The sequence below is a fragment of the Polyodon spathula genome, chromosome 14 (genome assembly GCF_017654505.1).
Source record: "Polyodon spathula isolate WHYD16114869_AA chromosome 14, ASM1765450v1, whole genome shotgun sequence".
NCBI lineage: Eukaryota > Metazoa > Chordata > Actinopteri > Acipenseriformes > Polyodontidae > Polyodon > Polyodon spathula.
The window spans coordinates 22,280,769-22,424,947 of record NC_054547.1 but is presented as its reverse complement, the minus strand read 5'-3'; positions in this window follow the sequence as shown (position 1 = coordinate 22,424,947).

Below are 144,179 nucleotides of genomic sequence, written 5' to 3'. Positions count from 1 at the left end.
TAAAACAGGTGGAGGCCACTTAACTTGGTGTGTGATTTTAAAGGTGATTGGTTACACCTGAGCTAATTTAGGATTGCTATTACAAGGGGGGTGGACACTTATCCAACCAAGCTATTACAGTTTTTATTTTTAATTCATTTTCTACAAATTTCTAGAATATTTGTTTTCACTTGGAAGTTTTGGGGTAGGATGAGTAGATAAATGAAAATAAAAACTATTTTAATGCATTTTAATTCCAGGCTATAAGGCAACAAAAGGTGAACATTTTGAAAGGGGGTGTAGACTTTTTATAGGCTCTGTATATCATTCATCAGAAATTTCATCATAAGGAGAACTTCTACAGTTATCCTGGCTGCTCTACTATACTGTTCTTGACATTCATTGAGTTTCTCGACTGCAGGAGGACATTGAGATAGTGCTTGCCACACAAATGCAAAAGAAATATGTGATTTTGCCAGACAAAGAAAAGACCTATATCGCAATACCTCTATTTCATCAGAGTTATAGCCATTTAAATTCATTTTAGTCATGCAATTAAAACCTATTTTTGTTAAATAGAAGAGAACAATTGTTCTTTTTCTTTTGCCTTTTTTAATTATATTATCTAATAATATAATTTGAAATATTCATATTCACGATAACAATGGTGCAATTATGGTCCGTGGTTGAATTCCCTGATCGAAGCACAGAGGTTACCATCAAGTTGTTGGCTAGCTGATGGGAGGTGCTATTGGCCAGAATATAGTTCTTCCCAACTAAAAAAGGCTATGAAGAGGTGTGACCCTATTGAACAGTACTAGAAAATGTTACGAACCCAGATCTGACCTGTCCTACTAGTACAAGCAGGAGGGCTCTGTTGCTTTGCTCATTATGAGTAAAAAGGCACTACTATGAACAATTGTAAAGCCCATTGTCACTACCCAGGATCCCTGGAAACATCAAAGGCAAAGTCTGGATTATGGTAGCTAACATGCCAGGCTGAAGTGTTTCAACAACCTTGTATTCATCTAAAAGAATCAAACAAAGTACTGTATTCAAAAAACTGATTGCCTTCATTTTCAACCACCAGTGTGGAGTAGGTAAAATACCATACCATCTTGTTGGCACTGGCATTTCATTACAGGACTTAACACCTGGGTACCCCATACACATCACCTAGAAGCAGGATGGGGAAATGGAACAAGCATTGCCAAAGCAGGGAGCTGAGCCCTATCCAGTAATGGACCTTGAAGTGTTAAGAGAATGGACCCGCAATAGATCAAGTTGCCCTAACTCCAAGGAGTGCGGCTGTGACATTTGCGATGTGTATTACAAGAACCCGTAGTACTGCCCCATAAGAAGGACTACATGTAAAGTTTCCATGCTTGGCCTGGAACATACAACCTTGTACAAGTTGAGGATCAGAGAAAAGAGGAAGAATATAAGCACAAGGAAAAGGAGTTCAGCATAAAGCATGAATAAGAGAGTATGCAGATACACTCAAAAAGAAGAAAAGTGGAGCAAGAGGAGGAAGTGAAGACTAACAAGGAGAGGTTGTGCACCCGAAATTTATGTTGATCTGTCTTCATTTAGACTGCTGGAATAAGAAGACAATGCCATGTGAATTGGTATTACACCAAAACCACCTCTGAGGCTCAAAGAAAAAGGACATTAAAGAATGGAATTGAACATTGATTGCAGGCCAAAGGACCATGCTCACAAGTTCAGACCATCATTTTAGATAGGGACACACACAGACCTAGATAGTTAACGTACACAGATCCTGATGAATCGGAGGCGTACTTGAGCATCAGACTAAGAACTTTTCTGGGAGAGTCGGCTCACCTTCAAACATCTTCTCGAATTCTTCTGATTGACAAATATAGCTGAGCACTCCCATGTAGCTTGTCTTTATACTTTCATTGTAATGCTTTATGTTATTTTTTCTTACTGTTCATTTACAGATGGCCTCGTAATTAATTCATTGGTATTTCTGAGAGAACTGTTTGAGTGCAAATGTATTAAAAATTGTGTATCTATTTAACAGGTAAAATTTTGAACAGAACACATTTTGTTATAGCAAATATTCTTATGTTTGTTAGTTAATAATTGGGACCAATCTATTAACATACTAGTAATTGAGATTTATTGTTCTCATAAAAAGTATATTTGCATTTAAAGGGTATCTTGGAATACGGTGTGATTATAGGAGAGGTTTGTCTAAAAGTGATGTATTTTTGTACGTTATAAGCATTTTAATTGCTTTATTATTACTACGTTGTAAACGTAACACAATTTAAAAACAAAGAATTTGATTTTAAACCAATACTGAGACTCAAGTCGTTCTTGTAGTAAATACTTTTTTGCAAGAAGCACTCTAGTCCCATCTATCTAAATCAATGGAAGCAGATGAGATAAAACTTACAATTTTGCACATTACATTTCACCCCTTCTACATATTTAAGCAGATTTTCTTTATATTTCTGATTATGGTTACGTTTAGTTGTTCTGCTTTGAATTGACATAGGCATAGATAGGATCCTTCCTTTCACTATGACACTCTGACCCTGGGGATTCATTGTTGCAGCACATTTGTGTCAGTAGGAATTTCATAATCCTTGTATTTTGCAAACAGACATGCTTGGTGTGACATCACGGCTAGCGCACCAGTTGTGTTTAAGATGAGCGCATATGTATTGGTTAGCATTCGGTTGCATAATAACACAGTAAAGTCACCAACACTGAAAAGACAAGTCAGCAGCACGAGAGAAATCCGAGACAGAGTGCTTTGTTGAAGTGATTATTTATATGCCTTACCTCTGACTGTTTTTGCAAAGTTAAATAAATGCATTATTATTGTTGAAGTGTGTGCATTTTTTCTCTATTTCTCCCACAGGAAGTTATTGTTCAATTATATGCATTGTGTCCCTATTTCTTCCACAGGAATTGTTAGATTTTTATAAGTAAATGCTATGCTATGATATGTTTTTCTTTCCTGCTTATCTTGCTTCCCATAGAAATGTTAGTATAAGTTTTATGTATTATATTGTCGTAGTATAAACTGTTCGTAATTAGTTAAGACCTCACTTTTTATTAATATTGTTTCACTAATTCGTATTGGTTAAGAGTAATGAGATTACAAGTTATTTCTGTTCACTTTTAATGTTCTAGTAAATGACAAGTTGCCATATATAGCTTTACTTTTATAGCTATACTTGTATTCATTATCTTACTTTTGAGCCCTGGTAATATTATTGTGCTATATCAGTAGTATTTTGATTTGTTCTTATTGATTGTTTTATGATATACATTTATTGGTTATTAAATAGTTAATATTTAGTTTGATTGATCAGATTGTTTTGAATTACACTTAGCTTTTAAAAGTGATGTTTTAGATTTTGCATAGTAGTAGGTTGAGTTGATAATTTTATAAATTTTGTATTTGATTGTACTGAGATTGTTTTGATTTTAAGTTGTTGGATTTTATGTTTGGATTTTGAGTAGAGCTGAGGATAACACGAAGGTTTATGAATAATCAGGATTGACTATTTTATTAAACTTAATATCTTTTTTCACTTTTTATTCTTATTTAATCAATATAAAATTACATTTACATTACATTATCATTTTGAGTATTTCTTTTTGCTATAAGATTGTAGATGAATTGGTAATTTTTTTCATTTGGCATTTCAATATTTTGAAATGGTATTTCAACTTAGTATTATTCTTTAATTTAGTCATTTGATTAATTTGATGTTTGATTTAACCCTTTGAGTAGTGAGTTTTAGAATGTTTTGAAGGGCCCACTGGAGTGAGGTTTTTTTTTTTTTAATTGTTCATAATTTTTCATATTTATACTCCTCAACTCTGCACATTTGTTAGTGGGCCTATTAGCAATTAATTACACAATGAAAATATGTAAACAACTATATCTAAAAGTAAATAAGCAAAACAAGTAAATATGAATCATTATTTTGTTATAGTGAAAGGTTTTGACAAAAAATAACATTAAGTTATTATCATAACCCCGGTTCCCTGAAAAGAGAATGACAACCATTACCAAATGGGAAGAGCCTATCTGACCGTCAATCTCGGAGCAAATATACAAAAGCTGCCCTATCAGGGCCCTGATGTGAGGGTGAAGTCCCACCCACCTCCCCTCTGAAGAGGGTCATCCTCACAGTAGCACATCACCATTTTCTTTCGAAAACAGAGGTCAACTCTGTCGTGGCTGTTGTGGCTCCAGATTATCGACAGTACAGCCCCAGGACGATAGCAACAGAGCCCACATGACTCCTAAAGACATGCTGCCTGCAAAACTCTAGAGCCCAGAGAGGGTCTTGTTTGGTTTGTCACATCAAGGCGGTAAAAACACACAAATGTCTGACTACCTGTCCATGTAGCAACATTGCATAACTCATCTAAGGAGGCGCCATGAAGGAAAGCTCACGAAGTTGCCTGGCCCCTCGTAGAATGGGTCATAATGTCCCCCGTAACAGGGAGTCCATCTGTTCATATGCCAAGTGTATCGCATCTGTCACCCAGTGTGCTAGACGTTGCTTCGATAGGGCTTGACCTCTAGAGCGGGACCCATAGAAGACAAACAGCTGATTGGACTGTTTCCAGGACACCGTCCTATCCAAATAACAGCGCAGAGCCCGAACTGGGCATAGCATGTGTTGTCTATGGTCCTCCTCTGACTCGTGCATGGGAGGTCTGAAAGTTTCTAAAACCAGTGATTGGTTAATATGGAATGAGGTTACCACCTTTGGCAAAAAGGATGGATTTGTTCTTAATGTTACCCACAAGTCATTTCAAATGAAACCATACATGTGTCATCGATGGACAGCACATGAAGCTCACTTACTCGTCTGGCAGACATAATGGCTATTAAAAATACGACTTTTAATGAAACAGGTTGCAGTTCTGCTGACTCCATGGGCTCAAATGGGGGACCCATAAGGGCCTGCAATTCCAGTTCTAGATCTCACTTGGGAATTATACTTTTCATGGGAGGAAGAAACCTCAGAGCCTCTTTAAGAAATTTCACTGCCAGGAAATGTGCCCCAGGGGACACCAAGTCAGTTTTGTCATGGCACACTGATATTGCTGCCAGGTATAACTTCAAAGTGGATGCTGATTTTTCTGCGTCAAACAGATGTTGTAAGAAAGTTAATATCGTCTCAATTGGGCAAGTCACCAGATTGTGACCTTTGACAAGGCACCAGTCTTGGAAAACTTTCCATTTATATATTTAGTACTGGGCTCTAGTGCTTGGTGCCCTAGCAGACTGTAGTGTTTCTACACTGCATCTGGCAAACCTCGTCTGAATAGATGGCTTCATTCAATGGCCAGACCCAGAGTTGGAGCTGGGCTGGGTTCAGGTGCCATAATTGCCCATCCACTTGGCTCAGGAGATCCTTGCGCAGCGGGAGAGGAGAGCAAACCAGGGGCATCTCGGCCATCTGGATGCAACCAGCAAAACCTGCGCTCCCTCTACCCTGATCCTCTCTAGTGCCAGGGATAATAATGGTAGAAGAGAAAATGCATACAATAGCCCCTGTGGCCAGGGGTGAGCTAGCACGTCTGCTCCCAGGGGGCCCCCGTTCCTCTCCATGGAGAACCATAGGGGCCAATAAGTGGACTCGGCTGTGGTAAAGAGGTCGACTCGTGCCGGTCGAAACCTCTTCCAAATCTGCTTCACCACTTGAGGATGCAACCTCCACTCTGAGCTGTCTGGAGCTCTTCTGGCCAGGAAGTCTACTGCCTTGTTGTCCACACTGGGGAGGTGAACAGCCCTGATGGAACACAAGTTTCTGTACATCCAGGACAGGAGTCTGTGCACTGCCTTGACGGTTTATGTAGGCTACCAATGTGGTATTGTCCGTCCGGACCAGCACATGTTTGTGCACTAACTGCTGGCAAAAATGAGATAACGCCAGGTTTACTGCTTGCACCTCTTGCACACTTATGTGCGCTTTCTGCCAATGTCCCTGCCATTGACCTCTTATTCCTGTTCCAGACTGCTCCCCAGCCCAGGCTGGAAGCGTCTGTAGTGATCACTTCCCTTCTGTGGGGGGATCCGAGGGGAGTCCCGAGGCCTAGTTTGCCAGGACGGAGCCACCACTCCAGTGCTTTCCGGCGTTGTCTTGACACTCGCACCAACCGATACCGATCTCGGACAGGGTGCACCTTGAAAGTATTTACCCAGGCTTGAAGTGGATGCATTCTCAAGCCCTAGAGGAAGGATTCTCGACGCGGCTGCCATCAGCTCCAACAACATTTGATATATTCTGACATGTAGGAGAGCGTCCGCTCTGAATAGGGAGAGTGTGGACTCCAACGACCAAATCCTGAGGCAAGCATGCTCACAGAGTTCAGTTTGATCTCCAGGATCACTGGACTGAGATGGTACGAAGTTGCTCTTCTGTTGATGTATTGAGAGCCTTAACTTCATCACATGATCTATGACCTGTTTTTTTGTGCACCTCTGCGTGTGCTTTTGAGTGCACACAAACTAACCAATCATCCAGATAGTTCAGGATCCGAATATCCCACAGCATGAGTGGAGCCAGTGCTGCATCCATGCACTTTGAAAAAGTGCGTGGCGCCAGTGAGAGGCCAAAAAAAAGGCAACATGCAGAATTCGTACTTGTTGCCATGAAAAGCGAAGCGCAGATATTTTCTGTGCACAGGACAGATCGGGACGTGAAAGTAGGCATCTTGAAGGTAGATCGATGTGAACCAGTCACCGGGTTGGACAAACTGGATGATGTGCTGTGCTCGCAACATGTTGAAGGAAAGACAGGCAGGACAGAAGAGGAGGAGGGGTAGCGCTATACATAAGAAACAGTCTTGAAGCCCAGGTGTTAAACCTGGACAAAGAAAATAAAGCCGAATCAATATGGGTCAGAATAACGGACAAAAATTCAAAGGGCATAATAACAGGAGCATGCTATAGACTGGCAGATTCAGACGGTGAGCAAAATAATCTGTTATACAATAACATTAGAAATGCGTGTAGCAAAGGAGAAGCCATACTAATGGGGGATTTCAACTTCCCCCATATAAAATGGGAAAACCCGGTGGGTAGCACAAAGGATGAAATTGAAATGGTGGAAATGGCAAATGACTGCTTCCTAACACAATTTGTCAAGGCACCGACTAGAGGGGAGGCATGCCTTGATTTAGTCTTTTCAAATAACGAAGACAGAATAACTAAAACAGAGGTCAGAGAACCACTGGCAAACTCAGACCCCAACATGGTCTAATTTGAAGTGTTTTTTAAAACCCCAAAAGTAAAGACTAAAGCTAAGGTTTACAATTTTAGAAAAGCAAACTATGAAGGTATGAAACAGAGACTAACAGAAGTAGATTGGAGAAAATAGAGAAAACACCCACAGAAGAAGGATGGTTGTTCTCCAAAAATGTAGTACTAGAGGCGGAAAACAATTTCATCCCTAAAGTAGACAAATCTAAATGTAAAACTAAATTGCCAAAATGGTTTAATAGATCAATACAAAAAAAAATATTCAGCGAAAAAAGGCACTTTACAGAGCATTAAAAAAGGACCAAAAAGAAAGTATGCAGAAAGAGTATACGGAACTGCAAACGCAAGTCAAAAAGGAAGTTAGAAAGGCCAAAGAGAAATAGAAATGAACATTGCTAAGGGAGCTAAAACCAATTCCAAAATGTTTTTCCAATATTACAACAGCAAGAGAACATTCAAAGAGGAGATTAAATGTTTAAGAGATACAAATGGCAAAATCGTAGATGAAGAAAAAAAAAAATAGCAAATATATTAAATGATTACTTTTCACAAGTTTTTACAAAGGAAGATACTGACAACATGCTCCACATGTCATCCAGTTCCTATCCAGTTTTAAATAACTTTAGCATAATTGAGGCAGAAGTGTTAAAGGGACTAGGAGCTCTTAAAATAAACAAATCCCCTGGGCCGGATGAGATCCTCCCAGTAGTACTCAAAGAAATGAAAGAAGTAATTTACAAACCGCTAACCAAGATCACGCAGCAGTCTCTTGACACAGGGGTGGTACCGACAGACTGGAAAATTGCAAACGTAATACCGATCCACAAAAAGGGAAACAAAACTGAACCACGTAACTACAGACCAGTAAGCCTGACTTCTATTATATGCAAACTTATGGAAACTATAATAAGATCCAAAATGGAAAATTACCTTTATGGCAACAGGGTCCAGGGAGACAGTCAACATGGTTTTAGGAAAGGGAGATCTTGTCTAACTAACTTGCTTGATTTTTTGAGGATGCAACATCGATAATGGATAATTGCAAAGCATATGACATGGTTTATTTAGATTTCCAGAAAGCTTTTGACAAAGTCCCGCACAAAAGATTAATTCTCAAACTGAACGCAGTTGGGATTCAAGGAAACACATGTACATGGATTAGGGAGTGGTTAACATGTAGAAAACAGAAAGTACTGATTAGAGGAAAAACCTCAGAATGGAGTGTGGTAACCAGTGGTGTACCACAGGGATCAGTATTAGGTCCTCTGCTATTCCTAATCTACATTAATGATTTAGATTCTGGTATAGTAAGCAAACTTGTTAAATCTGCAGACGACACAAAAGTAGGAGGAGTGGCAAACAACGTTGTAGCAGCAAAGGTCATTCAAAATGATCTAGACAAGATTCAGAACTGGGCAGACACATGGCAAATAACATTTAATAGAGAAAAGTGTAAGGTACTGCACGCAGGAAATAAAAATGTACATTATAAATATCATATGGGAGATACTGAAATTGGAGAAGGAATCTATGAAAAAGACCTAGGAGTTTTTGTTGACTTAGAAATGTCTTCATCTAGACAATGTGGGGAAGCTATGAAAAAGGCTAACAAGATGCTCGGATACATTGTGAAAAGTGTTGAATTTAAATCAAGGGAAGTAATGTTAAAACTGTACAATGCACTAGTAAGACCTCATCTTGAGTATTGTGTGCAGTTCTGGTCACCTCGCTATAAACAAGATATTGCTGCTCTAGAAAGAGTGCAAAGAAGAGTGACCAGAATTATTCCGGGCTTAAAAGGCATGTCATATGCAGACAGGCTAAAAGAATTGAATCTGTTCAGTTTTGAACAAAGAAGACTAAGTGGCGACCTAATTCAAGCATTCAAAATTCTAAAAGGTATTGACAGTGTCGACCCAAGGGACTTTTTCAGCCTGAAAAAAGAAACAAGGACCAGAGGTCACAAATGGAGATTAGACAAAGGGGCATTCAGAACAGAAAATAGGAGACGCTTTTTTACACAGAGAATCGTGAGGGTCTGGAATCAACTCCCCAGTAATGTTGTTGAAGCTGACACCCTGGGCTCCTTCAAGAAGCTGCTTGATGAGATTCTGGGATCAATAAGCTACTAACAACCAAACGAGGAAGATGGGCCTAATGGCCTCCTCTCGTTTGTAAACTTTCTTATGTTCTTATGTTCTTATGAACTTCCTCTGTTTGAGGAACAAATTGAGGACCCTGAGGTCCAGAATAGGTCTAAAACCACGGTCCCTTTTGGGCTCCAGGAAGTACCTGGAGTATAAGCTACTGAGGGCATCGCTTGGGCTTACCAAGCATACAGCGTTCTTCCATTGAAAATTGTCAATCTCCTATTGAAGGAGTATCACCCTCGCTGGTTCGACGGTGGTGGGGAGCACACCTTTAAAGGTGGCGCACCTATGAGAAATTGTAAAGCGTATCCTTGTCTCATTGTCATTGCACCCAGGAGTCCTGGGTTCAGCCTTGCCATGGGTTGTTGCTGTTGGTCAGTCCGGTTGTGGGGGGGTTTGGTGGCAGCCGGGGCCCCTCAGGGGTGGTCTCCCTTGGGCTTGGGAGGGGGTGGGTCTTTCTTATGCCCTGGCCTTGGTCTCCAGCCAGAGAACCGGTTATCCTTGTCCTGCAGTGGTCCCCTGCCACTTGCCCTGTCTCTGCCTTTGCCTGCTTGTCTATTCTTGGTTGGAGGCCGATGTTCAGACCGTTTCACCCCGGTAGGCTGCCCATGCCATCTTCGGCACCTAGGGTAAGCCGGAAGGCGCGAAAACTTGAAGGCAACCTCTATGGCCTTGTGGGACCTCTCAAGGCTCACATCATTGGTCGCCCCAAAAGTCTGCCCCGGTGTAATGGGGGCAACCAGCATCGCCACCTTCTCGGTCTCCACGACCTTGGCTTGTGTCAGCCACAAATGGCAGCGGCGGCCACCAGTGACCTCCCTGATGCCTGACCTAACTCCCTTATTAGGTTGGTCATCACCTTAGCCACTACTTGGAGCTCCCCCGTGTCTGTTTGTGTAGCCCTCACCTGCAGACTCTCTGCCAAATGATTCTGGTAGAGCACCAGTATGGCAATGGCATTTGCTTCTCGGGCTGACAATGCGTAAACTTTTTTGAGCATCGCATCTGTCGTTCTGCAAGGTTTAGACGGACAGGTTGGGTCCTTATCCCCCTCGGTGAAGGTGGAACCTTGCACCAAAAACCGTGACCGTGTCCCCGATAGTGGAGAATATGCCTAGGGCTGCTTTTTGGGCTCCTGCAGTAAGAAGCAGAGACTCTGTTGTTCTGGAGGCTGAGGGTGCAGACGCTGGGTTATTTCAGTAGGAGTGCGCCAGTTCCAGGAAGTCCTGGCATAGGGGGAGGGCATGCTTTGGGTCCCCTTTCCCTCTTCTTCTGCCGGCCAGGGAATGTCCGTGGCTGCAGCTGCATGCTGCATTATGGTATGGAACTCTTCCCTCTGCGACACGTGTGGCAAGGGAGTTAAGGAGCCTCCCACCGTGGCATGCTCGATGGAGGTGGCTGGGTCCGAGATGTCTGATCTGGACGTGGAAAAGGACAGATCCTCTGGGTTAGGGGGTCTAGGCAGAGGGGATTTCAATAGGGTCTCCAGCATGGTCTGCTGAGCCGTTACAGTTACAGCCTGCTCCACGAAGCGCCGCTCGGCCGAGCTTGGACGCCCTTGAGGTGACTGTGATAGTGAACATCTGCGCTTGCGTGGAGAAGGGGAGTGGTGCCTCAGAGACAACGATCTGTCCCTCGGGGAATGGGAGCGGTGCATGCGTGGTGACTGCCTGTCCCCTGGTGAGCATCCCCTCGAGTGATACTGTCTCTGCACCTCTGTACCGGTGGTGGGGTAGGGGACAGTGACCCAGATGAGTGTGAGAGCTCCTTGTTCACTGTAGCAGGGGGTGTCCTGGATGACCTCTGTGGAGAGTCTTGGACCACTGATCTCATTCTCCCCTGGTTGGATGAGACAGACTCTGCTGGTGATAGGGCTGCTCTCTGTCGCTTAGTTCTCCACAAGAACTTCCGACATGAAGAGCAGTCCAGCTTACCTGCCAGTGCCTTGGTGGTGTGTTCTGGCCCTAGGCACCTGGTGCAGGTACGATGTTCATCCTGCCTGGGCAGCTTAGCTTAGCACTGGTCACAATGGTGGAAGCCAGCTGAAGACCCAGTCGACTGCACTGACATGTTTTTTTTTTTTTTTTTTTTAAACGATTCATCGGGGCCGAATCAGTCAGTGCCAGGATCGGCATCGAGGCAAGTGCTGTCGGCGCCGAGGTCAATGTTGAGATGCGTGGTTGGTTCTGGCGGCAATGTCGATGTGTAGCGTGGTCAGTGCCTGGGCTATAGACGACCTCGAAGCTATTCCCAGGTGCCGAATCAATCGGTAACGGGATCGCCGTTGACAAGAGCATGGCTGGGAGGTCGGTGCCATGTCAATCGGCGCCGAGGTCAATGCCGACGTGTAGCACGGTTGGAGCTGCGCTGTAGAAGGCCTCAAAGAGGTTCGCCGGTGCCGAATCAATCAAAGTTGGAAACGGCGCCGAGAAAAGCGTTGTCGATGCCGAGACAGTTGGCGCCAAGTGGACCTTTTCCAAGGTTGGTGCCGATGGTAGGCACAGTTGGGGCCGAGCTGTAGGCGGGGCCCAAGATGTTTACACTGCTGCCGAGTTAACTTGGACCAAGTAAGCATTGTTTTCTGAACCTCCCGATCGACGGAAAAAACCACGGCCGATGCTGGGGTATGTAGCCGATTGAATCGGTGTGGTCGCTGAGGGCAAGTGCGGCCGCACTAGGAAAGCCCGAGGATTGAGAGGGGGGCTAGGCCGGAGAGTTTTTTTTTTTTTTTTTTTTTTTTTTTTTTTTTTTGTCGCTGTGGCCGATTAAATCAGCTTAGAGGACGACGTCACAAGCCTGTGGGGTCTCCTTACAAGCACCACAACAGCTCTCACACGGTATAACAACTACACGAGGCCTCGTGTAGTGAAAAGAGCAATGGCCGCTCACTGATCTCTTCAGAGGGGTCGAAACCAGCTCTAGTCAGAAAACTGATGTGCAAATAAAGCAAGGGTACTCTTTTAGACATGCTGTGATTTCACCGTGAATTCATCTTTAATTTGGATAAATCCAACAAATTAGCCAAATTCGGTAGGTAAAAGCAAAAGCAATGTATGATCTGTCTCAGAGCGAAGAAAGAGAAAATGACAATGTGCTACTGTGAGGACATCCCTCTTCAGCAAGAGATGGGCGGGACTTCCCCCTCACAGCAGGGCCCTGAGGGCAGCTTTTGTATATTTGCTCAGAGATTGACAGTCAGAGAGGCCATTTTCCAGATATTATTGACACTTTGTGACTGGTTTTGTTGTGTGTAATTCCGTAAAATTCTGGCAGATGGCGAAAGAGACCACTACAAGTATTACAGACACCTAGTGTTGCAATATCAGATTACTAGTAGTTTCATAGACTCAGTAATTCAAGTTCAAAGTTCAAAGCTCAAAATTTGCAAAACGTACCGTACGTAAGTTCGTACTACTTAAAGGGTTAAATTGATAGTCTTTTTATTTGTTTAGTCAGTTGCACTTGTTCCTATTGCTCCAAGTGCAAGTACTGTTGTCAGTTGTGTGTATTTCATATATGTTCTTCACCAATGTTAGATCCATCCTTGCTCATAGTATTTTTTCTTAATATTGTATTTTTGACCTTCCAAAATTAGTGAATATCATTCTGAGGGTAGACCGAACTCTTTTTAAATGACTGAGCCGGCATATTTTATTTTCAGTTGTTTCTCTTTCAAGTTATAAATCATGCTTTAAAAGTTAGGGGTCTATACCTAAACACATGTCAAAAGCTTACGAGCCAGTAAAGATGTTGAAAGGGTATAGTAAGTGAGCCCTTGCATTCATAACTCTCTAAATAAATGGTATTTTTTTCTTTTATACTCAGTGACTTGTCATGCTGCTGCCCAAGTATAAATAGCTTTAAATTTTAGAACTCCAGGAAATTGGAGTTATTTAGACACTAATCATGGTTATCATGATAATTTACAGCTGATAATCGAAAACTGAAAATGTCATTATCGCCCACCCCTAGTTCATGATGTTATAGTAATGTTATATCATTTTGAATTCTACACTAATGATATAAAAACAGAAAATATGTATAATTAAAATAAAAATGCATACTAACAAATGTATTTTTTCTCAGACTTCCTAGAAAAGGCTCTTTATTATCTGAGAATATCAGTTGACCCTAATGTGAGCTCTTCAGAGCTATTAACAGAAGATGAAAACTTTAAAAAAGGGGAAAAAAGGTAATTTGAACTGAATTAACTGTGATGGACTGGCATCCTGTCTGGGGTTTAGTCCTGCTATTGTGCTGTACATCAATACGGCATTAACAATGCAGGCCACGTCTCCTATGCAACTTTAGGTGGGGTTTACTCTAATCCCACAATACAATAATTTGTCGTTTAAAACTTTAGCTGTACAAAAGTTAATGAATTTCACTGTGTAGGTATTTAAATAAGCCAGCATTGCTACTACTGACAATTCAAATTTTAAAAATAAATACATAAAAAATAGCTTGCCCTCGAAGCAATGTCCAATGTTACTCCCTTAGTGTAACTACATAAACAGTGACCTGGATTATATAAAAACTGGTAATTTGTTTAAACAAAATTAAAAATAGAAACCATGATACAAATAATGTAAGTTAGACTTACCTGTAGACCTGCCACCTATTCGGGCCCATGATCTAACGTCTTACCTGTCATCAAATCTCATTATATGCACTTTCCAGGCATACTGTGTTTGCTTAAATCCAATCTGTACCCAACACTCACTTTGTCAACGGCTACAATTTTTTTTGGTACTTTTTTTATTCTGTGTATAAGTAATAAACATACAAGGTCTGGCAGATAACTTCCAGCAACTAATCACAAACAAGACTGACGTGCATTACGTGCTAACCGTTAGGTAACCATGGTAACACTAGAGCAGAAAACCAATGAACGCTCGATATTAAATGTGCAGGAAAATGTATAAACTTAGTGGGGAGAAATTGGAAGTCCACTAGAACTATACTACATGCAACTTCTGCAGTAAACTCTCACATGACATGATTTCCCCTGACATTCCTTAAGCACAACCTGAATGTATAAAAAACTTTCCAGGTCTGGAAAACATATTTAAACTTTCCCTGACTTTCCAGAAATTCCATGACCCGTACGAACCCTATTCACAAAGTAATAAAGTCATATACACAGTGTTGGATGGTGTAGTGTGAAAATAGCTTACTTATATTTGGACAAAAGCTTTAAATGTACTTTATGCAGCAGATTAAGAGGACAAGTGCTGCAAAAAGACACATCTATCAGCTGCACCAAATGTTAAATTACTGGGTAACTCACAAACTTTCACAAATGTTGATTGATAAGCCAAATGTACCTTTAAGTGTTAACTGTTAATCATTTCAGAATCACTGATATATTTTTAACTTTGAATAATTAAACTGGTATAATTTTCCATCCCTCTACCTCTCCAAATAAAGTTGTTGTTTTTTAAACTCTGTATATGTCTTTTACAGACAAGGTAAATATTAAAGGGGAACAAAAAAGTCTAGCATTTGGCCAGTATTTCAATTTTTGTGTCAGCTTTCTGGCTCAGCTAAATATCATTTATAGCCACCCACACCAGTGAACGCCAGCAGGGTGAGTTATATCAGAATGCAAAGCATTTGGGTGCAAAAATAACAAAAGGAAAAACATTCTGAATTCTACTTATTTCTGCAAATGTTTTAAAAATATGTAAATATATGAGAATATAAAAGTAGATTATGAATACCCCTATCAAAACAATTTTGTAAACGAATATTATGCGAGGGGGGAGAGGATATTTTTATAAATTAATTTTATAAATTTTCTACAATTATTCCATGCAAGTAATATGTTATGCATCACAAATGATTTTGTAACAAGACCCAAAGATTTATAGTTATTAATAAAAAGAAGAGATCTCAGAGGGATAGGGTGACTTGACAAGGACTCCATTTGAATCCAAAGAGTGTCTTGGCGATTTAAAAGCCACCCCATCATCTGCCTAACCTGAGCTGACCTATAATATAGTTCAAGACTGGGCAGGGCAAGGCCACCCTTCTATGAGGGCTTAGTCAAAGTTGCCAACTTTTTTAAGCTGGTGAGAGAGTAATTTGCTAGGTTTATTACCAAATTCGTAGAACTTCTGTTAGTGAGAAATAGTAGTTTTTTGTATGGTTAGTGTGGTCCAAATTGAGTTTAGCTCTGGCTGCTGCCAAAAGGTTCCAGTTTGTGTCATTTGGATTTTGCTTATTCAGCTGTTCTAGGCGACTCACATATGCTTGTAGTTCTTTTCTTTGTTGTAGTTGTGCTTTTTTTTAGATGAGGCATAAGATATTAAATGACCACAAATAGTTGCTTTAGCAGCATCCCACAGAGTAGCTGGGGAAACAGGGGAGTTTTCATTGTCCTGCTTGTAATTCACCTCACGAATTTTCTCACAGAATTTCTGACCCAACAGAAATGATGAATTGAACCTGCAGTTTCGTGTCTTGGGGTAAAAGTATCTAAACTTATTTCTATATAAACAGGTGCGTGATCAGAGAGCATGATGATACTGAGTGAATGTGTTTATGATCCAATCGGGAATAGGATTTATGTGGATTAGAGTAAAATGTATAGTACCTTAATTTAAGGTTTAGTTCTCTCCAGATAGCTGTAAGACCGACCTCTTTGCAGAGAGAACTCAGGGTTCTAGAAGCTCTAGGATTAGAATGAGGAGATTCCGAAGATTTATCAAGGTTAAGGTTCAGTACACAATTGAAGTCGCCTGCCATCAAACCCATACCCCTACAGTGCTGACTGAATAGAGTGACCATATCAGACATAAATTTAGGGGAGTCCTCATTTGGAGGGTAAATATTAAGAATTGTTATATGTTGGCCAAGGAGGGATCCCGTAATTAGAATAAACCTGCCCTCTGAGTCTACAACTTCTAAAATAAAGAGAACATGTTTATTTATTAGGATAGCAGCACCAATACTGTGAGATTTAAAGGAAGAGAAGAATACCTGCCCCACCCAGTCTCGTTTCAGTTTAATATGTTCATTGTCATTCAGATGTGATTCTTGTAATAGTGTTATAGACACCTTCTGTTTCTTAAGGAAAGTAAGAATTTTTTTACGTTTATCGGGTGTCCCAGACCTTTGACATTCCATGTGACAACACTCAGATTACTCATGGCACTGTAGTATAAGATATATAGAAAAGCTCCATTGCATTAAATAAAGCTTAAAATGTAACAATTTCAGTTGTGCAGCATGCACAGTTAAGTAAATAACATATTCAGCAGTGGTAAGGAAAGAAAAAATGCAAACAAAAAGCGAAACAAACCTACATACCCTCCCCAATCCCCAGCCAAGTCCCCAAACAACCTGGCAACTACTACCTTCTACATCCGTGAACCCTAGCATGGTAAGCGCAGTCAAGATTACATTTAACAGCATAATTTTTCAGGTCAAGTTAACAACCATGTTCCGTTTAAACATACCTAACCAGCGTTATAGTGAGGAGCACAAATAGTATAATAAGTCACCTCATTAGACAAAAAGAGGAAGAAGAAAACCCCACAGGGGGGGGGGGGGGGGGGGGGGGGGGTCTGTGGCAGAGCAAAGCTCTGCCGTTTAGAAATTGGCAGGGATGGGGTTCATTTCCCCTACCTGCTTTGGTTTATTATGTTCAGGTGGCTGGGGTTGATTAGTTGATTAGATGGTTAGTTTAATTAACGATCAATCGGCAACCAGCCACCTGACATAAAAGGAGGCCTCTGCTTCCCATTAAGGAGGAGGGATTTGAGGAAGCAGGTTTGTGGTTTGTGGTTTGTGGTTTTGAAAGTTTGAATCCAGTGAAGGCATTGCCCAGCCTGGAAACCTTATTTTTTTTTGTAAATTTTGTTTTGTTGTCTTTATATTTGTGTTTAAAGATCTTTATTTTTTTTATTTTTGTAGGGGGTGTATCTCATTAAATCTTCATGATTGTTAGATATTTGGCCTGGTTTCATACCTGACCTATATCTTCCACTCCACAAATATAAATGTAACAGGTTGCTACTTTGTGTTTATTTATCATTTTCATTACTTTCATTTTTAGAACGCCCTCTTATCTTTCGTCCCTATCCCCGCGTCAATCATAGGATGATTCCCATTACGTGGATCATTTCAAAGGCTGGTTTTATAGACAAGGCCAGAACGGAATGGAAGCAGAATGTAAGGGAACGGGAGGCTGTTGACGACGACGGTATGGCTGGTCTGTGCAATGGCGGTGTGTTTAAAAGGATTTTGTGTGTGGTCTGCGAGTAGTGGCAGTAACATTGAAGTATGAGTTGTGAGTAAGCCAGTTTGATTAGGATCTTCTAGTCAGCTACAGCCTTCATTGGTTGTCGTGAAATCCTTCACTGGACTGACTAGTTTTGAACTTATAGTTTCAAGCAGCAAGTTTATTTACATTATGTGGCTAGCTACTCTTGGACCACCACACGTTTGATAATGTCCTGACAGCCTGTCGTTCCCCTGATTAGTTTGTTTTAAGCTTCCGTTCTTTTAGATACCCCCCTGGTTGTTTTATTCTGTTTTTATGTACTATGTTGTTTGATTATTATGACTGTTTTTGTTAATTTCCTGTAATAGGACTAGACTCCAGCTTGCAATATGATTACTTGATAAATGATCTGCACTGCAATGATAACCCACTTGCTTTGTGTGTATAAAAAAAGGAATAGTTAATTATAATAGCAATGTGTACTTTGCACGTTTGTTTTTGTTGGTTTGTATATGCATGTTTTAAAGATGTGTTTGGTGTATTTGATTTGTTTATTTTGGAATTATGATTAGTATTTATTAGGGTTTTTGCACAGTTGATCTGTTGCTGTGTAAGTGTTTTTAACTCTTCTGTCACGTCTGCATGGTTATATACTGTTGATGGTAGTGGTAATTGTTTGTTATTGTGCATATTTATAATCCGAGTCTGTGTTTTCTCCAAATAAAACCTGGAATTATTTTCAATCACTGTAGTTTGTGTGCTCCTTCTGATTCGTATCCCAGCTCCACGCCCTATAAAAGAACCTAATTAAGAGACGTGTTTTAAACAACTGTTTGTTTTAATTCTGAGGGCGAAATTCCCTATGTGGTGTAGTCAGGCTATACTGTTTTGTCTATTTGGTGGCTCTTGCCCCGCTCTTGCTACATAAGCAAGATCAAAATCTTGAAGGAAATCTCGTGGGAAGCTCTGGTTGATTCAACAAGGAATGACCCTGTAGTGTAACAGAGTGAAATCCCTCCCTTATTAATTACAGTAACAGATTTTTAACTTACTGAATTTTAAGCAAATGTAATCTGCAATGTAAATAAACATAATACTGAAACGTAGTACAAATAGATTTATCATTGTAGGCTAGTTGAGGTCCAGGATGACGAGTAGTTTGGGAGGCAGGTACCTGAAAAACAAAAGAGGAACAAATTCTGTGTCAAGTGAACCAACATTAAGGGAAAATATCACCCATATATATCAGATTTCAATGAATGCCCCAAAATGAAAGTTAATAATTCAATGCATGCACTATTTCCATTTCATGCAGAGGAGAACACATTGTTTGAGTGGGTACACATGTTCAGTAAATGTGTAATGTCTCTGGTTAAAACAAATAAAGCAAGGCGTAAGCTTGTGTTAAGCTTGGGGGCACTAGTTTCTTATAGCTAGTGGACATACACTATTATATTGCAAGTATATGCAAAAGTGAGGTTTTGTTTTGTGGTTGTTGTTTTGAAGCCAAGCTCACTTTTAATAGTACAGTTTAAGTTCATGTCTGTTCTTTAAGTTCCTATCAAATAAAAACTATTGCCAGCTAGGCAGAAAAGAAACTCCTGGCCAGGTTGCTCACATAATAATGGACTTTTTTTTTTTCAGCCTCACCTTCCAGCAATCTTTCCCGCAGACATTCCCCAGTTCAAAGAATACCTAGCCAGTCGATGAATGGTACGTTTTTTTCCTATTTGTTTATTTATTTATTAGTAATTTTTGATAGAAATAAAGTACATTTTGATAAAACATTGCACGTGACATTCAATTAAATTTTTGTCAAGTCTTTTCATTATTAATGAATATATTTTTATTTATTTTTCAGTGCCAGCTAGAATGAGTCTGCTACCATTATCATTTTCACGAAGTGGAATCAATACCAACAGTATACAAAATATTTATTTCTAAAAGAACGTAATTCTAAAAATCATTACACTTCTGGAAATGTCTTCATAAGAACCTTTGAGATTTAAAGTAATCAATAATAGCCTTATTTTCAAAAGGGATTTTAATAACTAGGTTGCAAAATTTAAAAAAAAAATGATTTGGGTCACTTAGGTATGTATCCAGTTATTCAAAAATATAAATGAAGTGATTTGGTTACAGAAATCTGTTTTTAAGAATGACTATGACATTTCTTATTTTGACTGTTTTGAAAATAAGCCTGTATGTATCATATCTATTTTCAGAACTCTCTTCCTATGACCGCAAGGTTCTCACTTTACTAGTGGAATTAAAGAAGAAATGAAGCAGCATAGGGCAATTTTAAATGATCTGTAGGCCAAAGCTGGTGTGACAGACATACCAGAATCATTGCCACTAGATGTTGCGCTGCCCATTGAATCACATGGACACCTTCAAAAAATTGAGAAGAGTTTGGAGAATGAACAATTTAAAAAGAGTTTGGTAAGATCGTTTACATGTTGTTGAATTCCACATGTTCACTTCAAGTACTGACATCAAACCTATTTAAATTACATTTGTTGATGTCATTATACTGCAGTGTTTCTTTCACTGGCTTAAATATGTGCAAGTGCACTTTTTTTTCAAAATGTTGGTTACTTCAATAAATTACTTTTGGCATACATTTATTTTGAATTCATCTATGGGAATAAAGATATTATACTAGTCATAAACCTTACATTTTTACAATATGAGATAAACAGGTTTACAATGGGCCATCTACGATTTTTGCTTTCTGTATTCATGAATTGCTCAGGTCGAAACATGTTAATATGAACTTAATATCTCTGATGTTTGTAGATTAATAGTTTCCTTCTCATTCAATTGTAGCTAACTTATCTGTCCCTGATGGGTGGTCACTGTTTTGATAATAGAATTTGCTACATGCTGCAGGAAGTGCTGACAAACCAACTGGCATGCAAACTAAACTGGGCAGGTTGTGGCAGGAAACAGAGTTTTCAACAGACTAAATTGCAAGATGTCATGTTTCGTACGTTATAATTTTTAGACTTTTAAACTACAGTATTTATTTTCTATGCCTGTTGTTGGTGTTCTAGTTTATCAGGAAAAAGATGCTTAAAAAATTTTACATTAGGGGACTCCCAAGTGGCGCAGCCAGTAAAAGTGTTGCATGCAGATGTGCCCCATAGCCTGAAAATCACAAGTTCAAATCCAGGCTATGTCACTGCCACCCATGACTGGGAGTTCCCAGGGGGTGGGAAGCAGCAATGAGTTGAGCCTAAAAATAATTGGACATGACTAAATTGGGGAGAAAATAATAATTGGCATCAACTAAATTTAAATAAAGAAAAAAAATACATTAATCAACTAACAAGACTTTTCAATTTTCCAGCAGAAACTTGATTTTGACAAGTTCTATTTTAGATCATTTTTTTATCTTGTTTTCAGCATAAACTAAGACTCATACCAGTTGGTTTTACAGATCCAGAGTAGCACTAATATTGGACTACCTAATGTTCAATTACATAGGCTAGTCTAGAAGTAATGCTAATCAGTGTTATGAGGCGCCGTTCAGGAAAGTAAAAATCATTAATTGTATGCACAACTATATTGAAAAGCTGGCACATATGTTGAATTCTGTATGCAAATGTATTAGTTTGCTAGGGCATGTATTGGTTTGCTGGGGCATCTATTGGTTTGCTGGCATATGTATTGGTTTGCTTTCATATCTATTGGTTTGCTTTCATATGTATTGGTTTGCTGGCAGCATCATGTTATGGGATGTTTCTCTTCAGCAGAGACTGGGGCTCTTGTCAGGATAGAAGGGAAAATTAATGGAGCAAAGTACAGAGAAGTCCTTGAGGAAAACCTGCTGCCCTCTGCAAGAAAGCTGAAACTGGGATGGAAGTTCACCTTTCAGCATGACAACAACCCAAAGCACACAGCCAAAGCTACACTGGAGTGGCTAAGGAACAAAAAGGTAAATGTCCTTGAGTGGCCCAGTCAAAGCCCAACCTAAATCCAATAAAAAATTTGTGGCATGACTTGAAGATTGCTGTCCATCAGCACTCCCCAAGGAACTTGACAGAGCTTGAACAGTTTTGTAAAGAAGAATGGTCAAATATTCCAAAATCTAGGTGTGCAAAGTTGCTATAGTAGAGTAGCAGAAGCTTATAAGATCTTTAATGAAAAAATTGAGCCTGAACTTGCAGGTCATATAAAGAAACTCCCTGACCAACTTCATGGGATAAATCCCCTGGAATGCAGAGAACTTGCATTTCAATTAGCAAAGAGGAATGGCATCACTGTCCCAGAAAACTGGTGCAGGGAAGAAAGAGTAGGTCAGTACTTTTGAAAATAAATAAATAGGTAAATATCTATGAATATAGGTCTTTTTATAACAACAACAAAAAAAAAATACTAACCCGGTCTATCCTTACTAGGACGTGATTGGTTCAACTCATTCAAGATGCGCCACCATGCCGGTCACCAGAAGCCACATTTTTGGGAAGGGCTACTGCCTTCAATGAACACAATATGGAAAAATTCTTCAACAATCTGTCATCAGTGACGGACAGGTATAATTAATATAAACTAAACATGTGTGAATCTTAATCTGTAGAATTTATTTTAATGATAGTGCCTCAATTGTGTTCAACATATTGTATCTTTTAAATGTGTCTTACATTTAATTTCAGATACAAGTTCCCTCTAAACATGATTTTTAATATGGATGAGACAGGAGTTGTGCAGCTGTGCAGTCACTGAAGCGAACTATGACTGAGATGGGGAATAAGCAAGTTGACTAAGTAACATCTGGTGAAAGAGGGGAGCTAGGCACAGTTGTTTGTGCAGTCAATGCTACAGAGAATGCAATTCCACCTTTGTTCATTTTGTCAGAGGAGCACCTATAGGGTCTGTTGGTTGTGCAACAAAATCTGGCTAGACAAATAAAGAGAAATGTGTCCTATACCTGGAGCATGCCATCAGTCACTCACACTGCTCTAAAGATCACCCACTTTTGCTCATTCTGGACAACCACGAGGCTCACATTTCACTGAAAGCTGTTGGAACTGCAAAGGAGAATGGCATTGTGATGCTCACTTTTCCTCCTCATACATCACATCGCCTGCAGCCCTTGGACAAATTGGTCAAACTACAACCGAGCCCTAGATGGTTGGACGTGATCAAACCCTGGAAAGACGGCTTCAATTTATGGCATCCCAGGACTTGTAAATGGATCATTCATGTCAGCAATGACACCAAGCAATATCTTGTCAGGATTCAGGTCCACGGACATCTTTCCTTTCAACAGGGATATTTTCTCTTGAGTCATCAATGGTCACGGACAGACCAAACCCTGAACAGCCATCCACCTCTGCTGACCCACCTGCACCATCACCCACAGTCATGTTGCCTGAACCCCCCCTCAGTGATTGTCACTGCGTGTTCCTCTGATGTCTGCAGCGCGGGGTACGTGTCTTCACAAGATATACTTCCAATGTCTAAAACAAAACAAAAACGACAAGACAAGAATCTTAACAGATACACCTGAGAAGCTCGAGGAGAAAACTCACAGATAAAGAGAAAAGAAGAAAGCTACAAAATCCACCAAGAAACAATGTGCGAAAAGAAGTAAAAAACAGAGCAGCAAGCAAACCACTGTTGAAGAAGGCAGCTCCGATGAGAGTGACATGAGCGTTGTGCTAAATGACACCACAGATGACAAGAGTCTATAAGAATCAAGTGATGAAGATGACTTGACCCTTGCAGTGGGTGATTTTGTAGTGGTAAACTTTGTTGGGAAATCCAGAAACTACCACTACATTAGTTTATTGGAGAAAGTTGATGTAAATGACCCTGAAACGGAATTCTTGAGAAGAGGCCGGATGACCCATGGCCTTGATTAGCTAACTTTAAAATTCAAACCAGTGGATGAGTGATCCTTCCCAAGAAGGGATGTGATAAAAAAAAAAAAAAAAAAACTGCCAAGACCTCTTACAGTTGGCGAAAGAGCCAGAAAGGAGAAACAGTTAATCTTCCCCTGAAACCTGGACAAGTGGCATGTTGAGTAGGGCCTACTCAACTGGAATAAAATCGATGAAAAGTTGGCTAACCATAATAGAAGGTGGGTAATTACTGTTACCCTGTTGAAACAAATAAGAGTTAGCCTACTGTTACCACATTATAATGTTGAAGTAAACAGAATTTATGTTGTTTCACACTAAGGATGAGGACACCTTACCAAAAAAGGGTGTGATAAAAAACTGCTCATATCTCAGTTGGTAGAACAACCAGAAAAGAGAGACAGTTTGCCTTCCCCTGCATCCTGGACAAGTGGTATGTTGGATAGGGCCTAGTCAAAGTATTGAAAGGATAAAAAAATTTAAAAGTTGTGTAACCACAACAATACTAATTGTGTAACCATTGTTACCTTGTTGATATAAATAAAATTACATTGTTTCACAAAATGGTGTGATTACATTTTATTCGGTACGGAAGTCTTACAAATTTTACATAGAAGTTATTGATAAATTAAGCAAATAACTTGTTCAATTAAGGGAACTCTGCTCATTGAGGGCCTTAGAACAGGGCTTCCCAACCCTGGTCTTGGGGACCCCATCTGTGGTTTTCATTCCATCTGATCTCTCAATTACTTAACTAGACCTAGACTAGACTAGAACTAATCATTTGCTTAATTAAACCTTTTAATTGTTTTCAGCTCCTGCAAAGTTGCAGAGTTCAGGTTACTTATAAAGTGTTAAAGCTAACTTGAAATCTGCAACTGTTGAAGAGTTGAAAACAAGTAAAAAGGTCTAATTAAACAAATTATGAGTTCAATTAAAGGTCTAGTTAAGTAACTGAGAGCTCAGCTGGTGTGAAAACCAGAAGACACATGGGGTCCTAGGACCAAGGTTGGGAAGCCCTGCTGTAGAGGGTCATTTTTATTTGTTCCAAACAATCTCTAAATTACTTAATTTAACAAATCACCTTCTTAATTGATCACAATGAAATAGTTCCAGGTGTTTATAAATTAAGTGCTTTATGGTTACCTATAGAACCAGCTGGGTAGAGGCTCTTCAGGATCAGGGTTGAGAACCACTCATCTAGATTGCATAGACAGAATACAATGGTAGGGTTTCTATGTCTTGCATTTAGTGAGTGAGTTTTACTACATTACTATCTAGAGCATTGTTCTGAAAGTGTGCTGGGTAAAACTGTTGTAGCTAACAATACACATAATACAACTGTTTTTAAGGAAATACTGAGTAATACAAAAAGGGTGACTAGGAGAATGGCTTATACTCTACTGCTGTTCCTTTAGTGAGCTGTGTTAAAGAATGTAATCTACAACATCAAGAAGTATCCAGTTCAGTTTTACTTTCCTAAAGATTGCAGAAAGTTTCGCACATTGTATTTAACATCAAATAAACAGATAAGATCTAAAATCTTTATTTTTTTTCTTATTCCTTACTAAAACATAATGTATGTTACACTCGATTGATGATAAAGAAAAATACAATTTTTGAATTGAACATGACCAAATTTGAAGTAAAAAAAACATCTGTATCTGGTCTTTGAGTAAAGCGATCTAAACCAGAGCTTTTTGATTATTTTCAACACTTAAAACTCTCAAAGAGTTGGGAGATTAAGTCGCCTGTGATATTGTATAAGTAACTCAAAACTTTCAAATTTTTACATGTTTAGAACAATGAGAATTAAGCACATTATTAGTGCAATTAAGAATTTAATTAAGTAACTGAGAGCAACAACAAAAACTAATAGACACAGGGGTCCTCCAGGACCAGAGTTGAGAAACACTGATCTAAACAAATGCAAAGACAGATGCATTTCTCTTCAAAATAAGAGTTAAAGAATCGTCTCACCAGTGGTAACCAATTGTACCCGTAAGCATACGTTATCAATACTTAAATTATATGGGGGGGGGGGGGGACCCCCTCACCATACCTCCCTCCTTCCCTATGACCCTGCGGAAGCACCAGCAGCTGTGGGTTTAAATAAATTGTCTTACAAGTCTATGGGAATTTTTTATTCCAAAGTCCATGTCTTGTTTGAAATATTTATATTTGCTCTTCAATGGCAGTCAAATTACGTTCTCGCAGGTATTAGCAATTGGGAGCCTGTGATCTAAGGAACTCGACAGAAGGAGCAGGACTGAATCCTAGTGCTGGAATTTTGTCACTTCCAGTAACAAAAACAAGAACTTCCTCCAACAAAACCGTTGTGAAGAAAAATATTGGCAGTACTTTTAGACAGTGCATTCTACAAGAATACAAAAATAATTACATTAGACAGACAAAACAACAATGATACAATTTAAGAGCATCTTGTATTGTAAATATCTCACTTCATTTAATTTTAAGCAAACTAAGCAATTTAAACAGTCAATCTTACACTCAGCATCCTGCAAATAATCTCTCCAAAAACCAACCGTAATGCATTCGTCATGATATTTGTTGCTGCCAGAGTCCAAAAGATGAACTTTGAAAAGGCTTTCTAAATGTTCAGCAGTCAGTCTCTCTATGCTCTCCACAAAAAGACATCTCAGCTGCATAGGATAGGTCCTCAAGGGATTGAGCATGCCAAGTGCCATAAGACCCTCTGTAAAACTATAAGAACAGAATGTCAATGAGGTTATGTAGTTACACCAAAGGTAAAGAATTGCACATCTGTTTTGAGATTACTTTTTACTCACAGATGCAGCTAGGTGTGCAAGGCTTGTAACTATAAAGTGTACTATACAGACAACTTATATTAACAGGAATACTACCAAAGATATAAAACTACATCCTACCAAAAACTGCTGGGCTAAGTGTTACAGAAAAGAACTTACACTGTTTTAATACTGTTTTTACCTCTCGTATGCAGCCCTGGTTCTCTGCAGCACATACCAACTGACTATACCTATAGCTATCTCTCCTTGGTTTTGCAATCAATTGGTTTTATCAATTTGCCTGAAGCACCCTGACAATGCCAAAATGCTGGAAGCTTCACTGACAGCATTTCTAAAAAAAGAATGACAATTCATACTTTTTATATCTTAAAACAGTAAGTAGCAAGGCAAGTGATTTGAGATAAAAAGGTTAATATGATTTTTTTTTTATTATTTTATTGTAAGTACCAATGTAGAGAACTGTACTCCTGAGATTAAGTACTTTCTAGATCTAATAACTGAAAAAAAAAACAGTGTTGCCCCTGTCTTAATCTATTACTGTATACGGTTAATCTAAGTATTCCTGTTAGAACTTCTGGTAGTAAATCAGATCAGTCACTAGCATAACCTTTCAGAAGAAACAAACACTTTCAATTAAAAAGCAAGACTGGCCCATTTGTTAAAGGTAAGGTAAAATCTCAAAAAAACATTTTTCTTTTTTTAGACTATTTTGCAATAGCAAGCTGCTACTTACATTTACAAGACGTTCTTTGATAAAAACAGCTTAATCACTTTTTACTAAAAAACATTAGCAAGAACAGAAGTGAACAAAATGGTTAAGGTGTCAACCTCCACAGTAGTGTGGGAACACCTACCTGAGAATGATATTGAAATATGGGACATATTAACATATTGATTGATATTAATGCATTTAAATCATAACAAAACATTAATGTTGTTACTGTAAACACTTTACTTCATGTTTAAATGTCATATTCTGGGATATGCTTTTCTCCTTTAATGCATATGTGAGAAATAAGAAATGAAAAAACAAGTTAACAACTCACCAATATTATCTGTGAATGCATTTCTTCGTCTGTCACCTCCTCTGCAGATGCAATTACTTTGTCAGATCAACATATCAGTGCCTCAGTAAGAACTGGAGACAAAAACTGAGGAGGTGGACCTCCATGAATGATTGACATAGCCATCAGCTGTCCATCATAAAAGTCACTGCTGCTTTTAAGTGCTAAAGATAATACACATAGACATTTTTTAAATGTTATCTAAAATAAAAAAGATTAAACATTAAACCCATTTAAAATGGATCTTAAAAGTTTAAATTACATTTTCACAACATCCAGAAATTAAGTTGCAATTTGCTTTAAACCTTTATAAGAGCGATACTGTAGCAGGGATTAAATAGAATTTTGGACATAGCCGTGAATTACATTTTTTTTTTTGGTAGATTCTTGAATCTACATTAATTGAATAGTGGGTTTGGAGTTTGCAAGTAGGTGAAAGTTATGATTACTCTTGATAATGATAATCTTCACCTATGTATTTCTACATATATCACAAAGTAACAAAGGGATCATTAGGGGAGAAAAAAAATAAAAACTAAAAAACTAAAGCAGTGGTAAATTACCTTTCAGTATTAAACAGAATTTTCATATAGGAACACTTCTAATTTGGATCCCCCTTCCCCCAACACACACACACACACACACACACATACAGTATTACATCTGCAATACTGCAAGCAAGAACTTTTTTCCTAGTGGTCCTTCAAACATTCCACTGTGATCCCAAATGTATTCCAGAACTAGGTGCAAAAATTCACGTTTTGGACCATCAAGATCTACTGCACCTTCAGAAATTCCTTCATTATCAATACATTTTATGTCCATCTGCTTGGCTAGTGAGAAGTTAGGTCAGCTCATGGCTCGGACCGTACCGTCCCATACATTTCTCCTTGTAATATTTTAACAAACAGCTTCACTGCTGAGTGAATTTTCAAGGGGCTTAAGTATTTCTTTCAATGAAAGAGAAAAAGAAAATGGTTAACTTCAAGAATTTGTATTTTCAAACTCATACGTGTCTGTGTTATGTACTGTGTAGGATACTTACGCCATAGTTTGCATGGCCACAAGAGATGGGAAATGGCTTCATTTAAATTTGAATCATCTGAAAGACTTCCAGTATACAAAAGATCTATATAATTTCTTTAAAATGAAAACACAGGACAAAACATTAGCTAATCAACTAATAATGTGGATATTGCTGTTTTATTTTAATTAGGAATGTCAAAGGATTACAAAAATAACCATATGGTTAAAAAAGTTTACTGTATGTAGATAATTACAGTTTTAGTCACAGTACAAAAAAAAATAAAAAACAGAATACCATTATAATTAAGATTATGTTCAGGTAAAGATCAAGACTCCCTTTTGGCAAAAAATAAATAAATAAATAAAATGTATTTGTTATGGTAGCCTATGAGTAACGCTGTTTTTGGAAGAGACTGTGCTTGGTTCATACTTGCTGCCATCCTGTTTTTTTAAACATGAAGTGAACAGAAAAGTTATGGCTGATACTATATTTCAAACAAATGAGTCTCTCCCTAAACTCAGCCATCAGCTTCTTACAGCAGACCTGCCGAACTACTCGGTTGACATCATGACTGCTGCTTCTCACAAAATACAGCACTCTCCTTAACCTTAAATACAGCACTGTCCTTCACCTTAAATACAGCAATCTCCTTTAAATACAGCACTCTCCTTTAAATACAGCACTCCCCTTAACCTTAAATACTGCACTTTCCTTAACCTTAAGCTATTTACTCAAGCTATTTACTCAGTACAATAATTAAATATTTTGTATCACTTACAGTAGGTTCAGATATGTTACCTACATGTATCCTCACATACCCTGGTCTTAGGTGCCCCTTAGCTTTGGCTTTCTGAAGGTAGTGTGTGATCATCAGCAAATGTGTTTTTGCTGCACATATTCACCTTCCGAGATGTATTCTCAACACAAACTGAAGGCTGTGAATGAAAATAAACAATTAATCAAAATGAAATGACCATTTTTAAATATAAATCATACAACCTTAAAGACATACTTCAAATACTAGACAGACAAACCAAAAGTAATTTAGTGTAGACATCTACATTTTTCAGCCAGCGTTATTCAAACTTATAAATAATTGACTTACCTAAACAAATGAGAAAGTCGGAGCATGTGCTTCAGTTACATCAATTAAGTCTTCATCTGAACTTTCTGCCTGTAAAAAATACACATTATGCTGTAAGATTATTCACAAATGTGTGAACTTTGTTACATGCATCCAAAATTAGCAGTGGGCAAACTAAGCTTCAAAATTATGTCCTGTCCCAATTTTCTCATCACAGAAAATGGCAATGCACGTGCAAGTCTGGGAGAATTACTCATGTAAATCAGGTTTGTGGCCTGAGAAAGAGAGATAGGGTAAATCTCATTTACTCATGTAAATGACAAAACACACAGGAAAATCCATGCCCAGTTTTACATGGAAACCTAATTTCAAATGTTAATGTTAACAAGCGTGTTATCCTTAACTATAAATATTGCAAGGGAGCAGGTCAGTTGTTACTATAGATTTCAAGACGGCAGAAAGTAATGGCTGAAGGGCAATTTTATGGTTAACAGTGGTGTAGTTCACCTTAATGATAATGTGGGCAGGTTTTTTTTATTATTGTTTTTTGCTGTGTCTGACCTATCATGTTCTATATGCCTTGTGGGTTTACCCTTGCTGTAAAAACCGTGCTAAAATTAAACAAATAGAGCAAGTGAGCTGCTTAAATGTCTTACTGAATTAATTCCTGTCCTTTTTTTTATCCCAGCTATGTCCAAAGACAACGCATGTTAGTAAATATAGAACTGGTGAACTGGATGTCATGAACCAGCTTGATCGCCTAAAATAGTGCAATATCCAATAAGTTGTTGATGCCCTCTCAGAACTGACCTAATAAAATTACAAATGAACAAATTAATTGATTTTTATTTGTTTGCTTCATTAATATTTAACACAACAGTAAATCCAACACAATTTAAAAGAAAGGAGAGAATCTCTGACAGCACAAGCCTGCTCAGATCGCGGCTGTCCAATTGAAACTGGCAGCTGAGGTAACTTTCACAGTTGTCAGGTCCGCTTATAATAAGTGGAATTGGGCTTGTTTTTGAGAGTCACAGGTTGTAATTTGCATAAACACTCATAGTCTAACATGGGTTCGCTTGTTTTGGGATTGTTGTGAAAAGCAGTGCCACATTTTTATCTCATGAGACTGTAACCTTCCCTTCTGTCTCACAGACAGCCACTGATTCCTGAACACTTCATTTTGTTGTTGACAAGAGTTTGTGCAGGATACAGCAGGCAGTGGCAAATTTGGGAACGAATTAATTCACTTCTGTCAGTTTCGTCAGTATCCGCGTGTTGTTGAGTGAGTTGTTTGCATTGCATCTATGCGGATATCCAATCATGTTAACCTGCAGTCTTATGATGCGGTATGCGTCACTGCAAGTACCAAATGCAGTGGGGAAAACAATGGAATCAATCATAGGCCCATGGTCAAGTCATACAATTGGGATTAGGATTATAATTAGGATTCCACAGACATTTCGCAGACCTTTTTAAACATTAAATACACTTAATATTTCAGAGCACTATAAAAGCCTAAATAGTGGTACTAAATGTCACTTGTTAAAACACAAGCATGCAACAAACAATTGCTTCTGACATTCTCTGTCTGGTGTGGATTTGTCCATACATTGAGACTGCACGTCTGCATCCACTGAATTGGTTGGAAGTGTAAAGCAAAGCTTTGCCAAGTTATACAGATGTGGACATCAATTTGAAACAGTCCCAAAATTCAATTACTCAAAGGTATCTATCATTCTTTAATGAAGTCCATATATGCAGCACGTTCATTGTCATGTTATTTGTCCCATCCAGGAATTTATTTTTTCAGTATCGAACAAAGAAAACCTGTTCGGGTCTAAAATTCTAACTTTAAAAAGAAAACAGCAGGTTGTTTGAACTGAGGTAGCTGTGCTTGATTGTACTTGTAGTGTTGATTTAACTTGGGTACAACAGACACAGGGATACTTTTTTTTGTCTGCTCTGACTTTCCAGTTTGGTTTCTGAAAGCTGTTGTTTGTTTTACGTTCTGTTCAGCAGCCTCTGTAGTGGCCTTTTGCTTAATGCATGAGTCTGAAGTTATAGCAATCGATCGTATTTTCTTTTTACGTCACATTACAAGATGTGCAAAACAATTACCCCAATCTGCATTAACAGTTTCTTTGGGTAATGTCTTGACACAATCCTCATCCGAAATATACTTTACTTGTTTTGCTTTGTCGTCCATTTTTTGGTATTTTACGTCTCATGCTGAAAACTAGATTTTAGAAAGACATTTCAAAACAATGCAGCACTGTCCCACCTGCTATATACAGTACAGCAAGTCACAGAAAAGCCAGTACAGATGCACTGGTAGGCTGATTAAAACGTCATTGTCATCTGAACAGTAAACAAGAAAATTAACTGCTTAGGAGTATTTTTTTTTAAAAGTATATTTCTCTAAGTTTTTGTTTTTGCTTAAGTGCAATGCACACAGGAAGTTGCCATTTGCCATTGTTAAGTGTTTCTGAATTAGGCAAATTTTTTTTTTTTTTTTTTTTAAAAAAAAAAAAAGCAAACACTGGAAAAAATATATAATTTAACAAAAAAAAAAACAACAACAAAAAAAACAAGAGCAATACTGTATGTTGTACCAAATGTGCATTAATAATAATTTTCCATAAATGTAATTTCTGGTAACATTTAATCATAAAATGTATGGAAACTCAAGTACACTATCATAAAAAAAAAAGAATACTGATGTGGGAAAATGTAAACATTGCACAGAAATATGTTTCAAGTGTTGAAATGATTTATTAACAAAACCACTTTAAACTGTTTAACATAAAACAGTTTTTAGATCAATAATGATCTATTTCGCACTTTAACTAACATTACCTCATTTTATTATCTCTTAACCCTTTTTTTAATTAAGCACAGTAAAACATGCCTGATTAAAATCCCATTCTATCAGCAACTAAAATACGTTACTTAATTGCGCAGTTAACTTTTTTATAAGGGCATTGTGAAATGATAAGCAAAGCAAGGTTCCCTTCATTAGTGGTCTAGAAGTTCTACAAGGGGTAAGCATACACAAACATAGTAATATGGAGGATTATCCAAGTGCCAGTTTTTGTGTTCTCAAAATGGGTCGCTGTCGCATCAATGTAACAATCAAATGTTTTCCTGGCCCAGGCTGTTGGAAAGTTTTCCTTTCTATCTGTTGCTGGGTGTGTTATCTGTCTCTTGTGCACAGTAGATATGCATGTTCACTGCTTTATTTATATATTAATTGTGTTATTAATTGTATTTTGTTTCTTTCTAATGTATTTTTATGATAGGGGTTGTGAAGTCAGTTTTGGTGTGATTTGAGAACAGCTTTAGGCCTCTTCATCCCTTTCTCCCTGATATACCTGACATAGGGCTGCCATCATTGCCTGGAAAGAAAACACAGACCAGATCAAAAATAAAATATGAATGCAATAAAAAAAAAATGTTATGGTCGAGTACTATAGTACAATATCTGTGCCAAATTTCAGTGCTATAAAATGATTTAATAAATATGACGAAACTTCCATATGGTTTTATCTAACGTTCTGCAAAAAGTGTTACTATGGAAGTACCAATACTTGTTGGAGGTACATTTAAAGGATGTTAATTCCAAAACCAGTTTAGTTATTTCATGCAATATATGTGTGTGAAGTTTTTTGACAGTGTATACCATACATTATAAATAAACAATGTAGTTTTGAATTCCATATGCTTTTCCCAAAGTTTTTAAACCCTTAACTGTTGGCCTAAGTTACCCCAAAAGATTAATGCATCGACTGTATTTTTTATTCTAGTTTTGACCTCATTTAAGATAATGTGAAGACAGACTCAGAGCGGAAACTTAGATAAAACTGAAGTCATGCTAGTGGGATCAGAGAATCAACTAAAAAGAAATGTGGGATTACATGAGCTCGATTCTTGCAGTCTCTCTTCAAAACTTAAACTAGAAATTAAGAATTCGAGGGTCATCTTTGATTCTGATCTATCATTTGAGACTCATATTAGGGAAGTTACTAAAGTATTTTTTTAACATTTGAGAAACATAGCCAGACTTAGACCAATTATTTCCGTACCTGATGCCGAAAAGGTGGCAAACCTAACATCAGCACTTATCTGGAAGAAAAATAATGGCCCGTCCTGTAACTAGAAGAATTTTTTATTTTTATTTTTTCTGTGGGTACAGAAGTACTGTATAGTCAATGCCAGCAAAGACATAATTAAACCAATTAACATATTGAGTGGAAACAGTCTTCAGTAGCTGCAAGGAGTGATCTTATTTTAGTGTTAATAGGATATGAAGTCTTTTGATTTCTAGGCCCATTGAACACAACTTGAACATAATCCTGTTTTAATAACCAGGAGGCTCTCTTTTACAGTCATAACATGATTATGTTGTAAATGCTATTTACAGTCCATTCTTGTTCAGTTGCCACCATTAAGCTGCCAGAATCCGGTACTGCCTGTCTATATCAAAGTACAGCTTAGCTTTTTACATTCACATAGTCACATGAATTGAATGCGGTGCATAGAGCTCTTCGGATTAAGGCTGTGCCGATACTAGTCTTTTTCAGTAATTGCCACATTGCTGCCGCCTCGATTTAGAAGTTCAAATCACATCTCATACTCTATTTGTCCTGAAAAGCACTTTGATTTTTGATAATGTGTTTGTTTGCTGGTATCTTCTTCTGGGGTGCATTACAGGGATGGAAATAAGACTCCTAATCCATGAAGTTTCACCCATTCCAGATTTTACTGCAAGCTTAATTAACTGCAATGTATAAGTAGTAACAAGCTAGTAATAAGCTCAGGTTTGTCTTATTAAACTCATAGTAAAACAAGGCATATATCAAATTGCAATGGGAGACTTATTTCCATCCCTGCACTGGAAAAGTGAGAAGAAATAAAGTATTGAACTACGAGGTCCCCAAATTTCTCACCCCTAAAAGCATGTGTGTGTGGTGTACAGAGAGAGTCATGCAGTCAGTGAACCTCAGGCTCAGTTCCTGGCTGTGTGAAGTCACGTCCTGTCCCCAAGAGGTTGATGGCTCGCCGACACGAACTCTTGAGTATCTGGGTGTCCAGAGTAACAGTATGAGTATTTCAAAATATATTTTTCTGTTTTGATGAATCATAGTGTTTGATGATGATGAAACTGCTCTAAATTGCTGTTAGTTTTTTAAATAACATTTTACAAAGTTTAATAAAATAAAAAAAAAATAAAAAGTTTGTTTATCAAAACAGTCTTACAAAGAAGTTACTAAATAACTTAGGATTTAAAGCTTTGTCTATAGCTTTGTGTATATGAGCTAGAGTGATGTAAACAAACACCAAATCAAGTGTAAAAAGTTCAGCTTTCATGAGCATCATCTGACCTACAAGCCTTTTCTCAGTTCTTCAGCTCAGGAGCCGTTTAAAGACCATTTCTAAAGAAGATTTCATGAGTTTTATGAGATGAATTTGGAAGGTATATATGATAAGGTATAGGGGCCTAGTGGTGAGGTTTGAGCCTCCAAAGCTGTGGAGAAAGTAAAAGCAACACAGACAAAAATTCAAGGAAAACTGAAGGGTTCTGTTTTGCATTCCGGCTGTAATTTAAAGTTGTAGGACATATTCCCGGAATATGATAATACATGAACGTGTATTATAAATGTAACTGGATTCATTAATGAAACTGCTGTGTCTTGAGAAGGGGGCCTCTGGTTTGCAGACATACTTAAACTATGTGACCTACTGATTAGAGAAATGGCACCTGAACTGGATTAAGCTGAGCGGACAGTTGAATTATGAACAGATTATTCACATGTGCAACAACAATCGTTCTGACGCAAGAAAGACATAAACTAGAGATGTCCCAGTGGAAAATGACATTAACCCATTGCTGCCAACACACTAATTTCGTATCTTTTGCTACGATGACAAAGCTCGTGATATCTCAGCTGTCCAACCAGCAAATTTATTTATTTGTTATTATTATTTAGCTATTATTATTTTTTTATTCGATCTGTAAAAGTATTAGGAATAATTATTTTGTTGTTGTTTTTTTTATTTTTTTATTATTGGTTTAGTTTTTATTTTTACTTTGTGTATGTAGCCTATGTAAAGAATAGGCATTATTTAGATGTAGTTATTATTACTCTTATTATTTTGCCTGTATTTTATTATTAGTTTACTGTGTGTGTGTCTGTGTGTAAAGAACAGAGACATTATTTAGCTATAGTCGTTAATAATATTTAGCCATCTACTGTATTTTATTAGTTTACTTTTACTTTGTGTGTGAAGAACAGTCATTATTATTATTATTATTATTATTATTATTATTATTATTATTATTATTATTATTGGTATTATTTTAATATTTTATGTGGGTGTGTGTAAGCCAGAAAAATGGATGGAGACAATCAGTTCGAGCATCTGGTTCAGTCATTGAAGAGGAGGAGGGCACAGACTGAGGTGGAGATCGAGGGCATGGACGCCATGGAGGAGGACCTCCCTGATGAACAGCTGCTCCAGGAGGAGAGTGATCTGGAGGAGCCCCAGCCCAGCACTTCAACTGCAGGGTAGTTTTGAAAATAAATAAATAAATAAATACAGAACAGTAGGAAAGGTTTTTTTTTTGTTGTTTGTCTCCCAAATAAAATTCTTAATATCAAAGTTTTATTTGTAATATGCTTTTTTATTTTTTTTTTCAAATAAAATAAATAAATAAAACATTTTATTTCATAGCTTGTGTGCTGTTACTTAATTTTTATACTGAAATATAATTGTATCTCAAACAGGGCAATAATGTTTCCAGTCTCAATTTTTGGCAAGTCTTAGCCCTGGTCTGCCTTTGTCATTTCGGTTGATTTTTGTAAAATACTATGCATAAATTATTTATTCATATTTAAATTTGTCATTTTGGAGGTTGATTTTTGTAAAATACAATGCATTATAAAACCTTATCTAGTTCTGCAGCTGTGCAAGATATTTCAATTCTGATTTCAGATTTGAAATCCTTGACAAATTGTGCGTGTGAAATAACTTTTAGTGAAACTAGTAACTATCAGTACTCTACCTCATATTGTTATATGAAGAATTACTTTAAAAGTAAACTTGCCATATACTTAATCTATATACCATTAATAAGCTTAATGTGATATATTCTAGGATTGTCTACATCATCTCAGTTGAGGCTGTGTGCTTGGATGTGGGTGTGTGTGTGTATGTGAGAGCAAGCTACTAGTCACAGCCTACTTGCTTACTTGCTGGTGTGTGAGGAGACAGGTGGTGTCATATTTCAGTTGCCTAGTCAAGTTAAGGCAGTGAGAGTTTTGAATTGTGTTTCTGCTAAGAGATTCTGTTTATTATTTGTGTACTTAATAAAATATTACTATTGATTAAACATTCCTTGTGTCTGCGCATGAATGTGTGTTCATAGTAAATCCTCGATCTTTGTAACACGTCAATTAAATATTGTTAGTAAGAGAACTAATCAACTCAGATAAACATGAAATTATCAATTATTGATTTGTTCCTACAAACTTGTTAGGTGTACATTTTGATGAGAGGCCTTAGTCAATATCTTAGTGATTGTACTGAGTTTCTTTTCAATACTGACTTCCTGCTGTACATGGTTATACATGGTTATACGATTATACTCATACCTAAAACCATCGTGGTTATACGCATATCTATAACAGCCGGTGGTGATCATTATGATGGTTAGATTTTAAACAAATTCAATATTAAAATGAAAGACAAGCTATCGGATACAAATCAAAAGTTTCAAACATTTGCACAGCTAAAGCACTATTTAAATAAACATCTAAAAATAAAAGGGTTTATTTTCTTACCATATAAAAAGCACCACTTCAAAAAATGAAAAACTATAATAAAATAAACATTTCAAAAGAAACTAGTGTGTAAACAAGTCAATGTAGAAACAAAACTGTAAAAACAAAATTCGTTTTTTTAAAAGTAACAAAAAAAAAAGGAAAACAAATCAGCTCCCATTATGTAACGTGAATGCGCTTTCAGGGAAGCAGACCTCAAACAATCCACAGATGTAACACTTCTCAACTTTTCCTGCACATTTACCACATACTTCTCTTTGACACTGGCCACAGATATCAGAAGTTTTGTTTTTATTGCATTTATTACCTACCTGGCATTGTTTTCTCTTGCATGTGTCACTGGATGCAACATTGAATCCAGGTTGAGCTGCAATTGCCTTCTGCTTTGCAGTTTCCTGATCGAAATGTTTGTGCCGAAGCTCTGTGACTAGTTTCAAGATGAAATGAAGGAATTGATGGCTGCCAGTCCAGTACATTGTAAAATACTACTGGCCACCGACGAGAACCTGCTTTCACCGAGTACTGGAGTCGCTGTCCTTGGAACTGCTGTGGGTGAAGTCGTTCTCATGGCTGGCAAGCCTGCAGCTGCTGCAGGAGGCGATACAGGCAAAGTGGCTGGCACTACAGAGGTAAGCTCAGTGGGGGTAAAGATGACAACAGGCTTGTATATGTAAAAAAAGAATATTGTAGGTTATATTCAAAATAACAACATGTATTGTTGGAAAAGTCATAAATGGACAACTGCATAACTTTCATTACAGAGTAATTTAAATTTAAAATCCTCAAACCGTCAAAATAACTGCCTTGGCGGTTTTAGTGTTAATACAGTAATTGCAAGAGATGCAAGCAACAAAAAAAAAATCAAAATTACAAAACCGTATGCTATGCTTTTCACCTCTGGAGACAGTTAAATTAGTTTGGAGGTCTCAAATTCAGTGGACAAGGACACAAAACTACCACACAATTCACTCTGCTCGAGCAGGACCCAAGACTGAATGGAAGGTAGGCTGTGTGCTCTTCGTTTGCAGAGTTTTGAGGGGAAGCTCTTACCATTGTGCCTGACTCTTACCTGTGCTCCTCACCATTCATGAGCACCAGCTCCAACATTGAAAAAATACATTACATGTATTAAAGCAGCTGGTATTGTACTATCATGTTTCTATGAAAAATTATAACCTCTCAAAATCTGATAACTAATAGGGGGGTGGGGGGTGGCAACAATTCTCACATCACATTTCACAGGCAGGAGAATCAATTCAAATATCATTTCTCAGGGATCTCTTTAAACAGTGTAACATTCTATTAGGATTAGTTAAGCTCAATTGAATTCACAGGCCAGGTGTAAATTACCTCATTAGCTCCAGACTTGTGATCATTTGCTCAGATGTTCTGTTTTACCTCAGAAGCCAGCATGGAATCTTTAATGTGTCCAAAGCCATTCTTCACTTCAGTGAGTCTGTGAATGTCCCACTGTTTAAACAGTTTAACATCGTCTAATGTTATCTGAATCTCTTCATTCCAACAGCAGGTTATGTAGTTTACTCCAAAGAACCACCTTTTTTTCAGCACTACAGCAGAAGCAGTTTCCGTCAGGCATCGTTGGAGCCCTTTGGTTCATTGATAACATTTAAAGTAAAACTTGAAGTTAAGTAGACAAGTGTTTTGGCAATAGTCAAAGGTGTTGAAATAGACAGCAGACAAAATTATGTGGTTCGGTATATACCTGTCTGGGTATATACTGTTTGCTTTTTAACATGTACAATCATGCCATTCTTAGAATTATGGGTTTTAACACTCCTTTCACATTTCTTATAGTTATTCAACATGGAATTCAAAGGCTGCAAGGAGTCAATAGGAAAGTTAAAGCCAAATGAATAATGTATGACTTACAAATATATAACAGTTATGTTATATTCAATGGGCCAACTCATCTCATTCATAATTAAGCTTCGCCTGAAGGGGGTGCTTTTATGTGTTCCACAGCTAGAACCAGCGCCACACTTTCAACTTCTTATATTTCTGAAACCAGTTCATAATAAATGTGGTACACTCCTGTGCCTGTGGAACATTGTTGATTATGCTTACATGGGCTGACCTACTGAAACCACCATTTAAAAAATAAATAAAAAGAAAGATTGAGGAATAATCTAGAGACTCATATATTATTTTGTGCAGTAACTCCATGCATCCTGATTAAACTAACCATCATGAAAACCCACTGGTCTTTCTGAGGCACAGTGATAGCTGATGGTTATGATTATGTGTATTCTAAACTACTGCAACCTTTTGTTCTGTTTGAAGTATCATTTTGTTTACTGTGAGGCCTAATTAGCATCATCATGACAGTTAATCCCACAACTCATGAGAGGTGTCCTCTTGAAGAGCAGCCAAGGGGGCTTGTTGCTTGTGACCAGCTGCTTCCAGTGCACAGCTGGGAATGCAGCTCCATATGACAAGGGTTAGGTCAGGTTCCAAAGATTAGAAGTAAATGACTGGAAATGATCTCAGCAATATATTACTAGAATAGAGACGTGTTACTGTGGGGGAGTGATGCGAATCAGGTACCGCAGTGTTTAAATGTAGAACAGTTTAAAATAACAGCTGCGAATCAAGCAGTTTTTTTTTGTTTTCTTTAACCTATTTTTGTTATTTATTTATTTATTGACTTAATGTATGGAATATTTAAAATAAGCATACAGTATTTTCCCCTGCTGCTAGCTGAAATACCAAGAGATAGCACGTCACAATTATAAAGATAACTTTAAAACAGGGATGATCTAAGCAATTTACAGGTGTAAACATGTATAAGCTAGTACTACTGCTACTGACCAACACAGACTAAACATTTACATGCAATCACCAAAACATTATGAAGAGTAAATGAGAACTGAATCAAACTGATTATTTATTATAACTTCTTGAGGCCCGTGGTGGGTTCTGTAATCATGCTGCAAATGTTTAAAAGGTACTTGTGTTAGTCTTTGCACTTGGCTGCTGATGTAAATCACAGTCGTCTCTGGCCTCAGCTTCTTTCTGTTCTTTAGATTAGGAAAAAAAAAGAAAATACTACCATTGGGAAGCAAGGACGGGGATGTGGCCCTAAAGTTTTTACCCAGGTTTTTTTTTTTTTTTTTTGCACACTGTTTATTAAGGCACCGGAACATGAGTTAAATTAACACTGCCTCTGCCATTTCAAGTTGTAACCCTGTCTCACACTCGGAACAGATGGTAGGCTGTATATAAATATTAATGTGTTCATACATACCTACCTAATCCCAAAAGGACATATACAGGTGCCAATAAGAATATTAATTAATTAATCTAGTATTTTGGAAATGCCCTTTAATATATAAATCATTTAACAGTAGGTTCTGTACATTCTTTCACTGCAGTTGATGTAACTCAAGGGGACATTTTAGGAACAGAGACACCAACAATTGCAGGACAGTCCCATCCAAAGCAGTATCTATGCAAACATACATCAAATATTATTTTATACAGTGATGTGCAACAGCTGATGTGCAGCACAAATCAAAGTGTGTATTACAAATCGGCAGTTGAAAATAATTTCATTCAGTAACTTAAATCGTAGGCTTTAAAAAAAAAAAAAAAAAAAAAAGAAGCCAGACTAATTAGTTCAGAAAATAGAGCTACTCCATTCAGGCAGGACACTGTAGCATCAAGGGGGTCATCATATCATTCTGTACATGAAAGTAACAGAATGGGAATATACAGAGGGGAATCTTAAACCATTCTCTGTGTCGTCTTGGTTTCTCGTCTCCAACTCCCCCACTGACAAAGAATGCTTTTAAAAAGAGTGGTAAATAAATACCGGACACATGGCTTATCTTCACGATCGCTGAATGACCCATTCGGCGCTACAAGCCAAGCAATTCTAGGTGTCTTCACTTAAGACGAGAACCAGTCTATGTCATAAATCCAGACAATATGGGGCGGAATAGCAGACCAATGAAGAACAAGGGGCCGCGTCGAACACTTCATGTGACTTCAGGCACAGCCAAAATTAACCCAACTATCCAATCACAGGGGTAGAGAGAGACCAACAAAAATATGACAGTGACATAGAAACAACGCCCCTGACACGAAATCCAAGGCTCCAATACACAAACCAGTCTTTCAACTGTGATAACATTGAGATCCAGTCTGCGACCAGCTGGGACAGAGATATCGTTTTCGGACACTCTAATACGAGTTAACTATTCTAGTGTTTGCCTTGGTGTGGGAGTCCTCTGATTTAAAATCCTAAAGTACTTGTAATCAAATCTGTAACTTAGCCCCGATTGATCACACCGTGTAACAGATTTAAATTTTTTTCTGGTTCCTGGGTAGTAAGTGTTATTTTCTAATTTCTTATGTCTCAAAAGTATAGAAAATGGCTATTATTCCCCACAAACTTTGCTTTTGTGACCAGGACAGTGATATTTTGAAATGTACCTATTTTCCAGAACATTCCAGACAGATTCAGTGCTGAGTAAACTTGAAGTAAGTTCTAGAACTTTCTAGAACTTTCCAGTAATATAAATAGTAGTATAAATACAGGGGCCTTAAGTCCACCAGTTCAGTTTAGTTCCAGCTGCCTAAGTGGATACATATCTGCGTTTTTCTGAGATTGCATCAAGAGGCTGCAAGCATCCGGCAGACGCATTTTGCTATGTCTGCGGCCAATTTATCAAGACAAGAGCGAAAAAGTACTCTGTGGAAGCATCTGCTAAGATGTGTGAGGCCTGCAAGGCATATTTCGGCATGCCTGTCGGGGATCAAGACAAACCCTGGGCACCTCATTTCACCTGCGAGCACTGCAAAAAAACTCTGGAAAGTAAGATGGACAATTGTTGCTTTATGTTATAAAATTTGTTAAATTTTTTAAAATTGTAAAAGTTTTTAATTTTTAAATGTTTTACAATTTTCAATGTTACTGAAAAAAAAATATCATATATGAAAAATGTTGCGAAAATCTCTTACACATTAGTCATAGGTGAAATAAATGTATTTTTGTAGGATGGTACAGAGGGGAGAAGAGAGCCATGAAGTTTGCTATCTCAAGAATTTGGCAGGAACCCACTGACCACTCAAGCAACTGCTACTTCTGCATGGTGGACCCTTCCAAACATCAGATTGGCAAGAATGCACCTGCTATCACGTATCCGGACCTTCCTTCATCCATCGCCCCGGTGCCACACTGCCATGAGCTCCCTGTACCCACTCCTCCGGAGAGAGAGCAGCCGTCTTTAGAAGAGAGCAGCAAGTCAGAGAGCAAGGAAGACGTTGTAGATCCAGATGACAATTTCAGAGGTGGAGCCGAGGAGAGAAACCCATACTACTCCAACCAAAAAGACCTCAACGACTTGATTAGAGATCTTGGTCTCACCAAGTCCAATGCCGAGCTTTTGACGTCTAGACTCAAGCAATGGAACTTGTTGGATGAAAGTGTGCAAGTCGCAGATCAGAGGAAGCTTCATCAACCTTTTTCCAGCTTCTTCACCTGTCAAGATGGGCTCTGCTTCTGCCACAATGTGACCAGTCTGTTCGAGGCAATCGGAATCGCCTGTAACCAGAATTAGTGGCGCCTCTTCATTGACAGCTCATCCAGGAGCTTCAAAGCCGTGCTGCTCCATAATGGTAACAAGTACACGTCTCTTCCCCTGGCTCAATCGGTGCACCTCAAAGAGGATTACAACAGCATCAAGACCTTGCTGGACGCCTTGAAGTATGATGAGTACGGCTGGGAGGTCATAGAAGACTTCAAAATGGTGGCATTCCTGATGGGTCTCTGTGACGGAAACATGAGTGCTGGTGATGAATCTTCCTCTCGACCTGTGAGGGCGCTAAAGAAAGAGAGGAGAAGTATCTGGAAGGGCTGGCCTGACCGTTTGTTTCCGGGTCAGGGAAGTGGGTCAGCCTGGAAAGAAGCGAGACTCTGTTGTAAGACTGTATTGATTTGAAAGGTAAACAAAGGCAGCTGCAAGTAATAAGGCAGCTGCAACCATTTACCTAGATATGATGTGGGACTACATACAGGGGCCAGGGTAATGCTGATCTTTTCCTTCGTTTGGGTAACGTGAGGAGAGAAGGACAGCGAGAGGAGCTCTCAGAGCGTATTACGTGTTGTCTTTGTTTGTTTATAATTGTCTGTCTTTTTTGCACCACTAGACAGTTAACACACACCTCCTGAACTGTCGCCACGTAAAGCACTATCCGGAGCACCACTGCACAGAGCACCTGCACGTTTGAATATCACCCAGGACTGATGACCGTGCCTTTGTTTGTGTTTGAGACTGTACTGTGTTTTTCACCATCCCCGCGCTTTACACATTGTCGTGTACTGCTGGGGATTTATTATTTGATGGTCTCCAGACCTGGAAACAGCACAAATATACACTTGTTCACTAAATCACTGTTGTCTGTTCATCACTCCTGCACCGCATCACCGCTACACCTGTTCCCCTTACCAACCACTTTGCCACACGTGGTGTCAGATCTGGGATTTTGGATCGCAATGCACTGGCGGAGCTGCTGCAGGCGCTGGAGAGCAGATGGGATGCAAAGGAGAGAAGGAGGGAGGAGCGCTACACGGTGCTCATTGAACGGGTAGGGCTGGCCATGGCGGCAGCAACAACCCCTATCGTAACATCACCGATGTCGCCCCCGAAGGCACGGGCGATGCAAATGACGGCGGAGGATGACCCAGAGGAATTCTTGGTGGCGTTTGAGCGACTGGCCACCGCGGCAGGATGGCTGCGGGAGTTCTGGGCAAGCCAGGTGGGACCCTGACTGATTGGGAAGGATCAGGCAGCTTACCAAGCCCTGAGCTACCAGTACGCCACCGATTATGACCTGGTCAAGCAGGCTATTCTCCGCCACCTCAACATTACAGCGGAGACTCATCGGATGTGGTTCCGGGAATATCAGAGAGCGGTTGTGTGACCACATGGTCCATTGGCTGACCACCAACAAAAAGACCGCGCAGCAGATGGGGAAAGCCATTGTGGTAGAACAATTCTGCCATGTGGATCCGGATCCACAACCCCGACACCCTGGAGGAGGTGGTCGAACTGGCCGAAAACTTTCAGGACTTCCTAACGTCGGCCCGGTTTGGGATATTGTCAGACCCTGCCCTTCACAGTCAACCAACTTCTCCCTCCTTCTCCTCCAGAACCACCACCACCACCCTCATTCCCGGCACCTAGACCTCCCAGACCGCCGACCCTGTTGGTCCCCCTTGCCTCCCCCCCATGGAGACTGAGGTTTGCCCCTAGCTGGGGTAGAGGTGTTGCTCCTGCCCCGTTGCCCTGCCAGCAGCGGGACAGATATGTAACTTATGTGCACTGTCCCCCCTCTCTGTTTCAGATACAACCAGCCGAGACACCGTGCCAGGTCATGCCCCGCTGCCATGGAGTGTGACATGGCAGCGTGCAATTGGGCATCTGAAACGGGTAAGCACGGGGAAAAAGTTCGGGAGGGGCCCTGTCTGATTGACGTTGTTTTGGGAAATGTGAAAACCCACGCGTTAGTGGACACAGGGTGTGATCAAACCTTGACTAAGACAGCTCTCTTGGGCAGCGTGTCGTGGCGGCTACAAGGTCAGGTGGCCGTCTCCTGTATCCATGGAGATACGGTGACATACCCCACAGTAAAAGTATATTTATCGGTAGGACCGATAAAACGTCACCTCATAGTCGGGGTGGCGGAAAGGTTTCCACACCCAGTTATTCTGGGCCGAGACTGGTCAAACTTGAAACAATTAATGCAAATAATGGCAGTCTCAGCCACACACGTAAACGTGGCAGAAAAAAAGAGAACGAATTGGTGATGTGTGTTCTTTTCATCCTGAAATGTTTTCCCCTTTTCTGTCCTAGAAAAACAAATCAGGAGAGACGGATTGCGAAATGGGAGGGAGTGTCTTTGAGACACGGCTGGGGTCTGGTGGGAGAGTGCTGTAATGGTAACAAACTCCAGTCAAAAGGAGTGGGAACGCAGTGTGACCAAGAGAGCGAGGTTACTGGACCGACTAGGGCAGAGGCTAGTCCAGCCCCTCTCGATGTACCGGACCTGTGGTACTCAAGCGCGGACATAGTGTGGGGCCAACATAACGACCCGTCACTAGTGCACGCTTGGGGGCAGGTCCGGTCCATTGATGGTAAGGATGTTGATGGCGCTGGGGCGCTAGTATATCCACATTTCAGTATTAAGGAGCGATTACTGTATAGGGTAAACCTAGCCGCGGGCACAGAACAGCCTGTAACACAATTATTGGTTCCCCAGTCTTGTCGGACCGAGGTCATGAGGCTGGCGCATGATATCCCTTTTGCGGGGCACCTCGGAGCCGAGAAGACGAGGGAAAGGATATTGGCTCAATTCTATTGGCTTGGTCTTCATACTGATGTGTTGAGATATGTAGCCACATACCCAGACTGCCAGCGAGTAGCGCCGGGTCGAGTGCGCCCCACCCCTTTGGTCCCACTGCCCATTATTTCCACTCCTTTTGAGCACATTGCAATGGACATAATGGGCTCTTTGCTACCTTCTGACTCCCGGTACACGCATATATTAGTAGTGGTGGATTATGCAACGAGATAACCGGAGGCAGTTCCATTGAGGTCCACTAGTGCAGCTGCAATAGCCACCGAGTTAGCGCAGATTATGGCTGGAGTAGGGCTCCCCAAGGAGATTTTGACTGATCAAGGAACCAATTTTTTGTCCAATAAGTTACAGCAGGTGTACAAAATATTGAAAACACGTCCCATCAGGACGTCCGTTTATCATCCACAATCGGACGGTTTGGTTGAACGCTTTAATCAGACTTTAAAGTCGATGCTGTCGCGATTCGTAACACAGGAGCAGAAACATTGGGCATTGCTTCTTCCCTACCTACTTTTTGCAGTAAGAGAAGTGCCACAGAGTTCAATGGGGTTCTCCCCCTTTGATCTCCTGTACAGCCGGCAGCCTTGCGGCATTCTCGACCTGCTGAGAGAGGGGTGGGAGGAGCACAAAGGCTCGTCTAAAAATGTTGTGAAGTATGTGCTCCTACTACGAGATCGCCTGGATTTGGTCAGTCGTTTGGCCCAAGACAACCTCAGATCGGCTCAGCACTGACAACAGCAGCATTATAACAAAAATGCACGGATTCGAACCTTTCGACCAGGGGACAAGGTAATGCTGCTACTTCCCTCATCAGAATCAAAACTGTGTGCTAAATGGCAGGGGCCGTATGAGGTGATTCGGGCTATAGGGAAAGTAAATTATGAAATTAGACAGCTCGATCGCCAGAATGAACGTGAAATTTACCATGTTAATTTGTTAAAGCCCTGGCAGGCAAGGGAGGTCTTACTTATAGCCCCAGGCAATATGGAGGATGATTTAGGCCCCTGTCCAGAGACCCTGATACTATTAAGCGTACACTTTGCCAGGCCCCCACTCTTATTACTCCAGATTTCACCAAGAGATTCATCCTCCACACCGACGCATCGGATGTAGGTTTGTGTGCAGTCTTGTCCCAAAAAGTAGCTGGAGTAGAGCACCCAATATTGTACCTAAGTAAAAAAATGTTACCTCGGGAACGTAACTACTATTCACTCTTTACGATACTACCTGCTGGGACACTCATTTGATCTGGTCACAGACCACACCCCACTCACGTGGTTAAGCACAATGAAGGACAGCAATGCCCGAATAACTCTGTGGTATCTGGCATTGCAACCCTTCGTGTACCACATGGTACACCGTGCAGGGAAAAACCACCAAAATGCGGATTATTTTTCCCGGGAGGGGGGAGTAATGGGGAAGGTAGATTTAGCCGAGTGTTCCTTCGGCTCCACTCTGAGAGGTGGGATATGTGACGGAAAGATGAGTTCTGGTGATGAATCTTCCTCCCGACCTGTGAGGGCGCTAATGAACGAGAGGAGAAGTATCTGGAAGGGCTGGCCCGACAGTTCGTTTCTGGGTCAGGGAAGTGGGTCAGCCTGGAAAGAAGTGAGACTCTGTTGTAAGACTGTATTGATTTGAAAGGTAAACGAGAAGCAGCTGCAAGTAATAAGGCAGCTGCAGCCGTTTACCTAGATATCATGCAGGATTACATATAGGGGCCAGGGTAACGCTGATCTTTTCCTTCGTTTGGGTAACGTGAGGAGAGAAGGACTGAGAAAGGAGCTCTCGGAGCGTATTACGTGTTGTGTGTTGTGTTTGTTTGTTTATAATTGTCTGTCTTTTTCGCCCCACTAGACAGTTAACGCACACCTCCGGAGCTGTCGCCACGTAAAGCACTATCCGGAGCATCACTGCACAGAGCACCTGCATTGTTTGAATATCACCCAGGACTGGTGACCGTGCCTTTGTTTGTGTGTGAGACTGTACTATGTTCTTCACCATCCCCGCGCTTTACACATTGTTGTGTACTGCCGGGGATTTATTATTTGACGGTCACCAGACCTGGAAACAGCACAAATAAACACTTGTTCACTGCATCACTGTTGTCTGTTCATCACTCCTGCACCGCATCACCGCTACACCTGTTCCCCTTACCAACCACTTTGCCACAGTCTCCAAGGCGGTTTTACCAAGTTTCCCTGCTATCTTTGCCTTTGGAACAGCAGGGATACCAAGGCGCACTACCACAGGCGGGACTGGCCACAGCAGACCTAGTTCTCTTTGGGGAGGAACAACGTCAAGTGGGAGCCACTGGTGGACCCCCAGAAGGTGCTGATGCCACCACTGCACATCAGAATGGACCTTATGAAAAATTTTTATCAGAGCTCTAGATAAGGAATCGGCTGCCTTCAAGTACCTTCAAGACTTCTTCCCTAAGCTGTCTGAGGCAAAGGTCAAAGCCGGTGTCTTCGTCAGACCACAGATAAATAAGATCCTGGAGTCCAATGAATTCCCCAAGAAGCTCACTAGTAAGGAGAAAGCGGCTTGGAACAGGTTTGTCGCAGTGGTTCGGGGCTTCCTGGGCAATCACAAGGCCGAAAACTATGTGGAGCTAGTTGAGACTCTGGTGAAGAACTACGGCACAATGGGCTGTAGGATGTCCCTCAAAGTCCATATCCTTGATGCTCATCTTGATAAATTCAAGGAGAACATGGGAGCGTACTCGGAGGAGCAAGGCGAGCGCTTCCACCAGGATATACTGGACTTTGATGCCGCTACCAAGGACAGTATAACGAGAACATGATGGGAGCCTACATTTGGGGGCTGATTCGTGAAAGTGATTTACAGTGTAATTGTAAATCTCAAAAAACTACTCACTTCTAAATCTTTTGTAGTCATTGTTGTATAACTTTAGTATAAATACATGTTAATTTGGATTCATATGTTGTTTTTTTCTGACTATGTGAACGAAAAGACACAAATTGGCCCATTTTCTCATTGGAAATAGGCAAGTTTCAAAATATCACTGTCCTGGTCACAAAAGGTTGTGGGGAATAATAGCCATTTTCTATACTTTTGAGGCATATGCAATTAGGAAATAACACTCACTACCCAGGAACAAAAATTGTGTTACATAGTGTCATCAGAGGAAGAGTTGGATAAATATTGGAAGTCGACATAAATTGAAATATATTCAATCTATTGAGCTAGCAGTGCCGGAGTTTCGGTGGAATATCCCAGACATAACCGGATGAAGAGAGTACATATTGGGGGAGGAATTGCTGTTTCAGTGGAATATCTAAATAGTTTGTGACTCTTAGTTCTTTGCAAATACATTTATTTTGTACCCTGAGGTGGAGAAGAAACACAAGGAAGGCAGACCGGCGGGCAAGCTTCAAGTTCTTGTATTGTTGAAGAAACGGAACAGCTGGAGGAAGCAGCGCAAATCCGTTAAGTATTCAGCGAGTAGTGTTGTAATCCTCTTCTGAACTTCAGAATAAGCAAACCTTAAAGTAAAATTAATGTTTTGTTTTAAGTGGAATGTAAGAAAAGTATTATTGTTTTCAATTCATGCTTTTAGTTAATGAACACTGTAGTATTTGTTTGTATGTGATTTATACAAATTGATGCAAGTTCCATAAAGCAATTATCATTCTGCGTTTAGAAGCTAGAATCCAAATTTAGCTGTCTTGATAATAGATAATTCTAGATAGTTTGTCTGGATGCAAAGATCATCTTTACCTCGCAAGAGTGAGAATTGTCTTCTGAACCGAAACATACATACATACATACATACATGAGACTGATTTAATGATGCTTTGATTATCAAATATTCACGAAAGTGAATATTCGTGTTACTAATGATACCCCTGTTAAGACTAACCTTCGTCTTAAATAGCTATCTGGAATGCAATTGTAACCTTAAGGGACTCTCCCATAGATTGCATTGAATCTCTAATCGCTAATCAACCAACAGGAGTGAGGGGTATTGTTGTTGGAATCTTATTTTCTGTACTGTTTAGTTTAGTTAATTATTCTTTTCTAAATTATCTTAGTTGTTGCACCTTAATTTTTCCTTTATTTAGTTTTATTTCTAATAAAACTATGACTTTGTATTCACTAGAAACATGGTCTAATCTGATTATTTCAATAAGGGTCGAGTTCTGCATGATTTGAACTCAAAACAAGGTATTCAGTTATTACAATTTAAGCTAGTCAAAATGCAAATATACCTTGCACACTACAATACACATAGCTTTAATGTTACACGAGTTGAGTTTGGGCATTTCAGTTGTTTGGTACAGTATGTGTTGTACAACACTTTGTAGATCTGTTCAGTATATGAACAAGGCAATACAGTCTAGTGTGGTGGAACAGTGCCAGTTTTAGCTTTAGGAAATCCCACTGAGTGTCCCCAGATTTCAGTATCTCCTCCTGGGACACTAAAAGATCCGGTTTTATAATCTTATCCCAACTGAGAAACTGCGTTTTGTTTGTGTCTGGTCAGTGAAGGCGAATGCCCAGCGTGACAGCAGTGTTTGTGTATGTTTGTGTATTTTGATTAAACCTTTTGGTTTGGTCATTGCGCCTTATTCTTTGTTCCTGTGTTTGTGGTTGTTAACACTAGAAGCCCCGTGGCAGTCATGTTGGCGGTTTATAGTTAAAAGAAATAAAGGAGATATATTACATTGTACCTAAAAGCCCCGGGAGCAGTCACATTGCCGGCCACCCGGGAAACAATTGTATTTTGATTGTACAGAACAGTATTCTACTTTCTTATTCTTGTTTACCAGTGCACAATGTTAGATAGACATCTGAATAAAGCATGTTTTTTTTTTTTTTTATTTTTTATTTATTTATATATATATATATACACACACACACACACACACACACACACACACACACACACACACACACTGCCTTGAAAAACCAATTCTCTCATATTACTGAATTACAAATGGTACGATGAAATTTCTTTCTGTTTGATATTTTATTTTTAAACACTGAAACTCAGAATCAATTATTGGTAAGGCTGTGAATCTGAAGGAAAATTAAGAAAAAGAGCATTCTACAGAAGTTAGAGATAAAGTAATACAAATGTATATATTAGGGAAAGGGTACAAAATAATATCCAAGTGTTTGGATATCTCAGTGAGCACAGTTGGAGCAATAATTAGGAAGTGGAAGCTGCATCACACCACCCAGACACTGTCAAGAAAAGGCTGTCCCTCAAAACTCAGCGCTCAAACTAGAAGGAGACTTGTGAGAGAAGCCACAGAGAGGCCAACAATCACTTTGAAGGAGCTACAGAGTTCAGTGGCTGGGAGTGGAGTAATGGTGCACCAGTCAACCATATCAAGAGCTCTGCATAACACTGGCCTGTAAGGGAGGGTGGCAAGAAAGAAGCCGTTACTCAAAAAGTACCATCCGAAAGCACGTCTGGAGTTTGCCAGAAAGCATAAGAGTGACCCAGCTGCGATGTGGGAAAAGGTTTTGTGGTCAGATGAGACCAAGATAGAGCTTTTTGGCCAAAACTCAAAGCGCTTTGTGTGGTGCAAACCTAACACTGCCCATGCCTCAAGACACACCATCCCTACAGTGAAGTATGGTGGTGGCAGCATCATGCTATGGGGATGCTTCTCATCAGCAAAGACTGGGCATCTTGTTACAATTGAAGGAAGAATGGATGGAGCAAAATGCAGGAAAATACTGCAAGAGAATCTGCTTCAGTCCACTAAAAATCTGAAGCTTGGGAGGAAATTCACCTTTCAGCAGGACAATGATCCCAAGCACAAGGCCAAAGCAACATTGGAGTGGCTCAAGAACAAAAAGGTGAATGTCCTACAGTGGCCCAGTCAAAGTCTTGATCTCAGTGCCACAGATTCTCAATGGGATTATTTCAAAATTGCGTTCCACAAGCATCGTCCAACCAACCTGAACAACCTGGAGAAAATGTGCCAAGAAGAATGGACCAAAATCACTCCAACACTGTGTGCAAAGCTGATACATACTTACCCCAAAAGACTTAAAGCTGTTATTGCAGCCCGAAAGGTGGCTCTACCAAATATTAATTTGTGGGGGTTGAATACTTATGCAAGCAAGATATTTCAGTGTTTTATTTTTCTTAAATATTTCCCAACATAAAACCAGTGTCACCATAAAATAATTGATTTTTAGTTTCAGTGTTTTAAAATAAAATACCAAACAGAATGAAATTTCAATGTACCATTTGTAATTCAGTAATATGAGAGAATTGGTCAGGGGTCTGAATACTTTTGCAAGGCACTATATAATGTTTAACATGCTTCGGTTGTTCAGATGTTTATGTAATGTACTCAAAAAAAAAAAAAAAAAAAAAAAAAATTTCATTCAGCTGTTTCTCCTTTAATTATACTGTTTATAGGGCCCAATCTTCGATCTTTGTGCCTCGCAAAAAAACTAGCGATGCGTGGTTATTGGAACTAGCGCATTCCAATTATTGCGCAGATATTGGTATATTCAGACGAATTAGGGCTTTCACGCAATTCAAATTTGTTACACTGTAACGATCACTCTGCACAACTGAGAAGCAGTTGTACTGTCCTCCCTAAGGAGATACTACTGGCCCAATATCTATAACTGACTAGGTCAGCAAGAGTGACAGACAGCAAAAGCAGGGACGTCAGAGGTGTCAATTTCATGAACAAACGGTTTATTGTTGTAAACTATAATGTAATAAATGAAATATAATGCCAACATCTTATTGCAAATAACAGTTTAAATGGAACGTACAGGTGAGTAAGAAAGCAAAGTGAATCCAAACAAACTAAAACGATATGAATGCGGTGTCCAGTGGGCCTCCAACAAACCCACACACACAAACACCACACCAATACAAAACCAACACACCAACAGGCAATAGAGACAAAGGTGAATGAATAATTATACAGGGAAAACAATTACAAAGACAGTCTTGATGGCAATGGATGATAAATGAAATTTAGGCCTATCAAGTCCAGTGAAGTAATGCAGATGAAATCCAAAGTAACAAAAGAACAAAACAAAAATTACAGGAAACAAAGTATCAAAGGAAAGTAGAAAAAAAGCAGCAAACAGAAAAGGAATAATCTCACCAACAAATAATGAAGTCCCAAACAGAGTCCTGTACTGAGGATGGTGGATGAAGGTTCATGAAAAAAATAGTGATTGTTGAAAATGGTGAGTCTGTTGAGTAGTTCAGGGTTGAGTGGTGAACAGCCATTTGGAAAATATCAGGAGGATCAGGAACAAAATGGAGACTGAACACTACCAATAAACAAACCCTGAACAGACCTTGAACAGCAACTAAACTTAAACAAGTAACAGAGTAAACAAAAGAAAGGTTTAGACAAAGTACACAATTTTGAAAAGAGTAAATGGAAGCACCAGGATTTATCTAAAATAGTTAAAGTTACTCTGTTAATTAAGTAATATGATGTTTGTTTGCAAATGGATTCCTAAAGAGAAAATGGAGTCCTCCCTGGCCTAGCCAGCCAGCTAGCTTTAATACCAGTGCTGGCTTCCAAGGAGCTCTAAGATTGTAGGAGTGGATATCTCAATGAGCCAATGGGGGGAGAGGATGAACAGAGGGTGAAAGCAAGGAACTATGGGAAAATGAGTTTAACATGGCCAGGCTACTGTCCCTAATTAAAGGGACAGGTGGGTGAAACTTATACCCACTTCATGGAGCAAGTGAATTGCTACAACACTATGTGCATTGTGAATGTCCACCTAGAATACATTTGCATCACATGTTTCTATTTACTGATGCATTACCATATGCTAATAGGACCTTATTAAAGGAAAAGAAGGAAGAAGAAGGAAGGCTTCCTTCCTTGCTGGACAGAGGTGAGTGCATGTTTCCACACTCGTCTGTTGGGCATGGGAATATGCTATAAACGTCACTATGATATGCACATGTTATGTATGTTATGGAAACAAAAAAGAGGCTTATTGCTTACATGTTTTTGCTGCAAATTGACTATGGTGATGCAATATATAGGTTTGCATCACCATCAACTTTAGGTAAACTGGACTCGCTATATCGTGAAGCATTGAGGTACAATACAAAAATACCAGATTTTATACTCATCATTGTATATTATACGATTTGGTAGGCTGGACTACTTTGGTTTTACTCAGGTTGAAGCACTGGTATATTCTGGTATATAAGGCTATTCAATGTAAATTATATGAATATACTTATTTAAATGAATACCGTATAGCTTCCCATAGTAACTATAGCCTCAGATCTCAATCTTTTTGCATTTTAAAATCCCAAAGGACATTTTGAATATGGCAGCTTGGCACAATTTCGGCACAACTGCCATTTACGACGTGCAAACCCCTCTGCACGGTACGCAAACCTTTCAAATATCGTGCCCACAGTGTTTTTAATACAGCTGTCAGAAAGACTGTGACAGGGTTTCTAGGTATGACTATATCCCTGGGTCTTATAGTGTTAATAAATGTGCAGTTTAGTGCTCTGAGTTTCTTTCCTGCCGGTAATATCTGGTGCTGAGATGCTATCATGTCACACATTTGCTATTAACCCTTTGCAGTACATTTATTCAGCACTTGTCAGGTCCAATTTATTTTCACACGCGCTGTTTAAATTTTTTTTTTTTTCAGAGTAAAAAAGGTTTAAAAGTCATTGAATCGCAACAGAACACTCAGTACTGCATCTCCAGTCAAGCCCCACCCCTTGTTCGCTGTATTTTTCACATACCTCTTTACAGACATGCAAACTGATAAATCCTCTCCTGATCACTCGTTTTATCACCAAACTCCACAATAATGTGATCTAAGTCATTATTTTGTTACTATCTCCAAAAAGCTCTGTAAATGTCCATGATATTCTTTTAGCGCTGGATGCAGAAGCAGCTACCTCCTTTATTATGTCAGCGTTATTTTTGTAATGCATGGGGCTATGAGATGTACCCTTTTTTCGGGTTCATTCAGCGTTTATCGGTCTTACTCAGGCATTGAAAGGTTTTATTGGCTTTTTCTGGAGAAAAACTGACTAGAGGCCTGTGCTTTACGTCTTATTGATGACGTCAGACAGGGCTCGACATAGGACTGCAAGGTAGGTCTTTCACAAATGTTCCCATAGGAGGCTGTGTGGTCCAGTGGTTAAAGAAAAGGGCATGTAACCAGACGGTCCCCATTTCAAATCCTAGTTTCATCTTTTGGGTGAGACATTGTTATAAGTGACTCTGCAGCTGATGCATAGTTCACACACCCTTGTCTCTGTAAGTCACCTTGGATAAATGCATTTACTAAATAAACAAATAATAATATTGTATTTATTAGCATATTTCCCCCATTTTAACTGCTGGATTCCTCCATATATCACAATGCCAATATCATTGTTTTTGTTCTTTATCCAGTGGCGGACATGTGGAGGGGAGCCATGCATTAATATGTTAACCCATTTAGTGTGGCCCATGGGGAGGGAGCTAGGCTCCTCTCTATCCTTTTATCTCATCAATCCAATCTACTGCCTGTTTAAACTATTATCACACCCTATACATTCGTCTTGTGTGTTTTTTTTCATTTTGGTTCTAAACCTAATTGAATTCCTTCAGTGTAAAGATTAAAATTAAGCATGGAGTATTTACAGCACATTTCTTCTTCAGATTAAGAGGTTTTGGAAGATAACTTCTTGTCTGTATCAAAACATTCTCCGACACCTAAAACCCAGGGTCTGGTCAGCCTGACATTCTTCACTCTATCAGGTGTCTCGATAAGATCTGAATAGATGCCTCCCAAGCAGGATAGCATACCACTACTCTCCATCCAAGGAGTCAGTTCCCATCGATTGAAGCAGTTCCAGCCCCAGGATACCTCTCTGAGCGACTGTACTTTACGGACTGGACTCTCAACAAGATGATAAAGACCTCCTTAAAAATGACAGTGAGATCCCAGCAGGGAGCAATCCGGAATCCCTTATAATTTTGAATAGCAATTCCATCTCTGCAGAACCAATTTTTCCACCCAAGACAACTCCCCAGCCATGCTCGGCTGCTCAGTAGCCCAGGTAAGACAGAAAGCAGACTGTCTCAGAACAAGCTACTCCCACAGCCAGCACATTAGGCCAGCAGGCAGCTGCTCCAGTCAGTGAAACTCAGCAGAAAAATTCTCAGATTTTTTATGAAATAAAAGCATTTGCGCAACCGTTCACAGATACCTTATCCTCAGTCATTACCAAACTCAACAATTTGGACAAACGGCTGTCCAAAAATCAAGCGAGAGAAGCAAGGTTACGTGGTTACGTATTTTACTCCATTCCTGCAGTAAACTCAGCTGCTACTGCAGCTACCGTCAATTCCGGTTTTATACCAACCCTGGTCCCTACTGTTGAGCCTCCGATCTAAAAACTTTCAGCTGCCACAGCATATGGTTCCTTCACCTCAACCACTGCCTGTCATCGCTCAGTATCCCCACAGATTTGGTGAAGTATAATCAAAGGTAAGGATGTTAACCTGGTTTCACTGCTGATGGACTATAGAGTTGTGGATTGCGGAGATCTATCAATCTCACTGAAATCCCGAGACCCTAGATTAAAGAAGAATCTTACCCTGGGGGAATTCGTTCTAGTCTTTGCGATATACAGACATATGTTCTGTATACCTGAACCAGTAAAATCATAGAGTGCCTAAATACAGTTTTGAGTAAACACGTCTGTTATGTCTTGCATCCCAGATTTATTAAATTTAGTTACATTGTTTACCATCAGTAGTTTAACCCTTAGCGGTCCATTTATTCAGAGCTTGTCAGGCACGTCAGGTCCAATTTATTTTCACACGTGCTGTTTATTTTACATGCGCTGTTTAATTTTAATTTTTTTTTTCAGAGTTAAATAGGTTTAAAAGGCCCCTGCATAGCAAAAGGTATGCATCTCCAGCCAAGTCCCATACCTCTTTATAATCATGCATACTGATAATTCCTCTCCTGATCACTCATTTTATCACTAAACTCCTCAATAATGTAATCCAAGTCATTATTATATTACTATCAACTATGGCTTTTACAGTGCACGCAAAGGACTCTTTACATCTTGCACCAGCTACAATCAAATCCTATCTGTCAGAAATGCAATACCAATTTCACTTGATGTTCATTACCTCCCCAACTCTCCTATCAATACCAGCTGTCTGTCTCCTTCTGCGTGGAATCTCTAAGAGCTCTCCGGTTCTCCTTCTAGTCTGCCTATCTCTATAGATATTCTGGGCAATTTGATTGCAATCATCCGTCAAGACTGCTTCTCTACATTTGATGACCTAACAATAGAAACTGCATGTCTAACTGCATTTTTTGTTTTTTATGATGTTCAGAATATGTAGATCTTATTGCCAGATTTTTGGATCAGCTCCAGCAAGGTCAATTTATCCAACTATCAAAAATTGGCTCTCCTCTATGCCCATATGCTTCCATGCAGAAATATATTGCAGAATGCAAACCTAGTTATATGTTATTACTGTTATATCCAGACCCTGGTTCTCATCTCCTCTGTCCATGTTGGTTCCAGAGCAGGACTTCCCCAGCAATTCTATACTCCTCATTCATTTAGAATTGGGGCAGCCACATCAGCAGCAAGAGCAAAGATTATCCAGCATCTGATTAAAAATATGGGGCGCTGGACCTCATCAACAGTTGAATCATACGTATATTCTTCCCCATCTGAGATATCTTCTATATGTCAGTCTATTGCTAGTATGTCTGGAGTGGAGACGACCCTTTTGCCTGGGCCATCAAAGGTTTCCCCATCTAAAAATAACTTTTTTTTTTTTTCTTTCAACTGAGTGGAGGGTCTTCACATAGTTAGATGGGAGCCAGTTGCTAACCTTCTTTGCTGTGTTTAATGTTTTTCTTTCTTTCTTTCTTTCTTTCTTTCTTTCTTTCTTTCTTTCCTTTCTTTCTTTCTTTCTTTGTATATACATTAGCAGTTCTTTTGTTTGTCTGCACTCATAGGAATCTTAAGCCGGGGAGCCAGGGGTCCAGCCTTTGGGGGGTTAGTTAGCCGCACTTCCCCGACCATTGTGCAAGCTATGCTTCCTTTACCTACTGAGGTTCTCCGTGAGTCAGAGGTCACCCCCACCCTTTTAGCATCTGATGTGCTATTGCTCCCCTTGCAATCCGAGGATCTAAGCTTATTCTAGCTAACCTTGCAGAAGGAGCTCTTCCTTCGTAACACAAGGCAATCTTCTCGTTTCAGGTTCTCTGGGGATGCGTCTCCGCCCCAGCTTTGGATGTCTATAATTCACCACATCGTGGGCAGCTCTCATGTCTCTATTTTATGTGAAGGGCCCCCCAAACAAGGGGGACCCCCCATTTTATATGTCGACCCCTCACAAACGGCGCGTCCCTCTCTTTATGTCCCTGAGGATGCCGGGTGCCCAGCCTTGGAGTTAACCGCATCACGATGCAACCCTCTCATAATCCGCAATGGTGAAATTATCATATGCTATGTAATATCAGTAAGGGTTTGGGAGTGCTAGTCCTCCCCTTCTTAACAAGAAGAAATAGAAGGGCCAAATAGTCTAATTCACCGTGTAACAATTTTTTTTTTTTTTCCTGGGTAGTAAGTTTTATTTCCTAATTGCTTATGCCTCAAAAGTATAGAAAATGGCTATTATTCCCCACAAACTTTGCTTTTGTAACCAGGACAGTGAACAAAAATTGTGTTACATAGTGTTATCCCATACTGTATTTTATACAACACGTAGTCATGCTGTGCCTTAAACTTTGAATATATATATACAGTATATTCTGACAGTAACAGTGCCATGTTGTATTATCTGTTGAAAAGATTTTTAGTCTTGGAGTGAAAGGGTGTGTATAATTATAATCTGATAACCTGCTGTTGCTAGGTAAGAAATACATGAACACTTTTACAATTGACAGGAGCAGCTGTTGAATTAAAGCTACATTTCTTTTTGATTGAAACCCTGTTATAAGGGTGGGTTTCATTTACATATCCTGCTAAAACATGCGATGCTGGGTTATTTTTTACAGAATACATTGGCTGATAGCTGCAGATTCAATGCCTTGTGGCAAGCATATCATTGTCTTTGTTCTTTTAGACCGGAGTTAATAAAACACAGCTAAGAATATATAGTTCAGTTTTCCTATGCAATCAAACTGCCATATATATGGGATACATTGTGGGTTTTTTATGTCAGTCAACCTCTTGAAGGGACTGAGCCAAAATAAAGACAATAACTAGTGTTGACTTTATCAGGAGTCCATCCATAACCTTATTGAAAAAACAAATGTACTTTATTTGAGTTCCACAGCAAAACTAGTACGACTGCATTGATTACAGTTGTGTCAATGTATACATTTCATTATAAAATCTACAATACTGTATGTTGTATTGAGCTACCATACTTTATATTCAGAGCAATTCACTTATGTGCAGCAATTTACTTACATGTAAACCTGTTAATGTATGCTTTCATTTCCCAAAGTTCCTACACTCTGTGATCATATGAAATAAGCAACTAGTTCCTTTTGATGGGAGAAGGGCATTCACTGTTTCAGCACCTGCAATAAGCTGTAATTCTGTTTTAAAAACAACTACTATCCTGGCATCTTTTCAGTAGAGTTAAAGTCCTACCTATTTTAAAATGAGCCTTGAACTTTGCTGTTGTAACTAACAGATGCATTGATATTTTGATGATGTTTTTGTCTTCATGATGTATTGATGTCACGTATGTGTGTGTAACTACTGCTATCACCGTAGAAACCCCCTTGGGAACTGCACGATTCTGGTCAGAAAATAAATTATATACCCACCAAATGCATGCTTTATTAGTAGGGTAAGCACTGTGGTTCTATGTTTAATATGTACATTCAGTTCAGTAAGCGTTAACTAACAGCTATCTTCATATTTAATTAGTTTAATCTACAGATTCTATGTTGGGGAGATCATTAAGGCAATTAATTAGGAATAGTTGAGATTACAGACTTCAGGGTAGCAATTAAACATCACCACTTAAATAAAACACAGTGGGTACTAACGATTCATGAGTTATTCAAGTAGAATTGAGTTTATATTTTATTCTCCAGACAACAGCTTGTGTGTGTGCGTGTGTGCATATGTGTGTATGGTAAAAATGTATGCATCTGATTGACCATGTATCTACATTTGTTACCCCAAATCCTCTGGCCCTCATATCAAAACCATCAATAACAAGCTTTTTGAAGCTTATCATGTCCTAATGACTGCATTACTTCCAATGGGAACGGAAAGGGTTCAAACAAGTTAACTAGTTTGTAGGAATCCGCAGTTATGATTTAGATCGGGTATAAATTAATGTATGTTATTTGTTTGCTGTACTGGTATTTGTGCTGCATCAACATTATTTTGTAATTTGTAACATTTGAATATATTCTGTTGTATTTTGTGTGCATAATAATGCATTTCTAACTGCAGCTACAAGTATGCTTTTTTAAATTTTATTTTATAACATTTCCCTATTCACAAAACTTTAAGGACTGTTGCTAGAAATGTTTTTTTAAGCTTGATTTGCAAACTTGATTTAAATAATAAAAATGCTCCCCAGTATATTTAGTGTTTGTGCTGAAGATAGGTACATATTCAATTGGATAGCTCAGGTGAGGGTTATATTTTGAAGGCCCTTCTGGGATCTTAAAAAGGATTATTTACTCCTGTTTACCACATAAAATACCTGTCTGCTGAAGACTCATCTGTGTAGTAAAAGAACATTCACTGTCTAAATTGTTCCCAGTATTTTTGTGTTAAAGTGCCAGTATACTACATTGGAAATGAAGTATGCCAGTTTTCTCTTTGTGCAGAGGTGAAAGAATAGCCCCTGACCATGCACTGTTGCTCAATGGAGTCGATGAAAATACTGATGATGCCCCTATTGGCAGAGCGTGGACCTTGGACTGTGCTGATACCAAGGAAGGTTGCTATTGATAAGCCACATGTTGAATCATAAATTGCATAAACTGCAATTTTCAGCATAAATTGTTTGCATTTCTAGCTCAAGAAGGGAAGTCTGTTGCGGACTTGAAGTCCTTGACTGCTTCTAGCGCTTAGCTTATCAGACCATGGATCCTCAAGTATTGACTTCTTTAGGACAACTTGTAAAAGACTGTGTGAAGCCACAATATGAGGGAGGGCATTATCGAAAACTGAGAACCTTCTCTGGACAAAAGCCCACTCCTGCAGGGGAAGATGATTTTGATGCCTGGATGAACCAGACCACCCAGATGACTGAAGAATGGTGATGAGCTGAGCATATTAAGAAGCAAAGAGTAGTGGAAAGCTTGAGGGGACATGCTGCTGATACAATCAGGTTCAAATGGGATACCCACCCTACTACAACCTTACTGGAATACTTAGCTGCACTGGACCATGCCTATGGCACCACGAAAATGGCAAAAATTTGCTGCTACGATTCAGAGGCACCCTCCAATTCAGAGGCACCATCCAGGAAGAAGGGGGAGAAAGCGTCAGCCTATGTGTTTAGACTGGACAAATTTCTGTATAGAATTTTGTTAAAAAAAATGTCATCAGTGGGGAGAACCTAGACCAGAGCCATCTTGCTCGTTTGGTTGTTAGAAGCTTATTGATCCCAAAATCTCATCAAGCAGCTTCTTGAAGGATCCCAGGGTGTCAGCTTCAATAACATTACTGGGGAGTTAGTGCCAGACCCTCATGATTCTTTGTGTAAAAAAGTGCCTCCTATTTTCTGTTCTGAATGCCCCTTTGGCTAATCTCCATTTGTGAACCCTGGTCCTTGTTTCTTTTTTCAGGTTGAAAAAGTCCCTTGGATCAAAATTGTCAATACGTTTTAGAATTTTGAATACGAATCAGGTCTCTGTGTAGTCTTCTTTGTTCAAGACTGAATAGATTCAATTATTTTAGACTTTCTGCTGGAATAATTCTGGTCACTCTTTGCACTCTTTCTAGAGCAGCAATATCTTTTTTGTAGCGAGGTGACCAGAACTGAACACAATATTCAAAATGTGGTTTTACTAATGCATTGTATAGTTTTAACATTACTTCCCTTGATTTAAATTCAACACTTTCCACAATATATCCGAGCATCTTGTTGGCCTTTTTTATAGCTTCCCCACATTGTCTAGATGAAGGTATTTCTGAGTCAACAAAAACTCCTAGGTCTTTTTCATAGATTCCTTCTCCAATTTCAGTATCTCCCATATGATATTTATAATGTACATTTTTATTTCCTGCGTGCAGTACCTTACACTTTTCTCTATTAAATGTCATTTGCCATGTGTCTGCCCAGTTCTGAATCTTGTCTAGATCATTTTGAATGACCTTTCCTGCTGCAATAGTGTTTTCCACTCCTCCTATTTTTGTGTCGTCTGTAAATTTAACAAGTTTGCTTACTATACCAGAATCTAAATCATTACTGTAGATTAGGAATAGCAGAGGACCTAATATTGATCCCCGTGGTACACCACTGGTTACCTTACTCCATTCTGAGGTTTCTCCTCTAATCAATATTTTCTGTTTACTACATGTCAACCACTCCCTTATCCATGTACATGTGTTTCCTTGAATCCCAACTGCGTTCAGTTTGAGAATTAATCTTTTATGTGGGACTTTGTCAAAAGCTTTCTAGAAATCTAAATAAAACATGCCATATGCTTTGCAATTATTCATTATCAATGGTGCATCCTCAAAAAAATCGAGCAGGATAGTTAGACACGATCTCCCTTTCCTAAAACCATGTTGGCTGTTTTCCAGGATACTGTTATCATATCGGTAATTTTCCATTTTGGATCTTATTACAGTTTCCATAAGTTTGCATATAATAGAATTCAGGCTTATTGGTCTGTAGTTATCTGGTTCAGTTTTGTTTCCCTTTTTGTGGATCGGTATTACGTTTGCAATTTTCCAGTTTGTCGGTACAACCCCTGTGTCAAGAGACTGTTGCATGATCTTGGTTAGCGATTTGTAAATAACTTATAAGTACTATTGGGAGGATCTCATACGGCCCAGGGGATTTGTTTGTTTTAAGAGCTTCTAGTCCCTTTAACAATTCGGCCTTGGTTATGCTAAAGTTATTTAAAATTGGATAGGAACAGGTTGACATGTGGGGCATGTTGTCCGTATCCTCCTTTGTAAAAACTTGTGAAAAGTAATCCTTTAATATATTTGCTATTTTTTTTCTTCGTCTATGATTTTGCCAATTGTATCTCTTAGACATTTAACCTCCTCTTTGAATGTTCTCTTGCCGTTGTAATATTGGAAAAACATTTTGGAATTGGTTTTACGCCCCCTTAGCAATGTTCATTTCTATTTCTCTCTTGGCCTTTCTAACTTCCTTTTTGACTTCCATTTGCAGTTCCGTGTACTCTTTCTGTGTACTTTGTTTTTGATCCCTTTTAAACGCTCTGTAAAGTGCCTTTTTTCGCTGATTTATTTATTTATTTATTTTTTTAAAATTGATCTATTAAACCATTTTAGCAATTTAGTTTTACATTTAGATTTGTCTGCTTTAGGGATGTAATTGTTTTGTGCCTGTAATACTACATTTTTGAAGAACAGCCATCCTTTTTCTGTGGATGTTTTCTCTATTTTACTCCAATTTACTTTTGTTAGTCTCTGTTTCATACCTTCATAGTTTGCTTTTCTAAAATTGTAAACCTTAGCTTTAGTCATTACTTTTGGGGTTTTTAAAAAACACTTCAAATGAGACCATGTTGTGGTCTGAGTTTGCCAGTGGTTCTCTGACCTCTGTTTTAGTTATTCTGTCTTTGTTATTTGAAAAGACTAAATCAAGGCATGCCTCCCCTCTAGTCGGTGCCTTGACATATTGTGTTAGGAAGCAGTCATTTGTCATTACCAACATTACAATTTTGTCCATCGTGCTCCCCACCGGGTTTTCTCATTTTATGTTGGGGAAGTTGAAATCCCCCACTAGTATGGATTCTCCTTTGCTAAATGCATTTCTATTGTCATTGTATAACAGATTATTTTGCTCGCCGCTCTGGCGGTCTGTAGCATGCTCCTATTATTATTCCCTTTGAATTTTTGTCCGTTATTCTGACCCATATTGATTCGTCTTTATTTTCTTTGTCCAGGTTTAACACCTGCGCTACCTCTCCACCTCTTCTTTCCTACCTGTCCTTCCTATACAGTGTATACCCACAAATATTATATTCGTCCCCATCACTCTCAGACAATCAAGTTTCTGTAACACCTATCACATCATAGTTACTTGTTAGTGCAGTAGATTCAAGTTCTAAAATTTTGTTTCTGATACTTCTAGCATTTAGATAAATACATATAATGGTTGTCTTACCTTAGTTGTTGTCCTTGCTTTGATAAGGTCTCTCTTTTGTTTTTTTGTTATTTTCTGCCCCCTTCCTTCCTTGTTTAAATGTGAGAATGCATAGTTCAGGGGGCATGCAGCAGGGGCTTCCAATTTGCTGTCAATTAGTACCTATTCTCTATTTAAGCCCTGATCACTTGCACCTTCGCTGTCTAGTGTTTCGTTTTGAATCCTGACTGGTAGCGGAACATGTTACTTTGTTTAAAAAAAAAAATTCTACGAAGATCATTCTTCAAATATATTCTTATATTTGCAAGCTTACCTGTTTGCAAATATAAGATGGAAAAGCCTTCTGCCCACGCTGTTTCTCCTGACTTGGACGAATTCCTGCCTCTGACTCCTCCACCGGTCCGTCTCTATTCGACCTCCCGTCCCTCCTCTTCCCGTCTTCTGACTGCACCAACCTTGCCAGCCCACCTTGCTTCCACCCAGCCTTCAGTCAGGCAAGCGCGTTGCTCCAAGCATGGTTCTACCAACTAGCCCCAGCCGTAGCTTCATTATAAAGATTGGACAACACCTATGCTGCTGAAAGTTCTCTTTGCGAAGGCTATCCCCATCTCCGTCGGCGGAGACTGCATGTCCCTGTTTCTTACTTATTGTGAAGCCTTATCAGCTAAGCCAAATCTTCCCTCCCATCTGCAATCTTCTGCCATCAGGCCCTCCCCTTCCACTACTCTCGCAGCTCTCGTCCCAGCTGCGCATATGGAAATCTCATGCAGTCCAGCTCCCCCTGCCTGGGCAGCCAGCATAGCCACAGCTTCTGCAGCAGCAGTAACACACTTTGCCCATCCCCTCCGCCAGTGATTCCCCTCGTCATGCTTAATCAGCTGCAAACTTGGCTCCAGCCTCTCATAGACTCTCAGCTATCCCTCAGCTCTCATCTCGACAAACTGGAGAACACTTCTGCTCCCCCTGCCTTCAGTTCTAGTACTTCTGTGCCTTTTTCTGGTACGTCCTCCTTAGTACCCCCCATTGTTCTCCCAGAGTTCAACCTTGCCTCAGCCACTGCATCAAGCTCCTCTTCTCCTCGTGCTATTGCCAACCATTCTATTAACCGGAAGCGAATAATTGAAGGCAAGGATGTCATTCTTGTCTCTATTCATCACAGAGTGGTCGACTGCAGAGAAGTTTCAGTCACCCTGAAGTCCCGTGACCCACGACTTAAAAAAAGCCTTTCCAAGGGAGAATTGGGCCTTGCCTTCTCCATTTATCGTGACATTCTCTGTTCTGTTTATCCACACAGATTGCAGGAGCTAAATCGGTATTTCTTTCTCATAATTGAATTATCTGTGTGCTATGGGGCCACTCTATTCTGTCAATACTACCACGCATTCTCAGCCAAAGCTGCTGCCACCCTTTCAGCTGACAACCGCATCACAAACTGGTCCCATTCCACCCGTATCTTCAGCGGCATTCGCGCCAATGCCTGCAGCGCTTGCAACTCCATAGCGCACTCCACCTATTTATGCCCTAAGACAGCAGCTAGCTCTCTTCAACCCAGTCCTCATCCCTTGCCCTCTCTTCTCAATTCAAGACAATTTACCCCCCTGTTCATTGATTCCTCTCACTCCTATCATCACTTGCCACCACCCTCGACTCTGACCAGACCTCCCTCCATTTCTCCACCCTTGCCTCAGAGTAGGCCTCCCTGCTTGACTCCACCCTCTCCTCCAAGCAAGCCTCCTGCCTTGACTCCACCCTCTCCTCCAGAGCAGGCCTTCCTCTTCTCCACCCTCACCTCCAAAGCAGGCCTTCCTCCTCTCCACCCTCACCTCTAGAACAGGCCTCCCTCCTCTCCTCCACCCTCACCTCGAAGCAGACATCACTCCCTTCTCTCCACCCTCTCCTCCGAGCAGGCCTCCCTCATCTCCACTCTCACCTCCAGTGCAGGCCTCACTCCTCTCCTCCTAGCAGGCCTCTCTCCTTGCCTCCATCCTTGCCTGCAAGGAGGTCTCCCTCCCTCCTCTCCACCCTCACCTCCAGAGCAGGCCTACCTCCTCTCCTCCACCCTCACCTCCGAGTAGACCTCCCTCCCTCCTCTCCACCCTTGCCCCCAGAGCAGGCCTCCCTCCTCTCCACCCTCACCTCCAGAGCAGGCCTCCCTTCTCGACCGTGCCCCCCCCCGCCCTGCCGGATCATGAATGATGGGGAGCTGGTCCTCCTCTGCAGTGGATTCCTACATTCATTCATCCTTCCCTGATATAGTTGCTGCTCCTTCTAAAAATGCTAGCATGCCCGGAGTGGGGGGCTACCTGTCTGCCGGGGCCACTAGAGGTTTTCCCCTAATCAGCTTCAAGGGGTTTTTCCTCTCCAACGAGCAGCAGGTATACACATAGTCACATCCTACTAAATTACTAACCATCCTCCTGTTTGTCCCGTTTGTCCTTCTGTTTTTTTTTTTTGTTATGCGCTGACATGTGCTGCCTTTTGTTCATCTCACGGTGTGGGAGATTTTGTGAGGAGCCGGGGGTCAATCCTTTGGAGGGCAAGTGAATCTCACTTCCCAGACCTCAGGGCTAGGCATCAGCTTCCCTTTACCTTCAGAGGGGTTCTCACCATGTGAGTCAGAGCGGACCCCCGGGCAAACTCTGTTCTTTCGCAGCTCCTGCACTTATCGCTTCACTCAAGGCTCTGTTCTATACTCTGCCTCAATTCAGGGCATGGCTACTCCGTGCTCAAGTCCCTATGCCTTATTCTTATTTCAGGTCCCAGGCAGCGTGAAGTCTCAGCCAATCGGGGGTCTAATGAGTGCCCCTTTACAGAAGCCTCAGATGCTGGGTACCTCTCCCTCTCTATCTCCTTTCATGTCCCAGTCTTCCGGGACCATCTTCCTCCCGAGGGGTGGCTCCCCAAGTCATAACCCTTGTATGTGTTTTCAGTTGCTGCGACCTTCGCCCCTGGGTTGTGTCGGCATCGCTGCCCTCAGTCAGTTATCACCTTCTGTCCTAGCTTCCATGTCCAGCTTCGCTGGTCTGCTACTAGACTGGGCCTCGCCTGCTCTTCTGTCCTAGGTCCGGTCCTTTCTAGTTGGTACTCTGTCCTACTTATCACTCCCTTCTGCTTCTTCTGCCCTATCCTTACACCCCCAGCTCACGCCCAGTGAAATGCTTTTGAACCTGATTGAGGATCTTTTCTCCAAGTAGATTTGTTCACTTTTTATTTAAGTGCAGTCTGTCCCGTCTATACAGATAGTCCTTGTTGTAGAATGTGGTCCAACGATCAAGACAGGTGAAGCCTTGCCGTGTACACCACGTTTTCAGCCATGCATTTAGATTAAGTATTTCCAGTTGTCCATATGGTCCTTTGCAAGGTGCCGGCAGTATCCCAGAAAATACCACAGTTGGTCTTGTCTTTTAATTTCCTTCCTAGCTCTCTGAATTTGTTTTGCAGGGATTTTGGTCTGTCTCTTCCAATGTTGTTTGTATCGATGTGGACGACTACTACCGGGTCATCTCCTGTTCGTTCTAGGAGCCTGTCCACATTCTCAGTGATGTGCTTGACCAAGGCTCCCGGAAGGCAGCACACTGTTGTAGTAAGGGGGTCCAAACTGCGAACTGAGCTTGCTGTGTTTCTCAATATGGAGTCCCCAGCAATCATGACCTCCCTTCTTTTTGCTGTCTGGACACCACTGTTAATAGGTTCCTGGATGTTGTTCCTTTTGTTTTCTTGATGTTGGTTTTGCTCATCAAAATTTTGAAGTGGCTTAAATTTGTTGGATGTTTTGATTTCTGGTGGTTGTATTTGAAGAAGTTTCTTTTTTTCCCTGCTTCTGCTGTTCAGACCTTCTTCTATCTCCCTGGTAGCTTTCAGTCTGTTAGGGGTGGTGCAGACTTCCATGAATTGTGGTTGTCCATATCCTCAAGATCCTGTTGTTGTCTAATTTTTTCCAGCTCCATTTCTAGCACATTTACTAGTTTATGCAAGTCCTGGATCGTGCGGCACTTTACACACACTTGGTTTAGCTCTGCTGGGTTTTTTCTCGGATTTCTCACATCATGCAGGTGTCACAGATTATTGGCTTGAAGACCATGTTTTTTTTTTTTTTTTTTTTTTTTTGACATTTAGTTTATCTTCTGCAGCAGTTAACCTGCTTTCAAACTGCTTCTAAACTGCTCTGCACTTTTCCACGCCTATACTTCTCCCATGCTGTCGCTTCCACTCGCTGTCGCTGGGAAAATTGCATCGTTTTATAGTTCGCATTGTTCTGCTGTGCTGTTGGCTCCTCCCCTCCCCCGTGTCTCAGAACGGCACTGAATTTGAATAAGCTGCTCTGATTTTCAGCTTGTTTGTTATCAGAAAAACACATGTAGCTATTTGACTTTAAGTTGCAGTGTTTTCTGGTTAAAGCAATTGAAGATGTAATTTCTCCTTACTACTTCTAAACTGCTCTGCACTTTTCCACGCCTGTACTTCTCCCACTCTATTGCTTCCACTTGCTGTCGCTGGGAAGACTGCCTTGTTTTATAGCGATGTTATTCTGTTGTACTGTTGGATCCTCCCCTCCCCCGTGTCTCAGAACAGCGCTGAATTTGAATCAGCTGCTCCGAGTTTAAGCTTGTTTGTTATCAGTGAATCGACGACTGATCCAGAGTAGGATGATGTCAGGAAATGCCTCAGGAGCCCAAGAAGCGAACTGGTGTTTCTAAAATGAGATGATCCACTAAGGTAAATTGTAAGACTGCCTTGCCAAGTGGACGCTGCTCAAAGGACTAGTAGGCCCATCCTCCAGGGTATCAGTAATAATAGAAGGCTTTTATACCCGAGCTCTCCTAGATAGTGGGTCACAAGTCATTATTGAGTATCAGACCTTCTACCAGAAGAATCTGAAGCATTTGCCTATGCAGACTGTAGAGAATTTTGAAATATGGGGATTAAGTGATTAAAAATGTCCTTATGAAGGGTACATCCATGTTCAACTTCAGTTTCCAGAATCTGTGGTCGGGGTGTCCCTGAAGATATACCTTGGATCTTGTGTATACAAACCCACCCATGATGGACAATGCAGATATGTTGGTTGGCAGTAACACCAACGTGATTGGAAGGTTATTATAGAAATGTAAAGAGAAGCTGGAGATGATTTCTTGCCTACGCTGACAATACACCCTGTTCTCAAGGAAGCTTACAATAAACTACAAAGCACTGAAGACCCTACTGTGGATGACCATAGAGGTACCTTGTGGTATACTCGAGGAAAGGTAGTGCATGTACCTGCAGGTGGAGTACCTACAGTGAGATATCCTAACAGAATAACAAAATAATTTTGGTTGACACCCCTAGCGAAGACATCATGCCTGATGGAGTGATAGTTTGTCCGGAGATGCAGCTTGCATCAGCTGCATCACGAGGAAAGAAGCTAACTGTAACTGTGAGAACTACATCTGCCAGAACAGTTTCCCTTCAACCAGGAACTGCCATTGCTTATTTATACCCAGTAGATATCATACTATACTCTAAACCGACTTATGATTCCAGACCAGTACACAATGCCAAAGGTAGACGATGCGCTGCATTCACTCACTGGGAGTAAATGGTTCTCTGTCCTGGATTTGTACAGCAGAAATGATCAAATCTCAATGAGCCCTATTGACAAAGAGAAGACAGCCTTCATCTGTCCACTAGGTTTTTACCAGTTCGAAAGAATGCCCCAGGACATATTTAATGCCCTAGCCACATTCCAGAGGGTAATGATGAGGACTGTCGGGGACATGAACATGATTAAAGTGTTTGTATATTTAGATGATATAATAGTATTTGGACGCACCTTGGAGGAACATGAAGAACATCTGTTGAACGTGTTAGATCGTCTGAAGTAAGACGGACTTAAACTCTCCTTAGATAAATGTTAGCTTTGTCACACCTCAGTGACCTACGTGGGACACACGGTCTCAGAACACGGTACAGCTACAGACTCATCCAAGATTGAAGCAGTCACTACTTGGCTAAGACCACAGAACTTGACTACTCTCCATTCCTTTTTAGGATTCTGTGGATATTCTAGGAGATTCATTAAAGGATATTCAAGCATTGTACATCCATTAAACCAGTTGCAACAAGGATACCCACCACCGTCCTGTAGAGCTGTGTCTTCACCTGATAAAAATTACTACAAACCGAAGAACCATTTGGAGACAGATGGGATGCTAAATGTGAGGAGACATTCCAACAAATCAAGACATGTTTGATCAAGGCTCCAGTGTTAGCATTTGCAGACCATCAAAAGAGTTACATTCTTCATGCTGATGCAAGCCTAGATGGGCTGGGAGGAGTCCTCTACCAAGAACACTCGAAAGGTTTGAGACCTGTTGCATTCATAAGTAGAAGTTTGACATCTTCAGAGAGGAACTGTCCAGTTCACAAGCTAGAATTCTTGGCATTAAAATGGACTATGGTGGACAATCTGCATGAGTATCTATATGGAGCTCAATTTGAGGTTAGAACAGAAAATAACCCATTGACCTATGCACTTACATCGGCTAAACTGGATGCCACAGGACACCGATGGCTAGCTGCTCTTTCCACTTATGCTTTCACACTGAAATATCAACCTGGGTGCACCAACATAGATGCTGATGCATTGTCCAGAAAGTGTCACTTAACACAAGATGCTGAAAATGACTGGAAAGAGATCCCCGAAACTGGTGTAAAAGCTTTGTGCTAGTCTAGTCAGGGATCCAGGGTGTCTAAATAGGGTTGGAGTTGACACTCTCTGCTAAAATTAGCAGGCCTTTGTTTTTTTAAAAATGTTTAGACCATCAGGGGTTGGAATCAAGAGGCCTGCTCAACTGGAAAACCTGGCTTATATGAAAAAACAGGTTCTATAGTTGACATCTTCAAAGAATATTACATTAAAAAAAAAAAAAACCTTATTTTTTAACCATTTTGCTTATCTTTTGTTTTAACTTAATTTTATATAAGAAATGCTATTGGTTAAGAAGATATATGTCAATAAAAATGTGCATAGAACACTAATAAATGGAACATGTTTTTGAAGCTTTTCCCCCTTTTTTATTATTTTTTTTAATTAATTTCAAACTTGCTGTTTAGTGTTTTCTAACATGGTTTTTACCACTAAATGTATGCTAGAATTGTAAAAACCCCCCAGAAACAATAATCTTAAACAAAATAAGTTGTTAAAATTGTGTGGCATTTGGTTGACATCACAAATCTCAAAATCACCACGTAATACTTGTTTTGCAAAATGCACACAAAGTTGTATACTTTTTTTATTTACTTGTCACATCAATACACTTTATTTGATATAATTACACAAAACGAAATACTATTTTGTGAACACTGGGAATGGTTAAACTTCCCTACCTTGCTAGAACAATACACATATTGCAATGTACAATGTATACTTTACAGCTATATATATATATATATATATATATATATATATATATATATATATATATATATATATATATATATATATATATATGAATGAACGAATGAATGCCAAATAGTGTATATTCTAAATAATATAGGGGTTCCCAGTTGAATCACTTCCCGTTGAACCTCTTATTTGACATATTGCACTTTCTAACTGTTTGTCCTTAAGGTACATACATTGAATAAGGAACAACAAGAAGAGATAAGGAATAAACAACAAGAATAAATACAGTTTAGAATTATTTACATTTTTGTTTGAATTTTTGTTTAAACTGCAAGTGGGCCCTGGCTTCTACAGTAGTTGTGATGTAGTGGAGCCTTCAGTCAAAGAACTGTCTTATGGACACAGTCCTTGCTTAACTGTTTTCCAAATGCTCAATGTCAGTTCGACCACATCTATTAGGATTGGCTGCACAATGGTGCAATTGAAGCATGCAATGGTACATTTAAAGTTTGCTTTTGCACAGACTCAGCCCATTTTGCATTTGCAGTATTTTTTCATGGCTTCCTTTGGCTTTGGGACCTTAAGCATCATAAGGGGTACCAACTTGTCATGCACACTAGTCCTTCCTAATGAAATGGCTTCTGGATAAATTGGCTCTGGAATGTGAGCATTTCTGCTCACTGCCATCTGGTGAAAACTGCAAAGAAGATGGAGATGGAAAGCATCCTCTGTACCAGTGGTAGGCTCCTCAGGTCTCCTCTTGAGAAAAGAGGTGAGCACACAGAGCATTCAGTGTACCATCAAATTCCCTTTTGTCATACAGTGAGATGAAGAAATGTCGGGCAGCTTTTATAATGTCTTCATTATGCATTACGTAAATGCATGTCCTCTCCTGATTCCCCATACCTAGCAAATGGGATGAGGTTTACAGCATCTTTAAGTGCAATTCTCAGTGCTCACTTCTTTCCCCTTTTATAGGGGTAGCTCACAGTGTCACAACCACTTAAAACATAGGCACTGAGTAGAATGGAAGTAACAAGTGAAGCATCCATAGTGCATCTTCTGGCAAAAGTTGCTATGATGGCATGGTAGGGTATAAATTAATTCAGTTTCTGTATCCATAACTGCTTCAGGCAAGGAATGTGTGGGCTATAGTAGATACACATAAGGATGACATCAGTGTCAGTAGCTTGAACTATAACTCTTTTGTATCCGAGGTTCTGGACACAGTATCCAATGTGAGAGAACATGCGTGTGTTGGCTTCTTCATGCTTCTCACAAGAAAGGTCTGGCATATTTTTTACTTCCTTTGAAGAAAGCTGAACTGCATATCCAGGATCCTTGAAAACACCTCCAAGCATCAATTTACAATCTTCAGGCAGGTCCTTATGTTAGCTTGTCCATGCTTCACCTAGATAGTTGAGAAGATTTGCTTTGTTTTGAGGATTCTGGAGGAATATTTTCTATTCCGGAATAGGAAGAGTATCACACGGCTCATATTCTCTACACTTTAATTGTGTCTGTGTTCTTCTCTCCCTCTCTACATATTTGAGGCTTGTTAATGGGCTGACATCATATCTGTCACCAACAAAGTTGATGCAATCACACAGCTTAGGTTTAAGGCAGAGTAGTTTCTTCCAGTAGTAATTCTGCAAGTCATAAAATGTAATGCAGTCAGTGTGCTGGTACTGCTGCAGAAAAGCCACAGTATCTACAAATAAAAGTATCTTGTCATCTGATTCTGGTAATGTATTCTACTGTGTCCATGATTCTCCCAACTGTTTCTGAAGAGTTGCCAAGTAAGGCTTTGTTCCCTTTTCACATAGCGTAGCCTTGCTGAAGGTGAGGGTCAGGTTTAAATAGGGACAGGGGATAATTGGTCCTCTCATGACTAAAGAAAGACATTCTTCTCCTCATTGAGGTCTTGGGCAAAGTACAAATTTCTGAAAACTGTGCTCTCTTCACTATAAATTGATTTTTTTTTTTTTTCTGTGCTGCAGAACAAGGCTTTTGAGCACTTGTAGCAAAGGTTTGAAGTTTCACAGCTTCAGCTTTTTCACATGCCCTTCTTTTGTGCAGAAACTAAAGCTCCTTTTGTAGTTTGTTTTGTTTTTCATTTCAATCATTCTTGCAGTCAGAACACTTGGAAGCTTTGGAGAGGACTCTGGCACGTTTAGCTGATTCTTCTCCGAGTGTTTTTATTAATAGTTATATTATATTATAACTCGTATTCTCTTAATGCTTTTGTTTTACTTATCGTAGTTTTTACTTATTTTTTCTTATCCTTTTTATTTGCCTTTTGAGTTTTGTGGCAATCTTTTAATTATATATGTACATTCCGTTGCACTGCTTCAGATATTCTGTTTACCGCTTACCTCGGATGTGAGAACAAGCTGAGTGACGGCTGCTCTTTCGACCTGAAAGCTATTTTATATTCCGCCGGACTGCTGGTCTTGCTTCGTTTTGTCTGTCATTCGCAGCAGCTGTCCTTGACAAGATCTGCCACTGCTGGGCCTTGAAAGAGGACTGCCTGGTTTTCTGACCAGTTTTCTTGAGGACTGAGCCACTGACTCCCCCTCCTCTGTACCGGCCTGCCGCTGCAGCTGTGAACCGCTGCTACTCCTGCCCGAGAGAGGGTTGCCTGTCTACTTCAGATCGGGTGTTTACTCGGCTTGACTTTATTGATAAACCCTGCACCATGGGACGTGACGGTGGTTTGGCAGTCGTGTATAACTCTGTGTTTATTTCCTGTTCCTGACGTTCAATCATTTCAGTACTTAGTTTTTAAATGTCTGTGTCTCAACCTCTGGTTATGGTTTTAATTTACCGACCCCCAAACATAATAACTTATTTTTTTTAATTGTTGGAGACTTTAATATCCACATTGATTCTCTAAAGTCTCCTCTGGTCAGTGAATTCCTAGCACTCGTGGACTGTTTCGGCCTCTCTCAATTAGTAAGCCCCAGTGTTAGACCTGTTGATCCAAGATTTAGGTATCTCGGATCATATGGCCTTTAAATTTGATCTAGAAATGCCACATTCTGCAGTAAATCCAAAACGACTAGTGACTTTTCGCAACTTGAGATCTATTGACCATGACAGGCTATCGGAGGCTATCCACCTATTGGCTCCTGTCAGGACTACAGAGTTAGGGGTAGCCTTGGATGACAAGGTTCAAATATATTATAGCAATTTATCTATCATTCTCAATAATTTTGCCCCTGTAATAGCTAGTACTGTCTCCTATACTCTCTGTTCACCCTGGTACACTGATCAGCTGCACTCTGTGAAGGCTGTTTGCCAGAAACTTGAGCGAAAGTGGATTGACTCTGGGCTAATTTATTCTCAGGCCTGGAAACAACAACTGTTGGAGTATAGGGATGCTATCACTTCTGTTAGATCTACTTATTTCTCCAATCTTATTGAGAGTGGCCATGACAATCCTAGGCTTTTATTTCCTACAATAAGCAGAATGCTAGAGCCAAGTAGCTCCTCTGCATTATTTGCCTCTCAAGGTCTTTGAAATAATTTCTTGGAATTTTTTACTACCAAGATTGACAATATTAGACACCAATTTCAAGACCTTGCGCCACCTACCTCGCTTTATCATTAACAAATCTTTTCCGGCACTCCACTGGCTAGTTTCACTCCTGTTATTGTCATCGGGCTTACCAAATTGGTTTTTACGATGAAGCCGACTACCTGCCGGCTAGACCCAATTCCTACCTTCCCCATTTGATCCTGTTTCCAGACTGTCCATTTGTGACTAGAATCAATAACAAGTCATTGAGTTCTGGAATTGTACCCTCTGCATTTAAAACTGTTGCTATCATACCAGTATTGAAAAAAAATCTAATCTTCCCACTGATAATATGGGCAGCTATAGACCTATTTCAAACCTCTCTTTCCTATCTAAAGTTCTGGAATGTGTCGTAGCACAACAATTAAATAATCATCTTCTGGTAAATAAACTTCATGAATCATTACAGTCAGGCTTTCGACGGTTGTACAGCATTGAAACAGCTCTAGTCAAGGTTGTTAACGATTTGTTGTCTTCTGACTCGGGGGCCCTCTCCATCTTGGTATTATTGTATCTTAGTGCTGCTTTTGACACTGTGAACCATAATAGCTTTCTTGCCCAGCGGGAGAACATGCTTGGCATATCTGGTACTGCCCTTGGTTGGTTTAACTCGTATCTCCTGGAGAGAAAGCATTTTGTCTCTTTAAGTGGTTTTACATCTATTACTGGGTTGGTATCTTCTGCTGTTCCTCAGGGCTCCATACTGGGACCAATTTTATTTAGCATATATATGCTTCCAATCAGACAAATTTTTAGAAATCACAGTGTAAATTTCCATATTTATGCTGATGATACTCAGATTTATCTACAAACCACACCTGATATTGACTTGGCTGTTTCTGTGCTCACCAACTGTTTTGTGACATTAAGCTCTGGATGAAACTGAATTTTCTGCAGCTCAACAGTGACAATGGAGTTTTGTTCTAAAATGAGAAACTTGGGGGTCATTTTTGACCATAGCTTAACCTTTGAGCCACATGTTAGGAATATTACCAAGTTGTCCTTTTTCCATCTAAAGAACATTGCTCGGCTGCACCCTGATAAGTGGTTGCTGTCTGCTGCAGAAAAGCTTGTTCATGCGCATGTATCCTCCAGGCTTGACTATTGTACTGCCTTACTTACTGCGGTGTCAAAGAATACCCTTCAAAAGCTCTAGTATGTTCAGAATTCTGCTGCTAGGCTGCTGATGAGGTCTCACTCTGGTGGTCACATAATCCCCATACTGAAATCATTACACTGGTTACCGATCAAATACTGCATTGACCACAAAGTACTGCTGCTGACTTTTAAAGCCAATAGAGGTAACTCTCCCTCTTACATTTCTGAGTTAGTTAGCAGCTTCACTCCTAGTCATCCTTTGCGGTCCTCCGATGCCGGCCTTATGGTTGTTCCCATGACTAAAGTGCTTATAGTGGGTGACAGGGCTTTTGTCCTCATATGCTCCTAAGCTGTGGAACACACTTCCTTCTGAGATCCGTGATTCTGAGTCTCTGTCTATTTTTAAATCCCGCCTCAAAACTCATTTTTTAAATTTACATGCTTATGACTTATACTGTCATTGCATTTTTAATTCCAACTGTTTTAATATATTTTGTATGTTTTATTTATTTATTTATTTATTTATTTCTGTTTTCACTTTTGTTAAGCGCTTTGCGATATTTATTTATGAAAGGCGCTATATAAAATAAAGATGATTATTATTATTATTATTATTATTATTATATTATTATTATTATTATTATTATTAAAGCATACCTTGGCAAAAAATTGAGGCCTCATTGGTATCACCACTACGGTTTCAAGATATTCCCTTTTCCGAGCATAAGTCTAGGGCCTTTAATCAGGTTCTGTTATAGTTAATTCTTTAACCCTTTGGGTCCTATGTTGGACCAGGTCCGACATTACAATTTTCCCTTTCATCAAAAAGACGTAAAGCACAGGTCTCTAGTAGTTTTATCTCACTACAGAGAGAACATGAACACAAATAAAGATGATAGCTGCTTCCGCATCCAGCACTCAAAGAATATCACAGATATTTGCAGAGCTTTTTGAGATGTTATAGTAATAAAAAAAAAATGACTTGGATCGCATTATTGAGGAGCTTGGTGATAAAATGAGTGATCAGGAGAGGATTTATCAGTATGCACATCTATAAAGAGGTATGTGAAAAATACAGCAAACAAGGGGTGGGGCTTGGCTGGAGATGCAGTACTGATGTCCTTTTGCCATGCAGTGCCTTTTAAACCTGTTTTACTGTGAAAAAAATATTTTAAACAGCGCGTGTGAAAATAAATTGGAGCTTTCTGTTGGGTTTCACACCCACACAAAATACAAAACAGCACGTGAATTAAGTGCTCATGGTGCAAAGACAACTCCTCAGTGAAAAATGAGTGGTGATATCCAGTTTTGATGCTGGCCTGCGGCTGCAGCTGCGGATCGCGTTAGTAATCTTGAAACAGACAATAAAAACAAACAGAGTAACAAGACAAAACTAACAAACATTCACGGTTTCTTTCACAAATAACGGGGACTCCTTCTAGGTTGTTGCTAACCATATACAAAGGAAAAGTTCACTTTCATTATGCCACTATTTATACCCTCGCTCATGACCCCTAGGTTAATGAGCACATCTGCTCATCCAATCCTCGGATGCCATGTTGTCTCCCATCCGAGTCATTGGCCTTGGGTGCCGTAGCTCAGCCGCCTTCCTAAATGACCGACTTCCACCTACCCTAAGGAATAAATTGTCGTGCCATTTAGTTAAGGGTACTTTGTTCCTTTTACATAGTGCCCTCAAAGGTCGGGAAGAAGATCTAGAACCAAGAATCGTTTGATCTCTGTCAAGCTCTGTCACAAAGACGGCAAGAGTGGGTGGCGTCAGACCAGAAGCAGGAAAATAAACAAAGACAGAGGTGGAGTTTGGTGGAGCTGAGCGAATGCTTTCGTCAGCATTTAATAAATAAACAAACAGACAGAAAATAAACGGTTGTAACAATACAAAACAGGACACGGCACTCTACACCAAAATAAGTAGATACACAAAACGGACTATACAGACAAACACGGTGCACAGACAGACACACTAACAAACATGGTAAGCAGATAAATAAACAAGTATCAATAGCAATTGATATTTAATTCTAATTCTCCTCCTCTCTCCTCATTCACCAAACACCCAGCCGCGAGTGGGTGAAACCATGTTGTTTTTATGCAGCTGTACCAAGACTCGATTGCTAATCAATCATTCAATTGGAGTCTCGGTACAACTGCACATGAAATAATAAAGTGCAATTCCCCATGCTCACATATTATTACTTTTTACTTGCACGTGCAGTGTGCAATCCTCGTGCCTAAATACAAATATACATTTTAAACATTCGTGTTGCACAGACATAAGAACATAAGAACATAAGAAAGTTTACAAACGAGAGGAGGCCATTCGGCCCATCTTGCTCGTTTGGTTGTTAGTAGCTTATTGATCCCAAAATCTCATCAAGCAGATTCTTGAAGGATCCCAGGGTGTCAGCTTCAATAACATTACTGGGGAGTTGATTCCAGACCCTCACAATTCTCTGTGTAAAAAAGTGTCTCCTATTTTCTGTTCTGAATGCCCCTTTTTCTAAACTCCATTTGTGACCCCTGGTCCTTGTTTCTTTTTTCAGGCTGAAAAAGTCCCTTGGGTCGACACTGTCAATACCTTTTAGAATTTTGAATGCTTGAATTAGGTTGCCACGTAGTCTTCTTTGTTCAAGACTGAACAGATTCAATTATTTTAGCCTGTCTGCATATGACATGCCTTTTAAGCCCGGAATAATTCTGGTCGCTCTTCTTTGCACTCTTTCTAGAGCAGCAATATCTTTTTTATAGCGAGGTGACCAGAACTGAACACAATATTCAAGATGAGGTCTTACTAGTGCATTGTACAGTTTTAACATTACTTCCCTTGATTTAAATTCAACACTTTTCACAATGTATCCGAGCATCTTGTTAGCCTTTTTTATAGCTTCCCCACATTGTCTAGATGAAGACATTTCTGAGTCAACAAAAACTCCTAGGTCTTTTTCATAGATTCCTTCTCCAATTTCAATATCTCCCATATGATATTTATAATGTACATTTTTATTTCCTGCGTGCAGTACCTTACACTTTTCTCTATTAAATGTCATTTGCCATGTGTCTGCCCAGTTCTGAATCTTGTCTAGATCATTTTGAATGACCTTTGCTGCTGCAACAGTGTTTGCCACTCCTCCTACTTTTGTGTCGTCTGCAAATTTAACAAGTTTGCTTACTATACCAGAATCTAAATCATTAATGTAGATTAGGAATAGCAGAGGACCTAATACTGATCCCTGTGGTACACCGCTGGTTACCACACTCCATTCTGAGGTTTTTCCTCTAATCAGTACTTTCTGTTTTCTACATGTTAACCACTCCCTAATCCATGTACATGTGTTTCCTTGAATCCCAACTGCGTTCAGTTTGAGAATTAATCTTTTGTGCAGGACTTTGTCAAAAGCTTTCTGGAAATCTAAATAAACCATGTCATATGCTTTGCAATTATCCATTATCGATGTTGCATCCTCAAAAAAATCAAGCAAGTTAGTTAGGCACGATCTCCCTTTCCTAAAACCATGTTGACTGTCTCCCAGTACCCTGTTACCATATAGGTAATTTTCCATTTTGGATCTTATTATAGTTTCCATAAGTTTGCATATAATAGAAGTCAGGCTTACTGGTCTGTAGTTACCTGGTTCAGTTTTGTTTCCCTTTTTGTGGATTGGTATTACGTTTGCAATTTTCCAGTCTGTTGGTACCACCCCTGTGTCAAGAGACTGCTGCATGATCTTGGTTAGCGGTTTGTAAATTACTTCTTTCATTTCTTTGAGTACTACTGGGAGGATCTCATCCAGCCCAGGGGATTTGTTTATTTTAAGAGCTCCTAGTCCCTTTAACACAGAAGCGGATCAAGACATTTGCAATAAATTTGACCTAAGTTATTTAAAACTGTACAGGAACCGGATGACATGTGCGGCATGTTGTCAGCATCTTCCTTTGTAAAATCTTCATCTACGATTTTGCCATTTGTATCTCTTAAACATTTAATCTCCTCTTTGAATGTTCTCTTGCTGTTGTAATATTGGAAAAACATTTTGGAATTGGTTTTAGCTCCCTTAGCAATGTTCATTTCTATTTCTCTCTTGGCCTTTCTAACTTCCTTTTTGACTTGTGTTTGCAGTTCCGTGTACTCTTTCTGTGTACTTTCTTTTTGGTCCTTTTTTAATGCTCTGTAAAGTGCCTTTTTTCACTGAATATTTTTTTTTAATTGATCTATTAAACCATTTTGGCAATTTAGTTTTACATTTAGATTTGTCTACTTTAGGGATATAATTGTTTACACTGATATAATATGTAAAAACTTCTTGAATTAGTTCAAGAAGTTTTTCAAAAACTTTTAGTTATAACTTTTAGTTATTCTATCTTCGTTATTTGAAAAGACTAAATCAAGGCATGCCTCCCCTCTAGTGGGTGCCTTGACAAATTGTGTTAGGAAGCAGTCATTTGTCATTTCCACCATTTCTATTTCATCCTTCGCGCTACCCACCGGGTTTTCCCATTTTATTTGGGGGAAGTTGAAATCCCCCATTAGTATGGCTTCTCCTTTGCTACACACATTTCTAATGTCATTGTATAACAGATTATTGTGCTCACCGTCTGAATCTGGCGGTCTATAGCATGCTCCTATTATTATGCCTTTTGAATTTTTGTCCGTTATTCTGACCCATATTGATTCGGTTTTATTTTCTTTGTCCAGGTTTAACACCTGGGCTTCAAGACTGTTTCTTATGTATAGCGCTACCCCTCCTCCTCTTCTGTCCTGCCTGTCTTTCCTATACAGTGTATACCCACAAATATTAAATTCGTCCCCATCACTCTCAGACAACCACGTTTCTGTAACACCTATCACATCATAGTTACCTGTTAGTGCAGTAGCTTCAAGTTCTAGAATTTTGTTTCTGATACTTCTAGCATTTAGATAAATACATTTAATGGTTGTCTTACCTGAGTTGTTGTTCTTGTTTTGATGTGGTCTCCCTTCTGTTTTTTTGTTGATTTCTCCCCCCTTCCTTTCTAGTTTAAATGCTTCCGAACCTGCTCGAGGATCTTTTCTCCGAGTAGACTAGTTCCCTTGTTATTTAAATGCAGTCCATCCCGTCTATACAGATAGTCCTCATTGTAGAATGTGGTCCAATGATCAAGATAGGTGAAGCCTTCCCGTGTGCACCACGTCTTCAGCCATGCGTTTTGATTAATTATTTCCAGCTGTCCATATGGTCCTTTGCAAGGTGCGGGTAGTATACCAGAAAATACCACAGTTTTGGTTTTCTCTTTTAATTTCCTTCCTAGCTCTCTGAATTTGTTTTGCAGGGATTTTGGTCTGTCTCTTCCAATGTTGTTTGTACCGATGTGGACGACTACTACCGGGTCGTCTCCTGTTCGTTCCAGGAGCCTGTCCACGTTCTCAGTGATGTGCTTGACCGAGGCTCCCGGAAGGCAGCACACTGTTGTAGTAAGGGGGTCCAAACTGCGAATTGAACTTGCTGTGTTTCTCAATATTGAGTCCCCAACAATCATGACCTTCCTCCCTCCTGTTTATATCCCGTGTACCAATGACTATACACTAATATTTAACACATCACATATAACAGATAATATACACAGGGGTGGGCACTTCGTCACAACCCCCCCCCCCCGTGCAAAGCACACATGGCCTCAATGGCCACCTCCCCCCTTAAAACCCCAAAAGTCCAGCACAAAGTCCTGGGCCAGGACCGAAGGCTTCAAGGGGCCAACAGGTCGAAAGGCTGTCAGCAGCAATGCTGACAGTGGGGTGGCATACTCCTGCCAGGGTAGTACTGGCAGCAGAAAAGGTGCTTGGGGGGTGGTCTCCTGACCTCCCCCCTTCTTTGGAGCTGGCAGCTCCCCTTGGTGGAGCTCTGACCACAGTACTTCCAGCAGCGAAGAAACTGCAGTGGGAGCAGATCTCCTGACCTCCCCCCCGGATCTCCGGCAGCGAAACTGCTGCAGTGGGAGCAGATCTCCTGACCTCCCCCCCGGATCTCCGGCAGCGAAACTGCTGCTGGGGTTGGTGGTCTCCTGACCTCCTCCCCCTTCTTCGTGGCCGGCAGCTCCCCTTGGTGGCGTTCTGGCCACAGTACTTCCTGCTGCGATGTGGAGCAACAGGCAGCCCCAGGCGATGAGAAGCGGCTGGCAACCCCAGGTGATGTGAAGCGGCAGGCAACCCCAGGCAATGTTGAGCGGCAGGCAACCCTGAAGCATGGGCGAAGCGTGGCAGGCATCCTTGGGTGAAGCGTGGCAGGCATCCTTGGACGAAGCGAGACAGGCATCCTTGGGCGAAGCGAGGCAGACATCCTTGGGCGAAGCGAGGCAGGGAGTCAGGACAAGCTGGGGTGCGGGCGTTGGTCCTCTTTTTGGCCATTGAGGCCGGGCGATTCTTCTCCGTGCTTCCCTCAGCAGCCTATGCAAGGGCTGTTGAGGACCGCCAGCATCTAGTCCTGGTCCTTCTGGTGCAGGGAAAGGCAGCTCCTGCTCCTCACCCCCTGATGGAGGTGGAGGCAGAGGCAGCTCCAGCTCCTCTCCTCGTGATGGTCAGAGAAGTGATACCAGCAGGCATTCACCCTCTGCTGGTGGGGGAAGTGATACCAGCAGGCATTCACCCTCTGCTGGTGGGGGAAGTGATACCAGCAGGCATTCATCCTCTGCTGGTGGGGAAAGTGATACCAGCAGGCATTCCCTCTGCTGGTGGTGGGGGAAGTGATACCAGCAGGCATTCACCCTCTGCTGGTGGACAGGGACCTAGCAGACATTCACTCTCTGCTGATGGTGGAGGCAGAGGCACTCCTGCTGCTCTGTTCCTGCCGATGGAAGTGGTGGATGCGTGTAGTCTCCTGCCAGTGAAGGTGGCGGAGGCAGCGGCAACTCCTGCTGCTCTGCTCCTGCCGGTGGAGGTGACGGAGGCAGAGGTAACTCCTGCTGCTCTGCGTCTGTCGGTGGAGGTGGCAGAGGCAGAGGCAGCTCCTGCTGCTCTGCGCGTTCCGGTGGTGGTGGCGGAGGCAGAGGCAGCTCCTGCTGCTCTGCTCCTGCCGGTGGAGGTGGCAGAGGCAGAGGTAACTCCTGCTGCTCTGCGTCTGTCGGTGGAGGTGGCAGAGGCAGAGGCAGCTCCTGCTGCTCTGCGCGTTCCGGTGGTGGTGGCGGATGCATGTAGTCTCTTGGCGGTGGAGGTGGGAGCGGCGTGTAGTCTCCTGGCGACGGAAGTGGGAGCGGTGTGTAGACTACCCTTGTTACAGAGGACTGGTGTGGTTCTCCCTCATTTGCAGGGGACTGTTGCGGCTCGCCCTCACTTGCAAGGGACTGGTGCGGCTCACCATCCTGCTCTGGAGACAGGGGTGGAACCTCTCCCTCTGGTGCTGCAGACGGCAGCAATGGCTCCTCTCCTTCTGGCACTGGAGACGGCTCCTCTCTCTCTGGCTCTGGAGGTGAAACCAGCAGGAATTCTTCCTCTGCTGGTGGAGATGGGAGCAGTGGACGCTCTGCCTTCCTCTTCTCCTTTCCCCTTATCTGCCTCCTCCTCTCCTTCCTCTCCTGGGCCAGTTCCTCGTCTCCCTCTTGGTAGGGGCAGTGGAAGGGACAGTTGGCGAACAGATGGTCCTGGTCGCAGAGGAGGCACCCTGGTGATGGCTTGTTACATCGCCGTGGATGTATGGCCCTTAGGTGGCACTCCTCCTCCCTGTCCTTCACCTCTTTATCCTCCTTCCATCCCATTTTAATTATTTATATATATTTTTTTGTAATCCATCCCCCCCCAAAATGTGGTTCCTGCTCTGGTCTGACGCTTGCAGGCGCTGTTATCCCACCTCTATCACCATGTGTCACAAAGACGGCCGGAGTGGGTGGCGTCAGACCAGAAGCAGGAAAATAAACAAAGACAGAGGTGGAGTTTGGTGGAGCTGAGCGAATGCTTTCGCTCAGCATTTAATAAATAAACAAACAGACAGAAAATAAACGGTTGTAACAATACAAAATGGACTATACAGACAAACACAGTGCACAGACAGACACACTTACAAACACGGTGAGCAGATAAATAAACAAGTATCGTGCTGGTCCCACCAGCACGCAATAGCAATTGATATTTAATTCTAATTCTCCTCTTCTCTCTGCAGTTCTCCACTCACTGAACACCCAACCCCGAGTGGTTGAAAACATGTTGTTTTTATGCAGCTGTACCAAGACTCGATTGCTAATCACTCAATTGGAGTCTCGGTAAAACTTCATCTGAATTAATAAAGTGAAATTCCCTGTGCTCACATATTATTACTTTTTACTTGCACGTGAAGTGCTGTGCAAACCTCGTGAATAAATACAAATATACATTTTAAACATTTGTGTTACACAGACCCATTTATATCCCGTGTAACAATGACTATACACCAACATTTAACACACCACATGCAACATATAACAGATAATATACACAGGGGGCAGGCACTTCGTCACAAGGTCTCACACAACTGTGAGGCGAGAGTGTATTAAATGGAATGTCCAGACAGTAATTTATGTGTACAGAAATAAAATAATTTATTTTTATTTTCTATACACAACAAAAGGATTAAATAACAAACAAAAAAACAAAATGGTGTGAGGGAAGGAGTGCAGGGGTGGAATCCAAAACAAACTGTGATGACTCGTCTTTAATTTGTCTTCGTGGTGACCATACATAAAAAAAAAAAGACAAAAGAAATGTTAGTGTTTTCAAAAATCCCGCTGCACAAAACCAGACTCTCCCTCCACCCGTTACTCCTCCTACTTTACTTTCGGACCAACCCCGAACACAGTAGTACGTTCCCTTTAGTATGTAATGTCCCGCCTCTGTAGTCAGTGGAACACCAATCCCCAACCGACACGTGTCCTTATCCTTCACTTGACTCCAGTGGCTGGAATTTACATACTCGTACTTCCGCCCCTCACCAAGGTGCCGCCCCTCAAAAGATGACTTTTGCCATGGTCACGAGATCTTGGTAAGGGAAGTCCCGAGTTGGTTTGATGCCATCTACTGTCGGGAGGCTGAATCACAGACCGAAAACCCTTTGACTCATCACACAAACATTTTATGTTCACAGTATGTTGCATCTTGAATTGCTTTAAGCAGAAAACAGAGAACATTGGGGAAACACAGCAGCAGCTCAAAGTCAAACAGCTGCATGTGTTTTTTCTGATAATAAACAAGCTGAAACTTGGAGCAGCTGATTCAAATTCAGCGCCGTTCTGAGACACGGGCGAGGGGAGGAGCCAACAGAGCAGCAGAACAACGCAGTTAAATGAGGCAGTCTTCTCAGCGACAGTGAGTGGGAGAAGTACAGGCGTGGAAAAGTACAGAGCAGTTTCGAAGCAGTAAGGAGAAATTGCATCTTGAATTGCTTTAATCAGAAAACAGAGGACATTGGGGAAACACAGCAGCAGCTCAAAGTCAAACAGCCGCGTGTGTTTTTCTGATAACAAACAAGCGGAAACTTGGAGCAGCTGATTCAAATTCAGCACCGTTCTGAGACACGGGCGAGGGGAGGAGCCAACAGCACAGCAGAACAAAGCAGTTAAACGAGGCAGTCTTCCCAGCGACAGCGAGTGGGAGAAGTACAGGCGTGGAAAAGCACAGAGCAGTTTAGAAGCAGTTTGAAAGCAAGTTGACGGCTGCAGAAGAAACTAAACTTCAAAAAAAAAAAACCCTCAACATGGTCTTCAAGCCAGTAATCTGTGACACCTGCTTGATGTGGGAAATCCGAGAAAACCCTGCGAAGCTAAACCAAGTGTGCGTAAAGTGCCGTGCGATCCAGGACTTGCATAAACTAGTAAGTATGCTAGAAATGGAGCTGGAAGAAGTGAGACAGCAACAGGATCTCGAGGAACTGGCACACCCACAATTCATGGAAGTCTGCATCACTCCTAACAGACTGAAAGCCACCAGGGAGATAGAAGGTCAGAACAGCTGGGTTCAGGTAGGCAGAAGCAGGGAAAAAAAGAAACTTCATCAAACACAACCACCAGAAATCAAAACAACCAACAAATTTGAGTCACTTCAGAATTTTGATGAGCAGAACCAACAACAAGAGAATGAAAGGAACAGCATCCAGGACCCTACTGACAGTGGTGACCAGACAGCAAAAAGAAGGGAGGTCATGATTGTTGGGGATTCCATATTGAGAGACACAGCAAGTTCAATTCTCAGTTTGGACCCCCTTACTACAACAGTGTGCTGCCTTCCGGGAGCCTCGGTCAAGCACATCACTGAGAACGTGGACAGGCTCCTAGAACGAACAGGAGACGACCCGGTAGTAGTCGTCCACATCGGTACAAACAACATTGGAAGAGACAGACCAAAATCCCTGCAAAACAAATTCAGAGAGCTAGGAAGGAAATTAAAAGAGAAAACCAAAACTGTGGTATTTTCTGGTATACTACCGGCACCTTGCAAAGGACCATATGGACAGCTGGAAATAATTAATCAAAACGCATGGCTGAAGACGTGGTGCACACGGGAAGGCTTCACCTATCTTGATCATTGGACCACATTCTACAACGAGGACTATCTGTATAGACGGGACGGACTGCACTTAAATAACAAGGGAACCAGTCTACTTGGAGAAAAGATCCTCAAGCAGGTTCAGAAGCATTTAAACTAGAAAGGAAGGGGGGAGAAATCAACAAAAAAAACAGAAGGGAGACCGCATCAAAACAAGAACAACAACTCAGGTAAGACAACCATTAAATGTATTTATCTAAATGCTAGAAGTATCAGAAACAAAATTCTAGAACTTGAAGCTACTGCACTAACAGGTAACTATGATGTGATAGGTGTTACAGAAACTTGGTTGTCTGAGAGTGATGGGGACGAATATAATATTTGTGGGTATACACTGTATAGGAAAGACAGGCAGGACAGAAGAGGAGGAGGGGTAGCGCTATACATAAGAAACAGTCTTGAAGCCCAGGTGTTAAACCTGGACAAAGAAAATAAAACCGAATCAATATGGGTCAGAATAACGGACAAAAATTCAAAGGGCATAATAATAGGAGCATGCTATAGACCGCCAGATTCAGACGGTGAGCAAAATAATCTGTTATACAATGACATTAGAAATGCGTGTAGCAAAGGAGAAGCCATACTAATGGGGGATTTCAACTTCCCCCAAATAAAATGGGAAAACCCGGTGGGTAGCACGAAGGATGAAATAGAAATGGTGGAAATGACAAATGACTGCTTCCTAACACAATTTGTCAAGGCACCGACTAGAGGGGAGGCATGCCTTGATTTAGTCTTTTCAAATAACGAAGATAGAATAACTAAAACAGAGGTCAGAGAACCACTAGCAAACTCAGACCACAACATGGTCTCATTTGAAGTGTTTTTTAAAACCCCAAAAGTAATGACTAAAGCTAAGGTTTACAATTTTAGAAAAGCAAACTATGAAGGTATGAAACAGAGACTAACAGAAGTAGATTGGAGTAAAATAGAGAAAACACCCACAGAAGAAGGATGGTTGTTCTTCAAAAATGTAGTACTAGAGGCGCAAAACAATTACATCCCTAAAGTAGACAAATCTAAATGTAAAACTAAATTGCCAAAATGGTTTAATAGATCAATTAAAAAAAATATTCAGCGAAAAAAGGCACTTTACAGAGCATTAAAAAAGGACCAAAAAGAAAGTACACAGAAAGAGTACACAGAACTGCAAATGCAAGTCAAAAAGGAAGTTAGAAAGGCCAAGAGAGAAATAGAAATGAACATTGCTAAGGGAGCTAAAACCAATTCCAAAATGTTTTTCCAATATTACAACAGCAATGAACATTCAAAGAGGAGATTAAATGTTTAAGAGATACAAATGGCAAAATCGTAGATGAAGAAAAAAAAATAGCAAATATATTAAATGATTACTTTTCACAAGTTTTTACAAAGGAAGATACTGACAACATGCCCCACATGTCATCCAGTTCCTATCCAGTTTTAAATAACTTTAGCATAACTGAGGCAGAAGTGTTAAAGGGACTAGGAGCTCTTAAAATAAACAAATCCCCTGGGCCGGATGAGATCCTCCCAGTAGTACTCAAAGAAATGAAAGAAGTAATTTACAAACCACTAACCAAGATCATGCAGCAGTCTCTTGACACAGGGGTGGTACCGACAGACTGGAAAATTGCAAACGTAATACCGATCCACAAAAAGGGAAACAAAACTGAACCAGGTAACTACAGACCAGTAAGCCTGACTTCTATTATATGCAAACTTATGGAAACTATAATAAGATCCAAAATGGAAAATTACTTATATGGTAACAGGGTCCTGGTTGACAGTCAACATGGTTTTAGGAAAGGGAGATTGTGTCTAACTAAATTGCTTGATTTTTTTGAGGATGCAACATCGATAATGGATAATTGCAAAGCATATGACATGGTTTATTTAGATTTCCAGAAAGCTTTTGACAAAGTCCCGCACAAAAGATTAATTCTCAAACTGAACGCAGTTGGGATTCAAGGAAACACATGTACATGGATTAGGGAGTGGTTAACATGTAGAAAACAGAAAGTACTGATTAGAGGAAAAACCTCAGAATGGAGTGTGGTAACCAGCAGTGTACCACAGGGAACAGTATTAGGTCCTCTGCTATTCCTAATCTACATTAATGATTTAGATTCTGGTATAGTAAGCAAACTTGTTAAATTTGCAGCTGACACAAAAGTAGGAGGAGTGGCAAACACTGTTGCAGCAGCAAAGGTCATTCAAAATGATCTAGACAAGATTCAGAACTGGGCAGACACATGGCAAATGACATTTAATAGAGAAAAGTGTAAGGTACTGCACGCAGGAAATAAAAATGTACATTATAAATATCATATGGGAGATACTGAAATTGGAGAAGGAATCTATGAAAAAGACCTAGGAGTTTATGTTGACTCAGAAATGTTTTCATCTAGACAATGTGGGGAAGCTATAAAAAAGGCTAACAAGATGCTCGGATACATTATGAAAAGTGTTGAATTTAAATCAAGGGAAGTAATGTTAAAACTGTACAATACACTAGTAAGACCTCATCTTGAATATTGTGTTCAGTTCTGGTCACCTCGCTATAAAAAAGATATTGCTGCTCTAGAAAGAGTGCAAAGAAGAGCAACCAGAATTATTCCGAGCTTAAAAGGCATGTCATATGCAGACAGGCTAAAATAATTGAATCTGTTCAGTCTTGAACAAAGAAGACTACGTGGCGACCTAATTCAAGCATTCAAAATTCTAAAAGGTATTGACAGTGTCGACCCAAGGGACTTTTTCAGCCTGAAAAAAAGAAACAATTCCCAGGGATCACAAATGGAGATTAGACAAAGGGGTATTCAGAACAGAAAATAGGAGGCACTTTCTTACATAGAGAATTGTGAGGGTCTGGAATCAACTCCCCAGTAATGTTGTTGAAGCTGACACCCCTGGGATCCTTCAAGAAGCTGCTTGATGAGATTCTGGGATCAATAAGCTACTATCAACCAAACGAGCAAGATGGGCCAAATGGCCTCCTCTCGTTTGTAAACTTTCTTATGTTCTTATGTGTCTTGCGGCTCTCGACCATATGGAAATTTTGGTATGTGGCTCGTAGGGTCATGAAATTTGGCCACCCCTGTTTTATAGTCTAATATCTTTTTCGACAGAATCACAACTGTTTTAATATAGATATCTGCTGGAAGTTAAAGACAAACACCTTTTCCCCAGTACAGTGCTTTTCATTATGGTGCATTGCTCCTTCCTTATACTATGTCAAATCCATGAATTAAAATGGAATTTATTGGGGTCCTTCATTCTCTTGATTGGCTTTATGATGTTAATTGATTATTTTCTTGTACTGTACTGCAGTGCAGTCTATAAATTATTCTACAGTATGTAATCCTGCAAGTGAAGTCTTTGACAGGTATTTTCCCCACAGGGTCCTACCTGAAGTGTAGTAATTGCTCATCATAGTAACAACTACCCCTTTTATGTGTTTATTTTACTTGTATTTTAATTTATGTATGCGTTTCAAAAATGGTAATTCACTATAAATCTCACAGATCATCTCTGATTATCCATAAGTAGATGTCCTCTACAAGCTAATGGCATTGAATTTTGAAACTTGTTTTAAGCACCCATATACATTTTAAGCAGCTTAAGCGATCCACTCTAAAATATAACCTAAAAACACATTCAAAAATGTCTTGTTACACAAAAACATTGGTTTGACGCATTGTGAACTGTACAAGTGGTGTGGTGAATAAAATAATGTCCAAACAGTGCTTTTCCTCAAAAATGACTGTGCTTTTAATAAAAGAACAAACAGAACCACCCGCCTACCAGCAATGGTATCAGGGGGAACACGGCTGGTTTGCAGTGCCAAATAATGAACACAACACTCAACATAATCCTGTGCACGAAAGTGTGCTCTTAATCCGCCTTGTGGTGCTGGTGTCGTGTGGCGAGGGTAGTGCTCTAGTGATGCGGGCTGGCTCCTTGGCTGCAGCCACTGGCTCCGTATTCCTCCTCTGCAGACAACAAACAAACACATAACAAAATAAACACGTATCACAACAAACGCAATCCTCTGGCCGGTAGTTTACGTTCTCAGCGCAAGGCAGCTTACCGTCGTAGCTGCTTCCCCTTTGTACCCATACACTCCTCCCTGCAAACAACCCATTGCCATGGTTTCTCCAATAGAGGGCCATCCCGCAGCTGCTTGCAGTGGAGTCGTTCCGGGTACTTGCAACTACGCGCCTCTCCTAATATGGTTATCTTCCGGTTTCCACCTACCATCAAGGTGGTCCATCTAGGAGGCAGCTTATCACTGTCCTTACACGGCGTCCTTTCTCGTTGGGAGGGAGATTTGCAACATCGATTTTTTCTCTCTCTATCACACGCATAATTGCATTATTATCCTTCGCATAGGCCATTAACTGGAGATAACTTATCATTCATTAAATGGCCTCAGCTTTGGCTTCAGAACTAATTGTCAATTATCTAGTGGATAATGACCACTGCATTGGACATGTTTAAATGATGTCCTGAGATAATCTGATCCAAACTTTGTATCTACAGCCAACTACAGCAGCAAATAATGTACCAAAAGAGATGACTCACCCAGTGGGGTACCATTTAACCAATTCTCCGGAGAAAAAAAAAAGAGGTTTATAGAAGAGGTTTCAAAAGTGCACCTCACAGACTGCCAGGACATCTGCTCTTCCAAACAAACACAGTTATAACAAAGGATAAAGCATACTTGAAACAGGGCCACCTGCAACTTAACTAATTGGGTAATTACCAATTTCTTCTTATTAAATTGAAACTAAAAAAATCAACTGGCCGCCTTTATCAATATGCACCCATTTTCATATTTAATAAACAAAGACATATACATTACTTCTACTGACAGGGGTGGGCTTACATGCCAAATACTTGAAACAGCAAGCAGACTTGTAAGTGCAGTAGTACCATAAAATGATATTCATTTTCTTGGACTGAGGTTGACCGGTAATTAGGCACTTTGCTCAAACTCCTTGTATCCTAGATATGATGATGTGAGAATAATGGATTATCACTTTCCCTTTCAAACAGGGATATTATAAAATCTATGTTTTTTTAAACTTTACACTTTTAACAGTACAGTCTGCTTAATAAACAATTCTACTCCATCTACTGTATTATGAAAAAATTGGTCTGTATAGAAAATAAATCTATTTCATGTTTCTGTGACATTTTAACAAAATAATTTTCTTGTCAACAATGTCAACAATATGGAGAAATCTGATGGTATCAGCATGCTAATCTACATTGATCTCAGCACATGCATGGGAATCACAATAAAGTCACTAATAAGCTCACTGTGAAGGAAAAAGCTCATCTACCTTTGCTCTGGCTAATACCCTCTGCTGTTGAAAGATTACTCTCCGTCAGCACGGCCTCGGTCTTCTTATAAAAGTATTACGATCTGTGCTAGCATAGTTCACAAAGCCCATGGAATGATTCATAACTTGACCTTCAAACAACAGGAAACTGTGCCTCCGATTCCCTCAATCCCTTTTGCTTCAGGCTTCATGAGTGATGAGAGTCAGTTATTACTTAACTGGCTGCAAGTGCGTGCGTGTGTGTTATTATATTGCTTGAGCGTGCTGTGTGGGTTATTATTATATCTGGAATGCAGTTTATACATGGCTCAATATTCCTCTAGTGGGACTGGTGGTGTCAATAATTGCCACATAAAAATGTTAATGACATGACATGGTACAATAAGGGAAACGTTTTGTTTTAGAATAACACGATATATAAGCCTCAGGCTACAAATAAACCCCTGATTTGTGCAAATTTTCCTCAAAATCTAAATCATTAAAACATGGTTAAAAAGCTAAGCGCTGTCAGCGCTTATTGCAGCCGTATTGTAAGCCATGCACTCTCAGTCATATATAAGCAAGTCAAACAATATTTTTGCTTGCGTTCACACTTATGTATCTTTATTTAATTCAAGACCACAGGGAATTTAATAATAATTTTGCTATTATCGCCACATCAATAGTATTATTTTAACCACACAACAACGTGTTGGAATACAACATGAAAAAAGTCAGAAAGCGGTCTTTAAATTCTTGAAACAATTATAAATATACTTTGCAAAGAAAAGAAAATCACAACCAAGTCTAGCAGGAAGTGTAAAGTATGGACAGCCTGCTTAAAGGGTTAAACAAAAAATGTAGTATTACCGACACTTTTTCCAAGGAATAGGCTGCAAAACAAATAAGTTAGAATGCAGTAAGTCACAGCGCATAGGGTTTATTTTATAGATGCTGTGTATGATTAAGTGATTACACCATGTAAGAATTATTTTTTTTTTGTTCCTGGGTAGTAAGTGTTTATTTGTTATTTACAGTATACTCGTAAATCTCGAAAAACTACTCACTTCTAAATCTTTTGTAATCATTTTTGTATTACTTTAGTATAAATACATGTTAATTTGGATTCATATGTTGTTTTTTTCTGACTTTATGTGAACGAAAAGACACACATTTGCCCGTTTTCCCATTGGAAATAGTGATATTTCAAAATATCACTGTTCTGGTCACAAAAGCAAAGTTTGTGGGGAATAATAGCCATTTTCTATACTTTTGAGGCATAAGCAATTAGGAAATAACACTTACTACCCAGGAACAAAAATTGTGTTACATAGTGTTATTAATCATTTTACGGCTTATTTAGAGGTTTATAGCAGTCAGAAAAAAAAAAATATATATATGCTAACAAAGAATTTGTGGAAAACATGTTGGTTGAATTGCAGGATACCATTGTAGTTTGGGTAATCACCTGTTCTGGTTTTGCCTGTGTAACAGTAGTATAGTGGTTTTACTAGATTTTCATTAGGCCTTTGCTGTCACTTTAAAAGTCAGGCAATTTTTTTTTTTCCTCGCAAGGCTTCAGAGTAATGGACAGTACCATTATACAAGTAATGTGAATTGTATAATATACAGTGTAGTAATTTTCTAAGGCAATAAACATTTTCTAACTTGAATTTCTGATTGTTATAGAGCTGTATGAAAAGTCTGTTTGACAAATAAATAAATAAATAAATAAACAAACAGCGGAACAATGACATTGAGTTATTTTGGTATAGTCCAAATGTAGAGAACGGTACTGAAGCGCAATCGTCTTTCCTTTCCTGTCTTTGAAGTCTCAGAGGAGGGTGGATGCAGATGCAGTAACCAGGCTGAAATGCAATTTTCTTTTCTTTTCATTTCAATGCAGAATAAAAACAAAGGCGATACTGAAAATGCATGTCGCGTATGTCTGCATCAAGTGGACTAAAAAGTGTTCTAGCAAATCCTGCAGATCTGTACTAGTCCTGTTTGCAGTGTACCAAGCAGCAAGTGGAGAGTTTGAGGTTAAGAGGTCTTTTTATTCTTATTCAGAGATTTTCATCTAATATCTCATGTTCTCCATAACCTGGGCTGGGATTAAACTTTGACCCACCCGCTAATAGAAAACTACAAACCTGTACTCAGTGGCGGCTTTATTTTTTGTCAGATGCTTCTTTTACTCATAAATATAACTGCTGTCAAGTACAGGTTTGTAGTTTGTTATTAGCTGGTGGGTTAAAGTTTTGATTTAATCCAGCCCCATGTTCTGTTTTGACAATTTAAATACTCTGATGATTAACATGTTTTTTTTTTTTTTGTTTTTTTGTTTTTTTTAAATAAGAAAAGCAGACAACAGTCAACAACTAATCTCTGAAGCATCAGAAGTGATTTCAGCACAAGGAAAAAAAAAAAACTTTTATTCAGTCATTTGTGGTGTTCGGTGTCCATTTCAGTATTTTCAATGCTGAACACAATATATAAGAACATAATAACCAAGTTAAATGGATATGTCTAGATATACAGTACTGTGCAAATAACTATGTTAAAAGTTTAAATTTATCAATTAACAAAATGTAACGTGAGTGAACAGAAGAAAAATCTACATCAAATCAATATTTGGTGTGACCACCCTTTGCCTTCAAAACAGCATCAATTCTTCTAGGTACACTTGCACACAGTTTTTGAAGGAACTCTGCAGGTAGGTTGGCCCAAACATCTTGGAGAACTAACCACAGTTCTTCTTTGGATTTAGGCAGCCTCAGTTGCTTCTCTCTCTTCATGTAATCCCAGACAGACTCGATGATGTTGAGATCAGGGCTCTGTGGGGGCCATACCATTACTTCCAGGACTCCTTGTTCTTCTTTATGCGAAGATAGATCTTAATGACTTTCACTGTATGTTTGGGGTATTTGTCATGCTGCAGAATAAATTTGGGGCCAATCAGATGCCTCCCTGATGGTATTGCATGATGGATAAGTATCTGACTGTACTTCTCAGCATTGAGGAGACCATTAATTCTGACCAAATCCCCAACTCCATTTGCAGAAATGCAGCCCCAAACATGCAAGGAACCTCCACCATGCTTCACTGTTGCCTGCAGTCATTCATTTGTGTACCGCTCTCCAGCCCTTCGCAAACAAACTGCCTTATGCTACAGCCAAATATTTCAAATTTTGACTCATCAGTCCAGAGCACCTGCTGCCATTTTTCTGCACCCCAGTTCCTGTGTTTTCATGCATAGTTGAATCGCTTGGCCTTGTTTCCACGTCAAAGGTATGGCTTTTTGGCCGCAAGTCTTCCATGAAGGCCACTTCTGACCAGTTTTCTCCGGACAGTAAATGGGTGTACCAGGGTACCACTGTTTTCTGCCATTTCTGAGCTGATGGCATTGCTGGACATCTTCCGATTGCGAAAGGAAGTAACTATGATGTGTCTTTCATCTGCTGCAGTAAGTTTCCTTAAGAACATAAGAACATAAGAAAGTTTACAAATGAGAGGAGGCCATTCGGCCCATCTTGCTCGTTTGGTTGTTAATAGCTTATTGATCCCAGAATCTCATCAAGCAGCTTCTTGAAGGATCCCAGGGTGTCAGCTTCAACAACATTACTGGGGAGTTGATTCCAGACCCTCATGAAAAAAATGCCTCCTATTTTCTGTTCTGAATGTACCTTTGTCTAATCTCCATTTGTGACCCCTGGTCCTTGTTTCTTTTTTCAGGTTGAAAAAGTCCCTTGCGTCGACATTGTCAATACCTTTTAGAATACCTTGACTGACCACTGCGTCTACGGTCCTCAACGTTGCCCGTTTCTTTGTGCTTCTTCAAAAGAGCTTGGACTGCACATCTGGAAACCCCTGTCTGCCTTGAAATTTCTGCATGGGAGAGACCTTACTGATGCAGTATAACTACCTTGTGTCTTGTTGCTGTGCTCAGTCTTGCCATGGTGTATGACTTTTGACAGTAAACTGTCTTCAGCAACCTCACCTTGTTAGCTGAGTTTGACTGTTCCTTACCCAGTTTTATTCCTCCTACACAGCTGTTTCTCTTTCAGTTAATGATTGTGTTTCAACCTACTTATTGAATTAATGATCATTAGCACCTGTTTGGTATAATTGTTTAATCATACACCTGACTATATGCCTACAAAATCCCTGACTTTGTGCAAGTGTACCTAGAAGAATTGATGCTGTTTTGAAGGCAAAGGGTGGTCACACCAAATATTGATTTGATGTAGATTTTTCTTCTGTTAGCTCACGTATATTGATAAATATACTCTATTAACATGTCTATTTTTGAAAGCATTCTTACTTTACAGCATTTTTTCACACCTGCCTAAAACGTTTGCACAGTACTGTATATTTTGTTTTCTTCATGTTGTGAGAAAGAGAACATGCATATCCAATTATAATTAGTCCAAATTAAACTTTTAAGTTAGTAAATCAAACACTTTGTACCTTCTATTTTAAATACAAGCTGTACATAAATTAACACTAATGGTCATAGATGTCCTTTTAGAGTTTGAAAAAAGTGTTACAGAAAAACAACAAACACTGATAACCTGAGATGTTACAGTTACTGGAATGATTTGGGGAATGGTTTAAGTTGGTCCTAATGCCGAGGGGTATATACAGTTTGATTTAGATTTTAGGTCATGTGATGTTTCTGTATTACATTCTTTATCGCACTTTAACACCGGCTCATTTGAAGTAATGTCTCACAGCAGAGGTTAAATAATTTATTGAATCTCGAATATCTTTCAGATAATTTGCACTGATTTCATGGAAACACTCAATACATTTGTCTTAATCAGCTGCAAAGTTAGCAACTGACTCATTGACATTGGACATAAACTTTAATATTAGGTTGGCTTTTGTGTTTTGTGTTGCCTTTTTTGTTTCCATTTACTTTGAATGTCAAGTGTCTCTCGCTTAGTGTCCTAGTGAATTTATTTTGTTAGTTATTTCTTTCCATGTTGTTTTTGTCCATGCAATGTGTTAAATAATATTTCTATTCTTTTTTTATATTTCACTAACTAACAGGTCAATTTCATCTCTGTCAAAATTAGTTTTACTTTTTTTTTTTTTTTTTGCCCAGTGGCATAGTTGAATCTGCAGATGCCATCACTCTGTCCAATATTTGGCAACTACTGGCATTTCACTTGCCAGAAGGAAGTTCTAAATCATTAATGATAAAGTTCTAAATCCATGTGTAATGATATGCAAATTCTTCGGTGTTGCAAATCCATTTCTAATGATTTGCAAATTCAGATCTCTCCTGTGTCATGCATTGTAATTTATGCGTTCGGAACGTTGTGATGATATTACCAGAGCTGCTTAGTACATTGCACGCAAAAATTCTACGAAGCACAGAGGCTATGAATTCGCAGCATTTACAAACACGTAACCAATATTAGTACATAAAGTCCATTAAGTTTAAAAATACCCCTTATTGTAATTTTTTTTAACCTTGGAAAAAACTAGGTAGTACATTTATTTTAGTCAAAATCCTGAATCTATTCAGCATTTTAAAGTTGTATTAATTCAAATTAAACATAGCAAGCCTAATTACTACTATTGTGTTTTTTATGGGGACATGACATACTTTTGCTAGGAAAAGAACCCTTTTCATTTTTAAAATCTTTTGTAGGAAAAGAGGCTGTTGTCAACCTTCTGAAAAAACACCCAAACATCTTGACAGTGGTTGCAACAGAGACTGAGAAAATAAGGACGGTCAAAACCAAAATTTTTAATGAAAGGAACAAACTGAGAAGAACTGCTGAAAACAAGGTTGCCAAACTTTGTCAGTAGCTGTCAATAGTTATAAACATGCCAAAAAAAACCATACAGAACCCTTAATATAGATGCATGAGCAGTGCTATGATCTTTGGCAATCTATTGTTGACAATCCACTTTACATGGCCTATAAAATAAACTCATGTGAACAGAAGTGTTATTGGTTGTGCCTATTTTTTGTCTAGTGTTAGTGCCTACTTATCTACCCACCTGGACTCATAAATTGATTCATTTAGCAATATAGCTACATGACTACAGTTCCTTTTTGTTGTTTTTAGGTGAGAAGTCTTCATCCATTGCCTACATATTTAATTATCTTACTGGGTGAACCTTGACCTCCGCTTTGACCACTGCTGAAGCATGTTTTGTTGTCATACCTTGCCCTCTATAACGTAGCAGCCTTGCCTACGAATGTTGTACTGCCTGGGACTCTCCTCCAGACTGAACGATCCTGAACTGCACTCTATCTAACTGTATTATACTCCGTGCCAGATCGCCCCAGACCAACTCTGCACAGTTCTGCAAGGATTGAAGCCATGGGTAATCTGTCGTGGAGTACAGTCCAGGGCCAGTCGTATGGTGTCCATTTTAGGACATCCTCGGACGTTAGACAACAGTTAGGAATCCTAGGCAGTACAACACTTGGCAGTCAAGTTTGCTACATTACAGAGGGCAAGATATGACCACAAAACATGCTTCAGCAGTGGTCAAAGCGGAGGTCAAAGCTTACCCAGTTAGAGAATTGAAATTGTTAGGCAACTTAATTAGACCTAAAAACAAGAGAAAGCAACTCTAGTTATGTTGCTACTAGCTATGCTACGGAAAAAAGGACAGCCGCCAGACAGCTGACTCTGTTAAAGCTCCTTGCAGGCATCTATTGAGCGACTAATCTCGTAGATACTTACTTTTTAAATTTAGGACATTTAGTTTTGGTCATTTTTAAAAAAAAACTTTTTTTAAAAAATTGCAATTTAATGCAATAAACAGTGGTCAACTGCTATTTTTTAAACTAAATTATGAAATGTTACTTTAAACAACTGTTTTAAAACAAAGCTTTGATTAATTTTAAACACATTTTTCATCAGTTTGAATTTGAAATAACACAAAATAATTAAATACTAGTTCACGGGGCATGAGCTGGGGGGTAAGGATAGCAGAAGAAGCAGAAGTAGGACAGAGTACCGGCTAAAAAGGACCAGACATGGAAGCTAGGATAGAAGGTGGTCACTGACTGAAGGCGGTGATGCCAACACAACCCAGGGGCGAAGGACCCAGCAACCGAAACCAGATAAAAGGATGGTCACTGACTGAGGGCGGCGATGCCGACACGACCCAGGGGCGAAGGACCCAGCAACTGAAAACACATGGGGGTTATGACTCGGAGAGCCACCTCTCGGAGGAAGACAGTCCTGGAAGACCGGGACACGAAAGGAGATAGAGAGGGAGAGGTACCCAGCTTCTGAGACTTCTGTAAAGGGGCGCTCGGTAGACCCCCAGTTGGCCGAGACTTCATGCTGTCTGGGACCTGAGATAAGAACAGGGCATAAAGGTTAGTATGGGACTCGAGCATGAGTAGCCACGTCCCGAACTGAGACAGAGTATAGAACAGAGCCTTGAGTGAGGCAAGATAAGCGCAGGAGCTGCGAAAGAACAGAGTGTTGCCAGGGGTCCGCTCTGACTCACATGGTGAGAACCCCCCTGAAGGTCAAGAGAGACTAAAGCCTGAGATCACTTGCCCCCCAAAGGATGGACCCCCAGCTCCTCCCAAAATCTCCCACACCGTGAGACAAACAAAAGACCATTGGCTTGAGTGAAGCTGGATAGAATATATTTGGTTATTGTGATTAAAATCCTTGTAGAACATCAATTGCATATTCTTTAGATTTGAATATCTTCATTACATGTTTTAGGACAGTTAGTCATGTATATAAATATGTTAACACAGTATTTAGATGTCACAATTTGGCGAGTTGAAAGATCCCTCGCAGATTGTGAAAGTGCAGCAGCAGCAAGGCAGGTGATTGCAGTACTGAGGCACGGAGCTCGCAGTGCCGGATGAAGCTGCCTGGTCACCATGGCGACTTACCACTTCCCACAGTCACGCGATGAGGCCGTTGTCGTGGTAGCCACGGACTGAGAGGCGCCGGTGGAAAAGTTGCAGAACAGCAGTGTTGTTGGAGCAGGTTGTGACCAGTTGAAAGCACAAGCCGCCACACATTGAAATGGAGTATGAAATTGACTGGATAGGTCTTTAAAACGTTGAACGTAGCTAATAGAAATCCAGAGCAGGATGTTATGAAGGAACAGTAATTTGTGCTGGCTCTGGGAGTGGAGGAGGGGAGCTTGATTGCAAGCGAAGAGTAAAGGAATGTTCAGCTGACAGATCTTTGTGGTGGATTAAAAAGAGGAATTATGGCAAGGCAAACGCTGACGACGGGAATGTCGATGTCTTGTTGAAGGAGCTTTAGAGGTTTTAGTGGAGGGCCAGTCTGTCTAATAAAGACGTGGACAAGTTGAGAAATGAAGCTGCAGTTTGGATGTTGCTGGGCTGGAGGCTGGAAAGAGCAGGAAAGACGAACGCTGGAGCTCCTGCAGCCGAATGGAGAAGCTGAATGATGAGAAGCAGCACCGGAGCAGGTAGGAAAATATTTGATAATATCTTAGGAGTGCTGTGCAGAGAATTGACCTCCAGTGAAAGGCAACGAAGTGTAGATTAGCGGTGAAGCACGAAAAGACGGCATCTGAGCATTTGTTACAAAAACGAAATGCTAGACAGCGAAGGTGCAAGTGATCAGGGCTTAAATAGAAAATAGGTACTAATTGACAGGAAATTGGAAGCCCCCTGCTAAATGCCCCCCTGAACTACGTGGGCTAACATGTAAATGGTATCTATTTAAGTTACTTTAAGAAGAAAGATTTATTACCATTATTACCAAAATTAATATATGGAGCACAGTAGAAAAAAAATGTTAAAACAGAAACAAATAAAGATGTATTTAGACTTGCGTTCCAGAACCCTTTTGATAAGATTCCAGTTCAGTATTCTGAAACGACGTGTTTACACTTGCATGAAACAGCAGGGGTACTTCTTTCAGGGAGGAGTGAGCATGCGGTGACGTTGTGCCGTAATGACACTGTATTTTGAATAATCATATCTATAAGAGATTTTTACAAAGTAAGTGATTTGAAATACATATATGTGAAAAAGTTGCACTTACTTTACTTATATGGTACGAGTGGATCTCGAAAATATTGTCATATAGAGGTGTGCAATTTCTGAAAAAAACTTCTTATCCCAGGGACAAAATGCTCATAAAATCTACTTGCTCCATCACTGTCCCACAAAATCAAATATAAGTTTTAAAATTGTGCTTTTATTCAACAATCAATAATACTGTAGTTGCAGTGCTACTTTTGCATTAGCTATTTGTGGGACTGAAGATCTTATTTTAAGATTTCTTTGATTATTTGATCACAGATATAGAAGTCATTTATTTATGTATTTTGTTGTGGTTCATGTTTCGCTTATTATCACATAAAGTGTCATCGTACTTTTCTATTTTCATGAGTGTTGTATATTTATTTCACCTTGATTTCATGCAGCCTTTTTTATTTCTGTTATTGCTCCCATTTTTTAGATCGTGTTATATATTTTAGACATTGAATAATCAATGCTTGCCTGATTCCTTACATGTATATGTACTATATACAGATCACATGTCATTTCTTTGTTACTTATCAGCTATTTAGGTAGATAAATTACTTCAAAAATCAATGTTATTGCATTTTTTGTGGTTCATATTTACACTATACAGTCATAATTGGCCAAATAGAATTTTTTTTTTTTTTTTAATTTATTTATTTTTTATTGGTTGAGCATTTATACTTGCACAGTATACATTTTAAGTACAGTATGACTGATTTTGCTTTAGATGCTGATCGACTGAAAAGGATTTTCCTAATATGTAAATTAATAAGTAATTAGTAAGCAAACATGTGATCACTGTTAAGTGGACTCCACTGTAGATTGTCATGCTAATATATAATATATGAAACTTTCCAATAATACAGGTACTTTTTGTACCAGTTTGTACTTAATAATAAGGAGACATATGGATGTTATATGTCTGCCTTATAATAGGGATACATATACAGACTGTCTAACAAAGGATGGTTTCAGAGTAAAAAAACTTAGGCAGACAGCAATAGGGAGACATTTTGATTATGTCTTTACCTTTTCAATTTTAATGTAGTTTAATTCAAAAACTGAAAACAGCCCTTTTATAAACTTCTAAAATTCTATTAACGTTATATTAGAGATGTTATTTTGAAATATACAGTTTTGACAGAGGAAATTAAGTGAGAGCCATAATGTAGGTTACTTCCATAATATATATATATATATATATATATATATATATATATATATATATATATATATATATATACAGTGTATGTGTGTGTGTGTGTGTGTATGTATATATATATATATATATATATATATATATATATATATATATATATATATATATATATATATATATATATATATATATATATATATATATATACACACTTCTCTAGTGATGCAGTGCGTGAATGAAGTAGACAGAGATAATTGTAATCTGGTTTGGAAAGGATTTTATTACTAGTCTCCAGGTCAGGCAACCAAACAAATACCCCTGGCAATACACAACACAATACACAATATGTACTGCACGGGATAAATAACAACAGGATTGCAGTCCCAAATAATAAACAATAATATCCGCCCCACAATAATATGTACATGGTCACCAGTCCCGGGTGTGCACAGTAGTGCTCATGGTGGGTGATACAAATTTATTTTGTGACAGTGGTGAAGTGTTGTTCCAGCTTTGTGCTGGCCCACGACGACAGCTCCAGAAACGTGTTAGCCGTCTGGCAATTTACAAACAAGACAAATTACTTACAGACAAAAACAAACAAACACGCACAAAACTGTTACGTTCACTGGGGTTTCTCACAGTCTTTCTAGGTTCAAACATAAACCAAAGCGAAGGAACAAATTATGATTCTCCTTCCCCTTTTATGCTGTCACAAAAGAACCCTTGGTAAACAAGTGCAACCACCTGCCACGTTGTTTCCCTTCCAGGTCAATGCGTCATTGCAATGGAGTCTCACCCCTTCCTGGCTGGCCGACTTCCCTTGAACCCTGGGAAAGAACTGTCAGACCAGCCCGTCCAAGGAAGTCTGTTCTTGCTGCTTAGTGCCCTCACAGGTCGGGAGGGAGATTTACCACCAATAATCATTATATTTCTGTCAGTTTCTTACCTGACTTTCAAACTTTGATGTGTTTCTATAAGAAACTATTTTTGGTATGCAATATATCAGTATGAGAGGTACATTTTCACAACATGGATAACAGCATTTGCAATCACAAAGGAAGTAAATGGCAACAAGGTCCTTTAATTCACATAATTTTTATGCCTTTACTTCACTTGAAGTATGAAGTATCTTGGTATCCCTGAATCTACTTCAAACGTATTCAAATAATTGTATTGACTGCATTACATATTATGTTTCTGAAGCAAATGCTTTTGATAATAATAATAACATGTATTGAGTTTGTGTTTCCATGTATATTTCTATGTACCAATGTTCTACAGTTAATTACAACACACGTGTACACTGAAGTGCATTACAGGAAATCCCAGTGAAGTAGTCCCACACTTGTAAAATGGTAGGGAATGGTTAATCCCACAGACTGGCTGTAATAACTGCATACAAAAGTAGTAAACGTTTACAGATGTGCTGAAATTTGTTGGTACCCTTACAGCTCATTGAAATAATGCTTCATTCCTACTGAAAAGTGATTTTATCATGTACACTTGCATGCCTTTGGTATGTCATAGAATAAAGCAAAGAAGCTGTGAAAAGAAAGGAATTATTGCTGATTCTACAAAGATATTCTAAAATGGCCTGGACACATTTGAAAAGATAATAAATAATTGGATTATAGTGATATTTCAAACTAATTCATTTATTTAATTAGTATCACACATGTCTCCAATCTTGTAATCAGTCATCCAGCCTATTTAAATGGAGAAAAGTAGTCACTGTGCTGTTTGGTATCATTGTGTGCACCACACTGAACATGGACTAGAGAAAGCAAAGGAGAGAGTTGTCTGAGGAGATCAGAAAGAAAATAATAGACAAGCATTAAAGGTAAAGGCTACAAGACCATCTCCAAGCAGCTTAATGTTCCTGTGACAACAATTGCAAATATTATTAAGAAGTCCATGGAACTGTAGGCAACCTCCCTGGGCATGGCCACAAGAGGAAAATCAACCCCAGATTGAACAGAAGGATAGTGCGAATGGTAGAAAAAGTACCAAGGATAACTGCCAAAGAGATACAAGCTGAACTCCAACGTGAAGGTACGTCAGTTTCTGATCTCACCATCCGTCGCTTTTTGAGCGAAAGTGGGCTCCATGGAAGAAGACTCAGGACATAAAAACATAAAAAAGGCAGACTGGAATTTGCTAAAATGCATATTGACAAGCCACAGTCCTTCTGGGAGAATGTCCTTTGGACAGATAAGTCAAAACTGGAGCTTTTTGGCAAGTCACATCAGCTCTATGTTCACAGATGAAAAAATGAAGCTTTCAAAGAAAAGAACACCATACCTACAGTGAAACATAGAGGAGGCTTGATTATGTTTTGGGGCTGCTTTGCTGCACCTGGCACAGGGTGCCTTGAATCTGTGCAGGGCACAATGAAATCTCATGACTATCAAGGCATTCTGGAGTGAAACGTACTGCCCAGTGTCAGAAAGTCTCAGTCACAGGTCGTGGGTCCTCCAACAGGATAATGACCCAAAACACACAGCTAAAAGCACCCAAGAATGGATAAGAACAAAACATTGGACTATTCTGAAGTGGCCTTCTATGAGTCCTGATCTGAATCCTATCGAACATCTATGGAAAGAGATGAAATGTGCAGTCTGGAGAAGGCACCCATCAAACCTGAGACAGCTGGAGCAGTTTGCTCAGGAAGAGTGGGCCAAACTACCTGTTAACAGGTGCAGAAGTCTTATTGAGCTACAGAAAACGTTGATTGCAGTGACTGCCTCTAAAGGTTGTGCAACAAAATATTAGGTTAGCGGTCCCATCATTTTTGTCCATACCATTTTCATTTGTTTTATTATTTACAATATTATGTTGAATAAAAAAAATCAAAAGCAAAGTCTGATTTCTATTAAATATGGAATAAACAATGGTGGATGCCAATTACTTTTGCCAGTTTCAAGTTATTTCAGAGAAAATTGTGCATTCTTCGTTTTTTTGTGGAGGGGTACCAACAAATTTGAGCACATCTGTACATCTATATAAACTACAGGAGTTTACAGTATTCTTATTTACAGTTGTTGCGTGACCTCTGTAAGATAATAGTTATTTAACGCTAACAGACTTCAACACTGCAAATTGAAATTCAAGAAGAAAACCAGAGAAACTAGTGAAATGTATTAAATATTTTACAATTGACTATAACAATTAAGTAGCTTGATCTGCACTGCCGTTGGGTTATACCTAGGTTTCATAACCAAGAAGGAGGCAGTGTGGTCCAGGGGTTAAAGTCCATGGCTTGTAGCCAGAAAGTCACCAGTTCAAATCCCTTCTCTGCCATTGACTGACTCGCTGTGTGACCCTGAGCAAGTCACTTAACCTCACTGTACTCAATCCTGTGGATGAGATGTAAATCAATGTACTATTGTAAGTGACTCTGTATATAATGCACAGTTCACAGCCTAACTCTGTAAAGTGCTTTGTGATGGTGGTCTGCTATTAAAGGCGCTATATAAAAATAAAGATATTATAATTTTTATTAATATAGACATTGGAAAATACAAAAAAACATTGGAAATGGTTACTCAATTCATGATTACTTCACCACTTTTTCACAAAGAAAAAACCTACTACAAAAAAAAAAAAAAAAACAAAAAAAATAACCCAATGCAGCTGGGCAATGTCCCTCCTTCCTGACTTTTAAAAAAAGATGTTCAACAGAAATATTTTGTTCAGCAAAGTTTTGGTTCCCTTTCAATTCGAAGACAACCACCAAAACATACTATGCCGGATATGCCTGCCTTAGGTAGGTATTCACTGGGCTCTATTTATCTGAGCTGCTGATAGGCCCCTCCTGGGGTGACGTCTTGGTCCCACTTACAGAGGTCAACAGTCAACCCATATAAGCCTGTAAGTCATGTTCTCTGTTGCTGATGGTAAGTTAAGATCTCTTTGTGTAGACAACTGAGCGTGTCTAGAAAAAGCATTTCTGAGTCAACTGCAGCTCCCCTGCATTTGTGCTGAAAGACGGCTTCTTCAACAGCCTGCCTTGTTGTTTTTTACTGTCTGTCGTATGTGTGCGACTGCCTATGCAGTATTGACTTAAAGGAGTGTGTGTGTGTTGTTTCTCTGCCTGGGCTTGGTTTTGCTGTACCCACGCCATTGAGTGATTCCGCCAGCTGCTGTGTGTGCAGTTGGGCAAAATATAAACAAATAAATTACATTTTGGACTGTTGTTGTTGCGTGCCCACCGGTGTGTTGACCCAGTCGCACAAGCCCACTTTACCTGCGTTGTGCTGTGAATTTTAGCCGCAGTGCAGTAAAAAAAAACTTAAAAAAAAACTTAAAAAAAAAAAAAAAACAGCTAGTCAGCAGTGTAATTCCTCCACTGGGGCCATATTTTAACCTGCCCCACTGTATAGTCTGGCCCGCCCACCGCAATATGCAAATATCATTTTTTTAAAAAAAAAAAAGCCTGTGTGTCTTCCTGGTGTATGCTGCATGCTTCAGTACCTCGGTGCATGCTCAGCATTTGGTACTTCAGTGCCTCAGTGCGCATGGTGCTCGGTGCACACAGTGCACACAGTGTTTAGTACCTTGGTGTGCATAGTGCCCTGGGTGTTTGATATACTCGGAGCATGTGTTGCTCAGTGCACTTGGTGCACATGGTGATTGGTGCACACTGCACTCGGTACACTTGGTGCAAGCAATACGTGGTGCACACAGTACTCGATACACTCAGTGCTCACGGTGCTTGATGCAGTTGCCGCTCACAGTGTTTGGTGCAAGAGGCATCTAGTATCTCAGCATGCATAGTGGTCATGGTACTTGCTATGCTCAGTGCACATAGTGCTAGATGCATGCGGTACTCGGTGAACCCGCAGTGCTCAGTGCATCTTGCCCACAGTGCTCGGTGCACACGGCGCGCATGGTGCCCCTGCTCCTCTGGTTGTCCAAGAGCCCCTCTCAGGGTATTCCCTGCGTGCAGGCTTGGGTGTCAACACTTCGTAACCGCTCCTCATCTCAGCGAGAGAGATGGTTTAAGCACTCTGAACATAATGGACCTCAAGGCACAGATGGCCCAGGCCCTGGCGCATCAGACACCTGCGGCTCCAGCCTCCATCGCCTGCCCCAGTACCAGCCCCTATCTCCCCCAGGGCAGAGGAAGACACGCTATCAATAGCAGTCTCCTGGGGTGAGGAATCCTTCCCCACTGAGATGGAGGAAGAAGAGGAGTCTGCGCTCTCTGCCGAGTTGAAGCCTCGAAAGCTAGTCCCCACAGCTCTGCTGGGTGACCTGAGGCTCTACTTAAAATACTTCCTGGTACCCAAGAAAGATGCCAGCTTTTGCCCCACCTAGACCTGACACTCATCAACGAGTTTCTGAAGGAAAGGTGGTTCCAAATGCTGACTCACCATCACATTCTTAGGTTGGGGGGGAGGGGGGGGGGGGGGGCAGTCTGGGAAGGCAGAGGAGTCCATGGTGCCTTGTTGGGCCGTTGGACATCCCTGCACATAAACATGCTGGAGATGCAGGCTGTTATCCTAGAGAAGGACCGGTTAGAGAAGGCAACAGAAGAATCAGGTTTTCAACCCTGTGCCAACTCTTGCAAGGCCTGCTCTGGGAGATTCCTCTTCACCTGGATCTCATCAGTCAGGGAAAGACACTCTCTGGCATCCGAAACCAGACAGGTTCCAATTATGGGTCTGACCCCTGAACGGGACTGTTGTTGCAGAATGCTAGGGCAGGCACCTCAAGGTTGTTATAAGCCTACAAGTGGAGATATTTTCAGAACTGGTGTCTGATTAAAGGTCATGACCCAGTCTCTTGCCATATACTAGTTACCTTGCAGTTTCTGCAAGAACTGCTCGATGCTGGTAGGTCACCTGCTACATTGAAGGTGTACTTTCTGATTGCCATGCCCCCATTCATTCTGCATCTCCGGGTGTGCATTTCCTGGCTACCCATTTTCTCAAAGGTGCTCTGTGATTACCCCCTCCAAGGAGGTTCGTTCTCACCGAATGGAGCCTTAATATTGTACTGGAGGCTCTCACAAATGCCACATTTGTGCCCATACACTTTATAGAGTATCGGTTAATGAAGACAGCCTTCCTCTTGGCTATCACCTCTGCAAAGTGGGTCAGTGAGTACAGGCGCTGTCATTGCACAGCTCTTGTATGCGTATTTGGGACGATGGCAGCAGGGTGTCACTATGTACAAAACTTGCTTTCCTCCCTAAGGTGATCACAGCCTTCCACATGAACCAATCTGTGGAACTAGAGTCTTTCCATCCACCTTCATTTTTTTTGTAGTTGGATAGGAGATTGAACTTCCTCTGCCCGGTGGGGGCATTGAGGTGTTACATGGATAGGACAAGAGCTCTGCGTCATTTTGACCAGCTCTTTGTCTGTCATGGTATATGGACCCTAGGACAGCCCCTCTCAAAGCAACAACTGTCACAATGTCTTCGAGTTTAAAGGGAACATTAGGTTATTTACCGTAACCCTAGTTCCCTGACTGAGACGACGACCACAAACCAGCAAGGTTGCATCGGTAGCCGTCATGGGTTCGATGCAAAAGTGAACGCGGTTTCCATGGGTTGAGGCTTAATGCCTCAGTAGGCGGGACTGAGGATGTCACCCCAGGAAGGGGCCTATCAGCAGCTCTGATATAAAGAGCTCAATGAATACCTACCTAAGGCAGGCATATCCCATAAGTATGTGTTGGTAGTCATCTTCTATTTCAGGGATCCAGGGTTACGGTAAGTAACCTAATGTTTTGGAGAAAGTGAGTTTGTATTTTCAACAGACTACTTGGGTATAGTGCATTGTGTGAAAAAAAGTTTCAAAAAATAAAATATAAGTGGGCACAAGCAAGCAAGCACTGTATGTTTATGAAGATCACAACCAGGAGTTTACAGTAACACGTGATCTGTGTTCAGACCGCATTTTATTGGCCCTATATTGGCATGGCCTTGGTGTAAAGACCAGGTTCAGAAAGAGCAATTCTTAGATTTTGAATTTCACAGAGATTGCATTCTGAAAAGGTTGAGTTAAAGCCCTTTGGAGTTGTCATCAGAATTGTTAATTTTGCCATTAAAAAAATGCAAGTCAGCTAATGTTGATGCATTCTAAGCGATGTAGTGTGTTTCCCCAGTGATGCCTGTCTCGCCACGGAGGGATTTATATGAGGACAAACATGGATACAAATAAATGATTTCAGTAGTTTCAAGCTGCCTTTAAAAAAAAGCATGGTAAATCCAAATTTGCCAAAACGTGAGGATGTTATACTTAAAATGCAAAGTGAATTGATATTTAACATTGCATGCTTTGTGAGTGTCAGAAAGCTTGACGATAACTAACCACAAGTCACATACATCTTTAGCTAAGTATCTTATAAGTCTACCCGTTGTATTCTGTTCATGCTGCAAGTCTGTGTTTTTTTGGTATCAGCACTGTAAAGTAATATATGGAAATTCCTCTCTATTCAAATGCAGATTTTGCTATTCTTGTGGTGTCCCACTTTGAGTCATTATGAACTTGTGGCCTTTTAAAATATATAATACATGGATATGCTTGTGATGGTAATATTAAAGAAGAAGAGGTTCATCAGTACAGTTTTTTTTTTTTTTTTTAGAATGGCTCAGGATGCAAATATAGCCTTCATCCATGTATTATATATAGAATAATAGATGGGCTTCAGTGAGTTACAGGAAAATAATTATATCTACGGTTTCTGTGACGTAATAAATTTATAAACTGTCACAGAAACCCGAGATGGAATTGTTTTCCTATGAAGAGTCCCATCAATTATTATTATTTTTTTATAATACATGGATACGCTTGTGATGGTATTATTAAAGAAGAGGTTCAGCAGTACAGTTTGTTTTTTTAAACGTAGTGTTTCAGTGCTGTACAGACGTTCTATGCCATCAGTTTCTCCAGTTTCTTCCAGATTTACATCTTTTTTTTTTAACGTATTCTCATTTTGTTGATCATTAATTAACATTTCTGTATGGTGGGTGTTATCAATTGATTGAAAATGAGACATTTTGTATTTGAATTGAAAGTGATGATCTCAAGGAGTCGAATGGGTTAAAGTTCAAGTACATTTTCCTCTAGAGGAATTATATCTGTTAGTCAAATAAATATGTTCATCATTGTATGTAGATGTGCTGTTTTTGATTTGTGTAAAAACACAATAAAAATTTGGTTCAGGGAAGCAATATGGCATAGGACTATATATTAGCATGTGCATATGTATGAACATAAAGAAGTATTTTTATTTTTTTTAACTTTAGAATGGTGTTGCACGAGATGGCATCCATACACGATAATTTGTGCTGAAATTTTAATAGATTCTTAACGAGCTTAACAGATTTGAACAGATTCCTTATACGTGATTGACGATATAGTTTTGATATCTTAATTTTATTATTACATTGCCATATTTTTTTGCGTATGGCTCTGGCTTAGTATGGCATTTCGAACACTTTTACACTCTGAAATAAATAGCGAATATCAAAGGCTAAATGTTGTTACTTTTGCTTCCTTCATTCTTAAAAGCAACTCATGTATGCACTTATTCTTAATGGATATTGATTTTAACTGATTTGACTGTGTTAATGGATCAATTGGTATATGGATGTGATGTAATTGAATACATGATAACAACATTATATGGATGTGTTGCTGCCTATTTATTGTAAATTGACATCCCAGCTCCATTTGTAAATCATTATTGATAAAGTTTTTTATATTCAATTATTATTTATAATGCTCCCATAGTGAAGTAGGATAACAAACGACCAGAGGTAATAATCTAAAAATCACTATATATATATATATATATATATATATATATATATATATATATATATATATATATATATATATATGAATAGAGGTGTTTTAGCATGATTAATTTTTTAGATACATTAACCTGTGATAACCAAGCCTTCAAAAACATTACATTTATTCTCTTATTCTTTGGATCTTTTTAGTGGAGTTCCTTTTACCTGTAACACAGGAAGTGAATGGATAGAGAGTAACTTTCTGTTGTGTTGTGAAAGATAAAGTGAAGATAAAGTCTGAAAGAAACTGACAAATGTTTTAAGAACATAAGAAAGCTTACAAACGAGAGGAAGCCATTTAGCCAATCTTGCTTGTTTGGTTGTCAGTAGCTTATTGATCCCAGAATCTCATCAAGCAGCTTCTTGAAGGATCCCACGGTGTCAGATTCAACAACATTACTGGGGAGCTTGTTACAGACTCTCACCATTCTCTGTGTAAAAAAGTGCACCCTATTTTCTGTTCTAAATGCCCCTTTAGCTAATCTCTATTTGTGACCCCTGGTCCTTGTTTCTTTTTCAGGTCGAAAAAGTCCCTTGGGGTTGGCATTGTCAATACCTGTTAGAATGTTGAATGCTTGAATCAGATCGCTGCAGTTTTCTTTGTTCAAGTCTGAATAGAGTCAATTATTTTTTCCTCTCTGCATATAACCTGCCTTTTAAACACAGAATAATTCTGGTCGCTCTTCTTTGCACTCTTTCTAGAGCAGCAGTATCCTTTTTTGTAGAGAGGTGACCGGAACTGAACGCAATATTCTAGATGAGGTCTTACTAATGCATTGTAAAGTTTTAACATTACTTCCCTTAATTTAAATTCAGCACTTTTCACAATATATGTAAGCATCTTGTTTTTATAGCTTCCCCACATTGTCTAGATGAAGACTTTTCTGAGTCAACATAAACTCATATGTCTTTTTCATAGATTCCTTCTTCAATTTCAGTATTTTCCATATGGTATTTATAATGCACATTTTTATTGCATGCATGCAGTACCTTACACTTTTCTCTATTAAATGTAATTTGCCATATGTCTGCCCAGTTCTGAATGCTGTCAAGATAATTTTGAATGACCTTTGCTGGTGCAGTGGTATTTGCCACTCCTCCTATTTTTGAGATGTCTGCAAATTTAACAAGTTTGTTTACTATACCAGAATTTAATCTAATCTAGATTAGGAATAGCAGAGGACCTAATACTTGACAAGAAGTCTATTCTGAAATAGGTTCTGAGATCGACATTGGAAAAGACTTCTTGTCGAAAAGTTTGTCATTACACTTAATATGTTTATTTTTGTATATATGAGTGATTAATGTAGTGATTAATAGTTTAAGTTTTAGTCTGGAAAAAAAAAAAAAAATATATATATATATATATATATATATATATATATATATATATATATATATATATATATATATATATATATATATATATATACACACAGTGCCTTGCAAAAGTATTCAGACCCCTGACCAATTCTCTCATATTACTGAATTACAAATGGTACATTGAAATTTCGTTCTGCTCGATATTTTATTTTAAAACACTTAAACTCAAAATCAATTATTGTAAGGTGACATTGGTTTTATGTTGGGAAATATTTTTAAGAAAAATAAAAAACTGAAATATCTTGCTTGCATAAGTATTCAACCCCCACACATTAACATTTGGTAGAGCCATCTTTCGCTGCAATAACAGCTTTAAGTCTTTTGGGGTAAGTATGTACCAGCTTTGCACATAGTGTTGGAGAGATTTTGGAGATTTGTTGTTCAGGTTGGTTGGACGACGCTTGTGTACCGCAATTTTCAAATAGTGCCACAGATTCTCAATGGGATTGAGATCAGGACTTTAACTGAACCACTGTAGGACATTCACCTTTTTTTTCTTGAGCCACTCCAATGTTGCTTTGGCCTTGTGCTTGGGATCATTGTCCTGCTGAAAGGTGAATTTCCTCCCAAGCTTCAGTTTTTTAGTGGACTGAAGTAGATTCTCTTGCAGTATTTTCCTGTATTTTGCTCCATCCAATCTTCCTTTAATTGTAACAAGATGCCCAGTCCCTGCTGGTGAGAAGCATCCCCACAGCATGATGCTGCCACCACCAAACTTCACTGTAGGGATGGTGTGTCTTGAGGCATGGGCAGTGTTAGGTTTGCGCCACACATAGCGCTTTGAGTTTTGGCCAAAAAGCTCTATCTGACCACAAAACCTTTTCCCACATCGCAGCTGGGTCACTCTCATGCTTTCTGGCAAACTCCAGACTTGCTTTCAGATGGTACTTTTTGAGTAACGGCTTCTTTCTTGCCATCCTCCCATACAGGCCAGTGTTATGCAGAGCTCTTGATATGGTTGACTGGTGCACCATTACTCCACTCCCGTCCACTGAACTCTGTAGCTCCTTGTGACAAAGAAAGAATGAACTGTTGTTTTAGATCTCCCTCCCGACCGGTGAGGGCGTTGGGAGGAGGAGCAATCATCTCCAGGGGAGGTGGAAGTCGGCCACCTGGAAAGGGGACAGAGCCGTGGTGCACGTCATCGACCCAGTCGGAAAGCGTGGTGGCAATCAAGTATTGGTTGGGAATGGGACGGAGTGTACAAAAGCGGGCATGGCCCAGGGTTTTGCTCCTGCTGGCAAGGTACTGTGAGAGAGAGAGAGAGAGAGAGAGAGAGAGAGAGAGAGAGAGAGAGAGAGAGAGAGAGAGAGAGAGAGAGAGAAAACGAAAACAAAACAAACAACGAACAGAGAAACAAAAGCAAGGGAGTTGAAAGACAGGTTGTCTGTGTTCTGGGCTGACCTGTTAATCCCTTCTCCTTTTTTGTATTTTATAGAGCACTAATGTGACACTCCAGGAGTACGTCGGAGGAGCGACAACCCGGAAGTGCTGGGCTATTATTCCCCGTGTTTTTACCGTTCCCAGACTCTCGGAAGGAAGACGGATTGTTTTTCTGTTTATTATTTGGGACTGCAAACCCCCGTTTCTCTTTGCTTTGTCGGGTTACACATTGTTGTGTATCCCAGAGGCTCTATTGTTTTTTTATTATTATTATTATTATTATTATTATTATTATTATTATTATTATTATTATTATTATTTGTTTAAATGTGTATTTGGTGACCTGGGTTTTTTGGAAATAAAACCAAGCGCATTAATTGGAAAACTGGACTGGAGTCTGTTGTCTTACATCACACGTTCATCCTGTCACACGTGGCAAAGAGGGAATGGATCCAGCTACTTTTGCAGCGGTCCTGGAGGCTTTGGACAGCCAAAAGGAGTCTGAGGCACAGAGGAGGGAGGAGCGATATACTGCTCTCATCAAGAGGGTCGGGATGGGGGTGACGTCAACAGCGGGCCCTGTGATGGTGGCCCCGAAGGCCCGGGCCCAGAAAATGATGGCGGAGGATGACCCGGAAGCCTAACTTGTGGCCTTTGAGCAACTGGCCACCACTGCAGCATGGCCCCGGGAGTACTGGGCGAGTCAACTTGACCCCTGCTTAATTTGGCAAGCGCAAGCAGCGTACCGGGCCATGACAGACGATGACGCTGCCCAGTACGACCTGGTGAAACAGGCTATCCTCCGCCATCTTAACATCACGGGGGAGACTCACCGGGTCAGGTTCCGAGAGTTCCGGCGGCCACCGAACACCTGGCCCAGGGTGGTGGCCCAGCGGTTATGCGACCACATGGCGCAATCGCTGAACCCTACCCAGAAGTCTGGGATTCAGATGGGGGAGGCCATTGTTATGGAGCAGTTCTGCCATATGGTCAGGGCTGAAATGCAGGCCTGGATTTGGTGGCACAACCCAGCTACCCTGGACCAGGCCGTGGTGTTGGCCGAAAATTTTGAAGACGCCCTCATGTCCTTCCAATCCACCCTGATGAACTGCCCTTCCCCAGGGACCACCATCAAAACACCCCTCGGACCAAGACCTGCCACATCACCGACCCCGTCGGGCCATCCAGCCCCTTTGCCATGGTAGCAGAGGTTGGCCCCCAGCTGGGGTAGAATGGTTTCCCCCGCCCCGCTGTCATACCAACAGCGGGAAAAATATGTACTGGCCCTGCCCTCTGCCCGACCAGCCTGTTTTAGGTGCCAGAAGCTGGGACACATCGCCAGCTACTGCCCGGCAGCTATGGAGTGCGACGTGGCTGCGTGACACCTGGCATCCGAGACAGGTAGGAAATGGGGAAATGGTCGGGAGGGCCCGTGTATGGTTGATGTTATGCTGGGGAATGTGAAGACCCACGCGTTAGTTGACACAGGGTGTGAGCAAACTTTGATTCGGACAGCTCTCCTCGGCGGTGTGTCGTGGGAGCCACAAGGTCAGGTGGCAATCTTCTGTATCCATGGAGACACGGCGACATACCCCACCCTAAAAGTATATTTAGTGGTAGGCCCGATAAAGCGCCACCTGGTAGTAGGGTTGGCCAAAAAATTACTACACCCAATTATTCTGGGTCGAGACTGGCCACAATATAAGGATTTGGTAAAAATATCAGCAGCCTTGACCACACATGTAGACACAGCAGACCCCCGAGGAAAGGAAGTAATTGGCACTATTTTTCCTTTCCATGCAGAACTGTTTTCTTCACTTTTTCATCCTAGGAAAACACACAAGGAGAGATGGAGGGAAAAGTGGGAAGGTGCCTTGATCAGACACGGTTGGGGCCTGGCAGGGGAAGGGTCTGATGGTCCCAAACGACAATCAAAGGGAGTGGGAACACAGTGTGACCGGGCGGGCGAGGTTACTGGACCCTTGAGGATGGAGACTGCTTCAGCCCCTGTTAATATCCCGGATGTGTGGGCCTCAAGCGCAGACCTAATGTGGGAGCAGAACAACGACCCCACACCGGGGCACACTTGGGAACAGGCTCGGTCTATTGAGGGTAAGGATGTTGACGGCATCGGGACGCTGGTATATCCCCACTTTGTTGTAGAGGGACACTTACTATATAGGGTAAATCTAGCCCTGGGCACAGGACAGCCTGTCAAACAGTTGATGGTTCCCCCGTCCTGTCGACCCGAGGTCATGAGGTTGGCACATGACGTCCCCTTTGTAGGACACCTTGGTGTTGACAAGACGAGGGACTGAATACTGGCTCGATTTTATTGGGTAGGACTCTACACCAAGGTGGCGAGTATGTAACTACATGCCCGGAATGCCAGAGAGTAGCGCCGGGTCGAGTGCGCCCCGCCCCTTTGGTCCCACTGCCTATTATCTCCACTCCCTTTGAACGCATTGCAATGGACATAGTTGGGCCGGTGTTGCCTTCTGATTCCGGGTACACACACATATTAGTAATGGTGGATTATGCAACGCGGTACCCGGAAGCTGTTCCTTTGCGGTCCACTACTGCCACTGCAATTGCGAAAGAGTTAAGTCAGATTATGGCTAGAGTAGGTATTCCCAAAGAAATATTAATTGATCATGGAAAACGCTACAGCAGGTGTACAAAATTCTAAAGATACGTCCCATCAAGACATCTGTTTATCATCCCCTAACAGACGGTTTGGTGGAACGTTTTAACCAAACATTGAAGCAAATGTTGAGACATGTTGTGAGTCAGGAGCAGAAAGATTGGGCTACTCTTCTTCCTTACTTACTCTTTGCTGTGAGGGAGGTGCCTCAGAGCTCAATGGGATTTAACCCCTTTGAGTTGTTATATGGTTGGTAGCCACGGGGCATCCTCGACCTGTTGAGAGAAGGTTGGGAAGGACATAAAAGCTCCTCTAAAAATGTAGTGCAGCATGTGCTCCTACTAAGGGAACGTCTTGATTTAATCGGTTGCTTAGCTCAAGACAATCTTAGATCGGTTCAACATCGGCAACAGCAGCATTACAATACTAATGCACAAATTCGAACCTTTCGACCAGGAGATAAAGTAATGCTGCTTCTTCCGTCTTTGGAATCGAAACTGTGTGCTAAATGGCTGGGGCCGTATGAGGTGATATGGGTCGTAGGACTAGTAAATTATGAAACTAGGCAACCCGACTGCCGAAACAAAACAGAAATTTACCATATCAACTTATTAAAGCCCTGGAAGGCAAGGGAGGTCTTATTCATAGCTCCAGGCGAGATGAAGGATGACCTGAGACCCTGCATAGAGGCCCCTAGCCCCAGTCAGATTTCAATGGGGGAACAGTTACTTCTGGATCAGCAGGTGGAATTGCGTAAGTTGATTGGGAAATTTGGGGATGGGTTTTCTGACGTGCCTGGCAGAACTAACCTTACCAAATATGCTGTTATTACTCTGCCAGGGATCACTGTTGGGGAGAGGCCCTACCGGATCCCAGAAAGCTGGCGGAGTGGCTTCCAGAACGAGGTGAGGGCGATGCTCGAACTTGGGGTCATTGAGCCTTCCAGAAGCAAATGGTGCAGTCCCATTGTTATAGTGGCTAAGAAGGATGGCACTAATCGCTTCTGTGTTGACGTTCGAAAGGTCAATGCTATCACCAAGTTGGATGCCTACCCCATGCCTCTGATTGACGAACTCCTCGACCGACTGGGGATGGCCAGGTTTATCTCAACTCTGGACCTGACGAAGGGATATTCGCAGATCCCTTTGACCTGCGATTCATGTGAAAAAACGGCATTTTCAACTCCGGATGGACTGTTCCATTTTAAAACCATGCCGTTTGGGCTACATGGTACGCCCACAGCCTTTCAAAGACTGATGAACGAGGTGTTTCATCCCCATCGTGAATATGCAGCAGCATATATTGACAATGTGGTTATATATAGCTCCACCTGGAGAGAGCATGTAATTTGACTCACAGCTGTCATTCAGTCTCTAAGGGCTGCCCGGCTGACAGCGAACCTGAGGAAATGTGCGTTTGCTAAATTAAAGACCCAGTACCTAGGATTTATCATGGGAAACAGACGGGTGAAACCCGTGGCCACCAAGGTCCAGGCTTTGGTGGACATGGCGGTCCCCAAAGCCAAGTCCCAGGTGAGGTCACCATTGGGATTGGCTGGTTATTACTGCCGCTTTATCCCTGAGTATGCCACCGTGGTCAATCCCCTGGTAGACCTCACTAAGAAGTGTGCGCCAAATTTAGTGAAGTGGTCAGCAGAGTGTCAGGGAGCATTTGAGACCATTAAAAACTGTGCCAGGCTCCTGCGCTAATATCACCAGATTTTAGCAAGAGGTTCTTCCTCCATACCGACACGTCAGAAGTTGATTTGGGGGCGGTCTTGTCCCAGAAAGTTGATGGGGTGGAGCACCACATCCTCTAGATCAGCAAAAAATGCTTCCTTGAGAGCGTAATTACTCGGTTGTAGAGAAAGAGTGCCTGGCCATTAAATGGGCTACCCACTCCCTCAGGTTTTACTTACTGGGACATTCATTTGATCTGGTCACGGACCACGCCCCACGAAGATAGTTAAGCACCATGAAGGATAGCAATGCTCGAATAACTCGGTGGTATTTGGCATTGCAACAAAAACTCAGGTAAGACAACCATTAAAATCAAAACAAGAACAACAACTCAGGTAAGACAATCATTAAATGTATTTATCTAAATGCTAGAAGTATGGGGATGAGTGATGGGGATGAATATAATATTTGTGGATATACACTGTATAGGAAGGACAGGCAGGACAGAAGAGTAACACGAAAGTACTTATTAGAGGAAAAACCTCAGAATGGAGTGTGGTAACCAGCGGTGTACCACAGGGATCAGTATTAGGTCCTCTGCTATTCCTAATCTACATTAATGATTTAGATTCTGCTATAATAAGCAAACTTGTTAAATTTGCAGATGACACAAAAGTAGGAGGAGTGGCAAACATTGTTGCAGCAGCAAAGGTCATTCAAAATGATCTAGACAAGATTCAGAACTGGGCAGACACATGGCAAATTACATTTAATAAAGAAAAGTGTAAGGTACTGCATGCAGGAAATAAAAATGTACATTATAAATATCATATGGGAGATATTGAAATTGGAGAAGGAATCTATGAAAAAGACCTAGGAGTTTTTGTTGACTCAGAAATGTCTTCATCTAGACAATGTGGGGAAGCTATAAAAAAGGCTAACAAGATGCTCGGATACATTGTGAAAAGTGTTGAATTTAAATCAAGGGAAGTAATGTTAAAACTCTACAATGCACTAGTAAGACCTCATCTTGAATATTGTGTTCAGTTCTGGTCACCTCGCTATAAAAAAGATATTGCTGCTCTAGAAAGAGTGCAAAGAAGAGCGACCAGAATTGTTCGGGGCTTAAAAGGCATGTCATATGCAGACAGGCTAAAAGAATGTAATCTGTTCAGTCTTGAACAAAGAAGACTAAGTGGCGACCTAATTCAAGCATTCAAAATTCTAAAAGGTATTGACAGTGTCGACCCAAGGGACTTTTTCAGCCTGAAAAAAGAAACAAGGACCAGGGGTCACAAATGGAATTTAGAAAAAGGGGCATTCAGAACAGAAAATAGGAGACACTTTTTTACACAGAGAATTGTGAGGGTCTGGAATCAACTCCCCAGTAATTTTGTTGAAGCTGAGACCCTGGGATCCTTCAAGAAGCTGCTTGATGAGATTTTTGGATCAATAAGCTACTAAGCGAGTTATACAATAAGCGAGTGGGAGAAGTACAGGCGTGGAAAAGTACAGAGCAGTTTCGAAGCAGAAAGGAGAAATTGCATCTTGAATTGCTTTAATCAGAAAACAGAGGACATTGGGGAAACATAGCAGCAGCTCAAAGTCAGACAGACGCGTGTGTTTTTCTGATAACAAACAAGCTGAAACTCAGAGCAGCTGATTCAAATTCAGCGCCGTTTTGAGACACGGGCGAGGGGAGGAGCCAACAGCACAGCAGAACAACGCAGTTAAACGAGGCAGTCTTCCCAGCGACAGCGAGTGGAAGCGACAGCAAGTGGGAGAAGTACAGGCGTGTAAAAGTACAGAGCAGTTTCGAAGCAGTTTGAAAGCAGGTTGACGGCTGCAGAAGAAACTAAACTTCAAAAAAAAAAAACCTCAACATGGTCTTCAAGCCTGTAATCTGTGACACCTGCTTGATGTGGGAAATCCGAGAAAACCCAGCGGAGCTAAACCAAGTGTGCGTAAAGTGCCGCGCGATCCAGGATTTGCATAAACTAGTAAGTATGCTAGAAATGGAGCTGGAAGAAGTGAGACAGCAACAGGATCTTGAGGAACTGGCACACCCACAATTCATGGAAGTCTGCATCACCCCTAACAGACTGAAAGCCACCAGGGAGATAGGTCAGAACAGCTGTGTTCAGGTAGGCAGAAGCAGGGAAAAAAAGAAACTTCGTCAAACACCACCACCAGAAATCAAAACAACCAACAGATTTGAGTCACTTCAGAATTGTGATGAGCAGAACCAACAACAAGAGAATGAAAGGAACAACATCCAGGACCCTATTGACAGTGGTGACCAGACAGCAAAAAGAAGGGAGGTCATGATTGTTGGGGACTCCATATTGAGAAACACAGCAAGTTCAGTTCGCAGTTTGGACCCCCTTACTACAACAGTGTGCTGCCTTCCGGGAGCCTCGGTCAAGCACATCACTGAGAACGTGGACAGGCTCCTAGAACGAACAGGAGACGACCCGGTAGTAGTCGTCCACATCGGTACAAACAACATTGGAAGAGACAGACCAAAATCCCTGCAAAACAAATTCAGAGAGCTAGGAAGGAAATTAAAAGAGAAAACCAAAACTGTGGTATTTTCTGGTATACTACCCGCACCTTGCAAAGGACCATATGGACAGCTGGAAATAATTAATCAAAACGAATGGCTGAAGATGTGGTGCACACGGGAAGGCTTCACCTATCTTGATCATTGGACCACATTCTACAACGAGGACTATCTGTATAGACGGGATGGACTGCATTTAAATAACAAGGGAACTAGTCTACTCGGAGAAAAGATCCTCGAGCAGGTTCGGAAGCATTTAAACTAGAAAGGAAGGGGGGAGAAATCAACAAAAAAACAGAAGGGAGACCGCATCAAAACAAGAACAACAACTCAGGTAAGACAACCATTAAATGTATTTATCTAAATGCTAGAAGTATCAGAAACAAAATTCTAGAACTTGAAGCTACTGCACTAACAGGTAACTATGATGTGATAGGTGTTACAGAAACATGGTTATCTGAGAGTGATGGGGACGAATATAATATTTGTGGGTATACACTGTATAGGAAAGACAGGCAGGACAGAAGAGGAGGAGGGGTAGCGCTATACATAAGAAACAGTCTTGAAGCCCAGGTGTTAAACCTGGACAAAGAAAATAAAACCGAATCAATATGGGTCAGAATAACAGACAAAAATTCAAAAGGCATAATAATAGGAGCATGCTATAGACCGCCAGATTCAGACGGTGAGCACAATAATCTGTTATACAATGACATTAGAAATGCGTGTAGCAAAGGAGAAGCCATACTAATGGGGGATTTCAACTTCCCCCAAATAAAATGGGAAAACCCGGTGGGTAGCGCGAAGGATGAAATAGAAATGGTGGAAATGACAAATGACTGCTTCCTAACACAATTTGTGAAGGCACCCACTAGAGGGGAGGCATGCCTTGATTTAGTCTTTTCAAATAACGAAGATAGAATAACTAAAACAGAGGTCAGAGAACCACTGGCAAACTCAGACCACAACATGGTCTCATTTGAAGTGTTTTTTAAATCCCCAAAAATAAAGACTAAAGTTAAGGTTTACAATTTTAGAAAAGCAAACTATGAAGGCATGAAACAGAGACTAACAGAAGTAGATTGGAGTAAAATAGAGAAAACACCCACAGAAGAAGGATGGTTGTTCTTCAAAAATGTAGTACTAGAGGCGCAAAACAATTACATCCCTAAAGTAGACAAATCTAAATGTAAAACTAAATTGCCAAAATGGTTTAATAGATCAATTAAAAAAAATATTCAGCGAAAAAAGGCACTTTACAGAGCATTAAAAAAGGACCAAAAAGAAAGTACGCAGAAAGAGTACACAGAACTGCAAACGCAAGTCAAAAAGGAAGTTAGAAAGGCCAAGAGAGAAATAGAAATGAACATTGCTAAGGGAGCTAAAACCAATTCCAAAATGTTTTTCCAATATTACAACAGCAAGAGAACATTCAAAGAGGAGATTAAATGTTTAAGAGATACAAATGGCAAAATCGTAGATGAAGAGAAAAAAATAGCAAATATATTAAATGATTACTTTTCACAAGTTTTTACAAAGGAAGATACTGACAACATGCCCCACATGTCATCCAGTTCCTATCCAGTTTTAAATAACTTTAGCATAACTGAGGCAGAAGTGTTAAAGGGACTAGGAGCTCTTAAAATAAACAAATCCCCTGGGCCGGATGAGATCCTCCCAGTAGTACTCAAAGAAATGAAAGAAGTAATTTACAAACCGCTAACCAAGATCATGCAGCAGTCTCTTGACACAGGGGTGGTACCGACAGACTGGAAAATTGCAAACGTAATACCGATCCACAAAAAGGGAAACAAAACTGAACCAGGTAACTACAGACCAGTAAGCCTGACTTCTATTATATGCAAACTTATGGAAACTATAATAAGATCCAAAATGGAAAATTACCTATATGGTAACAGGGTCCTGGGAGACAGTCAACATGGTTTTAGGAAAGGGAGATCGTGTCTAACTAACTTGCTTGATTTTTTTGAGGATGCAACATCGATAATGGATAATTGCAAAGCATATGACATGGTTTATTTAGATTTCCAGAAAGCTTTTGACAAAGTCCCGTACAAAAGATTAATTCTCAAACTGAACGCAGTTGGGATTCAAGGAAACACATGTACATGGATTAGGGAGTGGTTAACATGTAGAAAACAGAAAGTACTTATTAGAGGAAAAACCTCAGAATGGAGTGTGGTAACCAGCGGTGTACCACAGGGAACAGTATTAGGTCCTCTGCTATTCCTAATCTACATTAATGATTTAGATTCTGGTATAGTAAGCAAACTTGTTAAATTTGCAGACGACACAAAAGTAGGAGGAGTGGCAAACATTGTTGCAGCAGCAAAGGTCATTCAAAGTGATCTAGACAAGATTCAGAACTGGGCAGACACATGGCAAATGACATTTAATAGAGAAAAGTGTAAGGTACTGCACGCAGGAAATAAAAATGTACATTATAAATATCATATGGGAGATACTGAAATTGTAGAAGGAATCTATAAAAAAGACCTAGGAGTTTTTGTTGACTCAGAAATGTCTTCATCTAGACAATGTGGGGAAGCTATAAAAAAGGCTAACAAGATGCTCGGATACATTGTGAAAAGTGTTGAATTTAAATCAAGGGAAATAATGTTAAAACTGTACAATGCACTAGTAAGACCTCATCTTGAATTTTGTGAGCATTTCTGGTAACCTCGCTATAAAAAAGGTATTGCTGCTCTAGAAAGAGTGCAAAGAAGAGCGACCAGAATTATTCCGGGCTTAAAAGTCATATGCAGACAGGCTAAAAGAATTTAATCTGTTCAGTCTTGAACAAAGAAGACTAAGTGGCGACCTAATTCAAGCATTCAAAATTCTAAAAGGTATTGACAGTGTCGACCCAAGGGACTATTTCAGCCTCAAAAAAGAAACAAGGATCAGGGGTCACAAATAGAGATTAGACAAAGGGGCATTCAGAACAGAAAATAGGAGGCACTTTTTTACACAGAGAATTGTGAGGGTCTGGAATCATCTCCCCAGTAATTTTGTTGAAGCTGACACCCTGGGATCCTTCAAGAAGCTGCTTGATGAGATTCTGGGATCAATGAGCTACTAACAACCAAACGAGCAAGATGGGCCGAATGGCCTTCTATCATTTGTAAACTTTCTTATGTTCTTATATGTATCATATGGTACATATGTGTATTTGGTGACCTGGATTTTTTTGAAAAAAAAAAACAATTGCATTAATTGGAAAACTGGACTGGAGTCTGTTGTCTTACATCACACGTTCATCCTGTCACACTCCTTCAAAGTGATTGTTGGCCTCTCTGTGGCTTCTCTCACAAGTCTCCTTCTTGTTTGAGTTCTGAGTCTTGAGGGACGACCTTTTCTTGGCAGTGCCTGGGTGGTGTGATGCAGCTTCCATTTTCTGATTATTGATCCAACTGTGCTCACTGGGATATCCAAACACTTGGATATTATTTTCTACCCTTTCCCTAATATATGCATTTGTATTACTTTATCTCCAACTTCTGTAGAATTCTCTTTGGTCTTCATTTTCCTTCAGATTCACAGCCTTACCAATGATCCTTCAACAGTGAGGTTTTTATCCAGAAAATGTGACGGCAACTTTAATGGTTCACAGGTGGAGGCCAATGGTAAGGTAATTGTGTCCTCATTAGGACAATTTCTTTCATCGGTGCAAACTGGGAGCTTCCACAGCACAGGGGTTGAATACTTACGCAAGGAAGATATTTAAGTTTTTTATTTTTCTTAAAAATATTTCCCGACATAAAACCAATGTCACCTTACAATAATTGATTCTCAATGTTTAAAAATAAAATATCAAAGAGAACGAAATTTCAATGTACCATTTGTAATTCGGTAATATGAGAGAATTGGCCAGGGGTCTGAATACTTTTGCAAGACACTGTGTATATATATATATGTATGTGTGTGTGTGTGTGTGTGTGTATATATATATATATATATATATATATATATATATATATATATATATATATATATATATATATATATACACACACACACACACACACACACAGATGAGGGTCTAGAATTGGTAAAATCAATAAAAGAAGAAATCGAAGTTATGTCCCAGCTAGAGACTACATATCCCAGAAAGCCCAGCGAAGCTAATCACTCTCAGTTGAATACCAGCGGCAGCTTTATAAAGCTGCCAGAATCAAAGGAAGGGGAGAGTGTGGAGGAGAAACAGACCGCGAGCAAGTCTGTACAAATGGCAATCATAATAGTACAAGGCGAGAATGGAACGAGGCATACTGCTCAAGCCTCTCACGTTTATTGTTAAAAGAAAATAACTTAACTGTTTTGTGTGGTAAGTACAGAGCTACAAATCGGTTGTGCAGGTGTGGAGAAAGGCTTCCAGGAGTGGAATACAAGCAAAGGGGTGACACTGCATTGAGGAGAAATATAATCCTCGAGCAATGCACCTGGACATCTAGCTTTACCACAGTGAGTACCCAACTTCAGCTGTATCTGTACTCTTGGAATTTGTTATGTACAAGACTGTGTTTAAGAATGTGCAACAAAGTATACTTGTAAATATGACTGTATATGGTGTAGTACCGTGTGTGCCGATAAATTGTAACTCAGAGAAGGCAACTGGGTTTAAAACAATAAGCTTTATTCAACAAGGAGCGGTTTGGAACGTGAGGGAAAGGGGAACTGAGCTTCAAGCAAACTCCATGAAGGAAAATTAGAACCTGTAAAGAATAAACTGTGTATTAACAAAGTTAATGAGAATTATATAAAAGTCCTTTAACCCTTTGCGGTCCTATGTCAGACCAGGTCCAACATTACAATTTTCCCTTTCCAGTCTGATGTTGGACCAAAAAGACGTCAAGCACAGGTGTCTAGTCACTTTTTTTCTCTGGAAAAAGCAAATAAAACCTTTCAATTATGATTTCTTTTTGATGATGTCGGACAGGGGTCTGACATAGGACCACAAAGGGTTAAACTCCCAAATAAACCAAGAATTAATTTTGCTCCATGCAAGCATGTGATAAAGAGAGAAAGAATCAAAGCTTAATTCTCCCTTCCGACTAGAAAGGTCGCTGTGTAAGGTTGGTAATACACTTTCCCACTGATGGGTCGACTCGACGGTGGGCGGAAACAGGAAGTTGGCCATCTTGTAGGGAGCACGTAGCTGCGCGTACTTGCAACGATTCCCAAGCAATCAGCTGCGGGCCAGGCAGTGATTGATTACACCGAGGCGCCAGGCTCGATGGTGTTGGGTAGTCAAAGGGGACGCAACTGCATTAGTATGTCCCCTTGCGGTGAAATATAACTTACGGCCGGAGCCTTACTTGTTTATTTTTGTTTGTTTTGTCTTGTAGAGGAGGGGCCAGGGACTGCAAAAGAGCCAGGGGCTGCAGCCACGGAGCCAGCCCAAACTGCACTCACCCCACGACACCTGCACTCACCACGAACCGTTCTTTTGAAGAGCACAATTTCGTCAACTGGACGTGGATTAAGGATTTATTGTTGTTGTTTTTGTTTTGGCCTGTACCCCCCGATACCATTGTTGGTAGAGGGGTAGCTCTTTTTGTTATTATTTAATAAAAACACATACATTTTGGGGAGAATTACTGTCTGGACATTGTCTTGTTTATTATACCACTCGCACTTATCACAAAGCAGAGTAAACATATTGAATTAACTATAACAAATTAACAGTCATGATTTTTTTTTTACCTACTGAAATAACTTTTTACATTCAATACTGAGTTGAAGCCCTCCCGCAAAGAGATGAAACTCATTTACTATCATGGCTGAATCTGCTGCTTATTAACTACAGAAGCCTGCCCACCAGACCTGAACATTGAGGCAGTACAAAAGCTCTTAAGACCTTGGGAGCTGAAAAGCTATATTGAACCAATTCCAAGGTCAGAGAAAACTGCCTGCCACCTAGCCGAGGGACTGAGGTCTGATCAATAAATAATATTCATCTCACCCCCATCTTACAGATTCATCTATCATCTGAGGCTGGGCTTGCTGGGGCGGGGGGGTCAGGGGGGTTTAGGCAAATCTGCCGTACCCTTACTAATATTCCAAAAGGGCACTGTGAAAAAGATTAACAGTTTCATGGTACAGTCACTTGTTGCCTATTGGTAGCATTGAAAGCAAGCTACTATATTTAGCAGCCAAGGTGTTGTTATGTTTGTGTTTTGTTTTCATTGTAAATGAAGTGCAGGAAGTAAAGAAAAGAAAAATAATACACAAATAGGAATTCAGTTTAGCAAGAATTGGTAAAAGTATAATTTAATATGTGTTAGGACAGCGTTCCTGAGTAATAAAGAAATAAGAATTTAGTTTAGCAAGAACAGATCTCGCCCTAAGTATAATTTAATGTGTGTTATTGGAAGTAGCACAAGGCCAAACAAGGTGGTTTTTTGTTTTCAAGCTTTGTTTTGTACGATGTTTTGTTTAACATTTGTGGTTCTGTTTTTTTATTGCACTCTGTACTGTGTAGTGCATGCGTGTGTTGTTACCATTATTGGTATAATAATGGCCACATTGAAAAAGCAAAACACACCCCCTGAGGTTACCCCCTTGTTAGTGGTATCACACAGTACTCCAGCCTCCCTGCAAGTGCAATACTGTAATATAATAACTGGTGAGCAATTTTGTCAATGGGCTCCACCAGTAACAGTGCATGACCCCGGTGCTAGCTGTCAAACTGAAAGGAATTCCAACCCTACCTCACATTGCTCTCTTCTCTCGAGCACTTCTCAATCAGGAAAAAAAAAAAAAAACATGCTCACCGAAGATTATGAAACAAGCGGCATGGGGCAGTGTGTGTGATAGATGAGAATGTAATGTCCACCCTCTAGGGTGGGACGCTTGGATAAATTTGGGCATTATATTCTCATATCACACACTACCTCATGCATTATTCTTTATATATTTTGCAGTAAATAAAACCTGTCCCATTGTTTGCAACTGCAGCCCCTATCTCTCTCTCTGACTCAACCGGCAGACTCCCATACCCTTTACAGGAAACATTACAGACCTTTAAACATTTTTAATTAGCTTATTATATGTTCTATGTTATTCCCTACTGCTTAGATCATTGTTGACCAGGTTTATTAACTAAACTACTTTTCAACAATGAGACCTGACTTCAAACATTGACCACTAGGGGGTTCAACTGTAATTCCTGCCCTCTCTGTGACTGTGAGTAAGGAAATAGAACATCTTTACATTTTGCTTTTCAAAGGCAAAAAGTAAAAAAAAAATCCACGTTTACAGTAAAAAAGAGAGAATTAACCTGAAATGCAGACACGTCTATGGTGGAATGCAACAACCGCTGTGCTTGCACAAATTTCAGGGACCATAGGCTTGGCAAAAAAAAAAAAAATAAACCTGGTAAAACAATTTCAATAATGCATATCACAAAAATCACTGATATACAGGAGCTCAAGTAACTTTTATTGTTTTTGCTGAGGTGAGATGATTGAGAGAGAGACCAGGCCCACCAAGAACTCCTACAAAACAATTAGTGTATTTGATAGAGTGATTCTAACACAAACTTTGAACCATAATGATCATTTTAAACTGACAGTCGACTCTAGCTGTTTTATTTTGGGGCTGACTAGGCTCAATTCAACCCGGTCTGGTCTCATCCTGCTGCAAAGCCTTCTTCCTGGAAGCTATCTGTATCCAGCTTAGAAGATGGGTTCACTGTCTTACATAACATATCTCCCAACTCTGAGCTCCCACTGGTCAAGTAAGTCTTTTTGCATTAGTGCTCACATCTAATTAGGTTGGAATAGCAGATTCTCCCCAATGCCAGACATTCTGCACAGCTCTTTTTTTTTTTGTCTGTATTGTACTCGGTAATGGGCTTGAGCATGCTTGCAGCTCCTCATTAGCATGTCTAATGAAGCAGTTCTTTGAGAATCTGCATATTTAATCACTTTGGAGTGAATTAAATACTGCTCGTTGGCAGCCTCTAGGCTTAATGGAAATGGACAGACTATGCCTCAGTCTCTCTTTCTTCAGCAAGGCAGACTACTTTCGAAGAACATGCTGCTGTAGGATTGATAAAGGTTACAAAATCAGTCAATTTGGAATTAACATCATAACAAACACTGGTTGACCAATTTAAAAACCTGGCCTGATATATGGGGCCTGGATTTCTGGGGTGGCACTTGCTTACTAAATATCTTGGCATCCTTAAAAAATTACTTGTCTGTATTTAAATAATTTAAAGTGGTGCCCTGTGGAGTTATACTGTACACTCAATCAGTCATTTAGCTCCTTTCAATGATGACACATATTTTTCACTGTTTTTCCTTCTGCTGCAGCCACCTGTTCACCAGCTGTCACTGCAGTCACCCTAGTCAGCCTGGTGGGGTTCTTCATTGTCCGTTCTTGGTCCCTCCCTGGAAGAGCCGGAGGGACCGACCCATCCTCAAGTTCGCCCGTGGAGGAAAGCGAAGATCAAGGAGATGGGCATTGAGGGTGGGTGGTCTTTTAAGGGTGGAGGAGGTGGCTGTTAAGTGGCCGGTGTCTTGTAAAGACAAGGGGGAGGGTGTGTAAGGTGGCAGGGGGAGGGTCAGATTCCTCCCTGATTAAAAACATGTGTAAATGCACGTTTTGTTTAATTTAATTCTTATTTGTTTTGTTAACTATTCCCTACTACTGAAGGTAATTGTAACCAGGTGCAGGGTATTTAAAGAGTGCAGCCAGTTTGTTCTGGGCTGCTGCTGTGGAGTGAAGAGCCCGACTGGAAGTCGTAAAGGTCTGTTTAAAAATTACATTTTGGTTTTATAGAAGTTTGTATTAGTGTTTGGTTTTCGTGTTATATGTCAGGTAAACAGCTTAGCTGTCCTGTACGTTAGTCAGGGACCTGCATATGTTTAGTTAGTGCTCCGAGGGAGCTAGGGTTTTGTTTGTTTGTTTTGTGTTTATTTTTGGTTGTGAATAAAAGTGTGCATATGCATGTTTTATCTGAGTCACGTTTTTAAAGGGGCACAAACCCAAACTACGGCCAGCTCGTTTACAATATATATAAAACATTGTGTGTGTGTGTGTGTGTGTGTGTGTGTGTGTGTGTGTGTGTGTGTGTGTGTGTGTGTGTGTGTGTGTGTGTGTGTATATATATATATATATATATATATACACAAGCCTGTTGTTATCTCTACTGGACCTGGCAGCCATCAATTCTTTCGTTTTGTACAAGGAATGCACTAGGGAAAATTTCAGTAGAAGAGCTTTCATTTGAAACTAGCCACAGCGCTTTGGCAGAAACATTTTGAGCAGAGAACTGCAAAGCAGCACGCTGCTGTAGCACAACCCTGTTTCAGTGTTGCACCGAGTGGCCAGGCAGTGATTGGTTACACCCGGGTGCTAGGCTGATTGCAGGGAGGAGTGCAGCCTCTTTTTGCTGAATGTCTAAACTAAGCAGCGAGAGCCTGTGTTTGTTGTTTTTGTTTATTGCAGTAGCAGAGGAGTACAGAGGAGAGTGGAGCTGCAGCCACTGAGCCAGAATTTTACCATTCAACGTTTCACTGCACATCACAATATAAACATGTATTAATTTCTGCATTTATTTACTTAAAAATATTTATTTCTAAATGTATCTATTCCTCTATGCATTTGTTTAAATCATTTATCTATTTCTACCAAATAAATTATTCCTTTATTTTTAATTAACACTAGAACCGCCATGGTAGTGATTTGGACAGTTTTCAGTTTTAAAATTTAAATTGCTGTGCGTGTGTTAAAGATCAGCTGCTGTCTGTTCTTGACTTTTCCTAAGTAGATATATTAAATATCCTGACAGCGTTTGAAAGTTAGAATCGTATAAATAAAAAAAGTTATAAGCACTTCTACCTAGAACCACCAAAAGTAGTCATTTTGACGGCATGTTACAATACATGCTTTTGTCAATATAACCTACAATACGCTATGTTGTATCTGTATACAAGCCCATTTGTATTTCTACCTCTGCTGAGTTTACAGTAGTATATATTTGAATAAAATATTGCTCTTGAAGTCTAGATATGTGTCATCCAAATCTCTATTGTAATCTTATCAGTTCCTTGGAGAACTGCTTTCTGGCTGTCTACGTGAGCATATAGTCTGCTGTCTTATAATATTACTATTACAAGATTTTATCAAGAAATCTTGATATTTTTTAATTTTGATTTGAGACCAACTACAGATATATTTGCATTGGCAGCAGGAATTTGTAACGACTTCACTGAAAACAGCATTGCCTGTTTCAAGCTAAACATAAAACAATACATGGACAAGCAGTTGTTTCGACAAAAGCACGGTGTTGCTGGACACAATACATGGCAAACAAGGCTGTCAAATTTTGGATCAAGTTTTGGCTGGCAGCGGACCATCCCCCTACTGTGCAAAGACTGGGTGACAATGTTATACTTAGGCTGATGTAACCGTGCTTAAGAAAGGGATAAATGTTGCCAATGACAATTTTTATTTCACTGTAATTAGCAAAACAGTTGAAGAAAAAAAAAACTCAGCCTGGTTGGAACAGCAAACAAAGCGGGAAGAGAGTTTCCACCATCTGCGCAAAACTGAGTACTCTGTGAAAGCAATCATCGGTGTCCAGTTGCTGTATATACAATGTACTGGACATGGCAGCTGTCAATTTCTTCATTTTGTACAATGAATGCACAGGGAAAAATATCATCTTATGATGCCATAGAGCTTTGGCAGAAACAGTTCGATCAGAAAGCTGCAAAGCGACAGGGAAACGCAGCTCAACCTGGATACAGTGCGCATCAAGTCACACACGCAACAGAAAACAATGACAGGTAACTAAATGCAATAAAAATAAAACCTCTGATATCTGTGCCCAGTGTGAAAGAGCAGTATGTGGTAAAAGCACACGACAAGTTAAGTGATAAGATAAGTGTTACATCTATGAGGATTGTACTAATATGGGGGCTACTTTGAAGTGTGTTTCCTTGGATGCGCATTCCCATTACACAATGTGAACAGAGTTATTTTCTTTTTTATAATGTAATGAGTAATGATTTTGATTTTACAGTTCTGTATGTAGGCCTACATATAACCAGTTTACAGCTGGTTACACAATATTTTCTTTTGAAGTGTTTGTTTTATTATAGTTTTCATTTTTTTAAGTCGTGCTATGCAGTAGGAAAATGTGAAAAAAAGCCTTTTATGTTATTTTTGCAAATAGTTACTTTGTTTTTACAATTGTGTATATACATATAGCAGTTTACACAATATCTTCTTTTGAAATGTTCATTTTATTATAGTTTTTCATTTTTTTACATCATGCATTATATGCACGCATTTCAAAAATAAAGCCTTTTATGTTTATTTGTTCATTTCACGAGGCGTGAGCTGGGGGTAGAGATAGGGATAGAGATAGGGCAGAAGAAACAGAAGGGAGCAGTTAGTAGGACAGAGTGCCGGCTAGAAAGGAATGGACCTGGGATAGAAGAGCAGGCGAGGCCCACTCTAGTAGCAGACCAGCAAAGCTGGACATGGAAGCTAGGACAGAAAGTGGTCACTGACTGAGGGTGACAATGCCGACACGAGCCCAGGGGTGAAGGACCCAGCAACTGAAGACAGGCTACAGAAAGTGGTCACTGACTGAGGGCGGCGATGCCGACACGAGCTCAGGGTCAACGGACCTAGCAACCAAAGACAGGAAACAGAGTGGTCACTGACTGAGGGCGGCGATGCCGACATGCTCAGGGTCGACGGACCTAGCAACCGAAAACATATATGAGGGTTATGACTCGTGGAGCCGAAGACTGGGACACAAAAGGAGATAGAGAGGGAGAGGTACCCAGCATCTGCGACTTCTGTAAAGGGGCGCTCGTTAGACCCCCAATTGGCTGACACTTCACTCTGCCTGGGACCTGAGATAAGAACAAGGCATAGAGGTTAGTATGGGACTCGAGCATGAGTAGCCACGTCCCGAACTGAGACAGAGTATAGAACGCCTTGAGTGAGGCAAGATAAGCGCAGGAGCTGCGAAAGAACAGAGTGTGGCCGGGGATCCGCTCTGACTCACATGGTGAGAACCCCCCCCTGAAGGTCAAGGGTTAGCTGAAGCCATGCCCTGAGGTCGGGGAAGTGAGATCACTTGCCCCCCAAAGGATGGACCCCCGGCACTCCACCAAATCACCCACACCGTGAGACAAACAAAAGAGCACATGCCAGCGCATAACATAAACAGAAGGACAAAACGGGACAAACAGGAGAATGGTTAGTAAATTTAGTAGGATATAACTATGTGTATACCTGCTGCTCAGTGGAGAGGAAAAAACCCCTTGAAGCTAATTAGGGGAAAACCTCTAGTGGCTCCGGAAGACAGGTAACCCCCACTTCAGGCATACTAGCAATTTTGGAATGGGCTGCAACTATGTCAGAGGGAGATGAATGAACATAAGAATCCACTGCAGAACAGGACCGTGCCCCATGGTCTTGATCAGGCTCTGATTGATGCTGGTCCTTGCAGCGGAGGTGGCTGCACCGATACGGAAGGAATGGGGTAAATAGCTGAGGAGGGAGGCCTGTCCTGGAGAGAAGGGTGGAGAGGTGGGTTGAGAACCAAAGACAAGTGACGATGGATCTGGAAGAATTGATGAATAGAGGGTCCGGGAGGGGGGGGGCAGGGTTTCCTGCATGAGAGATACCTTGACATTGCTGAAAGGGCAGAGAGCAGACTTGGTCCTTGAAAGCTGAATGAATTGACCGCACCGGAGTTGGTCTGTCTTTGAAGTGCACAGCTGAATAAGAAAATAGGAGTTGGAAATAGAAGAGAGGTCACATAAATGAATACCCACCGAGGGGAAGCAAGTAGCTGAGGGAAATGTGAATTCGGAGCTTCTGAGAAAGCCAGGAAGGCTGTGAGGCAGATTATCTCCATGAGTAGATCCTCTTAGGGGGAGAAGCAGCCTTTCCGAAGAGTAGAGATGATTCTAGCATTTTTAGAAGGAGCAGCAACTATATCAGGGAAGGATGAATGAATGTAGGAATCCACTGCAGAGGAGGACCAGTTCCCTCACATTTGTGATCAGGCTAGGGGGGGAAAGGGGAGAGTCGAGGGGGGAAGGCCTGCTCTGGAGGAGAGGAGGGAGGCCTGCTCTGGAGGAGAGGGTGGAGTTGAGGAGGGAGGCCTACTCACAAGGCGAGGGTGGACAGGAAGGAGGCCTGCTTGGGGGGCAAGGGCGGAGGAATGGAGGGAGGTCTGCTTGAGACGAGGCGAGTGATGATAGGAGTGAGATGAATAAATGAACAGATGGTCTGAGGAGGGGAGTGGGAGGGGGGGGGGGTCCTGCTGTGGAGATAAATTGAAAAGGGAGATAGGGAACTTGATACTTGACGTGTGAGTGGACCGACCGCGCTGAATTGATCCGTCCTGAGGTACACAGCCAAGTGATGGAGTAAGCATGGAAGGTGGCCGAGAGGCAGCTGATCTCCATGGGTAAATCATTGTGGGGGGGGAGTGGCTTTTCAGAAGAGTGGAAATTAGCAAATGGAGAATATATTTTGATATAGACACACGGGAAGGTGAAGCAGGGGGGAAAGCTCTTAAGAATCCCACAGAGGGTCACACAGAATGCTGAATATGGAGGGAGTTGGAGAGAATCCCTAGCTCGGACCATGAGAGCCAGGTTTTGATTGAAGGGCTATGATTATTCGAATCTGGGCGCAGAGGATTGAAGACGCTGAACAGGCTGTAGAATAGGAGCTTGAACAAGGTGGAGGGCTGCAGACATGTAATGCTGAGCAGATTGAAGGGGGTTACAGAGAGTATGTTTCAGTTAAATAGCATCTGGAGAAGCTGAGGATTCTGGATGGGGGTTGTGGAATCAAATGGGACCAACTGACTGAACTTGGATACCGAAAGTAGAGGCAGAAGAACTGGAACTGAGGGCTGAGGTGGCAGCTGGACTGAACGAACATGAATTGGCTACTGGGGAAGCACGGCTCCTTTGCGCCCCATGTTCTAGAAATGAGGGCAAAGATGAGATGCCGCCTTTCTATGTGTTAGTTAATACAGGATCGATCAACAGTTTGCTACTATCATGTCTGCTTGAAATGGAAAAGGTAAACTCACATTCAGAGATTTGGGTTTCACAACACCAGTTATTCTCTTAATAGTGAAAATCCTTAACTCATAATCAAGACAGATTTCCAGTCTCATACCACATCTCAAACCAAGTATTAATGCTGTAACATTTGTGAGGAATAGGATTGCTGAAGAAGTGCCCCGTATTTTGATTAGATGGAGATTGGCGTTAGCCTTGATTGTGGGAATACTGCCTCGATCTGCGTATTGGAGGAAAGTTGGAGCATTGTTGGCTCTGGAGAAATGCAGCTGCAGACTTCAACAGTAAACTAGAGCAACTTTGCAGCTACGGTAGTGAACAGATCTGAAGAGGGAGTAGAGATCTGATGTAGTGAGGAGCAATTAAGAGTAGAGGGCAGGATCTGCTGAACAGAGCAGAGGTCTGAGGAAGAAAACAGTGGAGTGCTGTCAGTAATGTGCAGAGGCCCAGCTGTGAGAACAGAGATTTGCTGAAGCAGAGATCTGGAATAGAGACGGAGGAGTACCATCAGTAGAGTGCGGTGGTCTGCTGCAGAGAGTAGGGATCTGCTGAATGCAGTAAATATTGGTCTTTTGGTGTTAAGGCAGATTTTGATGGAGCCAGAGATGGGGCTGCTTTTGGGCAGAGATGAATATTGCATCTGAGACAGCTGCAGAACCAGAGAGGATGAAGAATATGTTGCTCCGAGGCGTCTGCAAAACCTATTAATTGGTCGGAAGCAGTTTATTGTCTATTGGGGGTAGGAGGACATTGACTGGAACGTTGATAAATCGTAGGACATGGTTCCATGACTGACAACAGCTTGAGTTAATGAAATGATGACTTTTGATGAAGCTGGTCAGACTGGAGGAGCAGCGCCAGATGAGGAAACACAAATCTGGAAACAGGAATAAGTCACAGGAATGGATGCGTGATGCAGGAAAGCAGAACGTTACTATGATGGTAGATACTGAGCATCTCAAACAGCTGAGTAAGGTTGCTTCGTGACCAGGTCCTTGAAGAGGGGAACTGTTGAAATTGGAGAATGTCAGTTGCTACAAAAGGTTGAGGAGGAGGGGGTCTCCTGTAAAACCCTCGGAATGACGACAAACTGCGGGATGTGTAGAAAAGCTGGAGCATGTGAGCTTCACAGTGATAGCAAGCCAGCTTAGAGACTGTATAACATTTGTGGTGTTACACTGCCATCTAGCAGTTATGATTAGAATTAACCATTGGCTTGAGTGAAGCAGGGTAGAATATTTGGTTATTGTGATTAAAATCCTTGTCGGTGTAGAACAACAATTGCGTACTCTTTTAGATTTTAATATCTTCGTTACATGTTTTAGGGCAGTCAGTCATGTATATGAATACGTTAACGCTGTATTTAGATGTCACAATTCGACGAGTTGAATGAGCCCTCACACCAGTTGTAAAAGCCCAGCAGCAAGCAACGGAGCTCGCAGTGCAGATTAAATGAAGCTGCAGTTTGAACGGTGCTGTTGCTGGGCTGGAGGCTGGAAAGAGCAGGAAAGACTAACGCTGGAGCTCCTGCAGCCGAATGGAGAAGCTGAATGATGAGAAACAGCACCAGAGCAGGTAGGAAAATATTTGATAATATCTTGGTAACGCTGCACAGAGAATTGACCTCCAGTGAAAGGCAATGAAGTGTAGATTAGCGGAGAAATACGAAAAGACGGCGTCTGAGCATGTGCTACAAAAAAAATCCCCCAAAAAAACGAAACGCTAGACAGCAAAGGTGCAAATGATCAGGACTTAAATAGTAAATAGGAACTAATTGACAGGAAATTGGAAAGCCCCTTGCTACACGCCTCCTGAACTTACGCAAGCTAACATTTAAATACACGTTTCTGCTAGGCAAATGTTAGATATGATGTTAATAAATAAATCTTTTGAATTGTATCTGATAGTTTGCATTTTATTTTCATACCAAAGCTATTTAAACTGTACCTGTCAAAATGACTACTTCTGGTGGTTCTAGGTAGTAGCATAAACCTGGCTGTTCTAGTGTTAAATGAGGAACTACATTCTACCAAACAGGAAACCAGATATTTTCAAACAGGAAATAGAGCATTTCTAGACTCAAGCAGAATCTTTGTTTTCAGCAAAAGCTGATCAGACATGGATGTAAGCTTAAAAAATGTATGTATTTCAACAACTGCCCAGTGGCGCAGTGGGCTAAGTCCATGTGCTCTTCAAGGACGTCATGTTGCAAGTTCAAACAACAGTTGTTTTTTTTTTTTTTTTTTTTTTTTTTTTTCTGTGTTATGTGCTGTTTTAAAACATAAATCCATTGTTTAATGTAAATGGTGTGGATATCAAACTTCTTGCGATCCCTGGTTTATTTTGACACTGACCAACATGTGGAATCACATGATTGGTAGATGTCCAGTTATTTAGCTTTTCTGTTTGAATAGTTGCTATACACTTAAAAAAATAAATGGAAGAAGGAGAGTAAGAATTTTATCTTAGTTTGACGACTTATATCTCATTATCTAAAAGAGGTATTTACATTTTTTTCACATTTGATGTAAGAATTTTTCAGACATTTGGTACTGCTACAGATGGTAATTCTAAGTGATTTAGTTTTGCAGCTGCAACATGGTGAAAACAGCAAAACTTTTGGAGCTGTACAGAGATTCATGGTAGTTTCAAACAAGTTTTTCTAACTTGTACAAGGAACTACCATTCCTCTCAATCACGGTAGGTTTTTTTTTTTTTTTGTTTATTAAAAATTTAGTTGTTGCCAATTCTTTTTTTGTTATTTTCTCCCAATTTGAAATGCCCAATTATTATTTAGGCTCAGTTCACTGCTACCACCTCCGTGCTGACTTTGGAGCAGCGAAGATGAACACACGCTATCCTCCGAAGCATGTGCCGTCAGCTAACTGCTTCTTTACACAGCGGATTCACCATGCAGCCACCCAGGAATTACAGAGTCAGGGGACAACGCAGCTCCCGGGCAGCTAACAGGCTATGGCTTTACTGGATGTGACACTCAGGAGCCCCCCTAATCACAGTAGTTTCAAACAAGTTTTTCTAAATTGTATACGGAACTACTATTCCTCTCAATCACGGTAGTTTCAAACAAGTTTTTCTAACTTGTATGAGGAACTATTGTTCCTCTCAATTAACATTCTTGATTGCAGACTTCCCTGGATTACAAGAACAACAACTCAGGTAATGTTGTTGAAGCTGACACCCTGGGATCCTTCAAGAAGCTGCTTGATGAGATTTTGGGATCAATAAGCTACTAACAACCAAACGAGCAAGATGGGCCGAATGGCCTCCTCTCGTTTGTAAACTTTCTTATGTTCTTATGTTCTTATGTTCTTATGTTTCTTACCAGTCGAAAACCCCACAAAACACAGCCGTTCTCTACAGTTAGCTCTGTTTTCCGAAGGCATAAGACCATCCTCATCTACAATATTTGGCCAGCTTGTGAGTGTATAGTACCTAACTTTAAACAACACATGATTTTTATCCGTCTCTGCTGCTATCTCTTTAGCTGTAATTGGCAGCTCATCTGAGAACAAGACTCAATATATTGGATTTGGCTGTGGAGGGTTTTCTACATCTAACAGCAACCTGGACAATGCAGTCGCATTTGTACCTGATGTCATATTGATAAGCAGATAGCATCAATGCCCACCTTTGAATACAGGCAGCCACCAATGACGATACTCCTGTTTTAAGACCCAGAATCATAACTAAAGGCTTATGGTCGGTCATGAGAGTAAACTTTCTTCCCCACAAAAATTCTTTAAATTGCATAATTCCAAAAATTATACCCAGTACTTCTTTGTCAATTTGTGAGTAATTTCTTTCTGCTTTAGTCAGTGTATGTTAGGAAAAAGCTATGTGACGCTCTGAGCCATCCCTACACATGTGTGATAGAACTGATCCAATACCTACAGGAGATGCATATCACGCCTGCACTACTGGCAGTGTCCGGTCATAATACACTAACACTTTAAAAAAAATAAGTTAGTTTGGTTTTAGCTTCACAGAATGCCCATTTTACATTTTTCCGCAGTAGCTCAGTTATGCGGCTAATCAGTGTGGACAAATACGGAATGAACTTCCTGTAGTAATTTAGAAGGCCCAGGAACGATCTAAGTTCTGGCACATTCTTGGGAACAGGTGCTCCAACAATAGCTTGTGTTTTCTCAGTGATGGGACTAATTCCCTACTAGTTCCTTTATTTCATGCCCAAGATATTTTACTGAATCCTGAAAGAAACTACATTTGGCTTCTTTAAGCCGTATGCCATGACTTTCTAACCTAGACTGCACCATTTCCAGGTTTACCAGGTGTTCCTTGTCATTTTTCCACATTATCAGTATGTTGTCAAAATAACAGATGACCCCTTCCAGACCCTGTATGATCTGGTCCAAATTTTGTTGAAAAATACTGGGGGTGCTAGCTACTCCATATGGTAGTTGGCTAAACTTAAACAATCCCAGTGGTGTGTTTATTGTTAAGTATCTCTTTGAGTGTTTATTCAGCTCCACCTGCTGGAAAGCTTGGGAGAGGTCTAACTTTGAGAATTTAGTTCCCCCTGCCAATTTTACAAACAGACCTCTGGTTCTCTGAATTGCATATTGGTCCACCTCTAGCCACACATTTATGGTAACCTTATAATCCTCACAAATGTGTACACTACCATCCTGTTTTGGCACATATACTAAAGGAGCAGCCCATTCATTATGTCGACCTTTGAAATGATATGCTGTTTTTCCAGCTCTTTTAACTGGCTTTCTACAGCATAAGATACAGGTCTTGCTTTACAGAATTTTGGTATAATGCTGGGGACTCTGGTGTGTCCACTGGCCGATTTGCGAGGTAGCGAGCCCCGCCAGTGGCCATTGTCTTGCGACGTTCTCCAGCAGTGTCTGTTTTCTTCCTTGGTGCAGTTGAACGGCAAGCCCACTGTGTGTGTCCTGTTTTTCTGCAACCACTACATTGTAAATCCTTGAAGTAGCACCATCGATGCCGTCTTTCCCTTGATAGCGTCTGTAGACACAGTTGGCCTTTTGAGAAAACTGCTTTGCACTTTTCTTCATGCTTTCGTACACCAAGGCCATCTCTGTAGCAGCAGCCAGCATTAGGTCCTTCGTAGAAGCAGCATTCAGCAACCTGTCTCATCTGTGATTTCGTTAGCACAGAAGTACTATGCAAGCCTACGCAGGTACACTTCGAAACATTCTTCATTGAATCCTTTTCAGCAATATCCTATCCTCGTCGTCAATTTGTTATGTATTTGGGTCCGGAAATAAGGGATCCCAGAAATGTACAAAATCAAAATCATTTAAGAACATAAGAACATAAGAAGAACATAAGAAAGTTTACAAACGAGAGGAGGCCATTCGGCCCATCTTGTTCGTTTGGTTTTTAGTAGCTTATTGATCCCAAAATCTCATCAAGCAGCTTCTTGAAGGATCCCAGGGTGTCAGATTCAACAACATTACTGGGGAGTTGATTCCAGACCCTCACAATTCTCTGTGTAAAAAAGTGTCTCCTATTTTCTGTTCTGAATGCCCCTTTTTCTAAACTCCATTTGTGACCCCTGGTCCTTGTTTCTTTTTTCAGGCTGAAAAAGTCCCTTGGGTCGACACTGTCAATACCTTTTAGAATTTTGAATGCTTGAATTAGGTCGCCACGTAGTCTTCTTTGTTCAAGACTGAACCAGATTCAATTCTTTTAGCCTGTCTGCATATGACATGCCTTTTAAGCCCGGAATAATTCTGGTCGCTCTTCTTTGCACTCTTTCTAGAGCAGCAATATCTTTTTTATAGCGAGGTGACCAGAACTGAACACAATATTCAAGATGAGGTCTTACTAGTGCATTGTACAGTTTTAACATTACTTCCCTTGATTTAAATTCAACACTTTTCACAATGTATCCGAGCATCTTGTTAGCCTTTTTTACAGCTTCCCCACATTGTCTAGATGAAGACATTTCTGAGTCAACAAAAACTCCTAGGTCTTTTTCATAGATTCCTTCTCCAATTTCAATATCTCCCATATGATATTTATAATGTACATTTTTGTTTCCTGCGTGCAGTACCTTACACTTTTCTCTATTAAATGTCATTTGCCATGTGTCTGCCCAGTTCTGAATCTTGTCTAGATCATTTTGAATGACCTTTGCTGCTGCAACAGTGTTTGCCACTCCTCCTACTTTTGTGTCGTCTGCAAATTTAACAAGTTTGCTTACTATACCAGAATCTAAATCATTAATGTAGATTAGGAATAGCAGAGGACCTAATACTGATCCCTGTGGTACACCGCTGGTTACCACACTCCATTCTGAGGTTTTTCCTCTAATCAGTACTTTCTGTTTTCTACATGTTAACCACTCCCTAATCCATGTACATGTGTTTCCTTGAATCCCAACTGCGTTCAGTTTGAGAATTAATCTTTTGTGCGGGACTTTGTCAAAAGCTTTCTGGAAATCTAAATAAACCATGTCATATGCTTTGCAATTATCCATTATCGATGTTGCATCCTCAAAAAAATCAAGCAAGTTAGTTAGGCACGATCTCCCTTTCCTAAAACCATGTTGACTGTCTCCCAGTACCCTGTTACCATATAGGTAATTTTCCATTTTGGATCTTATTATAGTTTCCATAAGTTTGCATATAATAGAAGTCAGGCTTACTGGTCTGTAGTTACCTGGTTCAGTTTTGTTTCCCTTTTTGTGGATCGGTATTACGTTTGCAATTTTCCAGTCTGTCGGTACCACCCCTGTGTCAAGAGACTGCTGCATGATCTTGGTTAGCGGTTTGTAAATTACTTCTTTCATTTCTTTGAGTACTACTGGGAGGATCTCATCCGGCCCAGGGGATTTGTTTATTTTAAGAGCTCCTAGTCCCTTTAACACTTCTGCCTCAGTTATGCTAAAGTTATTTAAAACTGGATAGGAACTGGATGACATGTGGGGCATGTTGTCAGTATCTTCCTTTGTAAAAACTTGTGAAAAGTAATCATTTAACATATTTGCTATTTTTTTTTTTCTTCCTCTACGATTTTGCCATTTGTATCTCTTAAACATTTAATCTCCTCTTTGAATGTTCTCTTGCTGTTGTAATATTGGAAAAACATTTTGGAATTGGTTTTAGCTCCCTTAGCAATGTTCATTTCTATTTCTCTCTTGGCCTTTCTAACTTCCTTTTTGACTTGCGTTTGCAGTTCTGTGTACTCTTTCTGCGTACTTTCTTTTTGGTCCTTTTTTAATGCTCTGTAAAGTGCCTTTTTTCGCTGAATATTTTTTTTAATTGATCTATTAAACCATTTTGGCAATTTAGTTTTACATTTAGATTTGTCTACTTTAGGGATATAATTGTTTTGCGCCTCTAGTACTACATTTTTGAAGAACAACCATCCTTCTTCTGTGGGTGTTTTCTCTATTTTACTCCAATCTACTTCTGTTAGTCTCTGTTTCATACCTTCATAGTTTGCTTTTCTAAAATTGTAAACCTTAGCTTTAGTCTTTACTTTTGGGGATTTAAAAAACACTTCAAATGAGACCATGTTGTGGTCTGAGTTTGCCAGTGGTTCTCTGACCTCTGTTTTAGTTATTCTATCTTCGTTATTTGAAAAGACTAAATCAAGGCATGCCTCCCCTCTAGTGGGTGCCTTCACAAATTGTGTTAGGAAGCAGTCATTTGTCATTTCCACCATTTCTATTTCATCCTTCGCGCTACCCACCGGGTTTTCCCATTTTATTTATTAAGGCTGTTACACAGAGAACACACTAACACAGAACCCCAAGAACCCCGAAGTGCTCACACTCCTTCCTTTTTATAGTGCAGCTAGCATGAGGCCTTACACGTGTTAACTAGCACGGGGCCTTACAAGTGTTAATATTCATTGTAACTCTTCACTTAAACACACTCTGCGCCTGCAGTAATATATAACAGTAGTAACATTAGTAACAAATAATATCTGTTAAAGTTTGCTTTTCTGTAGGTATATTCTTCTATAGATGTTCATTGCCGCACCAGGCAGAGTATGTGCAACCATTGGTCCTCTAGAGAAGAGAGGAGAGGAGGATGGAATGCCATCAACTCCACAGTTTGGTTCACGTGGAACACGGATATTACTTTTGGCAAAAATGCTGAGTTTGGTCGCATGGAGACTCTAGACCCATCTCCAGCAAAGCGAGTACAAGAAGGGTGCACTGAAAGTGCATGCAGCTCACTCACCCGTTTTGCTGAAGCAATAGCCAGCAAAAACACAGTCTTTAAGGAGCACAGTGCGGAGTGGCTCTAATGGGGCTTTCGTAAGGGCTTCCAGCACCAGATCAAGGAGCCACAAGGGGAGGCTAGATGTCCTGGGAAGATGCAGCATCCTCGCACCTTTAAGAAATTGGGACGACAGGAAATGGTTTCCAGGCGATAACCCATCTATGCATGTGTGACAAGCAGATATGGCTCCCATGTACACCTTCAATGTGGAAGGGGACCTACCGTCATCTAATAGTCTCTGGAGAAACTGTAAGATAACTGCCATGGGGCAGGTAACTGGGTCCTGGCCCTGGGCCAGACACCAGTCCTGAAATAACTGCCACTTATAAGTGTATTGCAACCTGGTAGAGGGAGCTCTTGCGCCGATGACAGCCTTTGAGTTGACAGGCGTTCCCGTTCAGGGGCCAGACCCATAGCTGCATCAGCTGGGAGTTTGGGTGCCACAGATCGCCCTGGGCCTGAGAGAGGAGATCCGCCCGCAGGGTGATCTGCCTCGACTGGCCATGCAGGATTTGCACCAGGGTTGAAAACCAGGTCCTTTGGAGCCACCGAGGAGCTACCAGAAGCACAGTAGCTTTCTCTACCCTGACCTTCTCTAGGAAGGCGGGGAGTAGTGGTATCGGTGGGAAGGCATATGGGAGACAAGCAGGACCTGCAAGGCAGCAGCCATCAACCCCAGCATGAGCTTACACAGCACCATGCTTACTATCTCTCTCAACCTGAATAGGGAGAGGCAAGACTCTATTGCGGTAACTCTCTGAGTTGTTAATGTGGCCTTCATAGACACCGAGTCTAGGTGGAGGCCCAGAAAGTCTGATTGTTGGCTTGGCGTGAGGCAGCACTTTTGCAGGTTCATCCTGAGACCGAGCCGCTGGACATGGTCTGTGACCAACACCGTATGTGCCAGTGCTTGCTCCTGTGACTGAGCGCAGACGAGCCAGTCATCTAGATAATTCATCAGTCGAACGCCCTGAACCTGCAGGGGGGCCAGAATGGCGTCCATGCATTTGGAAAAGGTGCGAGGAGCAAGGGACAGGCCAAAGGGGAGTACGCAGTACTCGTAGAACCTGCCCTGAAACACGAAGCTAAGGTATTTCCAGTGCCCGGGCCTGATTGGTATGTGAAAGTATGCATCCTTCAGGTCCACGGTGGTAAACCAATCGCCCGGCCGAATGGCCTTGACGAAATGGCGTCTTGAAATGTAACACCCGAAGGTGTTTGTTCAGAAGTCTCAGATCCAAGATAGGGCTGAAACCG